The sequence below is a fragment of the Juglans microcarpa x Juglans regia genome, chromosome 7D, assembly GCF_004785595.1.
Source record: "Juglans microcarpa x Juglans regia isolate MS1-56 chromosome 7D, Jm3101_v1.0, whole genome shotgun sequence".
Taxonomy (NCBI): domain Eukaryota; kingdom Viridiplantae; phylum Streptophyta; class Magnoliopsida; order Fagales; family Juglandaceae; genus Juglans; species Juglans microcarpa x Juglans regia.
Genome location: NC_054606.1, coordinates 10012904 through 10157082, shown reverse-complemented (window position 1 = coordinate 10157082; position 144179 = coordinate 10012904). Strand labels below are relative to the sequence as shown.

At 34.0% G+C, this 144179-nt stretch overlaps 6 protein-coding genes, 1 long non-coding RNA gene and 1 pseudogene across 15 annotated transcripts; 5 read left to right on the top strand and 3 right to left on the bottom strand.

The window, feature by feature from the left end:
- The first annotated feature begins 33894 nt into the window (after window positions 1-33894).
- LOC121239812 lies at window positions 33895-34614 on the top strand. The gene is made up of 2 exons (XR_005935370.1): window positions 33895-34310; window positions 34393-34614. It is a non-coding gene; the product is annotated as an uncharacterized LOC121239812 (long non-coding RNA).
- Window positions 34615-37251: 2637 nt separating this feature from the next.
- On the bottom strand, window positions 37252-37982 carry LOC121238113. Its single transcript, XM_041134962.1, has 2 exons — window positions 37788-37982; window positions 37252-37551 (listed from the first exon to the last, which is right to left on the bottom strand). Exons 1-2 carry the CDS (start codon window positions 37980-37982, stop codon window positions 37252-37254), a joined length of 495 nt encoding a protein of 164 aa, XP_040990896.1.
- A 30887-nt stretch (window positions 37983-68869) lies between these two features.
- On the top strand, window positions 68870-73011 carry LOC121239903 (uncharacterized protein YKR070W). Of its 4 annotated transcripts, XM_041137272.1 has the most exons (12): window positions 68870-69113; window positions 69211-69314; window positions 69557-69592; window positions 69845-69918; window positions 70150-70190; window positions 71041-71112; window positions 71219-71420; window positions 71711-71806; window positions 71904-71971; window positions 72067-72268; window positions 72376-72459; window positions 72895-73011. In XM_041137272.1, exons 1-12 carry the CDS (start codon window positions 68986-68988, stop codon window positions 72952-72954), a joined length of 1167 nt encoding a protein of 388 aa, XP_040993206.1. In that variant the 5' UTR covers window positions 68870-68985; the 3' UTR covers window positions 72955-73011. The 4 variants fall into 4 exon arrangements, with proteins under 4 accessions (XP_040993206.1, XP_040993208.1, XP_040993207.1 ...); XM_041137274.1 differs by lacking the exon at window positions 69845-69918 and having other exon boundaries at window positions 69072-69113; window positions 69211-69297; window positions 72895-73003; XM_041137273.1 differs by having other exon boundaries at window positions 69072-69113; window positions 69211-69297; window positions 69845-70190; window positions 72895-73003.
- Window positions 73012-73578: 567 nt separating this feature from the next.
- Window positions 73579-94435, bottom strand: LOC121239191 (enoyl-[acyl-carrier-protein] reductase, mitochondrial). Its single transcript, XM_041136351.1, has 11 exons — window positions 94417-94435; window positions 78026-78217; window positions 77811-77908; window positions 76564-76695; window positions 76216-76359; window positions 76009-76111; window positions 75726-75825; window positions 75370-75446; window positions 75190-75268; window positions 74026-74144; window positions 73579-73911 (listed from the first exon to the last, which is right to left on the bottom strand). The coding sequence occupies exons 2-11, from the start codon at window positions 78193-78195 to the stop codon at window positions 73818-73820; spliced, it is 1116 nt and encodes a 371-aa protein (XP_040992285.1). The 5' UTR covers window positions 78196-78217; window positions 94417-94435; the 3' UTR covers window positions 73579-73817.
- LOC121239190 (probable serine/threonine-protein kinase PBL5) lies at window positions 93228-97601 on the top strand. The gene is made up of 5 exons (XM_041136350.1): window positions 93228-93684; window positions 94488-94756; window positions 95147-95336; window positions 95497-95888; window positions 97009-97601. Exons 1-5 carry the CDS (start codon window positions 93582-93584, stop codon window positions 97315-97317), a joined length of 1263 nt encoding a protein of 420 aa, XP_040992284.1. The 5' UTR covers window positions 93228-93581; the 3' UTR covers window positions 97318-97601.
- A 3213-nt stretch (window positions 97602-100814) lies between these two features.
- LOC121239189 lies at window positions 100815-103810 on the bottom strand (annotated as a pseudogene).
- Window positions 103811-105412: 1602 nt separating this feature from the next.
- LOC121240068 (phototropin-1) lies at window positions 105413-119163 on the top strand. 6 transcript variants are annotated; one of them, XM_041137526.1, is made up of 25 exons: window positions 105413-105631; window positions 105737-106006; window positions 107053-107800; window positions 107940-108122; window positions 109835-109926; window positions 110926-111196; window positions 111331-111553; window positions 111659-111729; window positions 111955-112061; window positions 112179-112228; window positions 112316-112420; window positions 112550-112609; window positions 112690-112779; window positions 113421-113497; window positions 113946-114030; window positions 114659-114739; window positions 114986-115089; window positions 116152-116201; window positions 116574-116680; window positions 116810-116932; window positions 117302-117353; window positions 117786-117898; window positions 118494-118634; window positions 118719-118822; window positions 118918-119163. In XM_041137526.1, coding segments are annotated over exons 3-25 (3036 nt in total). In that variant the 5' UTR covers window positions 105413-105631; window positions 105737-106006; window positions 107053-107054; the 3' UTR covers window positions 118919-119163. The 6 variants fall into 6 exon arrangements, with proteins under 6 accessions (XP_040993460.1, XP_040993459.1, XP_040993455.1 ...); XM_041137525.1 differs by having other exon boundaries at window positions 118719-118826; XM_041137521.1 differs by having other exon boundaries at window positions 118719-118838.
- An 8936-nt stretch (window positions 119164-128099) lies between these two features.
- LOC121240069 (BTB/POZ domain-containing protein At5g60050) lies at window positions 128100-131254 on the top strand. The gene is made up of 2 exons (XM_041137527.1): window positions 128100-129086; window positions 130009-131254. Exons 1-2 carry the CDS (start codon window positions 128466-128468, stop codon window positions 130957-130959), a joined length of 1572 nt encoding a protein of 523 aa, XP_040993461.1. The 5' UTR covers window positions 128100-128465; the 3' UTR covers window positions 130960-131254.
- Window positions 131255-144179: the final 12925 nt, after the last annotated feature.

Below are 144179 nucleotides of genomic sequence, written 5' to 3'. Positions count from 1 at the left end.
TTAGATCACATACTATTTATAAAGATAAATTATAAATTTTATAAATTAAGTTTTATGTAAAAAATTTAAAATAGTTAATTAAATGCAAGGAAAAATGAAGAAGACGGTAACAAGGAAATTTAAGGCACGGTCGCACATTCCATGCTTGGCCAAGTTTGCACACGAGACGGCCAATCCTGATGATGGCTCGTGGAGAAGAGTGCTTTATTTTTTCTTCGTTGACTTGGGCGGCTCAGCCAACAAATCCTAAATACGCTGCCTTTCAAATGATAACTCTATGGAATTTCTGGTGACGAGGGTAGGGTAGGGTAGGGTAGGCAGGGATGGTTTGAGTTTTTAATATTTTATAAAAGGGGAGTTACTATGCCGTTCCATTTTGATCGCTGGGCATACCGCTCATCGTAAATTTTTTTTTTTTATATTTTTTTAACATATTTAAATATATTTAAAAAATAAAAAAAATATACCAATACATTTAAAATTACTTCCTTAACCATTAAGTAAAAAAAAAAAAAAAATTTTGACTAGCGGTCAAATGGAGGTGTCAAGTTAGGGAGGTAAAGTAGACTTTCTCTTTATAAAAAAGTATTTAGGATGGATTAGAACTCATTTACTACCTATTTATTATTTATAATATATTTATTATTTAATATTTTTTAAATATTTTTTTGACATTCTTAATTATTAAAAAATATTAAAAAAATATATAATTTTATCAATAGTCACTCCCTTAACTATTAAATAAAATAAAAAATTTTAAAAAAATTAATACAAAAAAATTAATAAATGAGTAGTAGGAAAGTAGTAACCCTATCGTTTTCTATTTAGGACACATCATTTTTCTTTTGACAACTATATTTTGTAAAATCAAACTTGGCATTTTTTAATTTTTTGGCTTTGAAAAGTATCATTTTAGTTGAACTTCACTTGTATATATATTTTTTTTCATATTTTATTTAATCTATTCGCTTATTTAATGAGTCCTGATAAAATTAATTAAAATAACGATTTATATGGTTGCACAACAAAAATAGACAACCTTTTTTTTAATTATAAATGTAACACGTATATATCTTACTTTTTGTCAACTGTCACGTCTTAATTCTTATATACCTATGACCAATGACCATTAAAATTTAATATTTTTAAGCATATCATTTCGTCTGGCCTTTATGTGTTGCTAATGTCTTGTTTCCTACACATTTAAGTTAGGTTCGGCAATTCAAATCTTGAAAACTTGGACCTGCAAAAGATAGAAAAGAAGACAACTTGGAGAGAGCAATCTTGGAGTCGGGGAATCTCCGATGTTAAAGTCAATAAATTTTCTTGAAAGTTTGTAAATAAGTAAGAGAGTTTAGAGATCAGAGAGTATTTTTTCGTACTTGAGACTTATTATTTATACTATAAGTCTGAGGGGACAAATCGTGTCTATCCCACGAAGTCTGTGTCTCTCATACTGTTCCTTTTGTTAAAGTCTTTTAATGCGATGTGACTTTGCGTCGACGTCATTAATATGGCACGTAGCTTGAGTAGCAGTGCCATTAATACGGTGTGGTTCTTCGATTTCTCCCACCCCGCTAGCGTCCTTGATGGTTCATTGATACTCCTCTTATTAGAGGATCAAGGGTCTCTCATAGATTACGCCCATGATACGGACAAGCACTCAAGAGTTGGTCACTATTCGTAGGGTCTCTAGATCAGCGAGTCTCATCCCCTGCATCACGTTCTCTCATACAGATTAAGTCTAGAAGAGCCTATCTATGGGCCGGGTTGGAGACTCTACTTGTTCTGGGTTGGGCCCTTAGTTCCTATTCCCTTAATTGGCAATTCTCAGGCCTGTTGGGATAAGGGAAAATCCCCTTATATGTGTAATTATTAAAAGCTTAATAAGAAGAAAAAATTGCACGGAAGGATTTTAGGATGGATTAGAGTTTGGGTTATATACAAATAAAATTTTATTGGATGTATTCAATTTGAAAAATGAATGGATAATATTATTTTAAATGAAGAAATAAGTTGACTTTTTTTTTTTTATCAATCTTCCAATATTATTAATTCACTTTTTAATATGATGTATACAGTGAAGTTTTAAGAGGATGTAAGTCAAATTCTAACTATTAAGAGTGAATCTAGATACAACGAAAGTTAATAACGAAATACACATAAAGAGAAAGTACTTCATAGGCTTAAACAGGTGCTATTAATGATCATCTCTCCTACACAAATTGCATTCATACCAAAAAGACTTGTAACCGATAACATCACGGTGGCTTTTGAAGTTCTACATCCCATGAAAACAAGGCAGAAAGGATCTAAAGGTAGTATAGCTCTGAATGTCTACCTCATTCCCTGAATGTCTTAATTCAGAAAACTCATTCCGGACAACTTTTCATCAATTTCTAGAATTGAAAACCAGACCTCAGAGCATATTTGTGTGATAAATTTATGTCTTTCCTAATACACGCTCCAGGCAAACAATTCTAGAAATGTGCTTGAAAATTTCTAATTACCTAAGTTTCTTGCTTGTTACTTGAAAGAGGTGCCACGTCATGATTTTTTTTTTTTTTTTTAATGTAGAACCTCTTTAAGGTAGGACCTTTAAGACATATCTCTACAGAGTAAATTTTGATCTCATGTACCATATTTTCAGAAGTTTCTCATATAACAAACTGAATATATCATTGACTTCGGAGAGTGTGACCCTAAAAAATTATTTGTACCAGTATAATATCGGACCTGGGACCTGGAGGAGCTGACGTCAAGGTTTTATTCGTGGTGTTATTTTGGTTCTTATTTGTTATTTAGAAAGCAAGTTATTTATATAAAATAAAAAATAAATTCCATGCATACGTCAAATAACATGCGAGGAAAAAAAAAAGGTCAAAATTAATTACATCCTCTCACAACTAAGCCCATTAGTCAAATAGTAGACGTAGCCGCCATGAGATTATGAGAATTGATAAAAAGCTGACACCCTACACATAGAATGCTCCACAGAGCCCATCTGAAACAAACAATCGAGTGCAGACAAAACCTCGAATTGAGTCTTTGGCTACGGTTGAACAGTTAGAATATTTAAAAAGTGTTAAAGAATATTTATAAATAGTAATAATAAAATAATAATAAAATATTAAAAATAAGTAAAAAGTAATAAATATTAAAAAAATAAATAAAAAATAATAATAAAATAAAGAATAGTAACAAGAATATCTCAAATATTCTCACTTGTCAAATATATTCTTTATCTTTTATTTTTACATTCCTCTTAAAATCAACCGGATACGTAGAGAACCTAAAAGCTGTCACCAAAACTTTCTCAGTGTGGTTATCTTTTCTTCCTAGATTTGTTTTTTTTTTCCCACGACTCAAACAAAGAGTAGGAAAACTGAAATTTTCAGATCAAGAATTTGGGTTTTAACTTTTCTTTCTTTCGATTGTGAAAAGAGATGAAAGGTGCATAGGAGAAAGAGAGGGAAAAAATGGTGAAATGAGCTTGCAATGTGTGAACACTGAATATAATTTATTTTGATATTTTGTAAAATGTTGAGGTTATAAGAGATTGAGAATTGATCTCGAGCAAATTAAGAAAAAGCTTATTATGCCGTTCAAATCATTCAACTCGATTTGACGGTTTTGTTTTTTTTTTTTATCGAATGATAAATAAAATGATTTTAAATGTATTAATATATTTTTTTTATTTTTTAAAAATATTTAAATATATTAAAAAAATATAAATTAAAAAAATTAATTTTATAATTAACAGTAACGCTGAGCGTTACTACTCGAGCGCGCAAATTAAACATACGAAAAGGTGAATCTTTTTCTCTTTTTTGTTTTCAAAATTTCTTTCTCCCAAACTTTCGAAAAGGTGCAAGTTTCAATCATTCATTTGTGGGCGGCTCGACCAATGTTTTGAATACCGTACCGGATAGCGTACCGGTCAAGGCACTGGAACGAAATATTTCGGTACCGGTACCGTTTCGGAATAGCGTTTCGGGATAACGTTTCGGGATAGTCGATCTATAAATAAATTATATATATAAAAATTATATTCTAAAATAATAGTCTATATATAAATAAATTATATACAAATACATATATATATAAATTATAAATAGTATAGTCTGAATTGAGGGTTAAAAAATAAGTTTGTAGTTTGAAAAAATGAAAAAATAAAAAAAAAAAAAAAAAAACACACAGGCCGAAATATCGGCCGGTACCGGCCGAAATATAGGCCGGTACAGGCCGAAATTGAGGCCGATACCGGCCGGTATTTTAACCGGTACGGAACAGATATAGTACCTGTACCGGCCGGACGGCCGAAACGAAAAATTTCGACCGTACCGGCCGGTACGGTACGAAATTTAAAACTTTGGGCTCGACCCCATGAAGAGATAAGATTAGTATTATTTGGGTTATTCATGACTCAACTCGATCACCGGGCCCCTTCCACCCTCTCCTAGTCCTTGCTCAATGGAAAGTACCCTTCTGGTCGCTTCTATGCTTTCTTTTCTGAAATATAATTATACTTTTTTCTAAAAATTGTTTTTGTGAATCGAAAAAAATAATAATAATAAGCTGTATGCTTAGCTAATTCCAAATTTCGCCTGGATTTTGTTTAGATGTCAATTTCATTCTTTTGCAGCAACTAATAAATCTCATCTCCTCATATTTAATTTCTTCACAATATATATATATATATATATATATAATATAAGAACTTCCAGTACTACTCTAATCTTTTTCTTTATTTTATCTTCAGTGTTATAGCAATAATTAGCTTAATCCACCAAGAATATTCTTTCACATAAACTTTATCAATCGTTTGTTTTCGCAAATAAAATGAGATAGCATATCAACCATATATACAAGTGGCAATATTACAAAAATAATATAGAATACAATTTAGCATGCAAAGTATTACAACTCATTAATTTGTTCCAGCAATGTGCAACGTCATTATTTAATTAATGTATTAATAAAAGAGAATGAATTATTTATTGTGGGTATCACACAACTGTTCTAATTATCATAAAGTTTTATTATTTATAAATCGATAAGAAAATACATAACTTACTGTGAAATTAATTACTATAGCGCGCGCTTTTTTCTCCAACATCTTCCTTCCACTTTACCAAACATGATTTTAAATTATTTGTGTATTTTTAATTAAAGTCAAAATCTTCTAGAGATCATCGGATCAAAATTTTGATAAGACCTTTTTTAAATAAATAAATAAATTTGTCTTGATCCGAGGGGACATTCGAATGCCAGGCTCGGCTGCAGGACTGGTTTGAATAAATCATTAGCTCATCTCCACCACCTAATCTTCTTGTCTTGCTTTATGGAATCTGACAGCTATACACCACTATACGTACACGGTTTGAGCATGCATGCTTTCGTACCACTATCCGATGTAAGATCATGTATGTGCACATATACATAACCATGTAACGTATGCATAATATCATGTGTTGCATATCTATAGACAAAACAGTAATAATAATTACAAGTTCTAAATATATAAATTTTGTACAAAGATTTTATAAAATTGTAAATCCTATTAAGAAAAAATGATTTTTTTTTTTTATACTTTTTCATGATAAAATTCATTCTTTTATGAAAAAATTAGACGAAATTTGTATGTTTGGAACTTATATATATCATTTGGATAGTTAACTATATAGATTAATCTAATTAAATATACCTTTACAATGCAGTTAATTAGGTACTCGAGGATCTCCAAAAACGATATTTTTTATTTGGCCTTTTCATGAAAAATTCGTAGGAAATACGTCTGTACGAATTTCAGACAGCTTAATATAATATATTGTAACGAAAAATGATAGGTTTATCCATCTAAGTACTTTTCCATGGAAACTCAAATCATCACAGAAATTCCATAGAGACAGAGTTATCATTTGAAAGGCACGTATTTGTGATTTGTCGGCATAGCCACCCAAGTCAGTGAAGAAAAAAGTTAAAACAAGGCACTTCTCTCCCCGCGAGTGACGCTAACGTAACGTCCATCATCAGGATTGACCGTCTCGTGTGTCAAAGCATGGAATGTGGGACCGTGCCTTAAATTTCCTTGTTACTGTCTTCTTTAACATTTTTCTTTGCATTTAATTAAAAAGTATTACTATTTAAAATTTTTTACATATAGTTTAATTTATAAAATTTAAATTTTTATAATTTATCTTTATAAATAGTATGTGATCTAAAAATTTTTGAATAGATTTATTCTTAATTAAATAGAATTATTTACTAATCAATTGATTTTCACACTAAAATAATTTTTCTTTTTACGATACCCAAATCTCAATATGGACCAACACGTTAAAGTAAGCATTAAAAAAGCTGCATGAACCAAGATATTGCGAAAGTTTCCAAACTTGGGATTTTCCAATATTTAAGGATGGAAACATACGAAAACGTTGGAAAGACAACCTGCGAATCATGATCTAACAAAATGCATCAAATGCCAACAAAAAATACACACAAACATAAATATATATTGTCACCAAATAGTAACTATTACAATCCAAGACACAAAGGCAAAACGCCTCAAACGCAAACTACCTCTTCCAATTGCATCATCTTTGCTCTAAAACCTGAAAGACCGACGAACGGAAGAGGGGTTCTGTTTTTTTTTTTTTTTGCTTTTCTTTTTCTACAACATATAGAAGAACTGAGATCTTACCCACAGCGAACTGAATTACAAATAAAACTAGATAAACTATGCCCAAACAGAAACTCCCTAAAATAAACCCCCATAGAAGTCGATCTAAAGATGTGCCTTAAAACACCATAGAAGCTTCGTTCTGTGTCTAAAATCACAGAAACACAAAGCCTTACACGATATACTAAGTTAGAAAGGACAGAAAAAGCGTGGACAAGCTCAATTCACCAGAGAATTGAGATAAGATAGTTTTACCACGATTGTGTTTATCCACTAGCTTGGCATGATCAACATCTCTAGGAGATGTCAGAATTAACATCGGAGTTGTAGGCACTTGGAGGTGGAGTTGCAGATGCAGAGTTTCCACCATTGCTGTCATCTCCTCTGTTCATTCCCAATGCTTCTCCCACCTTAGAGACCGTGGAGACAACCTTCTTGGCCAAGCTCTCAAAAATCCGAGCTGTTACCTGGCCTCTCCTGGGGGAAGGCTTGGGCTTTTCTTCTGCTTGGTGTTGGAAGAAACGTTTGCCATGGGCTTAAAGACGCCGATGGTCTGCAAAAACAGAGCAGGGGACGAGCAGAGCAAGGAAAGAAGAAGAAAAAGAAAAGAAGAGGAGTTCTGATTACAGGATTGAAAGAAGAAGCTTGAGATAAGGAAGAAGGTGAGAAGGAGATGTTGGGGAAGAGAGAGAGAGAGAGAGAGAGAGAGAGAGAGAGGAGTTGGGGCTGGGGGCCGGGGGTTGCCCGGCTTGGGGTTTCGCTAAAGGAGCTAAAATGAAGGATGTGAAGAGATGGGAAGGAAAAAGCCGGTATTTATAGAGACCCAAGTTGACAACAGGGGCACCTCTCTCGGCGAAAGTATAAAAAATGCACTCTGCTGTCTTTGGCAAGTACTCTCGTTATTATTTTTTATTTTATTATTATTTTTTATCTATTTTATTATTATTTTTTATTTTTTATCTATTTTTTACTACTATTTAATATTTTATTAATATTTTTTCATTACTTTTATACTACTATTCACAAATATTCTTAACACTTCTCAACACTTCTCACTATCCAAACGTATCCTTCTAGATTTTGGAGGATAATAACAGTGGAAGACTTATGACCACAAGTAAGAGCATTTTATAATTTTTTTTTAAATTTTAGATAGAAATTACATTTTTATAATTTTTTTATAATTTTATTTAATTTTAAAAAACCTCCTACATCTCATTTCCTATATTTTTCTATTCTATTAACATAATCCTTTTATATTTTTTATTTATTATTATTTCTACTATTTTTTTTCTACATCTTTAACTATTTCCTATAAAATATATATAAAAGGTGATTTAAGGGACGAACAATAACTTTTCAAATATAAAAAACTACTGTTTAAATCCTAAACATTTACCTTAAAACGAGAAACTGAATGGAGTGTGTATTTAAAAAAAACCTCAAATACAAATTCTATAATTTAAAGAAAAACATATTTCTACTATAATAGCGGCACTCCTTTGAGTCTTGTGGGCCGAAAGAGTGCCCGAGAAAGAACGGCCCCACCGGCTCTTAGGGATGGATCATGGAAAATTCTGTAAAGAGACTCAAGACGAAGCAAGAAAGAGCAGTGTGAACAATTGGACTTTTGGTACTCATCAAACTTTTAGATTCGAGATTAGTTAAAATGAATTATAAATAATTATGAAATAGATTATAAATAATAGTGAGATAGATTATAAATTATAATAAAATTTATGAGTTAAAATTGATGAATAGTAATAAATAATAATGAGATGAATTGTGAATCCAAACCAAACCGTTTAAGTTTTATCTTTTGGTATATGCAACAGAATATAAAGATACCGATACAAACAATTAACAAAGATTAGTTTATTTAAGTTTGTAGATGTCAATCAAAGTGATATGCTTTAATACAAATACAAGTTTTTTTTTTTTTTTTTTTTTTTTTTTTCCATATAGCTTTCACAAATTCATATGCATAATAACTAATTAAAATGATAGAGAATTTAACAAAATTAATTTACTAATTATTGATATGATTTTATTAAAATATATAAGATTTTAATAATCTATTAAGATTTTAATAGATTATATATGGAAAATACTATTTATATTTACAATTTTACTTACATAACTATACGTGCTGATATATAAGCTATTGAAAAGGATAAAAATTTTAAAATTCAAAACTTAAATTATGAAAACATTGACAAAATGAAACTTTTAACATATAATATTGTGATAGGATCATGCTAGGGCCACCGAGAGTGGATCCCGATAATTCATTTTGAGAAGTGCAAAATATACTTTTTTATTTTATATTTTTTTCAAACATTTCTTTAAATCTCTTAACATTTAAAAAGAGAAAAAAAATTCACAAACTCATTTTAAAACATTTATTTAACAATTAAGTAAAAAATATATAAATAAAATAGAATAAAATATCAATCAGTAACTTTTCTCTTTCCATATGTGTGTATGTATGCGAAATCTAACTAACAACTACGCTTTTACTTATTTGTATTCAAAATTCACCTCAACTCAACTCATCTCATCTCATTATTATAATTTTTTTAAATTTTCACACAAAATATAATAAATAATTCAAGTTTTATTCTACTATTCACAAATCATCTCAATCCATCTCAACTCATCTCTGAATCCAGACCACTCCTAATTAAGTTAGATACTATTTATTGCATATAAGAGCATTAGTATTGGTCTATATATATGCATATGCAAAATCACATTTTTTGCATAACCATTTTGCTATTTAAGCAAAATTTCCACATTGACTTATGCATATTTGAGATAAAATAACAATAAAATATTATTACTTTATTATTATTAATTTTTTGCTAAAATCAGTTTTTTATATATATTTTGAAATTAACATCCATTACATACATTTGATATTAATAATACAAATGCAATAATAAAAAATATAATTTTTTTATATATTATATTAAAAATAGAATAAAATGAAAAAAATATATATAATATATTATAATAATAAAATGAATGTGCATGTGAATGTTTGTTGTGTTGTTGAAAGATAGAGAAAAAGAAAGGATTGAGAGAGAGAGAGTGGGAGGTGAGAGAAATAATGATTAAAATATGTTTTATAGAGTGAATAGTAGTTATCCAAATTTAGATAAGCATTGTTCATAGCTAGATAAATATTTAGATATACATAAATTAATGTAAAAGATTTTAGGGTCATATTATGTAAATATGACTTTGTATATACATATGCATAGACCAATATGAATGTTCTAAACAGAAAGCTAATGTTCGGAAGGGTCCAATTAGTAAAGAAATGCATACTGAAATGGGAAAGTAAACTTATCACTCGTTTATATTCAGAGATGAGTTGAGATAATTTTAAATGAATTAAATAAAATATTATTATAATATTATTATTATTTTAAAATTTGAAAAAATTAAATTATTTATTATATTTTATATAAAAATTTTAAAAAATTATAATAATAAAATAAAAGGAATTAAAATGATTCTGGAATCCAAATAATACATTAAAAGAGTAATGATACTTTGCACTTCCAAACACTGGTCCAATCTTATCCATTTCACCAAACCTATACTTCGCACACATTTTGTCTTTGACCACTCATCACTCATGTACTAGTCGTTGGAATCTTCAAATGTTAATTCCACCTATGAGCTGGAGAACTGCATGCAATGGATGATTAATTGACAAGAACAATGAAATCTTTTGAAAAGATTGGAACAATCATGTATCCAACTTTAATGTACTCGGTATTCCAAGATGAAAAATTTCACACAATCTTTTAGTATTTATACCATCTCTTAAAGCATTCTTATTGACTTGATTAAATAAAAAAATTAGTTAAAATTTATATAATTAATATAAAAAACACCTCACATTAAATTGACCAAATCTAAAATAAAATAAACTTCTACTACTGTAGTTGGTCAAAGATGAAGAACTACAATTGATTTACCAAATATTAAAATATTAATTTCTCACTCCAAGCAAAAATACTATTTAGTTTGTAATTAAGAAATTTAGATAGAATTTTAGAAGAGTTTAATCAAATATTTTTTGTTATTAACATTAAATGACTTTTGAAAATATGATTTTTTTAATATTAATTTAATTAGAATATAATTATTATTAATATTAAATTGGTAGAATTATAAAATGTGATACAAATAAATTAAATAAAAAATTAATAATTTAAGAATATTTTATTATTATATAGAGAGTGAATGACTAATCCAATATGAGGATTGTATTTAAATAGAATAGGCAAATACAAAAATGTGTGATATTAGCTAAATTTTAAAGATGCATTTAACCAAACCAACGAGGATTACTTTGCTCTTCCAAGATTTGGGGGTTTTTTTTTTTTATCCACATGAACTCTTTTATAATTTTTTATAATTATTTTACAATTCATTTTTAAACAATTATATCATTCTATTAAAAATAAGGATTTTATTACTCAATCGAGAATTCCAACTGATAATTTGTACCATCACCATAATTGTAATATTTTTCTTTCAAATATCTTCTTAATATGTTTAAACATTTAAAAAATACATAAATTCAAAAATACATAAATTCAATAATATTCACTTCATTAACTATTAAGAATTTTTTTTTAAAAAAAAATGGGTACAAATCATTGGTCCAATTGATCAGTTCAAAAAGCATTTACCTAAATTTTTTTTTTTAGTTGCAAAATTACCTTCCATTTCATGCACAGTTGTAAAAAAGTTGTAAAATTATTGTAACGTTATCATTTTCCTTTTACAAAGGTGGTTTTATTTTTCTTGGATTTTCTTAGAAGAAAAATGATTTATGCACGACAGTTTTTCATGATAATTAATATAATTATATTTTAAATAAGAGATATTTTTATACAATAACTTATAAAAGTATAATCACTTTATAAAAATACACTCATTTTAAAATATTGTTGTAAAATATATTATAAAATGTGACGTGTTTGTATCATTACTCTAAGAAAAATGATAGTATGACTACTAAATATGTCCATCAAATGTGCTCACTTATATATATTTTATTAATGGCTAAGGAAGTAACTATTAGTAAATTTATATTTTTTATATTTTTTTTAATAATTAAAGGTGTTTAAAAAGTGCTTATAGAAAACGAAAATAAAAATAAAAATAATTTATTTGTAATAATGTACGTGTACATTTGATAGATACATCTTATATATATAGGCACCTGGCATTGTCATTATTCTCATGGACCAGCATTACAGTACTGGGTGAGTGGGAAACGTAGAAATAGAAAGACCGGAGATGGTGATGGCCTCTACAGTTTACGCATTTAGCACCGTCCCAATATGTACCCAACTGATCATCAGTGCTCACCAATGACTCTTGTGCCGAGCAGGCAGGCCAACTTCTTGCACTAATGACTCTTACGCAGGAGAAATGAACGTAAGTCCATGTTTTAATAATCATTCATTTTATTTCGATTTGAACAAAATTTATATGTACTAGCGGTGATGATCAATTGCACAATGAGAGACAAGCATTAATTAATTAATGTCTTATTTCATTATAAGAAAGTTGTTTATTTACTGTTAATTAATTTTAACAAAATGATTATTTACAGTTAAAATTAATCAATTTTGACCACATATAATTTTTTTATCGTAAACAAATGGCTAGAAATATCTATTTTTCTTGTAGCGCGGCGCTTGAGCGAGAACCAATTACATGGCTCTTTGGTTGAAAATAGTGCATGAGTTTTATGGTTTCAAGCCAATTTTATTATGTGAAAAAGAAAAATAAGTCAAGCGATGCACCCGACTACAATCATAATTTTCGCAACTACATATAATTCATGTGAAGCACATATTTTGTGATCTCTCACAACAGGGGTAATGGTAGAGTTATAACTCATTTACTATTTATTTACAATCTATAATATATTTATTTTTTTATTATTATTTTTAAGTATTTTCTTTAACATCCTTAATTATTAAGAAAAAATTTAAAAAATATATAATTTTACCAATAATCATTTCTTTAATCATTAAGTAAATTAAAAAAAATTAAATACAAAAAGAATAGTAAATAAATAATAAGAGGATAATAATCTTATTATTTTTTATTTAAGACGCATCATTTTCCTTATGACAATTATGGCATTTTTAAATTTTTTGGCTTTGAAAAGTATCATTTTAGTTGAACTTCATTTGTATATATTTTTTTTTCATATTTTATTTAATCTATTCGCTTATTTAATGAGTCCTGAAAAAATTAATTAAGATAACGATTGATATGGTTGCACAACAAAAATAGATAACCTTTTATTTAATTATAAATGTAACACGTATATATCTTACTTTTTGCCAACTGTCACGTCTTAATTCATATATACCTGTATGATGTGTGCAGTGATGTGTGCAGTGATGTGTGCAGTGACCATGACTCTGAACAAAGTTTAATATTTCAATGACCAATGGCCATTAAAATTTAATATTTTTAAGTATATCATTTCGTTTCACCTTTATGTGTTTCTAACGTTGTGTTTCATATATTTTTGGGTTAGGTTCTATTTTTGGATTACGTTCTGGTAACTCAGATATTGAAAACTTGTACCTACAAAATATAGGAAAGAATACAACTTGGAGATAGCAGTCTTAGAGTTTGAGAATTTTCGATGTCAAAATCAATAAATTTTCTTGAAAGTTTGTAAATAAGTGAGAAAGTTTAAGGATCAGAGAGCATTTTCTCGTACTTAAGACTTATTATTTATATCATAAGTCTGGGAGGATAAATCATGTCTATCCCATAAAGTCTGTGTCTTTCATACTGTTCTTTTTTTCGAAGTCTTTTAATACGACGTGACTTTGTGTCGACGTCATTAATGTAGTATATAGCTCGAATAGCAGTGCCATTAATGCAGTGTGGTTTTTCGATTTTCCCCACCCTGCTAGCGTCCTTGATGGTTCATTGATGCCCCTCTTATCAGAGGATCAAGGGTCTCCCGTACATTACGCCCACTACACGGATAAGCACTCAAGAGTTGGTCACTATTTGAGGGGTCTCTAGGTCAGTGAGTCTCATCCCCTGCATCACGTTCTCTCATACATATTGCGTTCAGAAGAGCCTACCCATAGGAATAAGTAGGACTGCTTAAAGAAGGACTTAGATGGAGGGTAGGAAACGGAAATAACATAAAGATATGGGGAAGTAGATGGATACCTTCACCGTCAACTTTTTCCATCTAAGCTCCTACCAAAATTCCGGATGCAGATGCAAGAGTGAAGGAATTAATTGATCAACACCAAGGAGAGTGGAAGACAGAACTGGTACAAGATATTTTCAATGAAAAGGAGGCAGAAATGATTTGCAGCATTCCTCTTAGCAAAGTTGCTTTTGAAGACAAATTAATGTGGGGGTTTACTCCTAAGGGAATTTTCTCTGTAAAAAGTGCTTACTATGTTGAAACGGAGAGAAAGAAGAGGCAGGTTGGAGAAACTTCTAGGGAGAATGGAAAAAATGGCAGATGGAAGAAAATTTGGGAGCTGAACATACCTGGAATGGTTAAAACATTTATGTGGAAAGCAAACAGTGAGCTGTTAGCTACAAAATAAAAAAATAAAAAAAATCTGTTTCATAAGTGTTGAGTATTTGGAGTCTGGTTCACGCAGCTCGAGCGAATACAAGTCAGAGAGCTTCGCTCGAAGAGAGCTCGACAGACCGCTTGAGCAAAAGCAAGTCAGAGAGATTTGCTCGATGACCGCTCGACTCACGGCTCGAGCAGAGGGAAGTCAGAGAGCTTCGCTTAAGGAGTTGCTCGACTCACGGCTCGAGCGATTGCAGGAAACAGGTTCGCTCGACGCAGGCTCGACATGCCGCTCGAGCGAACATCATTAATTCTGTTGAATTTAGGGTTTCCGCTGTACAACATATATATTGAGTTGTTTTTGACTTGTACCGTACTAGAGTGAACAGTAGCCATTCTACACTATTGTATTGTGATTCTTCAAGAAATAAAATCCTCTGCAGCTCCCGTGGACGTAGGCAATTTGCCAAACCACGTAAATACTGTGTCGTGTGTGATTGCTTATTTTTCCTGTGTCTATATTCACTTTATTGTCATCGTTTTTCACAACAATTGGTATCAAGAGCCAAGGTTAGGGTCTGAGAAATACGATGGCTGGAGAAGAAGTGAAAGTATCGGGGATCGAGAAGTTTGATGGCATGTATTATGGGTATTGGAGGATGCAGATAGAGGATTACCTCTATGGGAAGAAACTCCAACTTCCATTGTTGGGGAAGAAGTCGGACAGCATGTCAGTTGCTGATTGGACTCTGTTGGATCGACAGGTCCTGGAGGTTATTCGTCTAACCCTGTCGAGATCCGTTGCACACAACGTCATCAAGGAGAAGACGACTGCGGATCTCATAGCGGCTTTATCAGGTATGTACGAAAAGCCGTCAGCAAATAATAAGGTATATCTGATGAAGAAGTTATTTAACTTAAAGATGTCGGATGGTACGTCTGTTGCACAACATCTGAATGATTTCAATACTATCACAAATCAATTGTCGTCTGTTGAAATTGAATTTGATGATGAGATACGTGCACTGATACTATTGGCATCACTGCCAAACAATTGGGAAGCCATGAGGATGGCTGTTAGCAATTCTGCTGGTAAGTCAAAGTTGAAATATGATGACATCCGTGATTTGATTTTGGCTGAGGAGGTGCGCAGGAGAGATTCAGGCGAGACCTCAAGTTCGAGTTAAGCTCTGAATGTCGACTCTCGGGGGAGAGCACAAGATAGGAACTCAAACAGAGGCAGATCAAAATCAAAGAATAGGGGCAAGAGCAAGTCAAGAACTGGTCAGCAGGCAATTTGTTGGAATTGTGGCAAAGCTGGCCACATAAAGAAGAATTGCAGAAATCCCAAGAAGACAGAGAATGATAGTGCTAATGTGGTAACTGAAGAATTACAGGATGCACTATTGCTTGTAGTTCATAGTCCAGTTGATGACTGGATACTTGATTCAGGGGCATCCTTCCATACATCTTCCCATCGGGAGATAATGCAAAACTATGTTGTAGGTGACTTTGGAAATGTGTATTTGGCTGATGGAGAAGCTTTGAACGTAATTGGAATGGGAGACATCGACATTGTACTCCCTAACAAGAACAAATGGACCTTGCAAAAGGTCAGACACATTCCTGAATTAAAGAAGAACCTCATCTCTATTGGGTAGCTTGATGATTGTGGTCACTCAGTGGTGTTCTCAGATAGTACCTGGAAGGTCACCAAAGGGGCATTGGTACTGGCTCGGGGTAAGAAAACTGGTACACTCTATATGACTACTGGTTTAAATAACACTATTGCCACTACCGTTGCAGAGAGCACAGCAGACTTATGGCATTATAGGCTTGGCCATATGAGTCAAAAGGGCATGAAAGAACTTCTATCTAGAGGCAAGCTACCAGAACTGAAGTAAGTTGATCTCAGTATGTGTGAGAGCTGTATTATGGGAAAACAGAAGAATGTCAGTTTTTTGAAGAGTGGTAGAACACTGAAGTCAGAGAAACTAGATCTTGTGCACACTGATGTGTGGGGACCTTCCCCAGTGGCATCCCTTGGAGGTTCTCGCTACTATGTTACATTTATTGATGATCACAGCAGGAAGGTATGGGTCTATTTTTTGAAATATAAATCTGATGTATTTAATGTGTTCAAAAATTGGAAAGCCATGGTTGAGACTGAAACAGATTTGAAGTTGAAATGCTTGAGGTCTGATAATGGTGGTGAGTATATTGATAGTGGGTTCAAGGAGTACTGTGCAACTCAGGGTATCGGAATGGAGAAGACCATTCCTGGGACACCACAGCAAAATGGAGTTGCTGAACGTATGAACAGAACCATAAATGAGCGTGCTAGAAGCATGAGGCTGCACGCTGGGCTACCACCTACTTTCTGGGCAGATGCAGTTAGCACTGCAGTATACTTGATAAACAAAGGGCCATCAGTTCCTTTGGATTGTGGATTACCTGAGGAGACTTGGAGCGGGAAAGAGGTCAAATTTTCTCATCTTAAAATATTTGGCTGTCTTTCTTATGTTCTTATTGATTCTGATGCTCGCAATAAGCTTGAGGCCAAGTCAAGGAAATGTTATTTCATTGGCTATGGAGACGAGGCATTTGGCTATCGTTTCTGGGATGATCAGGGTCGGAAGATTATAAGAAGCAAAAATGTGATCTTCAATAAGAAGATTGTGTACAAAGACAAGTCTAGTACAGTTGCTGAAGCAGCTCCTCAGGAGTTTGAGTTTGTGACGGGGAGAGTGGGTCCAGCACACCCATTCCCATTATTCCGCAGTCAGATCCAGAACCGTCGACTCCAATAGCTGCAGTTCGCAAGTCAGGTAGGACTATTCGTCCTCCACAGCGTTTTTCACCTTCTTTGAATTACATTTTGTTGACAGATGGTGGAGAACTACAGAGTTACCAAGAAACCTTGCAAGATGAAAATTCTAGCAAATGGGAGTTGGCCATGAAGGATGAGATGGATTCCTTGTTAGGGAATCAGACATGGGAGTTGACAAAACTTCCATCAGGGAAGAAGGCATTACATAACAAGTGGGTGTACCGGGTGAAAACTGAGCATGATGGCAGTAAGAGGTACAAGGCCAGACTTGTTGTAAAAGGCTTTCAACAGAAACAGGGCATTGACTATTCTGAGATTTTTTTTCCTGTGGTAAAAATCACAACCATCAGGCTAGTTTTGGCTATGGTTGCTACTGAAGATCTATTTCTTGAGCAGTTAGATGTGAAGACAGCTTTTCTTCATGGAGATCTTGAAGAAGACATCTACATGCACCAACTTGAGGGGTTTGTGGTACAGGGAAAGGAAAGTTCAGTTTGCAGACTAAAGAAGAGCTTGTATGGCCTGAAACAAGCTCCCAGACTGTGGTACAAGAAATTTGATAGTTTCATGTGTAGTGCAGGGTACAATAGATGTCAGGCAGATCATTGTTGCTATGTCAGACAGTTTGACAATTCTTACATTATTTTGCTGCTATATGTGGATGACATGCTCATTGCAAGAGCTAGTATTGATGAGATCAACAGTCTGAAGGAGCAGATGTCAGAGCATTTTGCAATGAAGGATTTGGGAGCTGCAAAGCAAATCCTTGACATGAGAATTGTTAGAGACAGAGTCAGAGGCACTTTGAGACTCTCACAGGCTGAGTATGTGAAAAATGTACTCAACCGGTTCAGTATGGACAAGGCCAAGTCAGTTGGCACACCCTTAGGAATTCATTTCAGACTCAGCAAGGATCAGGCATCAAAGTCAGAAGAGGAACAAGACTATATGAGTAAGGTTCCTTATGCCTCAGCTATTGGGTCACTTATGTATGCTATGGTTTGTACTAGACCAGATATTGCCCATGCAGTGGGAGTTGTGAGTAGATACATGAGTAATCCTAGAAAACAACATTGGGAAGCAGTGAAGTGGATTTTGAGGTACTTAAAAGGCTCCTCAGAAACGTGCTTGTGTTTCTCAGGAGAGGGCTTAGAGGTGCAAGGCTATGTTGATGCTGATTTAGCTGGAGACATTGATAGCAGAAAAAGTACCACAGGGTTTGTTTACACTCTGGGGGGTACTGCAGTTTCATGGGGTTCTAATCTACAGAAGACAGTTTCTTTGTCTACTACAGAAGCTGAATATATTGCAGTTTTAGAAGCTGCAAAAGAGATGGTTTGGATACAGGGCTTCTTGGAGGAATTGGGTAAAAAGAATCAGAATAGTACTCTCTACAGTGACAGTCAGAGTGCCATATTCCTTGCCAAGAACCCAACATTTCATTCCAGGACTAAACATATTCAGATCAGGTATCACTTTATACGATCATTGTTGGATGATGGACAGTTGCTACTTGAGAAAATTTGTGGAAGTAAGAACCCTGCTGATATGTTGACAAAGGGTGTTACACTTGAGAAACTGAAGTTGTGCGCAACTTTAGTTGGTCTTCTAGCATGAAGATAGTAGCTGTGAGTTGTAGAGGTGGAGGATATCATGTTTGAGGCAGGGGGCGACAATGTGAGTGTACCAGTCTCCAAGTGAGAGAATTGTTGAGTATTTGGAGTCTGGTTCACGCCGCTCGAGCGAAGCGTCTAGCCACTCGAGCGAATACAAGTCAGAGAGCTTCGCTCGAAGAGAGCTCGACAGACCGCTCGAGCAAAAGTAAGTCAGAGAGGTTCGCTCGATGACCGCTCGACTCACGGCTCGAGCAGAGGGAAGTCAGAGAGCTTCGCTTAAGGAGCTGCTCGACTCACGGCTCGAGCGATTGCGGGAAACAGGTTCGCTCGACGCAGGCTCGACACGCCGCTCGAGCGAACATCATTAATTCTGCTAAATTTAGGGTTTCTGCCGTACAACATATATATTGAGTTGTTTTTTACTTGTACCGTACTAGAGTGAATAGTAGCCGTTCTACACTATTGTATTGTGATTTCTCAAGAAATAAAATCCTCTGCAACTTCCGTGGACGTAGGCAATTTGTTGAACCACGTAAATACTGTGTCGTGTGTGATTGCTTGTTTTCCTGTGTCTACATTCACTTTATTGTCATCGTTTTTCACAACACATAAGAAGATTGTAGATAACCCATATTGCCCTATATGTCAAAGTGAGGAAGAAACTATGATGCATGTCCTGTAGAACTGTCCTGCTGCTAATGATATATGGGCTGATGCAACTAGTCCAATTTAGAAATGGAGTACTGAAGAAACTAATTTTCTGATTTTATGGAAAAAATTAATGAGGAGATTAGCTATTGTAGAGTTGGAATTGATAGCAACAACCATGAGGAGGATATGGTTTAGAAAAAATGAATTTGTTTTTTTAAAACAAGTTCAGTAGCCCTGCAAGTGTCATTCAGTTAGTAAGAGGTTTGCTGGAAGATTTCAAGCAAGCAAAGGAATGTATGCAGTTGCAGAAAACATATTCTATTTCAGAAGCAAGGGAGATCGTGTGGAAGAAACCACCAGAAAACTATGTGAAGGCAAATTGGGATGCATCTATAGATAAAGCAGGTAGAAAAATGGGAGTAGGGGTTTCTTAAGAAATGGAAAGGGGGAGGTGCTGGCAGCCATTTGTGATCAAAAGGCTAATGTAATTCAGCTAGACCTGGCAGAATGCATAGCTTTATGGACAACTTTGGAATATTATTGTGATTTGGATTTTAATCAAGTCATTTTGGAAGGAGATGAACTGTCAATTGCGCAAGCTGTTAACAACAATGAGGAAAACATGGCTTGGTTTGGACACCTTATAGAACTATCAAGAGAGTATTGGCAGCCAGAGAACAATGGAAGGTTCAGTTTATACGTAGGGAAGGCAACTCTGTGGCACATGCATTGGCTAAAGCTGCTGTGAAAATGGAAGCTGTGCAAGTGTGGATTGAAAGTGGTCCATATTTTATTTCCAGTTTGTTATCAAAGGACAAGTCATGTAATGGAAAAGTTTTGATTAATGAAAGTGAAGCTTATATTAAAAAAAAAAAAGATGTTAAAAAAATACTTAAAAAAATAATAAAAATAATAAAAAAAATAAAAATTTCAAATAAATTAGAGAATAGTAAACGAGTGATATGAGGTAATAACTAGTTAATAAACCTATCATTATCCTTTACACAGAGCACACGAGGTTATATCCACTGAAGGGATGTCATTTGCTGAGCTGTCAACACATGATCAGAGCAATTTTGGGACATGTAATGGTATAGATAATGTTGTTGTGAGAATAATTTATAAACTTTAAGAAAGGGATGGATATCCATCCTTTCCAACAAGTAAACGCGCATGCTACAAAATGGTCCCACATCCTGATTTAGGTTTAGGGCCGATTTGAATACACAGATAAAATATAAACCATTTCATTTAAGTTGTACGGTTTATTTTATTTGTGTATCTAAAAGCCCAAATATAAAGTTATCTCTACATTATATTTTAATTTCAGACAAACTTTTGATCACTGCTCCACGTCTCCCTCCCTTGCCGGCTACAACTTTTTCAAAAAGTCAAAGTAATCCTACAACTTTTTATCAAATCCACAACTTTATCCTACGCCTCCCTTCTTATTCTACTGTTCTACTTATTTTTAATATTTTAAAAATATATTTATAATAGTGGAATCCGCTACTTTATCAAATTTTTAAAAATTTAAAATTATATCATCTTATCTTACTATCTAAACATATATTTTTTTTTACAAACCATCTCATCTCATCTTAATTAAAAAAATCTCACTATTATTCAAAATATTTAATTCCATCTCATCTGAACTGTATAACTAAACAAGATTTTAAAATTTTGTTATATGCAGTCACTTTTATGTATTCTTTCCACATTCTATTAATATGATTGATTAAAATAATTATTTTATATTATAAAAAAATGACGTAATCAATCGTATTAGTGGAATGCGTAAAAAATAAGTAAAAGTTTATGCACACAAATTTTTTGTTAGATTTAATGCCTCTTCAACTATATATATCATCCTTGTTTTGGTTTGCGCACTGGCCAGACGCAGAAGATGACCCCCCCTATATGCAGGGCTAATTTTTTTTCAGAATAGAATAAAAATTGAGTAACATGGATTGAAAAAATTTGAATTAAATAAACTTAAAAAAAATAAGGTCGAATTATTCCATATAAGTAGTTACGACGTTCATTCGCCAAATCCGAGCCTCCAGATAAGTGTGAGCTTTATGAAAAATAAGGTAATTTGTACGAGAAAGTATTGTATAAACTGACATATTTTTACCTAAAATATCAGATTATAAAATTATATTTATTTTAAAATAAATACGATGTATGAAATTAAATTACGTGCAGTTTGAATTGTTAGTTTAGATGTGATAATATGAGATAGTTTTAGATAAGTTGAATAAAATATTGTTATAATATTATTTTTTAATATTATTATTATTTAAGAATTTAAAAAAATTAAATTATTTATTATATTTTGTGTAAAAATTTAAAAAAATTATAATGATGAGATGAGATGAGTTGTGAGCACTTCTCAATCCAAAACAGGGACTTAACTTCAAACTTCATTTTATAAGTCTTTATATAAATTAACTTAATATTAGTATGAGAATAACTCTCAAATAGATTAAAATTATATGTAATTCTAGGTATCTAGTTATAATTACGATTTCACTCCGTCATAATTAGGGTAGTCAATAAAATTGAATTTCCGTTTCGTTCTTATAAAAAATTAAAAAATATATATAACAAGACTTTGTCAAAGCACAAATGCGGAAATTATATACACAAGGCTCTCCCAAAAAGGAAGAAATATGTAAATATTTGGGGTTTGCATGGCCATTTCAAAAGGGGAGTTTTTTTTTTTTTAAAAAAAAAAAGAGTTTTCAATTTTCCTCCAAGGAGACACTCCACTCGCTTGTCTCATCGACGGGGGAAGGGGAATGGATAGCTGGGCGGTGGTTTGACCATTTTAACCTTATCTCCACCAAACACCCAGCTTTATCTCCACTCTTTTAAATTCCGTGGCTTTAGGAGATGTTTGGATTCGCAATTCATCTCAGCTCATCTCAGTTCATCTCAATTCATTTCATTACTATTTATTACTATTCAACAACTTTAACTCACAAATCTCACTATTATTCACGACTCATCTCATTACTATTCATAATTCATCTCAACTCATCTCAAGTCATCTTCAAATCCAAACATCTCCTTAGTACGCAATGGTGGAACTGTGTGTCATATGGGTGTGTTCAATGCATGTAATCCCCCATGTAGATAGAATTTCATGGCTTTGGTTTTGGTTGATGGTTTGTTGTAAGTTTCGGTTTTTTTTGGTTTTTGTTTAGAGGCTTTTAGGTTCTTTTGACACATGGTTTTGGGTATTTTTGCATATCTTGTAATCTCAAGTATTGGTGTGTAATTACAATTTTCTTCCACCATAAATAATGATTATTAATAAAATTGAGACGAGGTCACTATTAGACAGGTGACCTTCGGCTCTTCTCTAAAAATAAAAAATAAAAATTCCATGCATACATTGCATCCACCCTTAATCATGCACGCACATAACTTACATAATTATTTCCTTTCAGTTGATCGAAAGAGTTTTTCTTGTTTGGGATTCATGTAGTGGGATATATAACTTATAACTTTAAGATTTATTGCTTATAACTTAATTAATAAATTCTACTATTAAAAAATTATTTATTGTTTGGTGACTAATTTTGGATTAATTTTAACATCGGATGTATGATATTAAATCATATCAATTTATATGTTTATTTTTATGTAATCATTTTGTGTCTTAAATATTTCTCTTTAAAAAAAATTAAAAAATTATTAATTTTTACATCAATTTTTTTCTTGAATCCAAACCGTTGATCATATCCACTTAGCCAAATACCAAACACGCGCTTAGAAATGTGATAACGGGGGACAAAACAAAGCCTACAAATTGAGCCAGATACATTTTGTAACTTGTATGTAAATCGTACGGCATGAGTAAAGAGTGAAAACTTTGTGGCTATTTTCATCAAGAGCGGTGCCTCCTTAGTCAACTTTGTGGCTATAAATCGAAGTCTTGTGCCTCGGCTTCTACTTCACACCCAAGAAAAGAACTCCAAAAAATCGACAGCCAAGCCCCATCTCCCAACCCCACTCTCCTTGATCTCACTCTGTCGCTCATAACTACAGTGTAGTTTCGCGGACAGACCCTGCTTCTCGCTTATAAGTATTCTGCAAATTAAAGCTCCAACCACTCCTCCTCATCAACCTCCGCACCAGCTTCTTCTTCGGTTTTTCTGTTTGTGCCCTGCATCTTTGAAGAGATCAATCTATTTTTTAAGCCTATATATGGCATCAGCTTCTACCAAACCCGAGAAGAAGAAAAACGCAAGCTTTCCCCCAAAGAGAGGCCAGATCAAAGCTCAGATTTTTGAGAGCTTGGCCGAGACAGTTGCGTCCGCGGTTTCAAGGGTAGGAGAGGCACTGGGAAGGATTAGAGGATCAGAGGGCAGTAGTGGCGGAAGCTCTGTCATGTCCTCAACTCCAAATCCAAGTGCCTCTTCAACTCCACACCTTAGTGCTTCTTCGACTCCAAACCCAAATGCCTACAACTCCGATGGGAATTCCGATATCTCTTAGAGCTGATCATCAAGGAAAGGTTTATAAACACCAGCCAGAGAAGCAGTATCTTTTCTCAATTCGCTGAATCGAGTTTGTAGTACACGTCGTTCTACAGTACGTGTTTAGATATGTTCAGATAGTATTGTGCAAAGTTTGGAGATGTATGTAGGAATAAAAGATTACATTGTGAACTGATTCGCTAGGTATATGACATGCAGGACTCGTATTTTAGGAAGTTTCTGTTGGGCATTGGATCTAGCGCCTTTATTTGTAACTCAGTGGTACTGTAATTTATATTATATTTGGGTTTGCGTGAGTTCTCAGTTTTCGTGTCTTAGAAAATTAAGGAGGACGATGTAATAATGTAATTTGTATGTTTCTTCATTAGTCAAAATATTGGAAAATACAAGGTTTGGAAAATTATTGTCTTTTTATAAACTTTTCATTGTCGTTGAACTTTTGGGCATGCAATAACTATTCTACTTTAACAAGATGCGTTCTTTATTTGTTCCCTTTCCAAGTAATGAACAGAAGAATATGACAGATTTTTTTTTTTTTTTTTTTTTTTTTTTTTTTTTTTTTTTTTTTAGTAGGCCAACCTTAACCTTATCAAGAACTAGAAGTAACCCATTTTCAAAAAACTACTATATATAAGGCCGGTAGATCGATTTCTTTTGCAAAGAAATCCATTTTTTCCAATAAAAATAATTCCATTTTTGTTAATTAAGATGGATTGTTGACTTTGAGAATTCAAAACCAATTATCTCATCTTATCATGAGTTTGTCTTTCATCATGTTAAAACTTGATTGAATGCATTCTGCTGGAAAATATTATATGGATAAGATTGAAAGATTAATGGAAATATTTTATTATTTCATTTTTATTATCTTAATAATTGTAGAAAATTGTATGCGAAAAAACTCTAAAATTCAATATGTATTGACAATGTATATGGTTGGCCTATTTATAACGTAATAAGGTCTCTCAAGATAATAGCTGGGCAGCCGGCTGCCTCTTTGCTTGGCATATAAGTCTTATTAACTGGTCACACAAATATTAGCGTGCACTTTCTTTCTTGCTTTGATTTTTCTGCCTTTCATTGTCTTGTTATTTTTAAAAGATTTACTCCAGCCAATGAATCATCCAATCGTGCCTACAGACCCTAAACCGGTAAAGAACTATATATAATAATTAGAAGATTCAAAGGATTGGTGCATGAGGGTCAAAATGCCATGGAATGTTTCGATCGATCTAGTTGACGATAAGGTTGCACATAAACTATTAAAGTACTGTACACTGGATATTGCCAAGCTCAGTTGTTACCCATTTTCAATAAGGGTTTATCTACTAATTAATTGGAACTTTTTATATATTAAATCTCATGAGGTAAAATGATCGATAGAAAAGTACGTATTAGATCCATCAAATAATTAATCTCCCAAATATAAATTCACAAAGTACTGGCGTAGCATGTTGGTATGGTACGTCAAATCTATTACATTAAAAAGGACTTTAGAAGTACTACATTATAATGTATGTACCACATGATCAGTTAATGTCATGCATATTACTTTATAGATGAAGAATTTATATAAATACTAATAGATCTGTACTATCAAACTTGGAAGCCAAGCCCTAGGTAGATTGGTTAATTTGGTGGTCACTTTAATATAGTCATTTTAAATAATCATTTGATCTCTTGTATTTTAATTCATATACAATTTATATGATATCTTTGTTAATATATAGTTTTCGGATGATCGAATATTCGAGGACGTTATGGTTTGGGATATATAATAGGATGCATCGTACGTACCGATTGGCCAGATCATGGACAAGATCTAGAAGCTGTTTAATTAAGAGCCCCCAGAAGTCCAATTGTTCACACTGTTGTTTTCACATCTAGCTAGCAGCTAATTGATTAGTCTTCCGTGGCTACGTGAGTCGCTAGCTGCCACTGGGGCCATCCCGAAATAGAAAAATAAATAAAGAGTGCTGCTAGCATTGCATTTGGATGATCTTGTTCACTTTCTTGACTCATTTGCAACAGCTTTGATGTTTAAGCTCTGCGCCTTTTCTTCTTCTTCTTCTTCTACTACTACGTACGTACGGTGTACACTTACTTTTAATTATTTTTTTCGTGAATGTCTGCGTATTATATATATATATATACACACGAAGAAAAGCTAGGGGCCATTAATGGGTAACGTCATTTTCATTTGTATTTTCTTTGAAGCTGGGGCGGCTTCATTTCATATCCCATGCACATCTACGTACATATATACATAATTAATATAAATAGAGGGATATTGGACCATCAAGAAAAGCTAGGGGACGCCTACGGCCCAGTACGTACGTACATTCTACTGTATATAGACCAATTAGAGGGGCTAGCTTCATGGGTATAGATGAATCTTCTAAAAACAAGAGGCCCGATTGGAATGGCCCACAGATGTATATTCTTTTTTCTTTAATCAATGCTTGACTTCTTGATGGGAACCTATAGTTGACGTACAAAATTCTTTTTCATATTTATTATTATTATTATTATTATTACATGGATAATACTTTACAGATGATGCTTTTGTATGAAATACTTGAAGATTTCCCTTGTAATTCAACTTTCGAAAATATAACTCTCTCTCTCTCTCTCTCTCTCTATATATATATATATATATATATAAATATATTCGGATATATGTGGGTCCGTTTTGATACAAATCATGAGTTTTTTTAGACATGAATGGCCCAAGGTTGCACTCTGATTGTCACTGTTTTGGAATGGCGTCGCCGAATTTCCCCCATTGGGCGGCTTGACATCACATGGACTGAAGATTCATCGTGGTTGTGGAGATCAGCATGTGACCCTTGAAATGGGCTGCGCATGGCCAACCATATTAACTGACAACAACAGACACCTAGGAGAATGTGAATGCTTTTCTTTCTACGATAGCTACTATTCATTTAAGAGAAATGATAGAACAAATACTTTCAGTTCCTGAAATATTAGAGGAACGAAATAAGGTTTATGCAATAAGTTTCGATCTCACCTCTGTATTTTTTCCCAGAAAGAATATAAATGCTTCTATTTTCATTCTCTCTCTCTCTCTCACCTCTTTCTCATCAATGCTAGAGATCATGTACGCTAACATCTTCGGTGCGTTCTTCATCATTGATCATACTTTTTTCGAAAGATCAAACAAACAAAGATCTTATATGTTATATGAAGCTGTAAATTAATAAATCTAACGATCTGATCATGTTTTAAATGAACTAAGCATCTAAACTTATTTTTTATAAGATATCTGTGTGTTTTTCCTTTTATTAGTCTCAATATGTGTGTGTTGCGATCAATGAGTCAACTAAAGAATGAGCAAACTGAAAAGAGAACGAAAACCGCCTTAATTAATTAGGTCATTTATCATAATCCCATTTGGCTGAAATATTCAGTATCTTTTCATTGATATTTCTCATATATTTATACAAGTAAAATGGAATCAAAGTTTGTTACATAACTGGAGAGAATAACAGAAAAAGGATCCCTACGGTTATAGTGCTGCATTATGGTGCTTTACAGGTATTATTTACATCTATGCTAATACGCCCCCTCGAGTCCAATGGTGTGTCAAGAACATTGAGACTCGACTGAAAATGAAAGAATTTTTCAGAGACCAAAGGCTTGGTGAATATATCCGCAATTTGGTCCTTTGAGCTGAGAAAGGAAACTGTCAATGATTTTGCTGCCACTCGGTCACGAACAAAATGAAAATCAATGTCCATGTGTTTTGTCCGAGAGTGGTAAACTGGGTTGGCTGCAAGGTAGGTTGCTCCAATATTGTCACACCATAAGGTTGGAGCACGTGGGAGAGAAATCCTTAGTTCACGCAGGACTATTTGTAACCAGATTGTCTCAGCTGCAGCAGTGGCAACAGAGTTGTACTCGGCTTCTGTGCTCGATCTGGCTACCGTTTTCTGCTTTTTGGAACTCCATGAAATTAAATGGTTACCAAGAAAAATGCAGTACCCACCAGTTGATCTTCTGTCATCCGGGCATCCCGCTCAATCAGCATCGGAATAGGTTTGAAGAGTCAAGGAGGTTTTGAAAGGAAACAGGATACCATGATTGATAGTTCCCGTAAGGTATCTCAAAATTCTTTTTACAGCACTCCAATGAGATGCTTTGGGATCATGCATGAATTGACATACTTTATTCACTAAAAAATTAATATGTGGCCGAGTATGTGACAAGTATTGAAGTGCTCCAACAGTACTTCTAAAAAGAGTTGGATCATCAAAAGAAGGAGAATCATAAGATGACAGTTTTAAAGATGCTGCCATGGGTGAGGACATGGGTTTGGCATTCAACATGTTACTACAATGTAGCAAGTCCTTGATGTATTTTCGTTGAGTGAGCAGAATACCATCTTTGAGATAATCTATCTCCAAACCCAAAAAATAAGACAACTGGCCTAGGTCCTTAACAGGAAATGCTTGACTCAAGGCATCAATTAAGGAATCAATAGCAGTATCATGTGATGAAGTGATAACAATATCGTCTACGTAAACCAGTAGATAGAGTTTAATATCACCATGAGCAAGAATGAATAACGATGGATCAGCTTTGGAAGCAATGAAACCATACCCAAGTAGCCATGAGCTAAGCTGAGCAAACCACGCTCGTGGGGCCTGTTTGAGCCCGTATAGTGCCTTCTCCAATTTGCACACATATTGTGGATGCAGGGGATCAATGAAACCTTGGGGCTGGTGTATATAGACAGTGTCGTTCAAATCTCCGTGAAGAAACGCATTTTGAACGTCGATTTGGCGCATGGACCATCTCTGAGCTACAACAACAAAAGAATCAACCGGATGGTGGGAGCTTTAATAACGGGACTGAAGGTGTCATGATAATCGACCCCTTCTCTTTGATGGTATCCCTTTACGACTAGACGAGCTTTTCTTCGCTGAATCGAGCCATCTGAGTTGTATTTCGTCCGATAAATCCATCTGGAACCAAGGATATTACAAGATGGGTTAGGAGGATCTAAGGTCCAGGTGCAGTTTTGAATGAGAGCATTGTACTCTTCATCCATAGCCGAACACCATTCGGGAAGCTTGGAGGCCGCGGAGTAGCTGAGAGGGGTTTCGGTGGAAATGGCTGCAGTGGTGAGACAATGTCGAGCCGGATAAGGGACAGTACCATCGGTGATAATACGGGGACGAGATGAGTGGGTGTGAGCTCTGGTGATTATGGGAGACCTTGGAAGGATGAGATTAGGGTGGGACGTGCGATTTGAAGAAGTGAGGTTAGGGTTAGCTGTGAGATTTGGGAATGAGCTCGAGGGAGAAGACGATGAAGTTGGTAAAATGGGTGATGGGTTGGATGGGGAAGGGGTTGGACTGACTAAGATTGAGGACTTTGGGCCTGGGCCCAGAATAGAAGGAGTAATGAGAGGGAGGAAGGCATCAGTTGAGTGAAGAAGAGGTAAGGTAGGCTGGGCTGAAAAATGATCATGCGGAAAGGAGGCCTCATTGAATAGAACATCCCTAGAGATATAGAGTCTATTTGAAGAAAGGTCCAAACACTTGTAACCTTTGTGAGATGGGCAATAGCCCAGAAAAAGACAGGATTTGGATCGAAAATGCATTTTGTGATTATTATAAGCCCGAAGATTAGGCCAACATTCACACCCAAAAACTTTGAGAAATTTGTGGTCCGGATCTTTATTAAAGACTAGAGAATAGGGAGATTTATTTTGTAAAGTAGGAGAGGGAAGACGATTTATAAGGTAAACTGCGGTTTCAAACGCATCGGCCCAAAATTTGTATGGTAATTTTGCATGGGCCATCAAGGCAAGTCCGGTTTCAACAATATGTCTATGCTTACGTTCCATAAGTCCATTTTGTTGATGAGTGTGTGGACATGTAAATTGATGTGTGATGCCAAGTTTCTGGCAAAAGGGGGTGAGTGGCTTGAATTCACCACCACCATCCGTTTGAAGAAAAATTAATTTTGAATTGAATAGACGTTCAACATATGGCAAGAAACTAGTGAAAACATGATAAACATCAGACTTGAGTTTTATAGGGAAAAACCAACATAACCGAGTATATTGATCAACAAAAGATAAGTAAAAACGAAAATCACTTCTAGACAAATACGGTGTTGGACCCCAAACATCAGCACAAATGAGTTCAAGTGGCTTTGAGGCTTGGGCCTGATTTGAGAAGAAGGATTGTTGATGACTCTTGGCCAATGGACAATCGGAGCAGACATAGGAGTGGTCTGTGCGACCAGAAATCAAACGATGTTGATGCAAGACGCGAGACACAAGCTGAAGAGAGGAGTGGCCTAAACGACGATGCCATTGAGCGGTGGAGGTCTTTTTCGCCAACATGCGTGGAAGAGAAAGAAGATAGCACCGACGCAGGTGGGAAAACGTAAAGACCATTAATGTTGGGACCGGTGGGGAGGAGTTTCCTGGTCGTAGTGTCCTTCACAGAGAAAAAAGACGAGTGAAATTCAAAGAAGCAGTTATTATCGGAGCAGAATTTACAAATGGAAACAAGATTTTTGGTGATTGAAGGAACATGAAGCAATTTTTTTAGAGTAAAAGAAGAAGAAGAATAGAGGAATTTCGAGTCACCGATATTCTGGATAGATAGTGCAGCCCCGTCGCCGACTCAAACCTGATCACCATCAGTATAGGGTTGAGAGGAGATATTGAGATTCTCAAGATTGTTTGTGATGTGGTGGGTTGCGGCTAAATCAGGGTACTAGGTGGTGTCTGGATAGGTAGGGGATGGCTGATAAGTGTTTGTGAAATTGGCTGAAAAAGATGGAGGTGCGTCATATTGGTAGGAATGGTTGAAACAGTGCCGACATTGGAGTGCTACATGTCCAGACTTACCACATACTTGACAGATTTGGTGAGTGTTTGGGAATGGAGGGTAAGTATTTGAGGGTGGATTGGGGTAAGTACCACTGCGACCACCTCTGGTGTATGAGTTGGAGCATCCTCTACTATTCCCATTTCTGCTAGATGTGCCTCCTCTTGAGTAGCCTCGACCACGTTGAGTACGACCTCCAGTTGTTGTGACATTCACCGAAGGTTCATTGGGGGACATGGTCCTATTTGAGTAAGCTAACCTGCTCTCATGGATAAGAAGAAGTTGAAATAATTCTTGGGAGGAGACAGGGTCGGACCTTGTGGTAATGGAGGTCACGAAGGATTCATATGAGAGACCAAGCCTGGTGAGCAAGTATGTGACGAAATCCTGGTCAGGAAGAGAACTTCCAGTTGAGGCTAAGATATCAGCTAGGGTTCATACTTTGGAAAAAAAATCAGTGATGGAGAGCTCACCCCGAGCAAGGTTAGCTAATTGAAAACGGACTTGAAATTGTTTGGCTTGAGATTTTGAGGTAAAAAGGGAGTCAAGAGAGCGCCAGAGTTCATGTGACGTTGTAGATGAGAGAACATGGTGTAGAACAGACTCTGTTATGGAAGAAAACAAAATGCTCAGCACAAGCTGGTCTGTCTTCTTCCAGGCAGAGTACTTGGGGTTAACAATGGGTTGGTTAGGAATATATTGAGGAGGAGAAGAGAGAGTGCCATCGACGTATTGGTATAAGTCTTAGCCACGGAGATAGGCACTGACCTGAACTTTCCAGAGTGTAAAGTTATCAGTAGTGAGCTTGCTAGTTACGACATGAGAGAAGGAGGGTGCAGAGGTGGAGATATATGCAACAGAGGCGTCGGCCATTTTGAGACTGAGGTCTGGAATGCTCTGATACCATATCAGAATCCCATTTGGCTGAAATGTTCAGTACCTTTTCATTGATATTTCTCATATATTTATACAAGTAAAATGGAATCAAAGTTTATTACATAACTGGAGAGAATAACAGAAAAAGGATCCCTACGATTACAGTGCTGCATTATGGTGCTTTACACGTATTATTTACATCTATGCTAATATCATTTATATAAACATCAAACATAATGTTTTGGAGATTGCACTTGTTTTTTAAAAAAAAAAAAATATTTTAGTCACCAAATAATTTTACAAAAAAAAATTCATAAACTAGCATAACTTGATGAAGTATATTAGATTGTAAAATTATTTTTATTGTAAAATATGTTTAAATTTAAAATAATGTATCACATGAAAATATTATGTTTTAAAAATTCTATTTAAGAAAAAAAAAAAAAAAACTCTGACTCGACGTACCGTGACCTCAACTTAATAGGCGACACGGCGACACGGTTTCCAAGTTCCAACAACCAATCTTTTCGACGTTGTCCACTAACTCTTATGCAAAACTAGTTGTTATTTTAGTAATGATTATCACAACACATTATACAATATATTATATAATGATGTTATAAAATATTTTATAAAAATACTCATTTATTTAAAGTGTAGTATATAGTAAAAAATGTTATGTACAAATTATTTTCCTTGTTATTTAGCTTTGCATCAATGCATGTAAGGTACGTGTTATTTATTGATTTATTTTATGCCGCAAAACACAATATTTAACAATTATTTAAAAATACTTTTTATAATATTTTTTTGAAAAGTTATGTAGAGATTATAAAACAGGTGTTATATATTTCTCTAAGAAAATAATTCGTATAACGAGTTTTATGTATTCTCTTTTAAAAAATTGAGTAAACATGTGTATCTATATGAAAAATCTTCATTACAATGGTGGATTCTATTAATTTTTAAAATGCCTATGTAAGACTTACACGTCGTAACATTATATCTAGTATTTTTTTTTAATAAAAAATATATAGTTAAGTATTTTTTAAAGTGAAATGTGAATTCAAGATCTTATCTTCTAACTTAATTCGTGCCATTAGAACTAAAGCTACTTTGGGCATTTTATTGTACTTTAGGATTTGACTTTTTTATTAATCACTGCCTTTAAGAATAATTATACCATTTGAAGTTTAAAGAATATACGGAGTGAATTAATAATTTAATAATGTCGTTTGTCCCAGACAGCATTAATGTCAGCTTTCGGGGACCGCTAGTGTTCATTACGCGTTTCGTTTCAGATGGAGTATTGGCACTGTAATTTTCCTTTGAAACTAGGGTTTTTTTTTTAATTGCTTACAAAGTAATATTAATCAATTTAGTGTTGTTTATTTACAATTAGAGAAAGGAAAATGATAGTATGACTTTAAATTTATCCATCAAATGTGTCTATTAATATATTTTTATTTTTTTATTTTTTTAATGGTTAAGAAAGTGACTATTAATGAATTTCTATTTCTTTAAAAAATTTTTAATGGTTATAGGTGTTTAAAAATGCTTAAATAAAAAGAAAAGAGAAATAAAATAAAAAACTCATTTTACTAGTATGTACATTTGGTGGGTACATTTAATGGGGCACCCTAGTATTGTCCTTTAACTTTAGTCATAAAAATTTTTTACAAAAATAAATTCATAAATTGACATGGTTTGATGTGGTAGTTAAGATTATAAACCTATTTTTATTGTAAAATAGATCTAATCGTATGATATGAAACTATATCAATTTATGAGTTTATTTTTATGAAATTTTCTTATGACTATAGTACTTATCATAGATTACTTCAAGAGAGTTTATGACCCGACCCCTTTTTTTTGGGGGTAAAATTCACATGAACAGCTAAAACCTTTTAAAAATATAAACATTTATTATATGCTTAGACACTATAACACTATAATTGTTTAAAACTTTTTTCAGTTTTTTATTTTTTATTTTTAAATTGTACCAGAACTTTGCATTACTTTAAAAACAAATAATATGAAAATATTGTAAAACCATAATCTCACTCCTAAACAATAATATTTGAAAACTTGTATAATTTAGAATTTAGAAGCGTGCTAAAAAACTGCACATAACAGTGTCGCCGTTAGTTCAGATGCAATAAAAAACTCAGCTCTCCACAGTGTCGCCGTTATAAGTCTTCTCGTGGGAATCTGGCCGGCACTCGTTACAAGTCTTCTCGTGGGAATCTTGCCCTCCAAGTTTCCGAATACAGATAAATAAGTGCTCGCGAGAAAGCCAGAGAGTATCGCTCTCCCACTCTTCAGTACTGCAGATAAACGGCAGTCTTCACCTCTCTCTCTCTCTCTCTCTCTCTCTCTCTCGCTAGCTTCGACGCTATTGATACAGACTTGAAGAAAATGATGATCGCAGAGCCGAAAGCGAAGAACGCAGAGAATCAGAGACTACCTCCGAGGCGAGGCGGGGTCATGCGCCGAATATTCAAAGGAATCGCGGTAGCAATTGGTGTCGTGGTGGTGGGTGGGGTCCGAGAAAAGCACGCCGAGGAGACTGGAGGCGGCTTTCTCAACTCGGATTCCGCAACCCCAGCTCCAACTCCAACTGGGTATAATTCAGATGCTCTTTCTGAAACATGATCACTCAGGTGGTTGATGCAGACAAGAACAATACCTTCAGAAGCTGTGATTGATTTAGGGGCTATTGCTGGCTAATCACTGTTGTATTTATAGTTGTTACAGAATTTCTTCATTTTTTATATTCTTTTTTTATCCCCCCTTTTGGAAGTGATTAAAAATAAGAGTGGAGGAAGGGATTTGGGTTGAAAGGGCTCAGGATATGTATGGGAATATTGTGAAGATCTTGTCCAGACATGGCTCATATTTGTAATTAGTTTGTAGTAGTTTATGTTCAGCTGTTTCCCTATCGAATATAATTCGTTGATTGTAAGATTATTGAAGAAGATGGATTCTGCAGATTGACTTACTGTTCATAGTTCTAAACAATCCAACCGTTTCTGCAAATGTGAGGATGGTTCTTGTTGGGTTTTCTTCTTCATTAAGGCAAACCACGAAATATTACGATTTTTTTTTTTTTTTTGGTTTGTTTCTAATTTTAGATTCCTCAAGCACCGGAATATAATCCGTGCGAGGGACGGACAAAAAAAGGAGAAATAATTCGTTGAATTTAAAGGAAAATGGCCACGAATAAAGGGAAGAAATTATTATTTAAAGTATCGCCACGAATAGAAATGTAACACCTCAATCCCATTCCAATTCGTCGGGATATTTTAGCTAAAAGTCATATTTTTCTTATTATTATTTTTTTTAATTTTACTCATCTTTCTACTCCCAATTTTTTTCTATTATACTAAAATAATTTCTCCCTATAAAAAAAAAAAACAAAAAAATTCTCTTTATTTTTTTTATTATTTTTTTCTCACTTTCTTTTACAATATTAACTACTCATTTTTTTATTATTTATTATTTATCTTTTTCCTTCTTTTTAAACTATTAATCTCTAGCGAATACTTTAAATAAAAATTTAAATTATTCTTTTGCAGGTACGTTCAAAATTATTATGTTTTTAAGAATAATATAATTTTTTGTCAAAATTCGTTTTTTCTAACAATAATATTTTATAGCGTTAAATTTAAAAATTAGTAACGAATTGAAATCGTACATTATCACTGTCGAATTGTGTGTTTGTTAATAAAAAGTAGTTAAATATTAGTAAAAATGATTTTATTTAATATTATTAAAAGATATAAAAATATATTCAGTCTCAAATTAACAAATCCTAAAATCAAAAGTTATTATATATATGGAATCGGATGTAGCCCACTTTTCTACCCTTTTCATATGTTTTCCCTATAATTGAGCTGAGGACGACTTATAAGGAAGTGGATGCTAGTGTTGTCCCTCTCTCCCTACGGAGTACGGATCAAAAGTCATATTTTAAATGTATTATCTTACATTGAAATCTCAACGAATGGCTTACTAGATTACATACTACAAATTGAAAAGTTTCAACGCGGATGAGATTCTTGGGTTGGAATTCTAGGCCAAAATCTCTGAGAGAGAGATACACTACGTGGCATCAATAATTATTTTTCAGAAACGAGTTCACTATTCATGCGACTGTTCATGTAAGACAATCCGTGTGAACCCATCTGGTCTAAAGGTCCCACGATTGTATAGTGAATTTTCAAAAATCCAATCTAAGTGACTTTTGCATATTATTTGTGTATTTTACTAATATGATTAGTTTGTATAATTTTTTTAATAGAAAATAACTATTTTAACTAATCACATCAGTGGAGTGTACAAATAATATGTAAAAATGATTGTATGTAACAAAACTCAATGATATTTGTATGGTTAGAGCTGTGTTTGAGAGTTTAGACCATCTCGAACTACTTCACTATTGTTCACAAATAGTTTACTTATATTTATAAATTATTCATTATTATTCATAAAGTATTTAACATCTAAATGTACAATTAGGGTGTGTAACTTTTGAACACTCATTTTAAAAAAATAAGTAAATCTCGGATACACATAAAAAAAATATTTTTTTAATGACGGACCCCTCTTCTTTTTAAAAGGAATTTGCACGCCTTGCACATCCTAAGATTGTATTAGCATTAGATCTTTCGAACATCATTATAAAATATTTAGAAAATTAATATATTTATATCTATCCTTTTCTTAAAATTGGAAAAGGAATCTCACGCTCCACATTAGCACAGACCATAGATTCTCTTTCATAATGTATATTTGCTTTCCATTGTGTCACTGAACAAATCACACCCCAGAATTTCTTGTAATAGTTGAATACGCGTTCATTGATGTTAACACTACTTGGTGCAATTCTTTTTTCTATTTTTTTTTTTTTTCTAAAACGCGTTCTGTTATTTAGTAGCTCTCATCCTATTGCGTTGCGTCATATTATGCTTAAAAATACATTTATAAGAATATATATATATATATATATATATATATAATATACTCTTATATTATCATATTCTACCGTGTTAAAAAAAATAGCAAAATAAACACTTGTCTAGTTATGGTGTTAATGATTAATGAAATAAAGGTGGGTTTGGATCCTCTAAAGTTCTTAATTGATTTTTTTCTTTTTTTCTTTTAAAAAAACCATTATTATTGTAGACCTCACTTGAAGAGGAGGAACCCTTACTACAAACAAACATAACAAAGCCCGTGGTACTATACCAAAACCACCAACAATACTCTTCTAACCAAACCACCCATCCTCATAATCTAATATTAGGCAATCCCAGCTTGTCAACTCTAATATTACCTCTCAGCAACGTTGGAAGATTATCTCGAGTAGTACCTGATGTTTGATCCCTCCTCCCCCATGCACGCTAGGAAGTCAGCGGCTTGGTTACAATCCCTAAACTGGCGAGCTATTTTGAAACTAACACCCTCTAGCACCCTTAGAAGATCTTCCCAAAAGTCCCACAAGTACCAAACAGAACATTTTCGAGTATTAATCCAATCCACAACAATTTTTGAATCACATTCTATAATAATTTGTTGGTATCCCAGCTCCTTGCATAAAACCACTCACTCTAGCATAGCCTTGAGTTCTGCCTCATTGTTAGAGCCATGACCAAACAACAAAGAGAAAGCCCCCTGCACAACACCCTTGTGATCCCGTATAATGCCACCCCCACCACAGTTACCCGGATTCCCCTTGCAACTACCATCCACATTCAATTTAACCCACCCTGAATGAGGTTTTTCCCACACTACAATTCTAGGACTTCTAACTGGTCGCTTGATTATCGATACATTCATGGCACGAAGGACCTGGCAATCCAGCGGAGTGAGCATTTCTTTCTCCATACTATCCTCAACAATTTCCTGCAACCAGAAACACATTGATCTCCACACACCTTCCATCATTTCATGACATCCCTCCACCCTGGCTTTACATCGTCGCCACCACATACACCATGTTATAACACTCGACAACAATCCCAGAGGCATGCCATGCTTAGTAGTCTTCTTTGCACAACTTAGCCAGTGCGAGACTCTTCCCCATCATGTGCCCCTTGCAATTCAACTATCCTGAGATTCACTGTTGCCAACCGCCATACCTTCTGTGCAAACTCCCTTGACCCAAGCACATGATCAATCGTTTCTATTCCTAGAGAGACACAACAATCACAACGAGAAGCCAAAGCTATGCCCCTCGATTTCACCCTTTCATCCACAGCAAGACACTTGAAACGTGCCTTCCACATACAAACAGATACCTTCTTAGGTAGCCAATTGTGCCATATCCAGTCCATTCCATGCATACTATTTCCTCTGATGCGCACCAACTCCCAAGCACTTGCCGACGAAAAAGAGCTAGTTTTGTTTGGCATCCAAATCAAAATGTCAGGCCCGTCCCTGTTCGGTACAACACTTCACAACACTTCCTCTGCCTTTTCAACCCCAACCAATTGTGTCAGAAGATTTCCATCCCACTCACTGCCTACCCAAACCTCCTTAACTTGCTGCAGAGGATTTACAATGTCCTCCCTACCCACATGAAGCGGACCACCCGACAACCACTTGTCAAACCAAAAGGATACCCTTCCTTTCTTTACTCTGACTTTCACATTATCACACACTTCTGGCAATAACGACACCATAGACCTCCATAGCCTATAGCTGGTTGTTGGAGACGCTTCTGGCAACGTCTTGATTGAATTGGAGAGATAGTACATGAAGTGAATCTTATGTCATTTGTATGAATGAGTCTTTCAAAGAACATTAAATACTCAATCAATGTTGTGCAATTCTCTTCTTGTGTATATGTATCTCCCACTCTAAACTCTAGAATTTGGTCAAGAGATTTAAGTCAAATAAAGATGGGCATGTCTTACAATCTTTATGATGAGATCTTAATAGATAGTGCATATAACTAATAGTAATTTAAGAATGGTAATATGTTGATTTTGTCATTTTGATCATTTGGAAAACAAAACGCAAAAATCTTAACAACTTGAAGATGAAAAATGTATTTTTCCTTTCATTTTTTTTTTTTGAGGAATTCATACATTAGCCACTATTCATTTTCACAACCTACGCCTTATTAAGAAAGTTGACACACAACATGATTAATGGCTACTATATCTGTGAATATTCTGTGTAAATTGAAGTCCAACCGAAAATCATGCCAAGTAGAAATCATGCCATATACTTCTGTAAATTGATACTCTGTAACTGATAAATATCCTAGGCATAATGGTTGTATATTTCCTTAGATAGAACCATTGACTTATCATTGTCTTGTACATAATACCTTAGACGAATCAATAAAATGTGTGTCAAAGTTTCCATTAAATCTCTTGCAATAATCCTTTCTCTATATGGTATCAGGAGACCATTCCTCTAACGAGTTTTCGGTTCCAAAAATGTCTTCCGCAAACCCAAACACCCAGCCACCTTCTTCCACTGAAAATCCACATGTTGTTTTCAACATTGCAGCTCAAATCAATGAGAAGCTCTCAACCTTTCCACAATGGCATGCCCAATTTGAAGCACTTCTAATTGGCTATGATCTCATGGATTATATCAATGGTGTTTCTCAACGTCCCTCTTTCGATGGAACTCCATCATCTATCACCAAAAAAAAAATACTGGGTTCGGCAAGATAAGCTAATCCTCAGTGCTATCCTTGCCTTCACATCCACATCCATCACTCCACTCAATACCACAGCCAAAACCTCTCATCAGGCATGGCAAAAATTAACAAATATGTATGCTAGTCGATCGCGTACAAGGGCAATGCAACTCAAGGAATAACTGACCTTGATCCAATGTGGGAATCGAACGGTTCCAGACTACCTCCATGCGGTTAAAGCCTTGGCTAATGAGATAGCTCTCATTGACCACCCGATCTCTGAAGATGACCTAACCATATATGTCCTCAATGGCTTGGGTCCTAACTTTCGAGAAATTGCCGCACCTATTCAAGTAGGAGAAAAATCTCTTGCCTTTGAAGAGCTCCATGACTTGCTTGTTGGGCACGATAACTACTTGAGGAGGTGGAAGCTGCTACCCAGCAGCTTGTTACTGCTGCGAATTGCACAACTAGAAAGTTTGGTTTCTTAGGCACTCAACAGTTGAAAGGCTCTCATAAGGCCAATGGGCCTTCACGGCCTCAGGGCCAATCTCGCTCGCCAAATGGGCCACCTCGTGATCAGCAATGCTTCAACACTAATTTGGGCCGTTCCAACTCTAATCAACGGCACTACCAGCCCAAGTGCCAATTTTGTGATCAAATGGGCCACACGACTAAAAACTTTCCACAATTGCAGCCCAATGAAATGATTGTGAACTGGGCTACAACATCTCATGCTCAGGAAAATAAATGGCTTATTGATTCTGCAGCTTCTCATAATATTACTAGTGATCTTACAAATTTATCCGTTCACTCTGACTATGATGGCACTAACAAAGTTGTTCTTGGTGATGGTACATATTTGGCTGTCTCACATATTGGTTCCTTGGCCTTATCTACACCAAATAAAAGTTTTCATTTACATGAATCAACTTTGTGTTCCCAATATTCACAAGAATTTAATTTCAGTTCATCATTTAACAAAACAAAATAATGTTTTTGTTAAGTTTCATCCATTTCATTTTCTTGTAAAGGAACAAACAATGTGGGTGATCCTATTAAGAGATGCGTGTGAAAATGACGTCTACATGTTTCCGCACTCAATGGTGGCTTCTTCTACTTCTTTTTTAAAAATGGTTTCTAACGTGCATGAACGAATCTCAATTGATGGGTGGCACAATGGTCTTGGACATCTATCCATTAAATTTGTTCAAAATCTTGTCAATCTTTTTTCTGTAGTTTTTTTTTTCATAGGGTGTAGGGATGTTTTTCTTAAAGTGTGGAGTGTGGGGTAGTAAATAGTAGTTGATGAAAAGATTTTTTTTTTTTTTGGGACTTTCGTAAGTGTTCTTCACTTTTGAAAGTAGAAGCATGCAAGAGCATAATTTTTCAATGTCAACTTTTTTTTATTTTTCACAAAACATTTTCTAAAAAAAATGGAAAAAGATTGTGTCAACCTTCAATATAAAAAGTGGGCATTTATGCTTTCTACGCATATTCTGTGTTTTCTTTGTCGGTATAACCTCATGTTCATATATTTTTATGATGCTAAAAATTAAGTAAGAAGTCTCATTTAAGCATGAGTTTATTGTTCATTTATTAATAAAACATGAACATACCGAAAATGAAAAGGTATTCGCTCGAATTTTGATCTTTATTTAAAGATATGCTATCAAGTTATTGTCTAAAAACTCTATACAGATAACAATGAATATAGTATCTTTCATTTTATATATCTATTCATATTTGATAAGATGTTCATCCCTTAACGATGGAAAATATGTTTGAAAATCGTTATCATAAAATACCGTGTTGATGTCATCCGCGACGTTTAGATTCGGATTCAGTCCCCTACGGTCAACCCGCGTGCTTAGGAACGCAACACAAATAGGATATAAATGGGCATTAAAACCAAAAAAGCTTCACATTTTCTAGTTAGTAAGACAACACTTTATGTGAGAATTTTGTGATCCTTATCTTCAAAAGGATTGTTATTTACGATTTGGATTCTAGAGTTTTAATTTTCTCAGACAATTATATATTTTCTCCTAAACTCTAAGCTTTAGTTTGGTTAAAAAACTCTAAAAAAATCAAAATCTTTTTATTTAAGCGCGACAACTAACAAATACCTTTCTTTTGTTCGCCAGACAACCGTTGTAAATTTAGTTGAAATGCCTTTGTAAAAGAGAATACAAGACACTCAAATTGAAAGTGCTCGTTTGGACACTTGGAGTGTCTCAGGATTCTATAAATAGTAGTACTAATATTGTCTGTAAAATTATAAATAGTAATGAAATTATTTGAGTTAAGATATTTTATTAGATTTTGAGAAGTAAAAGAGAAAAAAATTAATTATAGATATTATAAAGTTATAAAGTTGTTTGAATATTATTTTTTAATGTCATTTATATTTTGAAGTTTGAAAAAAGTTGTATTTTTTTTTTGTTTTGAAATTAGTAAAAAAGATAATGATTAGAAAATAATTAGATAAAAAAAAATTGAATATTTGAAATTGAAAAAATATAATATTTGAGTAATGTTTTGAAAGAAAATTATGAAAATAAAATTATAAAAAATTAAGAACTTTTCATCTCATCTCATCTCATTTACCATATATATCATAAATCTCTCTTATCTTTATTTTGAGGAGAGCAAGTATCACGCCGGGTGATAAATAAAAAATTTCTCTATCTAATCCCATTACAACTGTTAAGGCTTCGTTTGTTTCTTAAAACTATCTCAACTCATCTCAATTCATCATTACAAATTTTTCAAATTCTAATATAAAATATAATAAATAATTTAATTTTTTAAAATTTTAAAATAATAATAATATTAAAAAATTATATTTTAATAATATTTTATCATCTCAACTCAATTTAATTCAGTTCAATATTCAAACGCAACTTTATAAAATCATAAAGACGATCTTAAAATGATAAGAAATAGCGTTTATGAAAAGATATATCAACTGAAAAAAAAAAAAAAAGAAAAAACCGACGATCTTTTAAAACATCGGATGACAGCTCAGATGTATTGACCTTGTTGACATGCCCCACACAGCTAACTATAACATTGGAACCTTCCTTTTTTTTTTCTTTTTTTTCCTTGAGCATTGAATCTTTTAATCTGGAAACTTTAAAATTAAAGCTGTTTTTTTTTTTTTTAAATAACAAAATTAAAGCTGTTGAACTACATAATATGGCCCAAAAAAGTCCCTTGCTAACCAAGCAACTTGCAGAAACACGTCTAGGTTGATACAATGCTTTCAGGGAAAAAAAAAAAAATTGTCTTATTCGGAGAAAAACTCCTCTCCCGTGGGGAGTGAATTTTGAAAATTTATTTTCTAAATATGATGTAATAAATTAAACTATAAGGTCTTATTTGTTTTTAAAATTACTCTCAACTTATCTCATCTCATCTAATCATTATTACTTTTATAAATTCTCATAAAAAATAAAATAAAAAATTCAACTTTTTCAAATCTTAAAACAAAATAATATTAAAAAATATATATTCTAATAATATTTTATTCAACTTTTATCTTTAATCTCAACTCATCTGAGAAAACAAACGATACCTAAATCTCTTTATTTTGGAATAAATGTAACTTATTATATCATTTCTATTTATAGGATTTATTTTTGTAGTTCTTTTTGAAGACTTGGGTATTTTTCTTTGTTCGAATTTTATAATTTATTCCGAATTTTGTTATTCCAATTATTATATATATATATATATATATATATATATCGATCAATTGGAAATTTGGATCTTTATCGACATATGTAACAAAATCTAGCACCACCAAGAGTTGGATTTCCCTATAAAGTATAACTTTGCCGTGCCTCTTTTGGTTCCATCTCTCTCTCTCTCTCTCTCTCTCTCTCTCTCTCTGTTTCGTCTCTGTTCTTTGCTCTTTACATCTCTGTTTCTCAGCACCCTTTCTCTCTGCCTTCCAAATAATGGATGCAAAAATCACGAAAATGACAGTCACAGAATCGAAAGCCAAGAACACCCACAAAAAAATTGAACCTCCGAGGAGAGGTGGGATCATGGGTAACATTCTCAAAAGCCTGGAGGCCACACTCTGCTCCCTGGTGGCTAGGTTCGGACAGAATCGCACCGAAACTGAACCCTCTCTCACCTCAAATTCCACAACCTCGGCCGCAAATCCAACTGGAAACAACTCGGATTCCCCACCCGATTCGTGAAAACACAGTTTGTTGTCTACAACACTCTGAATTCTGGGTCTATTGCTGCTCTTCTACCGTAACCATATTGTTTGTATGTTTTTAGAAATTTAACTTTCTAAAAATTTCCTAAAATAAAGAGTGGAGGAGTAGGAGGAGGGGGGCTGGGTTGAAAGTGTTCAAGATATAACCATAGTGTTAGATCATGCGAGAGCTATTTTAGTTGATCTTAATATTTGATATTAGCAGCTAGCATTTCTCTTGTTATTTGGGTCCCACCTACTTCATGTTCATTTGTTTCTATATCAATATAATTTCTGCAGATTGTGATTATTGGATAATAGTTTAAATAATCCTTAGTTATCTTCAAAATATAACGATGGCAGTGGTTGTGTTTTCTGCTTTCTCTAATGTTTTTTTTTTTTTAATTATAATGTTTTGTTCTGTGTTTGTTTCTATTTGTTCTTTTCTCCCTCTATCGTCGAGAGTATACCCTTTGCAAAGAAGCTTAAACGTTCACTCAAAAGTCATTATTTTAAGATAAATAACGTTATTATAAATATAAATGACTAAACTTACCTGTTTTTTTTTTTTTTTTTGTCAGGATAAGTGGTGATTTCACATACTATCAAAACATAATCGTGAATTTCAATTCTATTCTATACTTCACTTAATTAATTAAATATTTTATATATTGGATCCACTTATTATTTTATACGTCAACAAATAAGTATTCTTGGCAACTGTTTTATTTATTTTTTTAAAGGAAATATCATCATTCATTCATTCATTAAGAGAAACTTGAATCCATAACAGGATACATGCTGGGATATATACATATCAACCGTTTGGAGCTCTACCAGTACATTTAAATATCCCCATAACCGAATACATCTAGCATATCTTGTAATCTTGATTAAGTAAGATTTGAAAAGATGCTAGTTTGTCTTATTCTTATTTTTATCTCTATAAAAGCAATCTTCAGCTTGATCTAATTTGCATCAAATCTTCTTCACATCTCTATAATTCATCTGCATTCTCATTCTACAAATTTTCAATGGCTCGTCAATCTTCTTTCAATAATCATCATGATCAATATATGAGGTATTCTTCACCTCAGTCATAAGTTATTTCTGCATTTGCCATACGTGCCATGATACAACATGAGAGTAATCTGACTGTCAAGTCAGATGATGACGACATTTATGAACTTGTGAGTCTTGGTACTCGATACTCATTGTCCGTTGTCGCATTTTCCCGACAGTTGTAGTCCAGAATTTGTGAGGTTGAAAAACTTAACGAGAATATTTATGTACTTTAACAACTTGTTCACGAATCTAATAAAAAATATGAGACTTAAAGCAGGAGAATAAAGATTTAAAATCATTGCTTGTCTCTTCATTTCGGTTGCCTAATCCAGATAAAGATATCATGTTGATATATAAAGAGCAAGAGTGCTTGAGAAATGAGACTAAAAGTCTCAAGTTTTTATAAGTCATTTGAGATAATAAAAATATTTAACAGATATTCATGACATGCATCATTGATATTTCTCTTCTAATTATGCATAGTCTATCTTCTGGCAGAGGTTTTGTGAAAATGTCTGCCAACTGATCGTGTGTACTTGTGAACTCTAGTACAATATTGCCCTTCTGCACAAGATCTAAAAAAAAATGATATCTAATCTCAATATACTTAGTTCTAGAATGTTATATCGAGTTCTTCGAAAGATTTACAGCACTTATATTATTTCATTTGCTATAATGCAATTGTACATAAGTTTAAAATCCTCAAGTTGTTATTTCATGTAAAGAACTTGAGCACAACATGTCAACAACTACCGATAGCAACACATTATGCCTTATAAATAGATAATGCAACAAAATTTTACTTTTTACTAAATCATGAAATAAGTGCATGACATCAGAATTGACATGTTCCACTAGTGTTTTTTTCTATCAACTTTACAACCAACATAATCTACATCTGAGCAGCTGATTAAATCGAAAGAAGTGTGCTTAGGATACCAAAACCCTAGGTCAATTGTACCAACAAGATATCTAAGAATGCACTTAACTACTGCCAAGTGAGATTCTTTTGGAAATGATTGAAAACGTGCACATATGCATACGCTGAACATAATATCCAGTCTACTTACTGTCAAATATAATAGATTACCAATCATACCTTGATATACCTTTGAGTCAATTGGCTTACCAGTTTCATCATTATCAAGTTTGGTAGATGGGTTAATTGGTGTTCCAATTTTTTTCGTACCTTCCATCCCAAACTTTTTGAATATTTTTTTGATATATTTTGATTGATTAATGAATGTTCCGCTTTTTGCTTGCTTGATTTTCAATCTGAGAAAAAAGTTAAGTTCTTCCATCATGTTTATTTCAAATTCTTCCTGCATACTCTTAACAAAAACTTGACACATATTTTCATTAGTAGCACCAAATATTATATCATTCACATAAATATGAATAAAAAAATATCATCATTTTCGTGTTTAATGAAAATGGTTGTGTTGCTTTTTCCTCTTAAAAAACATTTTCGATCAAGAAACCACTGAGTCTCTTATACCAAGCTCTAGGAGCTTGTTTGAGTCCATATATTGCTTTTGTGAGCTTCAAAACATGCTTTGGAGAAATATGATTTTCAAAATATAGAGGTTGCTTAACATATACCTCTTCATTTATAAAACCATTTAAGAAATCATTTTTAACATCCATTTGAAAAAGTTTGAAATTTTTAAAACATATATATGCAAATAGCATTCAAATAACTTCTAATCTTGCGATTAGTGCATATGTCTCATCATAATCAATTCGTTCTTCTTGATTGAAACCTTGGGTTACAAGTCAAGTCTTGTTTCTAGTGATGACTCCAAACTCATATTTCTTGTTTCTAAAAATCTATTTTGTTCCAATAATAGTATATTTATTGGTGTAGGAACAAGTGTTTAAACATCATTTCTTTAAAATTGATTAAACTCTTCTTGCATAGCTAGAATCTAATATTCATAAAGAAGTGCTTTCTTAATATTTTTGGGTTCAATCTGAGATAGAAAAGTAGTATGATTACAAAGATTTCTAAGAGATGATCGAGTACTTACACCTTGTGAATGTTCTCTTAGAATTTGTTCCGCTGGATGGTCTTTCATAAGTCTCCACTGTTTAGTTGCATCTTGCATTAAGTTTTGATGATCTTTCATGATATCTCCATATTGGACTTCCTTTATTATGTTTTCTTTTTTAAGATTAAGACTCTTCATATTATTTATACCTTCTGTTTATTCATTAACAGATTTCTTAGAGAGTAGAGGATTAGATTCATCAAATAATACATACATAGATTCTTGTACGGTCAAAGTCTTTTTAGTGAATACATTGTAAGCTTTACTATTAGTAGAATACCTAAAAAAGATACATTTATCGGATTTTGCATCAAACTTACCTAAATTATCCCTGTCATTCAAAATGAAATATTTGCATCCAAATACATGAAAGTAACCAATATTGGATTTTTTTCTCATTCCAAAGCTCATATGGGGTTTTATCTAAGTTAAACCTTAACAAAACTCTATTTATAACTTAACATGCAGTACCTATCTCTTCGTCTTAAAAATAAGTAGGCAAGTTATCATTGTTCTTGTCATCTCTTGAAGAGATCTGTTCTTCCTCTCTACTACTGTATTTTATTGAGAAGTTCAAGGAGCAGAGAAATTATGCACAAAACCATTTTCATCACAAAAACTTTCAATATCTTTATTAACAAACTTTTTCCCTCTATCACTTTGGATGCTTGAAATAGTATATCCCTTTTTATTTTGAATTCTCTTGCATAGCTTGGTAAAGACATTATATGCCTAATCTTTATGAGCAAGAAGTATGACCCAAAGAGAAATCATCAATGATAACAAATGCATAATATTTTCATCCTAGACTTACAACTCTGTTTGATCCAAAAATATCCATATGTATCAGTTGCAGTGGTCTAGTAGTGGAAATATGTTTCTTGATTTTAAAAGATGCTTTTGTTTGTTTACCAAACTAGCATGCATCACAGATTTTGTCTTTAAGAAAATTTACCTTTGATGAACCTTTCACAAAGATCATTTTTTAAAATTTTGGAAATAAGTTCCATGTTGGCATGACCTAATCTTCTATCTATGCCATAACCAACTAGTTTCATTTTGAGTTGAAAAACAAATAGCATCCCGTGCGGTAATTTCTTCAAATTCAATAGTATAAACATTGTTGCTTCTAAAAGTAATAAAACAAACGTTGCAACCATGATCATTCAAAATAATGCACATATCCCTTTTGAAAGTAATTGTAAATCCTTTATCACATAATTGACTTATGCTCAAAAGGTTTTACTTTAGAGCATTGGTATTGGTTTCACTTATTCCTTTTGATGAAAAGTACATATTTTCCATAAATTCAAAACTCTACTAGCCATAACTCTACATAAGATTAACCATTAGATTAGTCAAAATAATAATATAATATTATTTTTTTAATAATAATATTTTTAAATTTTTTTTCATATTTTACAATTAAATTAAGTAAATATTAATTAATAATTTAATTTGATGCTTATATTATTGTTTTCCAACTTAAATATATTGTGGTTTAAAATTGGGAAACAATAATTTTAGAAAATAAAATAATGGTTATAGAGTGTGAATGGTAAGTCTTCAAATTTGAAGATGAATTGAAATACACTGTAACTCAAAGTTTCAGATTTTACTGTTTGGTTAATCCAATGCAGTGACTTTAAACATAAATTTTTCAAATTTTGAAGATCCAATGCTTCTAGACTTTCAACAAGTAGAACATCTTCAATTATGAAAGAAGACTCATCACCAATTTTACCTATTCCTACGATCTTCCCTTTTGAGTTGTCTTCAAATGTCACGTGTCCTTCTTCTTTAGATGTAAGATCAATGAACTTAGTCTTATATCCAGTCATGTGTCTTGAACATCTACTATCTAAAAACCATTTGATTTTGCTTATGGAGGACTTCATGCACATCTACAAAAATAATTAAAATAATTTTTCTTGGTACCCAAGATTTTTGGCTCCTACATTTATTAGTATTAGAAGAAAAACGATTTTTACGTACTTATGTGGCCCTAATAGTCATTGTATGTTTTCTTCTAATATGACAAGCATGATAATTATGACAATTTCTATTATAAAAATTGCAAATAACTTGTGACATACATGAAGAACTTAAGTGATTGTTATAGTATCTTCTTTGAAAAAGTTATTTTTATGAAAAGCATTTTGAATATTGGACTTTGATTTAGAAGGATTATCAAAGAAGTTTTTATAAGGTTTGTATTTTTGTTGACATGTATCCCGAGCCTACTTTGTCAAAAACACATATTTGACTATCAAGAAGTTTTTCAAAATTTTTTTTTCGGTCTGTAAAGTTTTCAACAATCTTTTCTAAATCAATCACTTTCTTCTTCAACTCATGATTTTCATCTTTCGAAACAATGTTTTCTTTTCTTAAAACATCAATTTTGTTTATCAAAGAAGAATTTTTCTTTTCCCAAGTAGTATATTTGATATCTAATTTTTCAAGTTCCTCATATACCTTTTCCAAAAAATTTTGCAATTCCTCATATGAAGGATTTTCAATATTGTCAAGATTTGTTTCCTTAAGGTCATCTTTAGCGAAAAGATAAAGATTTTCTCCATTACTTGCTTTGATATCTGAGCTACTTGAATCATCATCCCATGTATCTTTCAGTACTTTCTTGCCCTTGTTTCGATCTTTCTTTAGTAGAGGACAATTTGCCTTGAGATATCCAGGCTTATTGTATTTGTAACGAGTTAAAGAGTCATTTTTACCTGTATCTTTCTTGAAAGACTTTTTGATAGATTTCCTTGAATGAACCTTATTTCTCTTTAAGAATCTCTTAATTCTCATTGTTACCATCGCAACTTCTTTATCTTTATCGTCAATTTCCTCATTTTCATTACTTTTGCTTTCATGAGGAACAACATTAAGTGCCAAGCTCTTCTTTAGCTTTCTTTTTTATTCTCCTCTTTTCAATATGTACTCATAGATGGTAAGTGACCCAATGAGTTCATTTATCTCGAGTTTCTTTAGTCTTTAGCTTCAAGAATAGTCATCACTTTCGCTAGCATTTTAGCAGAGAATTGAGAATTTTTCTTACTATCTCCAAGCTAGAATTAACATTGCCAAGAGTTGTCAAGCTGGTTATAATGTTAGTAAAATGAATGTACATAATAGAAATAGATTCATCATCATTCATTTTAAACATTTCATATTCATGAGTAAGAATATAAATTTTTTATTTCTTAATTTTCGAAATTCCTTCATAAGACACTTCCAAGTTATCCCAAATTGCCTTTATCGTCTTGCAAGTTATTATTCTATTAAATTTATTCCCATCGAAAGCATTATATAGAAAATTTATAGCCATTGAATTCAATGTTAGAATTCTCTCGTCTTCAAGCTCCAACTCTTCTTTTTCCATTTTTACTCCATCAACAACTTTTGTTGGGATATAAAATCATTTGACAACACATTTATAACTTTCTCGACCTTGAGTCTGAAAAAATATTTTCATTCTAATTTTTCTGAATGTATAATTGTCTCTACAAAATAATGGAGCCCTACTGCTAGATTGACCTTACCAAAGGTAACTGCAATTTTAACCATAAGATCTTAACTAAAAAGTTATTTAATATTACAAAAGAGCCATTACTCTGATGCCAATTGTTGCCCAGATAACTAATATAAGAGGAGGTGTATTAGGCTGTATTTAAAAATTGACAATTATAAATCAAATACACAATATAAAATTTAAACAAAATATGAAATATCAGTAAATATAAAGAGTAACAGTAAGAGAGAAACAAACTTAATATTTTAACGAAGTTCTACCCCACTACTTACGTCCTCACCTCAAGATAAGTTTTAAGGATTCTCAAATTCACTATTAAACCTCCTTCAGGTGGAGATAAAAACAATACATGAAGTATGTGCAGAACACCCTCTACACTTACAATTACCTTACACGTGGTGATTCAACTATTCTCTGTGTAGAATACCTTCTTCACTTACAAGGGTTATACACACCCTTTTACTGATGCAAGAGCTGATAATGGGTAGATTATCAGTGAACACTCCTCAATGAGTGAAATAAAAACAATACAATACAAAATTCTATCTTGTTCAAAATGAACAGGGGTTAAGGTTGAGTGCTTAGAGGAGAGAGATTGGAAGTTTTGAATGAATGTTGTAAAACTTGCAATTGATGTGTGTATGCTGTTATATAAAATTTGAATATCTCAATTGAGCTATTTGTAGGCATATGAGACTTCATTTTCAAATTTAAAAAGATTCACATGTCAAAAAGGAGCACCACTCACTTTTCAAAATTTTCAAGTAAAAGTTTCTCCTTTTTGCAATTGTCAAAGACAACATCATTCACTTTTCAAAATTTTCAAATCAAATATTTTACTTTTTGCATAAGACAAAAGGAGCATTATTTACTTTTCAAAATTTTCAAACAAAATCATTTACCTTTTGCATATGTCAAAAAGAGCATCAATCACTTTTCAACATTTTCAAACATGCACATGCACATGTAAAAGATGACAATAAATCATCTTTTAAATTTTTAAAATTCAAACTTTTAATCATGCCATTCACATATGAAAGATGATAATCAATCATCTTTCAAAAATTTAAATTTCAAACTTTTGATTTTCAAATATATCATGCAAATGAGGAAAATGCAATTTAATACTTTATGAGAAAAGATTCTTTTTGAGCCTTAATCTAATGTCGAATTTTTTTAAGAGATGTACAAAATTATTCTAAGAGATTTATTTATGAGCTTGTTCCCTTTCTTGCTCATGCTTGGTTCGTTGAAGTACTTGGTTTCATTGTGCAGACAACTTAAACTTGAGACTCCTTTATGTTTGAATTCATTTGTTATCATTAAAATCTATATGTGTATATATATATATATATATATATATATATAATTATATGAAGTTTGAAACCTTGGATTCAACAATATATATAAGTTTATTTTCATGATTTTTAAAAACAAATTATGTTGATCGGTCGGCTACCAAAAGTGATGGTCGTTTGACCACCAAAACCCAAAAGGGTGGCCTTCAGGAGCCACGTTATAGTTAAAAAAATTGAAAAATGCTGGACACAACCACGGCGTAATCGCGTTCCACGTGGAAAAAAAATAAATGAAAAACACTGTTTTCATTTCCCCTACCCAAAACCAAAAACAATCCAAATTCGTCTTCCCCCAAATCACAAAGGCCCCTTTGTCTTCCCCAACTCACAGAGCAATCTTCCCCAAGTCCGTGGAACCGAGATCAAACCCGAAGCAGAGTCTGAGCAACTCTTAGGCGGATCAGTGACACAAATGAAGGAGGAATGGTGTCGTGGTAGAGGAACAAGCCTTCGAGTTTGTGAAAGCGGCCAGAAATTAAAGGGGCCAAAAGTTAAAGGGGCCGTGCATTGGAGCATAGAGAGAGAGGAACAAAATGGCGTGGGGTTTAAATGGCCAAAAATTAAAGGGATCGTGCATTGCAAAGTGGTGGTACAGAGAAAGGTTTTTGGATTTGGTTGAGCAGATGGAAGTGGTGTTTGGATTTCAGCAATAGAATCAGATTTTTAGGAGTAGTTGGAGAGAGTGGAGAGGATGAAAAATGAGAAATGGGAAGAGAAGCTTAAAGAGCACGAGAGAATGCAACCAGATTTGGGAAAAGAGAGGGACATCAAGAATTAGAATGGAATTGATAGTGATTGGTTTCCAATTCCATGGCCTCACACTCGTCTGGAGTTTTTCATCGGATTGTAGTTGGGGAGTTGGTGGTGCCATCCTTTGCTTCTCCGTGCTGTGTTTTGTCTTATCCTTTTTTTTAAATAATAAATCAACTAATTGGGCAGAATCGATTCCCCAACGGTTATTCATGCCGATTGCATATAGAAGAACTCAAAAAGATTTTATAATTGAAAATTGATATCGGATAGAATAAGTGATTATTCTGCCTGCTAGTGTTGTATATTCTTTTTGAAAAAATATAAGGTTTATTATTAAAAAATTAATTTTTTCATGTGAGTTATTTATTTACCAATTTTTTTCAAAAGTACATGGTGCTTATGGCATTCTATAACTGCAAATATCATTTCTCTTTTAAATTTTCAATCTCGTGCTAGATGAGTCATGTAGATAAAAAAAAAAAAACTTAGCATTTGTACAAATGATAAAGATATGATATGATTTTGGAGTGGAAAATGATACCCTTAAACTTTCTTTACTACCGCTTTACTATTCATGAGTTTTTTTTCATTTTGCTCTTTGAATCTAGATTAAAAATCTCTAACATTACATTATTGCATAATTTAGAAGAAAATAAATTCAATTAATTAATGTAATCATGTAATTTAATTAATAATAAATTTAATTTTATAAAAACTGACATTCTTTTACTTTGAGTCAATTTTTATAAAATTGATTTTTTTGGATTAATTTATAGGATTATATTGGTTGATTAAATTTATTTTCTTCTAGATTATGCAAGAAGATCATATTCAAGAATTTTTAATCCAAATTCAAATAGAAAAAGGAAAAAAAAAAAAATTGATTAGTAAAACAGTCGAAAATAATGTGTAAGGGTATCGTCACGTTTTGGAGTTCATTCAGATAAGATGCGTGCAATTCAGATAAGATGCAGATGCTATTCGGGAACGATGTGTGCGTTCAATGAAAAGTAAGGGCTTGACTCTCGAGTGCAGCACGGAGAAGTCATAGTACAAACAAAAGTTCTTCCTTGCAGGCGATAACTGGGGGAGGTGCAAAGGATAAGGAATGGTCTATAGTCGTTCTTTCACACACAACATATTTTCTATTTTCTTGGCTAAAAGAATGGTAAACATTCCAGACTGTTATCCAATCATGCCAGAGAGTTTTACACATGCTCATGGCTGGCTTTTGAAAGTGCTTATTCTTCTCGATTCATACGTATTGCTTGCCCAACAAGCTAGCAAGATACTTACAAATTAATGATCACTTCAAAACAAAAAGGAAAAGAAAATACCATTGATATGTGATGAATATTTAAATCTAAATTTTAATATGATCTAAATTAAGTATTTTACTTTTAAAAACCCAAATTTTAATCCTTCTCTCCAAATCTTCCCATTGAAACACGCCATAAATGAAAATCTTTTGATAAATAAAAATTCATTACGCATAAAACTGGAAGCCCGATAATTTTTCCTTTTCTATGAGAATTTTTCCTTTTCTATGAAAATATAAATATATATATATATATATTTTTTTTCTTTTGTTCTCTTCCGTTAAACCCCTCTTTCTTGTTATAGATGGGAGTAAGTAATGGGATGTTTAGAGGTGATATTTTCTTTTTTGAAAATCTATAAAACCTTTGAAATACTTATAAAGATGGGTCTTATGGAGTCTTGTGAAATAGTAGAAGGTATTAAAAATATATTACGATTAAGATGTTTTTTAAATATATTTTTATTGGAGTTTGAAAATGACAATGCTAGGGTGTACACCAAATATGCAGACCACGCAAATAGCTTTTTTTTTTTTCTTTTTTTTAAGTATTTTTTAAACATCTTTTAACGATTAAGAAAAAATAGAGTAGACACATTTGAGAGTCATATGAACATCTTCTTCTTGAAAAAGTGACAAAACTTATTAAAACTATATTTGGAAGTTGGAAGAATATATTTGTACAAGTTTATATTTAGTATTGTAAAAGTTGTTTTAATTTTTATAGTTAAAAAATAGAGATAAAATATTTTAATTATTTTGATACAAAAGATTCGAATAATAAGAAAGAAAAAACTCTTGTTGCCAAACAAATTCGGAATGATATTTGGATGGGATAAGTGATTTAAGTTGTTAAACTCTTTTCAGCCCAAACCCAGCGGGAAATATCTTTAGCATATACACATGTAGCCCAATTCGTCAAAAGGACCATGCTCGATCCCAGTCCAAAATTATACCCATCTTAAAAGAATTGTTTAAGGGAGCTTCGTTTGGTAAGTAAACTTATTTCAACTCATCTTAATTTATTATTACAAATTTTTTAAATTTCAACATAAAATATAATAAACAATTTAACTTTTTCAAATCTCAAAATAATAATAATATTAAAAAATAATATTCTAACAATATTTTATCGTCACAATTCAACTTAGTTCAACATTCAAACACAGAATAAGATTAGATGAGAATTTTATAAATAGTGGGGTATAAAAAAAAGGGGAAAAACTGGACGAGACCGGCTTGAACCTGTCCGAAACCGGTTTCCGTAATGGCAAAACTGGTCTAGTTCCGATTCTAGACTTTTTAGACGCGGACCGAATCGGTTCTATATAATATATATTTTAAATTATTTTTTTAATATTATATATTATATTATATAATAATATAAATTAATTTAAAAATAAACGGAAATTGTAAAACTTTAAACTAAAATTGATACATCACATCAATTGAAAAAAAAAATCCTAAATATCAAAAGATTTGAATTTATATACCAAAGTAATAAATAAGATCACTAAAATATTATTTATCAAAAAAGAAAGAAAATCACTCAAATATTTTTACTAAATTTTTATGGCCTAGTAAATTCTCAATATATTCTTTTTTATAAGTACATAATACATTAGTAAATTAGTAATACTAATATACATAAGTATATAATGTATATTAATTATAATTTACATTTTATTAAAATCGGACCAAAACTGGTAAAATCGAATGTATCGATTTAGGGGAGTAACCGGTGTGTAATTAGTTTTTGAAAATGTAAAACTGGTACATACTGGTTCGGTCCTAAATTTTATCCAAAATCGGACCGGACCGATTACACACCTAATAGTCGTAAGAAGAGTTGTGAATAGTAGTGAGATAGTTTTAATTAAATATTATAAAATTAAAATATTGTTAGAATATAATTTTTATTTTGGGTTTGAAAAAGTTAAATTATTTTTTGTGTTTTGTTTGAAAGATTGAAAAAGTCGTATTAATTAATTTCAAAAGGTTGTAATTATTAGTTTGAAAATGTTTGTGTTTGAGTGATGTTTTGGAATGAGATAAGATGAAATGAAATGAAAATTATTTCCTGATAAAGTAGGAAAATAACATAGCACAACAAGCGTGTGAAGAAAGTCCTCAAAGGAGTACTGCTTCATTCATGGTAAAAGACAACATCCCTTTTTGTTATACCTCTATACCGGATGTTTACAATGTATTTATAGAGCCTTTTTACATCACAGATATAGATTTCATAGTTGAAATATTTTATATCTCAAATATACAATAACAAAATCTGTTATGAGGAATATTTTCTAAAGTATTCCTTCTGACACCTAGCGTAGAATTTCTCCCTCTAATGGTGTAGCATTTTTCCTAGAGTCTTCTAGAGTCACCTCCATATTTCTGTTGGTGCTTCTCAGACTATCATGTTCTGCTCCAAAGAAATTCTATTTCTTAACAGCCCCCCATGAATCAAGCGACACTAAGCAGATAGTGAGGCTTGAGCGTAAGAGAATGAATCGAGCTGTGGAGAGTAGCTTCGCAAAAATGTCAGTAAGCAAATCTTTGCTAGTCACAAAAGAAACCTTGAGAGCTTTGGCTACATTGATCATGAATAAAATGATAATCAAGGTCAACATGTTTAATGCGAGAAGGCATGACAAGATTTACAGATAAATAAGTCGCACCCAAATTGTTACACCGCAGAGTAGGTGGCTCAGGAAGAAAAATATCAAGTTCTTTCATCAGTGATTGTAACCACATAATTTCACATGTTGTATTAGCTACAATCTTATACTCAGAATCAGTAGATGATCGAGTAATAGTGGGTTGCTTCTTAGAACCCCAAGAGATTAGGTGTGATCCAAAGTAGATACAAAAACCACTAGTAGACTTGTAGTCATCAGGGCAACTAGCTCAATCAACATCGGAGTACGCAGAAAGAGTGGAGGAAGAGGATGAAGAAAAATGAAGACCAAACTGTTGAGTAAGACGTAAGTAACGAATAATTCGTTTGACTGCTTATCAATGTGGCAAACGAGGACAGTGCATAAATTGACACACTTTGTTAACTGAAAATGAGATATCGGGCCGAGTAAATGCCAGATATTGCAGGCTACCCACCACACTTCGGTAAAATTAAGGATCTTCAAACAAAGGACCATCTAGGGCAGTGAGTTTGATGAAGGAGGACATGGGAGTAGAAATAGGTTTGGAATTATTCATATCAGTCCAATGTAATAGGTCACGAATATACTTGGATTGAGACATGAATAAGCTAGATGAATTATGAAAAACCTCAATGCTTAATAAAAAATACAACGGACCTAGATCTTTAACAGGAAAATAAGACCGAAAAGCATCAATGAAATCTGAAATAAGAGAAACATTAGATCCAGTAACAATAATGTCGTCAACATAAATTAAAATATAAATTGAATGAGAATGAAGAATAAATAATGAAGAATCAAGTCTAGAACCTTGAAACCTAAGAGAGAGTAATCTATCACTCAGTTTAGAGAATCAGGTCCTAGAGGTTTGTTTGAGTCCATAAATGAACTTTTTCAACTTATAGACATGAGTGGGGAAATCCGGATTAACAAACCTAGAGGGTTGCTGCATGTATACAGCTTCCTCCAAATCACAGTGGAGAAAAGCGTTTTGTATGTCCAACTAATGTAGTGGCCAATCGGAAGTCACGGCCAGAGAAGTGAGAAGACGAATTGTGACTGGCTTCACAATAGGACGAAACATTTCAGTATAGTGTATGCCGACTTGCTGATGAAATCCCTTGGCCACCAAACGTGCTTTACGGTGTGCAAGGGTGTCATCAGCAAGTCATTTGGTTTTGATAACCCATTTAGAACTCAAAATATTAAGAATAGAAGAGAAAGGTACTAGATCCTAGGTTCGGTTGTGCAGGAGGGCTTGAAACTCGATATCCATGGCAGTGCACCACTCGAGGTACTTGGAAGCCTCTGTATGGGAAGTGGGTTCTTCAAGAATGGAAGGAGACTGGGAGATCAAGAGAGAGAGAGAGAGAGAGAGAGAAGGTTTAGGAGGAGGCCATGGGACTGAGCCATCAGAACAATGAAGGGGAAATAATTTGTTTACTTTAGAGTGGGTGACCATAGGATGAGAGGTGGGGGGCCGAGGTTCTAAGTCAGGACACAGGAGTGGGGAAGAAGAGGATGCAGAGGGAGAAACGGCTGAATTGTGTAATGAAGAGGTAGAATGAGTTGAAGAGGTATTGGGTAAGGTTGATAAGTGAGGAAGAGAGGTAGATGTAGGCTCAAGATTGAGTGGGCTTGATAAGGGAAGGCCTGTAGGGGAGGATAGAGGTCTGGGAGAAATTAGAGGCCTAGGGCTAGCAGATATCGAGGACGAGGGGGATGTATTGGGCTAGTTGGTGGGCTGAGAGGCAAATGGAAAATTTAATTCATCAAATTTTACATCCTAAGAGACATATGTTCGGCCCGTGGGAATATGCAAACAATTATAGCCTTTGTGATTAGGACTATAACCCATAAAAATACAAAGTTGAGACTGGAGGTCCATTTTATGTCGATTGAAGAGCCGCAAATTAGGCCAGTAGGCGGATCCAAAGGTACATAAAAAATTGTAATCAAGAGGATGATGAAAGAGTTTTTGAAAATGGGGAGTGTTATTAAGGATGGGAGTGGGCATTCAATTAATGAGAAACAACAGTTTGAAAAGCCGCATACCAATATTTGGAAGGTACAAAAGCATGGGCTAAAACCTCTTATAATCCCATTTGTTTAATAGGTTTGGATGAGTTTGGCAAAGGAACCTTATGATCTGTCCAATACTTTTACAATAATTATTTTCCAAATTTAGTATAAAGTATGAAATATCATCATCATTTCCCTTATCAATCGTTTTTTCATTTAAAATAGAGAGAAATTCTTATCCTAAATTTAGATATGTTTGTCTTTGCGGCTTTATTTAAGAGTTATAAAAACACACAATCTCAATCAAATAAAATGGTGCTTATCGTGTAAAAAAGAAATTCATCTTCACTTATACGACTCTAAATATTCAAATAACTGAATAAGCTAAGTCATTAAATTATTGTAAGCCCAAACCAAGCTTAATTCGTTGGAGAAAATATTTAGACTAGTTCGTCAAAGGGGGACTTGCTGAGATCTGTGAATAGTAGTTGTTAACGTCGTGTTTTGTACGCCTGAACAAGGTTCTGACAACTTGGGCCGAGATCTCCACCTGCAAACACAAGGGAGAAGGTGGGCTCGGGGCGGTCTGGAGAATCTCCGATGCCTCAGTTAGTCTCAAGTGTTTAGAGTCTTGTCCTTTTAATCATAGAGTTCAAAGAGAGTTCTTTGTACCTGGGATGTAGCTTTTATACGAAGTTATGAGAGAACATTTTGTTCCTTGTGTTAGGATAAGTCGTCTCGCCTGAGTCTATCTTAGTCTGGATATTTAATGCGACGTGGTGTTCTGAGGCAAAGCTTTCAATATAGTGTGGCTCCTAGGATGACGTTTTTAATGTGGCGTGGCTTCAAGGGCGTGTCCCGACAGTGGGTGAACTATGCGGTCACTTCTGGTCCCCTCCTTCAAAGAATGGAGGGTTGTCCACATCCTCCGTTTATCTGTTGACGTAAATTCTTTAATGCTAGGTGTAACAGGGATGTTTGAGTCAGTATATCCCATATGTTTTCTCCCTTATCTGGCTTCCTGCACTATGTATCCTCCTTCTTCTGATACAACCTTAAGGGTTGCACCCCTTTGGCGACTCTGAGACCTGAGAAGTGTAAGCCCTAGCTGGAACGGGCTCAATGTTGAGGCCAAACCCAATTAGGATGGGCCGGGGGGAAATACCTCTCCCAATAATGAAATGGTTTGTGAATAATAGTGAAATGATTTTTTATTTAAAATATTTTATTGGGTTTTGAGAAGAGAGAGAAAATTGAATAAAAATATTACAAAATTAAAATATTGTTATAATATAATTTTTTGATATAATTCTTATTTTAGAATTTAAAAAAGTTGAATTATTTTTTATATATTATTTGAAAGTTTGGAAAAGTTATAATGATTAGATGAAGAAATTGAAGATGTAAAATTGAAAAGTATTTATATTTTAGTGATGTTTGGGAAGGAGATAATATAAAATATGAAGTTATGGGTTCCCAAACGAGGCCTTAAGATGTTGGGTTGGTCTCCAAGCTTTGAATTTGGCTACGGATCCATTTGGATATTGAGTATTTTAGAATATATGTAAATAATAGTGAGTTAAGATATTGAGTGAATTTTGTGTAATAATGTAGGTCTCATTGAGATATATTTAGATGTATAAAATAAGTTGAGATAGTTTTAATTTTTAATAGAAATTTAAAAAAATGATGAGTCTCATTAATGATTGGTTTGTTTTTATAATGATAGAGTAATTATTTTATTTATATGTTTTATTAATAATGATTAGTTTTGTGTAAAAGTGTTGTGTGAGTTAATTTTTAGGGAAAAAAAGCTCTGTTTGCATGTTGAATTGAGTTCTTTATGAATAGTAGTGAGCTGAGATGGTAGAGTAAGTTTTGTGGGGCTCACCTAAGATTAGTTTAAATGTGTTTGAGTGTTAAGATGAGTTTAGATGTGTTTATGGAAGTTGTGGGTCCCGGGTGTAAAAAGATGTTAAATTGAAAAATGTTATAAGTCTCACGTGTAAATGAGTTTTGAGTTGAGATAAGTTTAGTGATTTAAGAGTTGAGTGTTTAGATGTTAGATTCAAATTAAAATTATATTAAACCAATTCAATCCATATTCCAAATGGGCACTAAAAGGGTTTGGGGAGGGCTGTGTGATGGAAAAGGGAGAAAGGTGGGGCGCGGAATCAAAAAAACATTTCTCTCCCATCTGCCATGCAGTTGTGAAAAGTCTTTTAATTGAACATTAATGAAAAGAGAGAAAAGAAATGAAAAAAATGGAGATCACTTCATATGAAATGTATTGTGTACGCTTGGAATGACATTATGACCATATACTCTTTTATACAAAATTATTTATGATAATCTCATAATATATGTACATCCAAACAAGCCCTAAATGATTATCATTTCCTCCAGAATGGGAATTTTTGGCTCATTTAAGTGAGAGCTCATGTTCAAATTTAAAACCTACGACCAATTGCCAACATGCCGGCCCACTGTTTCCCTGCCTAGAAAACCACCCTCTTAGTTATTTTCTCACTCCTTTATGAATACAATTATCTTTCATTTTTGGCTACCAAGTATAACATAAATGTGTGTGTATATATATAAATGGTATATCTTTCTAGTTTTTGTTATTTTTTCATATTATATTTATCATCCTAACTTTTTCATTTCAATCATATTTACTGATGCTAAGTATTTCAATCATATTTAGAAAAAAGGGTAGGAATGGATAATTGAAAGTGCTTTCCTATTTGGATATGATCATAGTGGCACCATAGTCATTGAAAATTGGATAGGAGAGACCTAGATGGCGAGAAGCTGCATACGCTCCCTCAAATTAGGTTTGAATCATGAGATGGCTAATAATAATAGTTTAGATGAATCCATATTTGGGTTATAGCCCATAACCTTGTACATTAAAGTTTTGAATTCCGTTCTGAAGATCGTTTCAATTTGGACACCATAATGAAATATTTCGTTACCAATATGAACCAGCATACTGTTTTGAGATTGCAGAATTTTACTTTATATATACAATATATCATACTTATAAAAAATTAATCATCAAATAAACATAATTTTATATGTCAAATATATAATACATTGAATCACTGTTTTTGAATAGTTTGATTAAATCTCATGTTTGAAATTTTACAAAATTTATGTTTTTACTTAATATAAAAAGCCAAAATTCAATCCATCGTTAGCATCGTTAGATGCCAAAGAAATAAAAAGGGGTATGATTCTAAACCTTTTAGAATCACTACTAAGATTATACACCATTACAACTCTGAGCTAGTAGTAGAATTAACATAAAAAAAGATTTCAAATCATAATGTAAGGCTTAGAGAGATGCGGAGACATATACCTAAGAGCATTCACATCTCATTCCCAATAACTTTTTATAAATTTTGGCTAAAAAACACATTTTCTAAAATTTTATCTTAAATTTTACTCATCTTTCAAAAACCTTCTACATCACATTCCTTATCATTTATCTATTATATTAAAATAATATTTCTCTAATCTTTCTTTACTATTATTTTCTCTCATTTTCATTTACAATCTTAACTATTTATGGTTTTCACTTAGATCTAATGGTAATATTTTTTTGTCATTTGTCTAATGGTAACATTTTTTGTCATTCATCTAACGGTAATACTTTTGTCTCTTGTCTAGCAGTAACACATCTTTTCCGACTTGTAACGATAATGTTTTTTGTCATTTTTCTAATTGATATATTTTCAAACGGTAACATTTTTGTGTATAAATAAGAGCACTTATGAGTCCATTCACATCTAAAGCAGTCTAAGTTTCATTTCATCTTAAGAGAAAATTCTCATTCCGGCCTCATTTTCTACTCTCTTCTTAAATGGCTCGTTTTTTCTTTTGTAAATTGTTATTTTACTAATACTCTGAAGATGAGTTGGAGCTTGTTCTTAATGACGATGGAGAATCAACATCTACTCGTTGTGGTCCTTGCCAACATCGTAAGTACATTAGGCTTGATCATATTGAAGGGAACGAACGGCTATTTCACACTATCTTGTAGAAGCACCAATATATACCTCGAATCTATTTCAAATAAGATTTCGCATGGATCGTTCTCTGTTTCTTCGTATTCAGTATGAGGTAGAGGCTTATGAGCTCTACTTCATCTAAAGAAAAGATAATGCTGAAAAGCATTTGTAGCCACAGTCGTAAATATTTTTTTAATTAATATTTGAGATTTCCAAATGTTAATGATATTACTCGATTGCTTGCTATTAGTGAACATCTTTTGTGACATTATTACCAATTGTTTTGTATTGGATTGTGTATTCTTACTAGTACAAGTTTGTTGATTTCTTCTGCACCTAATATGGATTTTTCTAGAGCTCTCTTTGGTAGTGGGTTCCTGATTATAGTGAGTTAGAAAACTATGTAAGAATGGTTCATAATATAAATTTGAGGCCAAGTGTATAAGTTTTGGTTTAGTTAGACTGCATCTTCTTTCAAGGATATTACATAGATTTTGTTGCAAACTTCATTTATCAAACAAAATATGAATTTGTCTATTTGAAAGTAAGTGAACCACACCTTGCTTGCATATCAACTATAATTTGTGTTACTATTTTGATTATTTCTAGCTTGTTTTTGTATGTGCTTATTGGAAGCTTATTTTGTAGTCTTTTCTTGTGATTTTTCCTTAGTTACCTACTCCACTAGTTGAACTATGATTGAATCATTAATTCTTTGTCCAAATTTTTTTTTACCTATTTTACTTTTTGAGAAAAACTCACCCATTGAAAGAAATGTGTTGCACCCCTTTCATGATATTCTTGTTTGACCATTCTATTGTTGTTTGTTCCACTTAGCATGCTGTTTAGTTACATTTAGCATGATGTTCTGTTCCATCATTGTTGGTTGGATTTGTTTGTTGGCAGCTAAATTGTATAGCTTTCAACTGTGATGATGAAAAATTTGAGTAGAGACAAAGGAAAATTTGGGGAAGTACTCAATGGCAGGGTAACCTGGATGACTAATGAATACTGTCAACCGATTGTTGCAGCCATTGAGGAAATTAACACTTCCTATATGTCACCATTAAGTTTCTGAGCCGGTTTGGAATATCTTGTCCCCATTGCTTTTGAGTTTCTAACATGTTGCAATCCACTGTTCATTGTCTACAATCAATATAACGCGATGGATTAACAAGACCATGAACATAAATTCTTCAAGAACCTCCTCAACGAGGACCCTAAAGTTGACCCATTTACTTGAGTCAAACTCAACACTCTCCAGTGATGGTGGAATACTGTCCACCCCCACCCCAATTAGAGATTCTTCTTGGAAAAAAATCATTAAGGGGTGCGAATTTCACCCAATGAGAAGACAAACTACTTGTCTCGGTATGGTTGAATACCAGTGTAGATGCCATTCAAGGAATCAATCCAAAACAAGTTCAACTTTGGGAGAAAATTAGTTTATATCTCAATCAGTATAAACAAAGCACAACGGATCAAACCGTTGGCTCCTTAATACATTGGTGGTCGGTGATTCAAAAATCGACCAACAAATCTTGAGTGAAGCTAGCAAGACAAAATTTATTCAAGTGGAATGGTTAAATCGAAATGGCATGACTGAGCAAGACAAGGTATATCCATCAAGGTTTCAATCTTTTGTACTTGTCGTTTTATTTAATTTTTTGCCCAACATTGCTAATTATTTTCTGTTTGGTTCTATTTTACAAGTTTGACAAAGCAAAGATTATGTACCAATCACTGGAGAAAAGCTCATTTTCATTCAAGAATTGTTGGTACCTGTTGAATGATCAACCAAAATAGATTCAGCGTTGCTCAAAGAAAGGTCCAAAGCAAAAAATCAACAATGTCGCTTGACCTCAATTCGTACCTCTTGTAACATGTTTGTAGATTCAGTAAATGATATCGAGGAGGAGCATGTTCTTAACAATAATGTTATTGAGTTGGAAAGGCCAATGAGAATGAAAGCAAAGAAAGCAAAACGGAAGGCCACAACTAGGCCAGCTGAGAACATTGTCGAAATCTTTAGGATGAAACATATTCTTCTTGAGGAACCACGTGCTCAAGAAAAAGAGTTTTTTTGTCTTAAGAAGGAGAAGATGCAATATAATCGAGAAAATAAGGGTCATAAAATACAGCAAGAGGACGAGTAGCGTAGGTTGGAGGCCAAGAGACTTGAATTTGCCCTGTTTAAAGCGGAGGAGAAAGCGGCTACGAACCGGTTAGAGAGAGAGGAGTGAATCATATTGATAGATGTTATTGGCTTACCTGAAATACAACGCACACATTTCTAGCAACGTCAAAGGGAGATTATGGTGAAGCGTAATGCAGAGAAATAGTGACAATTGTTTTAAAATATTTATTGGCTTCTTTTATATTTTTTACTGCATTCACCAATGTTAAATCATTGGTTAATTTGTAACACATTATTCTTTTCCATGCGTATGTTGTTTTGGAGGAAATTTAGGAATGGACATATGAAAAACTTGTGCATGGATAGAAAGATGGTAAATAGATCTTACAAATATTTCAAATATTACAGATAGAGAAACTAGATATTTTGGCCAATGTTGCTATGCCAACATTTTTTAGGGAAAATAAATAGTACAATCAGGAATATTTATATTGACAACATAAATTATAGTGGATTGTAGCTTTTCTAATTTTAGGAATATAATTTCCATTGATGGTCAACTATGTCTGATTGGAGGTAATAACGATGAGCCAAAGTATCTCTAATCTCATGGTAACGTTGAATGAACTCCATGAGTTTAGTTGCAAGATTGCGTGACAGTTCAGGCAGATCCTCATCAAGTTGTTCATACGAACTCGGGAACCTCATTATCATCACACTCATCTTCAATGATCATGTTATGAAGAATTACGCATGCTTTCATTATATTTGTTAGATCAACGATTTTGAACATTTGAGCATGTCCACGAACAATTGCAAAGCGTTGTTGAAGGACCACAAATGCACGCTTTATATCCTTTCTTGCTGATTCATGTGTTGTAGCAAAATATTTCTTTTTGTTCCCTTGTGAAGATGAGATTATCTTCATAAATTTTGACCACTTTGGATAGAGATCATCGACAAGATGGTACCCCATAGTATAGACATTGCCATTAATTGAGTAATTCACTGGAAGAGAACACCTTTGGGCAAGTTCAGTGAAAATAAGAAAATGCCCTGAGACAAATTCAGTAAAAATAAAATATCTTTCTGTCACATTAATATCGTTATGAGAACCGGGTAATCCAAAAAAGGCATATCATATCTAAAGATCATATGAAGTAACCACTTTTAATAGAAAAGTTGGTTCACGACTGTGGCCAGAGTACATACATTTCCATGCAGATGGATAATTTTTTCACTTCCAAAGCATGCAATCAATACTTCCTAGCATACTTGGGAATCCACGAAGGCACAACATTGAGCATCATTTTTCTTCTCCACTTCATCAACTAGAGCATCCACATTCAGCTCTCCAACCAAGTTTTATGTAGAAAACACACAGAATCTAAAAACAATGCACAAAGTTGTTGCTGAAACCAGTAACATCCGACTAACACATAAACCAACAAAGGCCAAGCCCATTTGCTATACAACGAACCAAGCATTGCTAAGAAATCACAAAATAAAACTACAAAACAGGAAAGCAAAAAACATGTGCCACATGAACCAACAAGGGCTAAACCTTTATGCACATCCAACCAATTAAGCCAAGAAAGCACAAAATCAAATAACAAAACAACTTATATTTTTATATCACAGAGGCTCAAAATGGTACAATTTCAAGCATAGCAAATGGCACAAGATATGATGGTTGTAAATCCCGATTACCTTTGTGAAGATTTTCACAATAAGGATAGCCATCCGGGTTACCTTGTCAAACCGATCGATGAGCATTCACTATAACTGTTGATATTACACTTGGGTACACCTAACAATCCTACCATCATCACAACCCCTGCACTTACATATACAGCCCCAACAACAACCACAATCGAATGTCAACCACAGAATTTGAAAATCACACACAGCCCCAATCACAACCATGGTAATGCTAAGTCATAGCCCCAATGCTATAGAAAAGACTTTGGCAAAATTCACAGTTATAGTAACACGTAAATCAAATACCTAAATGTAAATAGCAGGGAATAGTCGAATCATCTACCTAAATAGAAACATGCAAATCCCCAACACTGTAGAAACAAGAAGTTCCAAATTCACAACTATAGTAACATGTAAATCAAATACCCAATGTAAATCACAAGGAATAATCAAATCACAGACCCAAATGAAAACATGTACATCTCCAATGCTGTAGAAATGACAAGTTCCAAATTCGTAACATGTAAATTAGAGACCCAAATGTAAGAAAATGAAAATCATAGCTTGGAAATCATGTCTATAGAAGTCAAAGACCCAAATGTAAAACCCTAAAAAAATCGAATCAGAGACTCATCCAAGTCACATGTAAATCACAACTCCAATGCTGCAGAAATGACAAGTTCTAAATTCACATATACATCTCCAAAATCAAAGACCCAAATGTAAATCACAAGGAATAATCAAAGACCTATTGGAGTAAATCACAAAGTAATGTAAATCTCAAGGAATACCAAAACAATAAACCAATATGGGTGAATAAATATATAATCGGTACAGAGCATTTGGATGAGAGAGAGTGTGTGTGTGCGCGCGCGCGTGCGCATTTGCGCGCATGTCGGAAGTGTAGACTTACTAGAGACGACGATCTAGGGGCTACCGGATAGGGACGCAAACAAGGGTTGGTAGCAAGTAGGACACGAAGAGAGAAGCTACGCAGGAATGATGAACCGAAATGAGGATTGGGGATGTACAATGGCTCTTGATATATGGGGAGCCACTGTAGCATCCCAAACTCAAGGCCTATTTTGGGGAAGATGGATGGAGCATGCCTTTGGAGGTTTTTTCCAAATGTAAACCCTAGAATTTAGAGAAAATTGAGGTTTAGGGAGACAAATGCGGTGGGTGCTCTAAGGGAACAAAGTTGTAGCATGCAAGTAGAGTGGTTCTTAAAATTACAATGATTTGATCAAAATGCTCAGCAGTGAGAAAGTAACAAAACTCTTGTAGAGTGAATGAAGAGAAAGTGAGGAAGGGTTTTTAAACCATATGCTAGAAATTACAATGACTGTCATTTTAAGAATACTGGAAACTGACCAAAACACTTGAAACAAGCCGAAATATACTAAAATTTAAAACAAAACAAAATATTAAGATGTCTTGTATTTGTGACTGTTTTGGTAAGACAAACTTCAGCCATACCAGTCGGTGTGGAACACTTTTAAAAACATTTTAGTACATGCTAGATCACTTGGAAATAACCCTAAAACCGTTGAAGCACAACCCTTAATGGTACAATTGCTTAAAATGTTTTAAGTGACTAAAAATGACAGCTCTAAGATTTTAAATGACTATATAATTAAATGAGTAATAATACATATACAATTATTTTATCACTCAGTTCACATTAAACTAAGGGTAGTGTTAGCAGGTTGCCCAGAGTTTACCACCTGGTGTACTGCTAGAACAAAAAAATTTCATTTTCTTTTGAACATTTTTTTGACATATTTAATCATTAAGAAAAAAATTAAAAATATATATATACAACTTTACTACTAATCACTTCCTAACTATTAAAAAAAATAATAATAAAGAAATATAAAATATTCGAGCAATAACTTTGAATGATAAATTTAAGTGGGGTAAATAGCATTAGGGGTGAAAACTGACAACTTATATACATGGATAAAACCAGCCAAAACCAGCCGGTAAAGGGAGAGAAAACCGGTGACGTCGATTTTGGCCTGATCCCAATTGGTTGTCGGCATCCCTTCGACGTCGCGATGAGATGGAAAGTCTATTGTTTCGGTGTCGCAAATAGTTTGAAACTCAAAGATGGTTCAGATAGAGAGAGAGGGGGATGCGCTGCTACGGCTCTATGTGAGAGAGTAGAGAGTGTGAGAATCGGGAGAAGAATAAGAAAATGGGATATCAAACCCTAAATTGAAATGATGTCGTTTGGTGTATTAAACCAAACGGCATCGTTTCATTCTAATTTTTTTTTGTTTCTAAACGATGCCAACTTAAGATATATCTAAAAGAATATATATAAAACAATATATATATATATATATATATATATAATTGGTCGATTCGGTGGTTTGAACCACGTTCAAACTAGAACCGAACCGGCCAACATCAGTTTCAACTTAGTTTACCGCCGGCTGACTGGTTCTCTGCTAGTTTCAACCTGTTCTGTACTCTAACAGGCAATCCACGTCAATCATGGCCGGTTTGATCGATGTTTGTACACCCCTAAGTAGCATTTTTCTTAAACTAATAGGATGATCCCATTTCATTGCCCCAATATTAAAGAATACTATATTGTTTCAGCTCAATAACTTATTCTTTATTCTTCATGCGTTAAATATCTAAAATTATATAGAAGTTGGAAATGTTAAAAAAAAAAAAAAATGTACGCCAAAGTGCTAAAAAGAGTCTGATCAGCTACAAAAATTTATACAGTGAAAGTTGTGTGGCGAAAGGAAAGAGATTTCTGTGTTCCCTTGTTTTCCAGAGCTTTCTTTCCTCATTTTTATGTTGTTAATCTGTGTCCATCGAAGAAAAATATGGGAAGCTTCGCAATAATCAGAAGGGCTTCGCAATCTCAGCGCTCAAACACAAAGCAATTGCCCTCGCTTTTCTTCTCCCAATTTTTCTCTCGCTCAGTCTCTCAGCTTTCCTCACAGTCTCAATGGTCATTCTCTCAGCGTTCGTTTTTTGTAATTGTCTGTTTTATCTTGTCAGACATTCGTGTATGACTAATGCTTTGGTTCTACGTCTTTGAACTGCAGGCCTTCTTTTGGTATCGCGTTCGATATCGATGGCGTCGTTCTGCGCGAAGACACGCCGATCGGAGGTTCCCCCCCGGCTCTGAGAAGGTTATATGATGACTCTGGTACTACGCTTTAATTTATATGTTTGTGTTTGTGGGTGTACGTATATATACACGACATTTCGTTTACTTGGTTTTGGGTTCCTGCTTGATTTCGCATTTTGATGATTGATTATTAGTTTGTGCCCAGGCATAAAATTCATATCTTGTAAATCGGTAGTCTTAACTTTTGCTTTCTCGTATAATTAGAGGCATTTTCTAACGCTATATATTTATGTAATCGATTGTTTTTATGTTGCAAGCAGGTTATTTGAAGATTCCTTACGTTTTCTTGACAAATGGTAAGTCATCCATTGATTCTGTGCTCCTTACAATAATGTTAATTGAACGGATTCATAGCTCTCTGAGTCCAAATCCTAAATATGGTCTAAGATTGAAAGTTGAATGTGTTAGGCTCAGAGTCTGGGCATACACCCGAGTGATTGTATGGCATTGTACCAAAGACCTGGGAATCTGGAATTGAATATAGGCCACCTTAGCGCTACCTCTCAGTGTATAATCTAACGGTTAGGGTTGGTTCTTTAATCAAACAGGAGGTGGTTTTCGTGAATCGAAAAGAGCCTTCCAGTTAAGTGAACTGTTGGGTGTAAACATTTTATCCTCACAGGTAATATGCTAAGGAAGATTTTCAGAAATAATTTTTAAGTGCTATTTATCCTTCCTTTTCTATTGTCATCTACTGATCATTCTTGCTCAGCAATCAGACCTGTTGAGAGATCACATAAATATATAATGATATCAAAACTTTTATCATTTGACCATCAAACTCCTGAACCTTTATTTGGTTTCTCTTTTATGATTGCTTTTTTTTCATCTTCGAACTACAATTATCATGCAGGTATTACAAGGTCATTCTCCTTTTAAACAACTAGTGGATAGGTATGCCTTCAAACCAACTGTGATCTATCATCAATATCCAGTTTGGTATGCAAATCACTGGTGTGCAATAATGTCAAATACAATTGATTTCGTGCATCTGTTCATACATTCGTGGAGTGTGTAAAATAACATAGAGATGACAAGGACATAGTTTTGTGCTGAAGTAATAGATGGGTTGAAGTTCCAGCCGGTGAATTAATGCCCATGATATATGGCTCTAATGGAAACCCATGCATACACTTGCTTAAAACATTTTGAAAAACACATGCATTCAGTTACTTTCAATTATTATATTTTATTTTGTGATTTATATGACAGAATTATATTTTTTTTATTGGCACCGGGGAGCGTAGTCTAGACTAATTCCAGGGGTGCACAAGCTCTAGGCAAGGAGTTTGCTGCAAGTGCATCTTAGGTAATTCAAGAAAAAATTCTCCCAGTTTGATGGCCCCTAGAATTTGTTTGCACCCTAGAGGATTCTAACCTTAGACTTGGAGGTGTTTGACAAAATTAGATCCCAATGCAAGAATAGGCATGCCAAACAAAGATGTAGATCTTATGATATGTTACCCCAATAATAAAAGTTTTGATTCTCTAGCTAGGCATTTCTTTTGTATACTTCCTTTGTACTTGAGTTGTGTCTTTCACGCTTTTTAATAAAGGATGGACAAATAATAATAAAAAAAGATAAAGACCTGAACGCTGAAAACTGTAGCTTTGATTGGCATATACATATCAAAAGTTAAAAAATAAAACATCTGAGTAAAATTGAGAATTAATTTGTTACATTGATAAAATAAAATCATATCTTACAGTACTCTCTTTAGTATTTACATTTTGTGTTGTGCAGATATGAGAATGAATTCATTGTTGCTGTGGGAAAAGGTGAACCTGCTGCAGTGATGTTTGAATATGGGTTTAAGTAAGGCTTTTGCCTTGTTGAATGCCATTAATACCCATGTATAAACTCTCAAATATGGCCTGAGGAGTCCCTGAAGGACTTCTGTGCTGACATATTTTATTTTCAGAAATGTGCTCTCTATAGATGAATATGCATCCTTCTTTGAAGACATTGATCCGTTGGCAAAATATAAGAAATGGACAACTAAGTTGGCTGCCAATCAGAGTAGCACTTTTAACAAGATAACTCAAACAAACAGTCTTTACTCACAGAGGGTTCAGGCAGCATTTATTGTTAGTGATTCTGTAGACTGGAGCAGAGACATTCAGGTTATTCTGAATCCATGGCTTATCTTATCATATAAACTTTTATATGCATTCAGTGTGTTGATTTATTTATTTATTGATTTATGTGGGAAGTTACTGGGGCAGAGGCAATCAGGTTATCCTGAATTCATAGATTATCTGATCATATAAACTTTAATGCGCATTTAGTGTGTTGATTTATTTATTTATGCAAGAATTGTTATAGGTGGTCCCCTGCCCTGCATCTCAAGTGTAATATTCTTGGTATTGGAAACTTTCAAGTTCTCAACTGACCACAGTCGCCTTGGTTCCAGGTTCTATGTGACATTTTAAGAACCGGAGGTCTTCCTGGAAGGGAAATTGGACACCAACCACCTCTATATTTTGCGCATGATGACCTTAAGTATCAGGTTTGTTGTGATCAGTCACAAAATTAATTTCTCGAGTTTCTATGTAACTACTTCTGTAAAACCTAATGAGGTACTAACAAGGTGTCACCAAAGGTAGGCTGCTTTTCCTTCTGAGCGATTTGGCATGGGAGCTTTCAGAATTGCATTAGAATCCATTTTTAATAGGTAAAAAGCATGGTTGTTTATTTTTTTTGTATCTATTGTCTGAATTACGCTGTAATTCTTTTTTCTAAGCTAAATGCACTAGTCTTAATCTGCAGAATCCACCCTAACGCTCTAGAGTATACGTCTTTTGGGAAGCCAAATCCATTTGTATTTAGGAATGCTGAAACTGTACTAAAGCAGCTTCGGTCATCTCTTGACCATAAGCTGCATGTTGATCATGCAATTGATGAAAGTCATTTCAAGACAGTATATATGGTTGGAGATAATCCTTCAGTTGACATCAAAGGTGCAAAGCAGGTTTGTCACTTTATTTCATTCTTTCATGCTTTAGGAATACCATGGTTCATTATCTACATTAGGTGTCTGAAGATACCATAATAGGTTATAACATTTTGCATTTTCAGGCAGGGCATCCCTGGTTTTCCATTCTGACGAGGACAGGGGTTTTTAAGGGAAAGGAAAATGATGCTGACTTTCCAGCAGATCTGGTAAGTGTTTGATTGACTCCAATAGAAGTGTGTTGTGCAAATATAGTATCAAGGAAAACCAATAAAATAAATTACAATTCCATGGATGCAAATTCTTATAGGGTACAGGGCCCGTGTTATATCTGGTAATATTTTGAGGAAATTACTTAAAAAAAAATATATATTTTGGGGAAATCAAGTTTTAAGAGTAGCAAGGACCCGTTTAAACCCTGCCTCAGCAATGGGCTGAAGAAGGGTTAATGGAGAAGGTGGTTGCTGAAATATCTAATTGATCTTGGATTGCTTCTTAATTTTTACTCGGAACAAACGAAAAGTTTTGGGGGCAGACTAAGCACAGCTTCCTAAATATATGTAGATGAAAATTTTGATAAATTTGCAACCAATTTCTGTGTTCAATTGGGATAAATTATCTGAACCCTTGTGTTGCTAGTGCAGGTTGTTGACACCGTGGAAGAAGCGGTGGACTATATATTGAGAAAGGAACGCATCTCGTAAAATTTATGTACTAGTTGTTTTTCCTCAGTTTTTGGTTTTCTTTTGTGACACTGAAAATTTATTTAATCATATACTTTAAACATAAAATATATATTAATAAAATTTTATGCCTAATAAATTCTCAATATATTTTTTTTGATAAAAATACTAATATATATTAGTATATTAATTACATTTCGCTTTAATTAATTAGTATATTAATTATATTTTATTCCCTAATACTAATAATATTAAAACCGAAAAATTGGACCGAACCAGACCGGAACCGATAAAACCAGAGGTATCGGTTTAGGAGGATAATCGGTGCATCATAATTTTGTTCAAAACCGGATCCGTTACACCCCTAGTGAGGACGGGCAATTAGAAGAGAGCTAGTTAGCCAATACAAGAGGGACCTAGCGAAGGAGTGGCCTACTATCATTCCAATTTTTCCACAAGTGGCTACTGTCTGCCTTTGCCATTTAATCATGAAAAATGAGTGACAATATGGATCATCCATATCCTCAGCATTCTGCTCAACCATGTACCTAATTGGACAAAAGAACTATTGAAGTCCTTTCACGTGCAAAATGGACCCTCTCTTAGTAGACACATTCCCTCTGCATTTGCAGTTTTGGCATTTTCTGTTATCATTATCTCTCCCCCATATCTGCTGTTAAAATAACTGATTACAAAGTTCAGCAATTTGACTGCTGATCACCCAACAATAACGAAATCAAGTTTTCTGGAAGTTTAGACTATCCTGCGTCACAGGAGTGTATAATGACATGGTGAAATACAAAATCCAAGTCCCGAACCCTAAACACAATATACAGAAACAAGGATGACACAACAATGGCCTTTGGTCGACTTGTGATTAAGAACTAGAATGTGAGGACCTGTTTCGGTTGGCTCCCTAGTTTTCCAAGTGCCTTATCCAATGCACTGTGAAAATTTTCGAACGGAACCAGTTCCATCCTGCAAAGACAGGCACCTCAATATATTAACATGTGCAATCAATGCCATGGTATATGATCACATGGATGTAAACCAAAAGATGGTTGGAATTTTTGTTTATGAAGAAGAACATACTCGTATTTTAACTTCCCTTCTCGTGCTAGGTTCAGCAGGTAATCTACCATACTTCTGCACTCTTTTGCTTTATCGGCACTCATCCATCTCTGTAGCCAGAATCCCCTCAAAGAAAGGTCCTGCAAAACGGATGGATTTTAATGCATAGATGCAAGTTTATATCACACTCAGACATAGATCTCATGATAGTCATAGCGATGACTATTTTTCTAGTTGGATAAAAGCATTATATTGAGATCGAAAAGTATAAAGACTGTTCACTTTGACATATGAAACCATCCCAAGGCTCGTTGCCAACAAGGCAACCAAAAATGATCTAGTAGTGTCAGTCCTATCTTCCCTTTCATTTCTGCTACCAAATGCATGGTCGAACGGATCAGTGTTAAGCTTCTGAATTCCAAAACTTCTGTTCAGTTCTATCTTCAAGATCTTAATTAATTATGACCATGAAAATAATTTCCAAACAGTAATGGAGATTCAAGTAATTCCATTAGTACAAATTTGTCCACATGAGAGCGAACTATATTTCTTGACCACTCATCTCAGCTTAGTAATAAAAGGAGAAGTCCAGCAGGCATCATTCTCTACTGCTACTAATATTAGAAGATAGCATTGGACTAAGTTTGTTGCATCACTAGCTCGCATGGAGCCTGGCTCAGCTTATATTCATCCAGCCCAGACCCAGTGTGTACCATCCTACCTGCTCAAGAAAGCAAAATGCAAACAGTGCAAACACACTGAGCAACAATATGACCTGTTCATGGTGAATTCAGCTTTTATTGTATTGTCTACTCATTACATTTCATAATGAGTATCATAACTTACTTGTCTCCAATAACTTCAACTGGTTCTGCTCATATTGATACAATGAGAATGCTTAGCCTTCTTTTCATGTGACCAGACTTTCTCGATCAGGGCCCATTACATCAGAAAGGCTTTGGCCACTTCAAGTGTCATCCTAGCCTACTTGTTTCTAATTAATCATTCTCTAATGTTTGCTTTAAGTCACATTTACTCCTCATCCCAGCTTACCAGGAGGTACAAACATACAGGTTCAAAATTCCTGACCCTTCCTCTATTAATTAACAAGTAGAGGATTTTTTTATGAGTAAATTAACAAGTAGAAGACTAGAACTGCTAAAGAAAAAGGAAAGCACGGCTTACTTTAAAGATGAAAGATGAGGTGGATACAGTAATAGGTTTCTTAGACATTCCACCATAAGTTACCATAGTTCCCCCATGCCTGAAAACAAAAACTCATTACCCACATTGAAGAATATAAATCTTTTAGAGCCAAATGAAACATGCTTGACTTTATAAAAAATAACGCATTGCATACCATACCTCAAAAATTTAAGAACCAAAGAAGCAGCATTTCCGCCAACACAATTAAATCCCAAAACGGGTTCAGGTAGATTAGCCTAGAACATTTATGACATGTAAATTCAATAACATCAGATTTAAACAACTACTGATTAGGGCAACATATTAATGACATGTTAAAATGAAGAAACATCAGTTTGACATCTTGCATTCCAGAAACAAAATAACTGCCACAGAACAAAGCCTTTGACATCCAATCCGCATGGGATAAGAGTAAACACCTCTAATTCCCACTGCATCAGAAAGTATCAACTCTTTTTTATAAGTAAAAAATTAACATCAGAAAGTATCAACTATGAGTCAATATATGACAATACCAGAAGCTCTTTGACATTCTTCACTTCCAGTTGACTCTCAGTAAAAACTTCATCGGCACCAAAATTTTTTAGCTTTTCTTTTACTTCATCTGATCCAGCCCTGTAGGAAGTAGACAATGGCAAGTGAAAATCAGATTCCCCACAGAAAGTTTTCTCTAGAAGTAGAAGATAATGATAGAAAATCTAACATGCACAGCTTAAATGTTTATGATTTTATCTAGATGCTGGCAAACATGGAAGTAAACAAGCTCAGGAGATTTGACCCAAAATTTTGAATAAGCACCTGTCCCGTATTATATTTATACTATGGATACCACGATATCGTGCAAGCTGAATTATGCACTGCCCCACAATGCTTGTAGCCCCATTTTGCACAATAGAATCTCCTATTCAAACCAAACTAGTAACAGTTAAGAAGGTACAGGGACTTATTAAAAGAAAAGGTTAAGCAGGTAAAGAGAAAAATACTAAAATTAGGTGATGTCAATACCTGACTTTAAAGTAATGAAGTCTTCGAGCATCCTAAGAGCAGTCAAAGGATTAACAGTAATTGTAGCAGCATATTCTATAGGTGAATCCTTAATAACTTTGTGCCAAATACTCTGATCTTTCACAATGTAGGTCTGCCATGTCCCTGGGGAAAAATAAAAAGAGGAAAAATATTTGTCCAATCCCTCTGAATGAAAAGTCTTCCATCCATTAAATATTCTATATATATATATATATATATATATATATATATATATATTCCTTGTTATTTGCCTTAACAGAATAAATGGTATAACAATTCTCAAATTGTCGAACAAAAAGAAAAATAAATCAGCAAAAGCAAGTGTACCGGAAGAGGGTGGAGATGGGATGACCCAATCACCGGGTGAGAGACCCTTAACGGCAGATCCCACCGAGTGCACTTCTCCAACACCTTCATATCCTCCAATTGCAGGCACTTGTGGTCGCACAGGGTACACACCTATGGCAGCATCCGCATTTGACTTTAAAACCAAAATCATTTCGAATATCTAGTCAGGATGTATGCCCAAAACAAAAATAATAATATGCATTCTTTTACAAGCCAGTTTTTTTTTTTTTTTTTTTTTTATCGATAAACAATTTCATTGAGCATGAAATAGACAGAGGCCCGAGTATACGGGATATATACAAGAGCATCACTTATGCGTGCTAGTTTAACAATTTTATGTGCTAGTTTAACGATTTTATATGCCAGTTTTAAGTAACCAGAAATTTGATTTTTCTTTTTTAACATTTTATGGAAAAGAATTTATTATGACTGCCCTGCATTTGGATTTGATTCGCGGATCATAACTCAAGAGCCAATTTCCTAGACTTTTAGAAGTACTAGAGACATGCTTATCAAAAGAAGTATTTGGGAAAAGACAAAGCTAAAGATTTCTCTTAATGCATCGTTACCTCAGTTAGACAGAGTGTACTCTCTTCTGGGAAAGATAGATGAAAAAAAAGAATTTATTTTACAGGGGGATATTGCCTTTTGGACTTCCAAATTACTACCTTTTTTCAATCTACAGGAAAAAAAACTATTAAAACTGCTAATTGACACCCTAAACTACCAAATTTTGGTAATTTGCACCCTCGATTAAGCTCTGATCCTTAAAATTGATAAAAGATAAGACATGTGACATGATCTTAGGTTCAAATCCCCTTGGGTGCAAACAATCTCTAGAGGCAATCAAACTGGAAAATTTTTCCCTTGAATGACCCGAGGTGCACTTGCGAGAAACTCATTTCCGAGGGCATGTGCACTCCCGGGATTAGTCTGGACGCTGTTCCCGGACACCCAGTGCCAATAAAATAAAATAAATAAATAAAAAAGGTAAGGTCTTAACGAAGACTACAAGTTCCTAAAGTCTGAGAGTTTTGGGTGCTAAATGCCAGTTTTGATAGATGATAATGGGTAATTTCTCTTTTTTTTAAAAATCTTTGTCTATCTCCTTATATTTTCCACCGGTAAACGAGCAACCAAGCAGAGGGCAATCTCTTAGTTTTCAATCCTAATCAAGGCATTAGTGTTATAGGAGCAACGAGTAATGGAATAGGAAGAAGGGTAACCTTCAATGCGATTGATATCGGAGGGATTGATAGGAGCAGCGAGCATTTTCACGCACACATCGTTCTCTTTCACTTGTACAGGCGGCAGCTCTATCACTCTGCAACCGAAATACAAACCCAAACAAAATAAAAACAAAAACTTAGAAACCAAAATAAAAATTAAAGAATTAAAGAACAAAGCTAGGTACCATGCAGTTAGGGTTGGGAGTAAGGACCTGGTGACAGAATCTGGTGGACCGTGGTGATCGTAGACAACGGCCTTGGATGGAGGTGACACGTTGGCCGAGAAAGCTCGCACTCTTATTAGGGCTCGGGCCCGCGGACCAATGTGGGACCATGATTCTCCACTCACAGCTTTCAGAGCCACTGACCGCAACGACGCCATCACTCCTCTCTCTCTCTCTCTGAGCTCCCAGAATCACAGTACTTTCCGTTCAATAGTGTAGTGTACCATCCACTGCAGTTTTTCTTATGCTAAATTGCTAATCATTCAAACGATGTGTCGTTTTGGTCTTGGGTTTTGAATTCCTTCTGGCTGGATGAATTCATTATTGCTTGGATGAAGAAGACAGCTCCACTAATATTTGGTTGAATATAAAAATTAACCAACCGAATAATTTTGATCCAAAGACTGTTATGATATAAATTTTTATAAAATAAATTAATTTATATTTATAAATTAAAAAAGTAACACATAAAATAAAATGCAATAAATTAAACCATTTAAATATATAGAGATAGCATAATAAGTCAAAATTATAGATGTATAATATATTATTATTAAATATAAATTATGAATATATTTTTTTCATACGTTACTAGATATTATACTTATATGTGTAAGTTATTTTACATATATTAAACAATAAAAAGATAATAATATGCAACTATAAGCAACAAGTAGTAGTAATAAATTATAATGTGTTATCATTCACCTAGTATAATAAAGAGTGAAAACTATATTGTGCATATTATACAAAACTAGTTGATGGCTCCCTTCATTAATTATGACTCTCAAGATATAATGAAAGATGCTAAAATCTACAAGTTAGAAATTAATAAGATTCATATTTGAAGAATCTTTTCTTATAGTCATTTCAATTAATTATATGTTTAACATAATTTTTTTTTTTTTTTTTATGTAGAGATAACTTTGAAGAATATTTTGAATGAGGTCGATTAAAGATTACTTGCAGCTATAGCACTGAAGGGCATGAGAGGAATCCTCTTTATATTTAGCAACTCTTTTGGGGCCTATCTTCTGGTTGTTTAAATTAATTTGTTTCATCTTTTTTTGATATTTGCTGAATGGATAGCTACTTTGTAGTAGTCCACAATGATAGGATTGAGGAATCTTTTTACTTATTCAAAGTTAAAAATATTGTTTTCGTCGTTTATACTTTTCTTTTGAATAAGAGATCATATTTTGTTGGACTATTAATTTTTGCTTTTTATTTCACGAGATATATTATTTATAATAAACTATGAACCTTTGTTCTTGTGCCGGGGAGCAACTTTTTATGCATAAGATAACCATTGTAAGGAAAGTTTTGTGTATAAACCTCTTGCATTTGAGATGAAAAGGAGAACCATATTGCTCCATTCTAGCCAATTATTAGAGATCTATGCAAAAAGAAGAATACTATTCCATCTTACATTTGATCATCCTCACTCACATATGTTGACGTGATACATTTCAAGTAGCTGCTTTTATAAATCACTTAAACGAAAATTACTAAAAATGTGCTACATAGTAGGCATGATAGAGGACGACAAAATCTAGAATGAAGAAAAGTATTACTCATGCAAAAGCAAAAGACTTTTTTGTCTGGAACTATTCGAAGTGCATAGAACAGGTGTTGTCTTCCAAGTGCTGTTTTGCTATCAAGCAGTGAGCCTCTGAGGTACCAATACCACCTTATCTGAGGGAGGATAAAGAACAAACTGGAGAATTTTGATGACCTTTGTTATCTGGTGCTTCCAAAAAAAAAAAAAAAAAGCTCCTTTTGGTCCTACCAATCAGTAAGCAAATTAGTGCACAATCACAATCTCATGTACAAAATCACAAAAGAGCATTGGAATAGACCATTTTTTTTCAAATTTTTTGTATAGAATGATAAAATTTTTCTAGTATATCTATAGATAGATTATTTTCACACCCAAAAAAATAAAATAAAATAAATAAATAAATAAATAAAATGGGGTCGGAATACCCCTTTTTCGAACTATTTAAGAACTGCTCTATTCATATGTTAAATATACCGAATTTGAACCAAATATATGAACCGAGCTCAAACTGTTTAACAACTGCTATATTCATTTGCTGAAGTGAGTGTGACTGCACCTGTAAATCATTAACATTCAATTGGTAGCATATGAGTAATCCATTTTTTATTTTAGCCGAAAGCCCTACAAAAATGTTAGGGTCTTGGCCCAAGAAGAAGGAAAACCCACAAATAAAAGATCCATTAATGGAGGCCTTGATCTGAAATCTGCCCACAAAGATAATACAGGCCTTGAAATTAAAGACGGGGGATTTTTAGCTGATGAAGGCTAGAAATATAATGCTTTTTTAAAGGTTATAGCAGTGGACTCAGCTCCTGCACAGCCATTTTGTAACCTTTTTTCACAACTATGTCAACAGTGTTGAGATCACCTTCAAACCTTGCAGCGTTTAGGGCCAACCATAAAATGAGGAAAGGGACTCGGTTGGCAGTGCTAGCCTTGCTTAAATTGGTCTCGGCCAGAGAAAAACTTCCACCAGAAGGGAAGAATTTGGTCCCGTTTGAATTTTGAAATAATTTTAAATGAATTAAATAAAATATTATTTTTAATATTATTATTATTTTAAAATTTGAAAATATTCAATTATTTATTATATTTTATATTTTATATAAAAATTTATAATAATAAGATAGATAAATGGAGATGAATTTCGAATCGTCCATTGTCCAGCTTCCAATTCTGGATAAACGAAAGACAACGTCGGAAAAGGATCGACGTGAGGCCCAACCACGCGCATGTTCTTGATCAGTATTATATCGTACGTACGTAGCACGTATGTTCTTCTTCAGGTTTTATGTAGCCGCCTCTAAATTCAGTCTCTGCGACTGCCAGATTAAGGAATGATCGATGCTGGATCTCCCAGCTAGCTAGCATTAGGATATTAACCATTAATATTGTAGGCTTTAGCTAACAAAGTCAAAACTCTTCCCATGGGAGTCAGTCGGCTCATCCCTGGTCTGTGTCCTGTTACGTATTAGGTTACGTAATAATAGGTTACACGACCTATTAATTCAATATAAATAAAATATGATAATATTAAATTTAAATTTAATTTTAATGAGTTTGAGTTAAAACGAATTGATCCGTTAAGATATAATTATTTAATATGTTGATAATAAATCAACTTGTTTTGATTCATTATGACTTATTAATAAATTTAAAATTACAATTATATTTTTATACCTAAAAGTAAAATTATTGAAGTTTTAATTTTGATATTTTTATGTTTAAATTGTATTTTAGACTTATAATTAGTTTTATATTTTTTATAAATATTGTAATTTTAATATTTATATAAATTTATATTAAATTTAATCAGGTCAAACAAATTAATTTCAAATTTATTTAACTTATTTATATAAATAGATTAAAACGGATCGAATCGTATTAATCTATTTCATAATATTTATTAACAGATTAAAACGGATTGATATAACACTATCCATTATATTAATAAGTCGTATTAATATTTTAAATTTTAACATAATATACTTAGAGTGCGTTTAAATGTTAAACTGAGTTGAGTTGAATTGAGTTGAGATGATAAAATATTGTTAGAATATTATTTATTATTATTATTATTATTATTTTGAGATTTGAAAAACTTGAATTGTTTATTATATTTTATATTAAAATTTAAAAAAATTGTAATGATAAATTGATATGAATTAAAATGAATTTACTTTTCAAATAAAGCCTTAAAGAATCGCGTTTAAATTGAAATATATAATAGAATATACATATTTTTACACTATACGATCGGTTAACACTAGTGTTTTAAATTTCATACCGTACTGGTCGGTACGGTCAAAATTTTTCGTTTCGGCCGTCTGGCCGGTATAGGTACTATACCTATTCTGTACCAGCCAAAATACCAGCCGTACCGGCCGGTACCGGTCGTACCAGCCAGAATTTCGGTCTGTATCGGCCTATATTTCGATCAGCACCAGCCGATATTTCGGCCTGTATTTTTTTTTTTTTTTTTTTTTTCAAACTATAAGCTTATTTTTTAACTTTCAATTCAGACTAAACTATTTATAATTTATATATATATATGTATTTATATATAAATTATTTATATATAAATTATTATTTTAAAATATAATTTTTATATATTTATATATATAATTTATTCATATATTAACTATTTTATATTTTAAAATAAAATCGATATTAAAATATTTCATTTGAATGACTTAACTGATACAGGATTCTGTACCATATTCAAAATATTGATTTTACGTCCCTAAATTTTATCGTGGATAGGACGTAGCTAGCACTGACTTTCCATCATCTCTCTAATCTCTCGGAACCTTGCACGCTTAGCAAGCAAGCTGCAAGTAACGAATGCAATGCTTTTAAATGTAGGGCCGTCACCCGTACGAGCTACTGATAAATGAACGTCAATTCTCGATAGGACCGTTCGGGTTGGGATATGAGTGGTGATAAGCTGTTTTTTTATTTTTTTATTTTTTAATATATTTAAATATATTTAAAATATAAAAAAATATATCAACAAACTAAAAATTAGTCACTTAAGTAAAAATAAATAAATACATGAGAATATAAATTTAAGCAACTTACTAACATTTTTCTTAAGATATTTTGGATAATAATGGCTCAAAATATTTAGAACTTTATTACTCATTATTTTCACACACCGTATATTATATTTTTTTAATTTTAATTTTATTTAATTTATTGAATTTTTCTACTCATAATTTATATACCACATATTTGATAAGAAAAATAAAAAAAATAATGTGTGATGTGTGAAATAATAAATAAAATTTTTCTAATATTTATTATTTATGATGATAGTAGATATATAACTTATCAAAAAATGATAATATGATTATTAAATATGTTTATTTATATATTTTTATTTTTTAATAATTAAAGAAATGATTAGTAATGAGTTTAGAAATGATAGCTAATTCTCTCGGTCACAGCCTCCAATTCCATGCAGCTTCGATCCTAGATAGATGATAGATCCAACGCCAACTACTCATGTTTCCTTCTCTATATGAATTATGAATTATATATATATATATATATATATATATATATATATATATATATATATATATAAAAAGCAAGCGTTTTCAATCGTTTTCTTCCGAGGAATATTTATGGATCGGGATCATGCAACAGGCATGTAATAGAGATCGATTAGTGTTCGAGCTCGCTTGTGGGGAACACCATGCATGGATTTTCCTAGCAGCTTGTACATGCATGTATATTATAAGAGTAATATTAGGTATAAATCATAAATAGCTAGACAAGTATCATGTAAATATTTTATTAAAAAAAAAGTCACACTAATAAAAAATAATTCTTTTTTTATACTTTTTAATATAGAATATATTTTTTTTATAAAAATTTACACAAAATTTATCCATTTAAAACTTATACAAATAAATTCTCATATTATAAATGCTTGTACATAAATTGCTACCTACATGCACATGCATTCGATGGTTTGACTTGATTTTGAGTATGTCTCTAATTTATAATTAATGCAATTGTCAGTCATGGGACTAACTAGCTAGATAGCTACTTAATTAGACTGATGGAACCGTGTATTCTTTATTCTTCCCCTCATCACTGATCTGATCATCAGCTATCATATTTAATTTCATTTATGTACGTGCGATATATATATATATATATATATATATATATATGTGTGTGTGTGTGTGTGATTCCAATTTAATTATGAAGTAGTAGTCAATTAGTCTGCATATATATTAATTAATTCATGGCTGGAACCTTCCTAGCTGCAGGTGGCAAGATCGATCGAGCACTATGTATACATATATAGATTCAAGAGTACTCGGCCTGTACTTGGTCTTTTGTTATCACTTTTCTTAAAGTTCTTGTTTAAATTAAAATGGAAGATGATCATAATGATCACTCTTAAAAATATAATAACCATCAAATTACGTACGTACTTACTCTATATATATATTTGTTATATTATATTAATTCTTCATTCTATATAGAGAAAATGTTAACTAATTTATGCATAAAAATGGACAAAAAAACTTACATATTCACGTGGCTTTTCATTAATTTTTTTTTAATTTTATTTAAGAGTGAATTTTAAAGATAATTAACATGATCATAAAAAAATTTATAATTAATATTTCAAAACCAACATACTGTATGATCTAATGGTCCTGCTATAACTGGCATGACATGGAAATCTTAATTAAAACACTACAAAAAAATTATTTATTTATGATAAATTATTTCTTATAAAAATAATTATTTTTTATTAAAATAAATCTATTTTCGTTATAAGTAATCATTCTCATCGTAAATAATTTATTACATATCATTGATTTTGAAAGTTAAAAAGGGGTTGAGGGCTTCATGATGACATCTTTCACAAAGATGCATGTACAAATTATAATATATATATATATATATATATATATATATATATATATATTCATTGAGATTCAAATATCCAGCCGATTAACCCGCGTGCAGGCATGTCTGTTGTCTTATTAGATAACAAATTAAAAATCTTTGAAGATAATCATGCATGATAAATTAGATTAATGTTTTGTGCTCTTGAAAAACTGAAAAAACGGCTAGGTGCAATTTCGCTATAACTACCAATCTTTGCTACAACTCCTTCAAAACCAACCCCCTATTTAATTGAGTTTAACTTGCAATATTTTACACAAATTAAATATATATGATCATCTAGTTTTTAGTGGCATAGCCATCCAAGTGTAGGAAGCTCTTTTGGTTTGTTGGCCAACGTGTTTACAGCTGAACATTAATCTCTCTCACTCATTCTCTCTCTCTCTCTCTGATGCATGCTCATATTATTTTATTATTTTAGCGGAATAAAATCTAAGGTGCCTTATACTTTAATGAACAAAATAAACTTTTCTGTTGATCAGGAATATCAAAATTGATTATTTCTGTTCATTTACATAAGAATTATTCTATTATGCGTAAATGATAAAATTTAATTTTCAAATCAAATAATACCACCTAAGCAATGTGTAATGTAGACGCGGCTTTAGAATAATTGATTGGATCATTGTAATTGCAACAATAACCCCTTTTTGACAACAATAAAAAATAATTTTCTTTCAAACATCAATAAAATTCTTCTTCATTTTAAGAAAATACAAAAGTTCCTAAAAAATTAGAAAAAACAAATATTACTGATCATGGTTATGATAAAATAAGATATCACATTATTGATCCTATATCAATATATAAAAAAAATATTAATAATTTAAATTTTTATAATCGAAATGAGTCATGCATGATGTATCGATCGTGTTTATATACCCATCATCTAAAAATTATAACAACTCATGATTAAACCATCATCTACTGTTCTATTACATTAGTACTGGCCCTCGATATTATAATTAAACCATCATCATGGTTTGGTGCACCGCCCCTCGATATTTGTACGTGTTTTTGTTTAAGCAAAAATACTAGCTAGGTGGATCATAGTTTTGGTTCTTGTTTGAATGTCATATTATATATAGTATCAACGGGATCAGTGCCAAGGAATATCAACGGGACACGTACACGGGTCCTTTCCTTTTTCTGAGGGTAAGGTGTTTTGTCCTTTCCTTAAGGGTAAGGCAGTGGTTAGGTCTTGTCTGTAATTCTCAAAGTTTCAATAACCAAACAACCTAATCGAACATGGCAGATGGGTTGGAGAGATTATGGAAATGTTTTATACTTATAGAGGAAGAACAGGAAATCGTAGTATTCACAGAGGAAGAAACAATGAGATCATATGTAAGAAGTCAAAATTGTTTGATTATGCTGATTCTAATAGAAAAAGCTATAAACAAGGAGGCTTTCAAAGACATGATGACAAAATTATGGAATCCGGAAGGATAGCTACTCTTTAAAGAGGTAGGGTGCAACAAATTTTTAATTGAATTTAAGAAACTAGTGGATTTAGAAAGAGTCCTACATGGCATACCATGGTCTTTTGATAAAAAAAATTGATTTGTATTCAACTATTTGATAGTGATAATCCTCCACAAGAGATGAAGTTTCATCATGAAATCTTCTGGATTCAATTTCATGGTTTGTCTCTGGCAACTATGACTTATGAAGGGGGGAGAGAATTGGCTCAATAGTGGGGGAGGTACTAACTGTTGATATGGATGAAAATGGTATTGGCTAGGAAAAATATCTTAGAATTAGAGTAATTCTGGATATTACCAAACCTCTTGTCAGAGGTAAGAAAATTAGAGTCGAAAGAAAGCAAAGGAGGATAGAATTCAAATATGAAAGGTTATCTTTGTTTTGTTTTCATTGTGGGGGCTATTAAGCATGCTGACAGAAGTTGTGATGTAGAGAAGGCAAGAAAAAAACACAACTGGATTTGGTAGCATCTCTCAATATGGTCAATGGCTGAAGGCATCTCATATAAGTACAAATGGCCAGGGGGATAGAAGATATGGGGTCCGTGGGAGAGGCCAAGACCAATCAATTCAAAAACCAAGTATGGTAGAACAAAATAAAGCAGATGACATCTTGCTTGTAGAAGAACCTGTGATTAATTTTATTTCATTAGAGCCAGCTGTTCAAACAAGGGAAAAGGTTTTTTACATTTGGAACATCACAATAACTATGCTGAAATTGAGGTGAATAAGTCAGTTGATATAGAACAGGAAAAAATATTTCATCAAGCAAAAGGGGTTATGACAAGAGCACAAAGTAGTTCAATCACAACTTCTTCTGATACCCCTATTAATCTATCAAATTCAGTTACAAAACCTGTGAAAATGGCGAAAGGTGAGGAAGATAGGAAAAAACAGATTGACTGGAAAAAGAGAGCAAGACATACATAGAGAAATAGAACAATTGAAATGCAGATGGAAACTTCTTATAGTAGTGAAACAAACAATAGAAAAAGAGATAACATAGAAATTGACAACAATAATCAACAAAATCATTTCAAGAAACCATGGGACATGCTCAAACCTGTAAGGAGCTTAACTTAGGAGGCAAAAGGTGGTGGTTGCTGAGCAGCCCCACCATCACCAATGAAATGTATAAGTTGGAACTGTTGAGGGCTTGGAAACCCTCGTATAGTTCAAGAGCTTTACTGCTTAGTAAAGGAAAAGTGCCCAAACATCCTTTTCCTTATTGAGACAAAAAGCAAGAGAGAAAGGATGAAAACAATTAGAAACAAACTTGGTTTTTATAAGAGTTTCATTATTGACAGTAAAGGACTCAGTGGAGGAATTGCTCTATGTGGAATTCTCTTATTTCTGTAGAGTTGGAATCCTATACAAACTCACATATATCTATCTAATTATAGAGCCTCAAAATGAGAATGAATGGTATCTATCTGGATTTTATGGAAATCCTTGTATAACAATTAAGGAAGGGAGCTGACAATTGCTAAGAAAGTTGAAACCAGGTGTCAATAAACCATGGATCTGCATGGGTGATTTTAATGAAATTCTTCAACAACATGAGAAAGTGGGGGAAGCAGCAAGATCCAATACCTAAATGACTTCTTTCAATAAAGCCTTACAAGACAATGATCTAAGTGATTTAGGATACAATGGTCTTAAATACACTTGGGCAAACAATGGAGAAGGTTTTGAATTCACAAAAGAAAGACCAGATCGATTTGTAGCAAATCCCCAATTTATCAATTTGTATCAAGATATTCAGATATACGCAACAGTGACATGTACTTCTGATCACAATCCTATTACAATAACTCTGAATACAAATTCTCAGTACAATAGGAAAAATAGAAAGGTATTCAGATATGAATTTAATTGGGGGCAACAGAGGGAATGTCAGGACCTTATCGATAATACTTGGCTTGATAATAACAGAAATGTTAGCTCTATTACAACAATATCCAATAAGCTAAGCAGATGTAAGAATAAGCTACTGAACTGGTGTAGAATCAAAAGAAAACAGTTATTGGGAGAAATTGAGAATTGAAAAACAAGACTTCAACTTCTACAACAAAGAAATACAGGATATGATTTGCAAGAAATTCAAAAACTGAACAAGGAAGTAACAATGATACTAAAGGAAGAGAACTTAAAGTGGAAACAAAGAACAAAACAAAGTTGGCTTCAAAAGAAGGACATAAACACTAGGTTTTTTTTTTTTCCATAAATGTGCTTCTCAAAGGAAAAAAGCTAATAAGATTAACAGTATAAAGGATGAAGAGGGTCAATGCTACAATACCCCTCATGGTATAAACTAGGTGTTTCAGTGTTTTTTTACTAAATCTGTTTTCAACCTCGAACCCCACTAGACAAAAAGAGTGTCTAGAACTAATGCACTCAATGATAACAGAAGATATGAATTATTGGTTAATTCAATATTTCACTTTCACAGAGGTGCAAGAGGTAGTATTTAGCATGAATCCAATGAGCTCTCCAGACCCAGATGGTTTCTCTGCAAGGTTCTATCAGCAACATTGGCATACAGTTAGCAATGAAATATGTGACCGTGACAAAGGTTTTAAACACTAACTGTTGGGATAGAACTATAAATGAAACTTATATAGTTCTTATTCCAAAGATCAGAAATCCAACTCAGGTCATTGAATATCGACCAATCAGTTTATGTAATGTCGTATACAAACCTATCTCCAACGTACTGGCCAATAGGTTAAAAAACATTATGTCTCACTTGATATCCACTACTCAAAGTGCTTTTGTGCTAGGTGGAGTGATTACTGACAACCTCATTATTGCTTTTGAAGTCCTACATTCTATGAAGAGTAAAGTGAAAGGAAAAGATGGGTATATGGCACTCAAGTTGGACATGAACAAAACATATGATAGATTGGAATGGTGTTTTATTGCAGTTGTTATGGAAAGAACGAGATTTGACAAAAGAGGGATAGATTTGATCCTAAATTGTATTAGAACAGTTTCTTCTTCTATCTTACTAAATGGGAATCCACAACCATCATTTCTACCTTTGATGGGAATAAGACAGGGGGATCCACTATCACCCTATATTTTTATTTTGTATTCAGAAGCCTTCACTCAACTCTTCAACAAGGCAGAAAGACAAAAAGTAATAACTGGTTTTCTGTCAAGCTTCTTCAATACATTGGAGTAGGATGATGCACTTGATTTCTATTTATGAAACTGCCTATGGCCAGAGACTGAACAAAAGAAAATCTTCGATATATTTTAGCAACAATACACAAGCCTATACTAGAGATAGTATACTCATTGTTGTAGGAATCAAATCAACCTCTACCTATAAGAACTACCTCAGATTACCAGCCTTAGTTGGGAGAAAAATAATCAAAGATTTCAATAATATTTTGGACAAAGTCAGAGGCAAAATGCAAAAATAGAAGATGAAATTTTTATCCAAGGCAAGTAAAGAAATTTTGCTAAAATCATTGGTTCAAGCAATTCCATCTTACTCTATGGGGGTATTTAGACTTCTCAAAGGTCTATTGAAGGGTCTGAATAAACTGATGAAAGGCTATTGGTGGGAACAGATTAATCAGGAGAAAAAAGTGAGTTGGATTAACTGGATTCAAATGGGGAAATCAAAGAATGAAGGGGGTTTGAGATTTAGAGACTTTGAAAATTTTAATAAAACTTTATTAGTAAAGCAATGTTGAAGGATGATTCAATTTCCAAATTTATTATCTTCACAAGTACTGCATCATAAGTATTTTCCCTAAACTGATTTTCTCAATGTAAAACTGGGAACTAATCCATCTTATATTTGGAGAAGCTTCTTTTATGCAAGATCATTCCTTTAAAAAGGGTTGATATGGAGGGCTGCAAATGGGAAAGCTATAAAGATATGGTTAGACAAATGGCTGCCAACACCTACTACCTTCACTCCTCAAAATTGACACAATTCACTCAGAGCAAATATGAGAGTCGAGGAACTAATTGACCAGGATACTAGGCAACAGAGGACCATTCTAGTCAGAGAAATTTTCTCTCAAGAAGAGGCAGATGTAATTTGTTAAATACCCCTTAGCAGAAACAACATACAAGATAAGTTGATGTGGAGAGGAACTGCCAATGATATTTTCACAGTTAGAAGTGCTTATTTCATGCAAGGTGATATTCAAGACAGAAACAAAGGTCAATGCTCACACAGATCAGAGAAATGCGAAGACTAGACAAGGATTTGGAAACTCAACATTCCACCAACATTAAAAAATTTCTTATGGAGAGCATGTCTTGACATTCTACCAACTAAAGTCAATTTATACAAGAGGAAGATTCTAACTTATCAAATGTGTCCATTATGTCTAGTAGAACCAGAAACTACTGAACATATATTATGGGGTTGCATATCAGCTTCTGATATTCTCGGGCAAGGATCAAAGAGAATACAAAAAAGTAAAACGTCAGTCACGAACATCAAAGCGTTTATAGAATATATGCTCAATATACTGGACAAGGAAGACATGGAAGAGCTGGCTTTAATCCTATGGAATCTATGGTAGAGAATGAATGAATATGTTTTTAAAAACATATTAATTGATCCCAAGTCAGTGATGAGCAGAGTTAATAGTATGAGACAAGAAGCAGCAGCCTTACAAGTTAGAACTATGGCCCAAACTGAGTTTAATCTTCAAAGGAATATCACATGGAATTGCCCACCACCAAGTTTCTGTAAAATTAATTGGGATGTAGCTATGGATAACAGGCAATGTATGTTAGGGATTGGCATAGCAGTAAGAGATGAGGAAGGTCAATTCTTGACTACAATGAGAAAAAAGGGAAGTTATAGTAATGATCCATCTATAGCAGAGGCGATAGGAGCACTAATTGCAGCAGGATTCGATATTCAACTGGGTATGAAACGAGTGGTACTTGAAGGGGGTTCAAAAAGAGTTCTCATGGCAATTATAGAAGATGAGAGCTATTTTGGGATGATCATAGAAGATATAAAATAGAAGTTACAACTTTTTGATGTTTGTTTCACTAATCATGTCTATAGGGAAGGAAATGTTGTTGCACATACACTAAGTAAAATGCTTTGCATGTTTCAGACTGTTTAGTGGACTTGGAGGAAACTACCAACTATCTTTAATGTGTATTCTGAATCTTTTTATGAATGAGATGAGACTTTATTAAAAAAAAAAAAAAAGGGAGGGAGGGGGCGTACACGACATCAATATATATAATTATCTGATGAGAAATGATATTTACAGTTATAGTACAAGTGTCGCATATTCATTTTAAAAAAATGAATAGATATGGCTGAACTACATAAAAAAAAAAAAATTACTTTTTTAATAATAAATTTTACTATTTTTAAAAAGAGTACACCTATAACTATATCTAAACTACTCGACTAAATGCACGATAAGTTTGCTTTGCATGCTTGAAACTGATCAATCGCTTCAACTAAGTGGTTTATTTTATTGATTTATTTATCTATTTTCTTTTTTTGGTGAACAAGTACCTTAATTTATATATTCACAAACTACGCACATCGATTCAAGTCATGATCAAGGTATATATATATTTTATTGGTTTATTTATTTATGTAATTTTTTTTTTTAATTTGGTGAACAGCTTAATTTATTCACGCGAAATTAAGGGCATATGGAAATTCTAACCACCTTCGTCTTGTTGCATGCTTGATATGATCTGCATTTAATTAAGCATATATACCCCATAATTAAAACATTAATTAAAGGAGGTCTATCGGCATGATCTTCAACGTAATTATCTTCAGTATCAGGGAAGATCCAGTAGTCCCATGCATGCATAGAAATTAAGTTAATCTCTTAGCCATATATAATACAAGGATTTCTTGCCAAAATATGTCGTTTTCAAAGTAGTTTCCTTTAATACTAGTACTGATCACCACTATCTTGAAGAAATTGGAATTTGGGCTACTTCGAAATAAATAGAAAAAAATCTGATAAATCGTACAGATCGAAAAGAGATCAAAGCAATTGGCAGAAAAATTAATTATGCATATATATCGAATGCATATCGATAAAGAAAAATGTTGTTTGTATTTAAAAAAAATTTATAAAAAATTTATTTTTTCACTTGTCAGTTATTGATATATAAAAAATTATAAAATTTAAAATTTAAAATTTAAATTTAAAAACAAAATTGATAAAATGAGTTTTATAAATAAAAATATAAGAAAAAATTATAAATATATATAGCACTACTTATCAATAAATAGCATTAAATAATTATGTATGTCTTTATTTATAATAAATTTACGTGCAATTTTTACAACTCTTTTTTTAAACAAATGAATGCAAAATGTTCTTAGATTTTAGTGCCTACATATACGTATAAGTCAAGCATGATATATGTCCTCTTATATCAATTTTTTTAATTTAAATTTAAATTTTTTAAATTTTCATCATTTCAGATATACATATGATTATTTATATAAAATTATAAATATAAATATTATTTTATAATATTTATTTAATAAATAGTGGGGTTCTAGAAATTTCGAATCTATAATAACAACATGTAACGAAAAAATTATTTTGTCTCTCTATTTTATCCACTTTATTTAACCGTTAGTCAAAATATATATATTTATTTTTTATTTAATAATTAAAAAAGTGATTTTAAATGTATTGATATTTTTTTTTATTTTTTAAAAATATTTAAATATATTAAAAAAATATAAAAAAAAAATTTTACACTGAGCATACCGCCCAGCTGTCAACATGGGCCCGCACCCAAATAGTAAAATCACCTTCAATTCTGGACTTCCCGACTCCGAGTTCCCTCACAAAGCGCGTCAGTTTAAATTCACGGTCGTTGACCAACTTAATATCTTTTATTTTATATAATTTTTTTAAACAGTTGAGAGACAATCACCTCTTTCACGTACTTCTACAGTCTCCACGTGTCGGTTTACGATTGGGTGAGTTTGTCGCATTTAAGACGAAACGCGTGGATCGCCGTTCGAATATAGATCTTGCTGTGCTGTAAAACCTTAACTAGGAAACGCGTGTAGCCACTAGCCAGTGGCCCCACGTGCACGAACAGTGTGGGACCCATCCCGGGCTGCTCGAGACATTGACGTTCGTTTTTACTTTTGTTTTTTTTTTAATAATTTTGTTTTTCAATCAACGGCCATATAATAAAACTTAAAAGAGGCTACCGTGATATTCGAAACGTCACCGACGAGTAAAACAAGACAAAAGAAAAGGAGTGATGCGGTATTTGCTGAATATTTCCGTTGAATTACCACCGCAGAGAAACCCCAAAGTATACAAATTTCTCAAGAGAGGCCCCCATAATATACAAAACCATTCCATTTTAGAAAGAAGAACTAGTTCTCTCTCTCTACCCTTACTGGTCTCCAAATTGTCTCTGGGCATTTTATGGTTGGGTTTTTGGGTTTATGTTTACGACTCAGTTATTCTGTGAATAGCTGAGAGAGAGAGCTGAGAGAGAGAGAGAGAGAGAGAGAGAGAGAGAGAGAGAAGGAGAGCGGTGGAGTGGAAGAGAAGCTATAAGCATGGGTTGCTTTCGCTGCACAGGGGAATCAAGCAAAAACTCGGAGCATAAGAACAAAACTCGTAGTAACAAGAAGAGTAAGCCCGGCGATAGAACCGCTTCAGGTAGTTCCGTGTTCCATCTTGATTAAATTTTGGACAATACATTTGGTTTATTTGATTTTTCTGGTTCTTTTTTTTTTTTTTTTTTTTTTTTTTTTTTTTTTTTTTTTTTAAGAAAGAATATATTTTTGGGTTTTTTCTTAATTTTCTGGTGCATCGGTATGTTGTAAGGCAATCAAATTGATATTTTTGTCGATGATAATCGGTGCCCAACCGTGTTTCATATCCAATTCCAAGCGAAGTCGATGTAAAAAAAAAAAAAAATCCAAGCGAAGTCTCGCCATTGTTTTGCGTTTAATTTAATGAACGCATGCTCTACTCTCTATCTAATTTTTGTTTTATAAACGTTCCAAACTCTTTTATATTATTTCTGACGTTGTCGGTGAACTGAATGGTTAGAGAATGCAAGTTGGCCTTGGCGATATGGTTTGAGATACATTTGTTTTTAATTCCAATTAGGGCTTAAAGTTCGGTGCTTTCTCAGAATTGTACAATTTGAATTGCTAATTCCTAATTGTATGATTTAAACAAATTCTTTTTTTTTTTTTTTTTTTTGCTTGCTTGCATGCTTGGAAAGGTCCAAACCCTAAATCCAAAAATTTTCTCGAGGGTTGGGTTTTGTCATTTAGTGTTCTTTGTTTGCTTTCCGATGACGGTGGTTCTTCCCAATCCCCTACTTTTTGAAAGAATTATCTCAAAATTGTTTCTTGGCCTTTCTCACCATGTGCCTTATTTGCTCTCTCTCTCTCTCTCTCTCTCTCTCTCCTATGTGTATCATGCTTATGTCTCTTGCTAATTTGTTTTAGGTGCATTGAAAGTCAACCCAAATGTGGATGTAAAGGATTCTGATGTGAAAAAGGAATTAGAGTATAAGGATAACCAACTAGCTTTGGATGTAAAGGGTTTAAATTTGAAGGAGATTTCAAAGGATGGAAAAACTATTGGCGATCTAGCACAACAGACATTAACCTTTGACGAACTAGCAGCTGCAACTGGCAATTTCCGGTCAGACTGCTTTCTAGGCGAAGGAGGTTTTGGAAAAGTTTACAAGGGGCACTTGGACAAAATCAATCAGGTTGGTTCGAGTTAATCTAAATCTAGAAGTCCTTTAATAAAAAATTGCAATAGTCAACTAGCCGGAAACCTAACCGAACAATTTTTAATACTAACTTACATAGAGAACAGATAAAATTTGTAAATTTTCTTTTAACCCTTTAAAATATTTTCCATAAGTTGGATTTGATGCTATCCATATTTTGCTGCTCTGGGTACTTATAAAAAAATTATATATATATATATATATATTTTGCTGCTCTGGTAAGCTGTGAGTGCTATGATATGCTATGGCCTAAACTTGCTGCTTTATATGTGCTGCTCCTAAGTACCTCTTCTTGCGGTATTGTGCTTTATTCTATGCCATAGGCTGGTTGGTAGGTCCTGAGTTATGTGGTTGTTTTTGGTGTAGGATGTAGCTATCAAGCAACTTGACCGCAATGGATGCCAAGGGATCAGGGAATTCGTTGTTGAAGTTTTAACATTAAGTCCAGTTGACCACCCCAATCTTGTCAAATTAATTGGTTTTTGTGCTGAGGGAGATCAGAGGCTATTGGTTTACGAGTACATGCCGTTAGGATCTTTGGAAAACCATTTGCATGGTACTCATTTTTCCCAACACATGATTCTTTTCTCTTCCCATCTCCATTGCATCTTCATTCCTATGACTGTTATGTCAATTTCCCATCTTCGTTTCATTTTTTTGTCCATCTCTAAAATTATGTCACGTATATTTTTTCACCTCTTGACTTTTGATGGCAGATCTACCACCTGGTAGGAAAGTAATTGATTGGAACACAAGAATGAAAATAGCAGCTGGTGCAGCAAGGGGCTTGGAGTATTTGCACGATAAAATGAAACCTGCTGTTATATACCGTGATCTGAAGTGCTCGAACATTTTGCTTGGTGAAGGTTATCACCCAAAGCTATCTGATTTTGGATTGGCCAAAGTTGGGCCGAGTGGCGATAAGACCCATGTTTCCACAAGGGTTATGGGCACATATGGATACTGTGCACCGGATTATGCAATGACAGGCCAGTTGACAGTTAAATCAGATATTTACAGTTTTGGGGTTGTTCTTTTGGAACTCATCACAGGCAGGAAAGCAATTGATCCTGCCAAAACTGCTAGGGAGCAAAATCTGGTTGCATGGGTAAGAATAAGATAACTTTGCTATGCCACTATATTCTATTGATATTACTGTCGGTTGAATTGCATTAGTTGTAATTGTGTCCATATTGATACATAATGTGCTAAGGAATATTAGTTCATGTGTAAAGATCAGCCTATAAGTCTGAATAGTTTACATTTCTTTATCTTTATCACCCTCTTGAATGTTTGTAGCTGTGTGTTGGGTGCTTAAGAGCCAGTATTTGAGATGTAAAACTATTAGAATAGTTTTTGTTTTGTTTTATTTTTTAATGATAACTGTTTATTTTACTAAGAGCGTCACCTTTAGTTGAGCAGCCCAGTTGCATAGTGACACCAATGCTTTTGGTCCCTAGTAGCTTGTTAAGCAGTTTTATTTGTTGATGACCTCTACATTAAGCAGAAAATAGCTGATCAAATTGCTGACCATTTCTTGTATTGAACTCACTGTTAGTTGATTCATATAAGTATAAAAGTAAACGATATCTACTCAGGTTGTTTTTCCACATTTCGGGGAAGTCTAAAATACTGTGAACGTACTGACTCAGGTTCCCTTTGGGACTTCATGTGCATTATAGGCTCGTTATATAAATCAAACATTTTATATATTGTATCACATATTACTAGATGAAAGTGTTTTTTCATTCATTCTCAATTTTCTCAGTGCCAATATAGTGGCTTACTTACTCTTACAACCTAGTTGAAATTAGGTAATATGAACCATGGACTTGACTGTATTTCAGCTTGATCTCGTTAAATGGCTTTGTGATCCCAGAATGTGTATCAGCTAGTCTTGTCTTAAACATGAGTCGATTATGTTATCATATAACTTGAGAATGTAGTTTAGCTAGACTAGGGAAGCAGAAGCTAGACTATGTTGACTTTGTGAAGAGAAAAATCATTGAATTTAAAGAAAGTCATGGGTTCAAATTGTGACTTAGCCAAGTTTATCACCTTATTCATTTTTTGTCAAAAACCCTGCCCCCGATTATCTTTTGAAACTTGACATTTGTGATGAATCTCCATATTAAAACTTTTATATGCTAATTTTTCTTGGAGCTCAAACATAACCATTGTCCAAAAAACTAATCTTGATCTGATGTTGTGTATGGATTTGTTTGCAGGCACGGCCTTTGTTCAAGGATCGGAAGAGATTCTCACAAATGGTTGATCCGCTGCTTCAAGGTCAATATCCTATGAGAGGTTTGTACCAAGCTCTTGCAATTTCTGCAATGTGCGTGCAGGAGCAGCCTAACATGCGACCCGTCATAGGTGATGTGGTTACGGCTCTTAATTACCTTGCTTCCCAAAAATATGATCCCCAAATCCATCATGTCCAAAACTCTCGGACGAGTCCATCATCTCCTAATGTTAGAAGGGACACCGATAAAAGACAAGTTGCAGGAACTGGACCGGAGGGAGAGAATGAGTAGGAGGTCTAAATTAAGAATAAAGTGGCTCAATACCTTTTTGCACTGTTCATATATAGTGTGCCTAGTTATCAATTTTTGCATCATAGGAGATAACAGGTGCTGCTTTGAACCTTTAATATATACAGACATGGAACTTCTGCCCTTTTTCTCATTCCTTTCTTCAATGTACATGTGAGCTCGGGTTCTTGTAAGAAGATGCCTCTGTCTAGGAATGCTTTTCCCATTTTCATAGTTTAGCCTAACTTTTTGTAATAATGACGTGCCATCTCAAGTTCTTCCTGTGATATCTTTTACAGCCATTTATTTCACTCTGTTCAGCATGTTATGCTTGGAGATGTTAAAAATAGAAATAGGTTGTATGGGAAAATCCTTCTGAAGGCAAATGAGACAAATGTGACATAAGAGGTCTGAATGCCTCTCCTGGTAAGTCTCAATGTGGTCATGGATGAGACTTACCATTGGACCGTTTATGAACTTTCAGGCCAAAATTTAATTTTACAAACTAAGGTGGATAGATGTGATACGGTAGATTTATTTTATTAATTAAAATGTTTTAACAATCTAATTTTTCACAAATATTAATTTTTGAAATTTCTTTGGGAGAGAATTTTCTACACTCAACACATAGTATACATCTTAAACTATCAAAACTAATATATTTTAAATTGAGTAATGCTAGGTATAAGCTTTTTGTGAAAAAGTAGCTCCACTAATTAAGAATAGGATTTTTTTTTTTGTTTTTTTTTTATCCTTATCTTAGTTGGGGTCTATTTTGGGGTTTGTACCCATCATTTCTCTTTTAAATTTAAACTATCAAAATTTAAGTATTTTAATTTTTTTATAATTGGAGTGTGTAATGTACATTTTTTCTTAAAATTGGATCATCGAGGTTTTGTTTTGTTATGTACTGTCATCTATTTTTTCATTTATTTTAAATATAAAAATTAGACAAAAATGTTATTCAAGGATAAATATTCCAAGGACACAATGTCCAAGAAAAACTCTTAGGTTTCGTTTGGAAACACATCTTGTCATCTAAAAATTTCATTCTCAAATATCATTAAAATCTTCAACTTTTTTTTATTTCATTACGATTTTCTCAAACTTTTAAATAAAATATAAAAAATAATTAAAAATTTTCAAACTCCAAAACAAAAAATAGTATTAAAAAATTATATTATAATAATATTTTAAATTTATAATATTTTTATTCAACTTTTTTTTTTCATTTCTCAAAATCTAATAAAAATTTTAATTCAAAAAATTTACTACTATTTACAAATTATTTGATTTACTATTCACAAACATTTCCATCGGATCTCATTTCCCGAACAAGACCTTAATCATCTTTTCATCATTAAGTGATGTGGTATTAAAAGAATTGAAAAGTGAAGAAATGACAAATAATCTTTTAATCATTTGATATTTTTTCGTGAGATCATGAAAAGGTGATGTGTAAAATGATGATGAATGCATTACTTATATTAAAAAAGAGTATAATGCTAGATATAGTCATAAATTATGCTAGCGCTACATACTCATTTGAGAAAATAGTAGAGTTTACTATTAAAAAATTAATTTTTTTATGCGAGTCATATATTTACTCAATTTTTTTTTTTTAAAAATGATATGACTGTAAATATCATTTCTCATTGCAAAACATTCATCAATTACACAATGTAAAGTGTATTTTCTACAATTTTAAGATATTGAAGGGTAGAATTCTAAAATTGAAAACCTATTAAAAAAGAATAAAAAAAACATGAGAGAGAGCCCCAACAAATTTTTATTTTTAACAAAACCTCTCTAGAACTAGAGCTAGAAGACTTGGAACTTTTAATTATGGAAATGTTTGGATAATGAGTTGAGATGAGATAAAAGTTAAAAATTAAATAAAATATTATTATAATATATATTTTTTGTGATTTGAAAAATTTAAAATTTTTTATTATATTTTGTATCAAAATTTTAAAAAATTATAATAATTAAATGAGGTTAGTTGATACGCTTGCTAATATCCAAACAACCCCTTACTGGGAAACGGCAAGTGCAAGAACTTTCCCGCCCAAAGTCAACCTATGGATTCTTTGCAAAGCAAGCACGTAGAAACCCAGATCACCGAATTAACCTCAACGAACACCCAGGATACGAAGTCACAACCCCACTCCCTCTCTTTCTATCATGCAACAAACAAACCCTCGTCTCTCTCTCTCTCTCTCTCCCCCAACTATGCTGCAGAGGTCATCTTCAAGCTCGTCACGAGGGCTTGATGAGGGCTACCTCATCAACGTCGTCCAGCAGCCACATGTAAAGCGCTCTCCTATAAGAAGGAAGGATGATACGGGCGGGTGTCTTCCGCTTTACAATCCAGGGTCCCCAAAGAGGGAGACTCCACGGTCGCGGTCGCCGGTGGCCCAGAAGTGGATCCACGTCATTCCTGTGATTGTGCTGCTCTGCTTCTTTATTCTCTGGTGGTTCTCTTATCCAGGTATATAACTGTTTGGTTAAAAGAAAAGAAAAAAATATCAAGAACCCACCAATCGTTTGGTTTTGTTTCTTTTGTTTTCTTTTTTAATTTGGTGATTCTCTGTCATGGTATAGTTCTTGCTAGTTCCGGCTTTTTTCTCTTTACATTTTTGCAGCTTCTTGTTCGGGACCTTGGGGTAACATGGGTTAATGTTTCTTTATTGCGTTTCTTGTTTTACGTGGAAATGATGTCGTTGCATGTGGATCTTTTTTTTTTTTATGTATTTCCTGTTTGGGTTGATGGATTTGCTCTCTCTCTCTCTCTCTCTCTCTCTCTAAGTTTTTCTTGAATTGAAAATTGAGTAACTTACTTTGATTCAATATTTATGGACTCGTCTATATTTTTCCTGTAGTGCGTCAAAAATCTCTACTTCTTTTCTCATTATATAGCATTTCAGTTACCCGGCAGTTCAGGCAGAGTTTGCAAGAGAACTGGACGACTAGGGCTCTTAATTTTCCCAAGAAAAGAAATAAACGAGAGTAATACTTTGGAATCTTTTCTGTACCTCGGGTACAAAGGGATGGTGAAATACTATGGTATTATTGTTTTTTTCTTTCCTTCATTCACAAAACAGAGTTGTTTATGGAGACAGGGTTTAGTAAGTGTCAATTTCAGAAGAGAAGTATCAGCATTTATGGAGACAGGGTTTAATAATAAGATTGATCCTTTGCATTTTCATTTCTTGTTCATATTTTCTATCATCTGTCTTCTCTGTTGCTTTCTGGTTCTCAATGCATTGAAGAAAAAAACACCTTTAGTAATTACTGAACGTGGCCAATTTAAGGAGAGGCAAGTATCTCTAAGCTGGTCTACAGTCTGAAATTGCAACTCTTTCCTCTTTTTGCAACCCTTAGTAGCAGTGCAGCATTTTTTTTTTCTTTTGCAAGTTAGTAGCAATGCTGATGCAGCATTAGGATAACTACTTCAATTAACAGATATTGTAAGTTGATTAATATTGTCATTATTTCAAGGTACCTAATAAATTTGTAATCTTTGCGTGCTTGAAAACAGTGAATATAACTTTCCAGGATGGTAAAATTACATCTATACATCGAATTGAGAGGTCGGCCCCCATCAATGATACTCAGATTGACCTTCTTGTCCTGGCAGTGGCTACGTCACCAGTCGCCTCAGTTCCACTCAATCTCATAAGCAAATGATGAGGCTGAAGCGCATCCGGTGAGTAAAACTGATTGAAGCACCTGTCAGAAAATGAGGATTCTTTCAGCATTGTGCTTCAATAATTTTTCTGTACATAAGGACTCCAAGAACATTTTGATACTGATTTACAAGGGGAGTATCACAATATGGTTTTCCCCTATCACTATGAGGGTGGGTATAGCAAAGAGTTTTTTTCCAAGTAGATAATATAGACATAAAGTTGATATATACTTTCTTGTATCAAGATACAAAAACCAGAAAGAAAAGGACAACAAAAAAAAGCAAGAAACAACTGGTTTGACTGATTACAAGATCAGTGATTTTGGTTCAAAGTTGCTGCTGTTCTGTGGATTTAATGTTGCAACATTAAGTTTGCAAATCTCTCTTCTGTGCTCTGATCGGATTTATAATACCCTTACCGTAGAATATAATATACTTTAGCTATAAAATGATTACACAAATATAAACCCACAAACTGATGTTGTATATCAGATTGTTACTTTTATTGTAATGTAGATAGAACAAATCACATGAATCTACATCAATTTGTGGGTTTATTTTTATATATTCCTTTGTGTTTATATGCCAGTGACAATATGGAAATAAGAAGATAAGAACAGCACTAGAAGACAAAAGCTCACATCTCTTGATGCTGCTACAACTGACTAATTTCACCATCTCGACAATTGCCCACCCACAAGTACATTGTTGATCTCCTCTGTGATGGCAGAACTCTACAGCAATCCCTTCTTGGTGACTGCATCAGAAATTTTTTATCACTTAGTACAAACATCCATCTTAATGATATAGAGGATATTTTAGAGACTACGAAGAGGCTATTCAATGCATATAATGCATCTAATGTTAACAAATGCTTCCTAAGATAATGAAAACAAAAGAAATCACACAGTTGCAAACGCCAAACCTTCTGCCAGCGAAGAGGATCTGGTCTTTTTATGACAACTATGGACTCAATTGTTTCTGGTGAGTCCATGTTCCATCTACAGCTAGGAGGGCGAGATTTAGCACGAGAGTAAACCCCAACAATTTGCTTCTTGGGTCGATCGTATCGAGAGGTGCTCATGTAGAAAATGAAGGCTTTCTGACAAGGATGCTTGGTCACAGGTCTGGTGTTGAATGCATATGCTGTATAATCAGCTTTTCTATACCAATTAAGAAAGGTTCTTGTGGGCATCTCCAGTTCTCTGGGAGAAATCACTCCCCTCAATATTTGAACCACATAGCCCCATGAAACGGAGATGGACCAATGCCGTTTTTTGTCATAGCATATTGATTGCTGCATTATATTTGCCGAATCAAGCTTGATGGATTGCATTAGGTGTCGTAAGGCTTTGACTCTGGTCATGTGTGGGAATATTGGTTTCACTACATCAAGGTGGTGAAGTGACGCCAATGGAGTGACAGGATGGGCTCCCAGAAGGCCTAACAAATCTCCATAGACATCATACTGCATGCACAAGAAAATTTAATATCACCATTAGATATTGTCTCTGTTAAGCTAGACACCTTTTCTTTTCAACACGATAACGAACAATATCCAATTAAAACAGAAACGAAGCTAATGTTAATGAGAAATAATGTTCTTCGTATTGGATTTTGTCATCTCCATGCTGTTACATCATCTGCTTAATTGTCATCCCAGTCACACCAATTGATGTAAGTAACTTTCTATATATTTAAGTGGTTGACATGAGAAACCACTCAAACTGCATCATGTTAACTAGAATGCAGGTTGGAGATGACAAAGTCAGATGAAGAATAGTGTTGCTCATTTTCCTCTGTTGTTATGAAATTATATTATATATATAAGAGCATTGTCATAAGTCTAACCTGATGAAACCCAGGTTCCTTGGTCAGTGGCACCCCTAGCTCAGCCATGCAAGCCTGAATCCTGTCGTCGCTTCCATATAACCCCGGATACCGCAGAATGCACTGATCCTGCATCTTTGCCAACTCCTTCGCTAGAGGATAGCTTATGGCAAATCCACCCCCACCAAACGCCATGGAGTATGAGAAATAAATGTTCTGAACATGACTCTCCGATGAACTCCCGACATAATAGAACTGCCTATGATCATACTTGGAAAGTATCCTCACCACATTCTCCACCACGAAAACCGTGTCATCATCACCCATAACAAACCACCTCACGTCCTTCATGCCAAGTTTCAACGTCTCAGAAACCACTCTCGAAATCCTTAACGCCGACCTCCGTCCCCGACGGTTTGTGTACTTGAATTTCGATGTGTCCCCGGAAATCCGAATCTCCGGCAGCCCTTCGTTTCTTGATCTGGTTCTCACTCTTTTATCTAACCAAACCACCCCTCTGGTTTCCTTGGGCTTCCACCATACCTTTATATATTCCTTCCTCTTCTCCCACAGTTTGGACGTAGCGGCTATCCCAAAAACAATGTGTTTGAGCTCTGTGTCGTAGCGTTGGGATCTTTGTGGAAGTACAGGCTCCATTGTTTTATCTTCTACCTCTTCATCGGTGTAGGAGATGTTGGTGACAGCTTCAAGGTTCTTAAGAATGGAGGAATCAAAAGAGGTGGAACATTCTTGGTGGTCACTGGTGAGAAGGAGGCTGGAAGAGTAGATCCGTAAAGAATGAAGATAACGAGGAAGAACCAGGTGAGGGAGCTTCTGAAGCCTATTTGCTGTCTTATTCTGTCCCAACGAGTTAAGTTTTTGTCAGAGTTGTCAGCTTTGACGTTCTTGCCTCCCATGGCTTGTTCAGTTCCAAGGTGTGGGAATGGAGATAGTAGGCAGAGGAGAGAAAGCTCGGTTTTGAGAATTGTTGGGATCTGATCATCTGAGAATTCTCCATTTTTATCGGTTGTGTTGTTTCGAGTTCGTTGCGAAATGGGCCGAATTTGAATGCGGGTAACATGAAATCATGGGTGATGATCATAGATATGAATTAGGGTACGTATAGATTTTAAATTCTTAAATTCTGTTTTATTTATAAAAAAAGAAAAACAAATAATCAGTTTTATCACTAATTAAGCTAGGGCTAGATGGCAAGTCCCCCGATTGGGCCTACAGCCCAGTCTAGTGGTCATACATACATATTGGGGCCCAAGACGGGCCAATTGTTGAAGATATGGGTTGCTTAGGTCATGGCAGAATATGGGCGGGCCCATAGCTAGTGTCAAGTTGTCATTTCCCACAAAATCCAAAGTCTCGAAAGGACCACGAGAGTCAAACAACGCTCGGGACAAGGGGAAGTAAGGTGGGGACCACATTAGCTTTAGGTTGTATGGTGGGGTCTACCAACGAAAAAGACAATACTTAGCCAACAGGGAGTGTCCGATGCGACAAGCCCCCACATAAACGTGACCTGATAAGAGACTTCAAAAAAGTTGTTCACGTGGCTCTGGGACCACATCTCCAGCCCCACTTACATCCCTGTCACTTTATCAATTTAATGTGTTTCCATATCCTTCGTGCTGCTACTATTTACATTTGGATTAAGAGAAAATATATTTATAGTTGTGAATTCTATAATTATTATATAATTATTTTAAAAATAAAATAAAATATAGAATTTATATAAAAAAATTAATTTTTTAATAATAAGTGTCACTCATTTTAAAAATGATTACGTGATAGTTGTATAATTCGTGATTATATGTAGAATTATTCTTATATTAATTATTAAGTAAATAATTTTCTTAATTTTTATTTTATTTTTATCACATCTACTGTCATATTCTTTAATAAAAAAATTCTTTTTTTATTGCATATTTTAGGAAAAAATAACATATAATTTAATATATAAATCGATACTTAATTCGTAATTTTATATATAAATAAGTATCCTAATATTTTAGAAAAATAATGTTAGTGCGATGGAATTGTGGTGATTATTTGTAATCCAGCATCAGAAAGAAACATGCCACGTGTCCATTTGCGGCGCCTTTCAAAGTGACCAGGCTTTTCTTCAAGCTAAGCTAGAAGATAAGCAGAATAGCATATTATTGTCCTTTCCCTTACGATTCCAATGCAAAGTAAATTCCAATTATAGTAAATGAAAAATGATAAGTTTGAGGTAACGTTAGTATACTTTTCTAATAAAAGTAAATAAATATGAGATATATAAAAAAAATTAATTTTTTAATAATAAATATATATATATTTTTTATAAAAAATGAGTGAAATGAGTAATGCTATTTATCATCTTAATTTTCATTATCATTTTATCATCCTATGATGTGGTATTAGGTGATTGGAAATTATTTATTATATTTTAATTGTAAACCTATCATCTAATATCACATTATGGAATGATAAGAAGATGATAAAAATTAAAATGATGAATAAATTTTTTCTACTAATTAAATATGTTAATGTTTTCATCGGCCTCCCGTGTGCCCACCCGGTTTAATTTTTGTCCTAAAAAATAGCCTTCGATGCCACTTTTGAGACACAGAAACACAAAAGCATTGCAAAGCACAACAACCGGTCGGTAGCTTCTGCAACTCTCAACGTGCTAATTCAGAAGATCACCCCTATCCGTCTGCCTCGCTTCTGATTCTACTATTATTGCTTTTTTTTAATATTGCCAACCCATTTCCAGTCTGTAATAGAAGAAATTAGCAGATTGTAAGTGATTGCTGCATGCTTTCTGTAATTTATACTCTCTCTCATATACAGTTATCGTATGTGTGTATGTATTTATGTATGTTTGAGGCATGGGAGTCCGTGCAGGAGCCATGTGAATTTTAGGTGTCCGGGATGGGAAGCCAAACCTTTTCGACAATCATTCTCCACTTCCTTTTTCCAGTCTTTTCCTGATCATTAAAAGGTTCTTTCTGCTCTTCTCTTCTCTGTCTCTGATCTCTGTGCGAAAGGCCGTTCGTTCCTGAACAAGGGAGCTAGCTGAGAATATAACCCATCCAATCAAGCTTGTTCTGGAATTTATTTCCTTTTACAGGTCAAAAAACAAAGTCTGATTCAGCAGACTCATCTTTGTTTAAGGTACTGGTACAGCTTCTACGTCCTTTTTACTCATGATAAACTTCAGACTGCAACTGATTGCGTAGTATTCAATTTCCCTAGCTTTATTCTTGACAAGTTATTGTCATCAGCTGGTCTTGTTTAGGAGCTGGGTTGGAGATACCATTTTTTCCAAGGTTCATTACACTTTTTCCTTTTCATTTTTTTGTTCTTCGAGATGAATAGTCGTTCAAACTTAATTTCAGGTGCCCAAATGCCTTTTAATCAGCTTGTTTTTCTCTGTTGTGTGTTTTATATATGCATGCTTCTTATAATTAATATGGCTCCAATGAGTTGCAGATGCAGCTTCTGATGATCTGTTTTCTCTGACTCTAACTGGCAGCAAACAAGCATGGCTTTAATTAGCAACCTTCCCAGACACTGTCTTAGCTAATTTGGATAAAACATGAAATCCATGTTACAACTTGAAATATTTGCTCTTTTCTAATGTTTGTCCATTTTGCGGGTCCCCCGACCTGATCCCAGTACTGGACAAAACTACCCTGAAAAAATATGAGGTGCATAGAGTTTCTTTCACCAGTAACTTTACTTATAATAACCAACACAATTTAGTCCAGGAAAGTAGCTTGAACAGACATAAACTCTGAAATTACTGCTCATGCATGAACAAAATTCCGGATTCACTTCTACAATTACTGCTCATTAGTTTTGACATTGGCCACTGGCAAAAACATCACTCTCCCAAGTCCCCAGTCCAGTTCACAGCCGTATATATCCTGCCACTTGCAAGCTAGCTAGCAACAACATAAACAGGTTTTCAGAGGCTCCAAAAGTCTTGGTTATTAGGATTCTTTTTGGGGTCCAGACAGACCCATCATACAAAAGACTAGCTGGGTAGCCTACAATCCCTCTGGACCTAGATTTCAAATTCTCATCAAATAAAGGTTCAGATTTATATTGCCAATTAGTTTTTATGCTTTCATATATCGTGCATGTTCTGTATTAAATATGAATGATATTATTATTAAGATAATGTTATTTGTTCTGTGTGGATCATTTTCAAGCAGAAATGGAGCAGTCGGATAAGCAATCGTCTCTCATACCACCATTACCCAGAGACTCTCGCGGCTCGCTTGAGGTATTCAATCCCTCCACCTACTCCAACAGGCCAACCAACCCGGCCTTCCGGTCGCAGCCGTCGTGGAAGGGCTGGTTAGAGCAACCTGAGAGTAGTCCCGAACCGGACCCCTCCTCCAAGCTCTCCCCCAATTCGGATCTCGCCGAGGTAACCACCACCTCATGGATGGCCCTCAAGGACCCCACCCCACCAGTGCCACCACAACCGGCGAAACAATCACCGATAGCCCAGAAGACCCTCTCGGCCATCTTCAACGATCAAGACGATGGCGAGAAACCGACGGGGAAGAGGCGATCAGCATCGGGAGAAGTCGGCGACGCAGCCCAACGAGCGGCCGAGTGGGGTTTGGTCTTGAAAACTGACACCGAGACCGGCAAGCCGCAGGGGGTCTCTGTTAGGAATTCAGGTGGCGGGGGAGATGACTCGAACAATAGGCCGGGAAACTCCAGAAGAGACTCGAATAACTCGGTGCGAAGCTCGGGCGAACTTTCAGAAGATGGAGGGAAAGAGAGAGGGATTCCGAGGGTATCAGAGGACTTAAAGGACGCGTTATCGACATTCCAGCAAACATTCGTGGTCTCGGACGCGACAAAACCGGATTATCCGATAATGTACGCGAGTGCTGGGTTCTTCAAGATGACCGGTTATACATCCAAAGAGGTTGTCGGTCGGAACTGGTACGTACGTCGATACTGCAGCTCAGCATTAATATTTGAGGTCTTAGTTTTTGTTTTGTAACTGTCATTCCAACTGTAATAACGGCCAAATGGGGGGTGTTTGAGACATTTAAACGTGGTGGATGGGTTGTATTTTCAGCCGGTTTTTACAGGGGAAGGATACGGATCCAGAAGACGTGGCAAAGATAAGGGAAGCATTGGAGAGTGGGAAGAGTTATTGTGGAAGGCTGTTGAATTACAAGAAGGATGGGACCCCCTTTTGGAATTTACTCACTATTTCCCCCATCAAAGATGACGCTGGACAACTCCTTAAATTTATCGGGTCAGTCTCTCTGTCATTCCTCCTACTACTACGTCAATTATTTTTTTAATTTTTTCAGAAAAATAATATTTGCTGTTTATTATTATTATTATTTTTAAAAAAAATACATATAAAATTTATATAAAAAATTAATTTTTTAATAATAGAGAATGAACTTCTTTTTTTTAAAAAAATAAGTATATAACGCTTGTATAATTTATGATTATATCTAATATTATTCTTTTCATCTTGAATAATATTAGATATAGTTATAAAATATATAAATTTTATATATTATTTTTTAAAAAGAGAGCAAAGTTCATAGTTAAATAATCAATTTTGAGTAGTGGTATATGTATTTATAGTTTTATTTATAAGATTTATTTTATTAATTTTTTTTAAATTTAAATTTAAATTTATTAATAATGGAGAAATAAATTTTTTGTTTATAAATTACATTTAAGATTTTTCTTCCGATAAACTATTATTATTATTATTATTATTTTTTTATCGCTCTTTATAAAACTTTCTGTAAGACAAATAGAGGGGCTAGAGGGACCTACAAACGCATGAATTTGTAAATGCTAAAATAAGGTTAGATCGGCAATAAATTGCAGTCCCGTCAAGAATTTAGTAATAAAAGGCCTTAAAAACAGAGATTTCTTTTTATTTATTTTTCCATCCCTTCTCGATTTTTCAACTTAATTGGATATGCTCCTTAAATAACTAGAATTATCAAATTTTCACGACCATTTTCATGTGACTCGTTTAAAAGAAGTTTAATGCCATCTATAGAGTTTAACTAACATTTCTTTTAATTTTATTTTGTCCCCTTTACAAGGAGTGAGATATCTTTGGGTTATAATAATATCTCAATTATTGAGATATTATAGCCTAGTTTAAGTATTGAGAATACTTCAAGTATTATCAGAAGAGTAAATATAGATAGAAGTCACTGTTAGGAGCAACCATTTTGCACACATGATGTGGCATCATCTAGACCACACATCTCTCAAGTCTAAAATAAAAAAGTAGAGAATTAAAAGCAGCCATGTAGTGAGTGTAAAGTGTGCACTACTACAATGACTTCTCTCTAGCATTACTCTTATCAGAATATCTTACAACTATTTATTATTATTTTTTTATTATTAATTACTACTATTTAATATTTTATTATTATTTTTTTATTATCATTCATAGAATATTTAAAAATATCTCACTTTGATAAAAAGAAAAAAGAAACTTGATCGGGGGAAAGCGCCAAAATAAGAATAATCAAGAAACAAGAATCTCATGATTGATAGATGTGGTCGTGATAATGTTCTCAGGGATCTTAGAGACTTTACTTCAGTTGTCTCGGAACATACCACATGATTTTTCGGACCACACCTAAAAACTAAAAAATTAATAATAATAATAATAAAAAGACATTGGGAAATGCCTGTTGTAAATGTAGTTACTAGCAAACATGTCAGAAATGTCATTACAACAATGAACCAAACTTTTGGGCGAACTGGGTCGTCCCCAGGGCCCACACAACAATGTCACTTGCCGGATCCAATTCTTCTTTGATTGTGATTGAATAGGGCCGGCCTGTTTGAGTTACCAATGTCTTGGCTTTGTATAGTTTTTTTTTTTTAAATAGAAATGCACATATCTGTTTTTACAATATATATATATATATATATATATATATATATATATATTTGTTGTTGGATTTGGTGATATGGCAGAATGCAAGTGGAGGTCAGCAAGCATACAGAGGGATTTAAGGATAAGATGGTGCGTCCTAATGGATTGCCAGAATCATTGATTCGATATGATGGTATATAGTACACCATATCCTCTTTTCTAGTTGACGGAACGATAACTTTCATATTGGAATATGGTCTACTTCAACTAAAGTTACTTACATATGTTTAAAAAGTTATTCTATTCATGCGTAGAGTACATAATTTTCATCATTTAAATTATAAGATTTAATTTATAAGATTTAAATTTTAAAATTTATCTTTCAAATCAAATTATACCATATAAATATTTTAGATAGTGTGCTCTACATATCGATTTGAAAATAGAATAATTCTTAAAAAAAATAAAAGAAATTGATATTCTTTTTATTTTATATTGTATGCCTCAAATTATCAAAATTAACATATCACACCCTCTATAAAAAAAATTAAAAAATATCGTCTGGTTTTAATAATTAAAATATATGAAAATAAGTGACTCACTTTTAATGCACAAGGCTCCATTGGTTCCAACTATGACATATAATCTTTGGAAATGGAGGATCCATTGAAGTACATTTGTCATGAATATGATAAAAATAACACAAGCAGTCTTCCAACATGAAAGCTGAAGCTAACTTTTCAACCATTCTGGAAAACTTCATAATCACTCTCTTCAACTGATTTCCTTTCACAACATATATGGCAGTACTATGAGTTATAGAACCATTTTCTGACATGTTTCCCTAATATATGAACCACATTAGCCCAAGAATTGAGCATCATTTGGATTTTAGAGATCAACCGAATGGTTAACAAACCATAGCCAGAGATTCTTTGTAGCAGTCACTCTTTGTGCACTGGTTAATTTCCATCAAACCAAACACTAGCATTGTCAGTTTGGCAATGAGAGGAGTAAGGAGGGGGGAAAAAGGCAACTAGATAATGGGTGTTTTTCCATGAAAATTTTGATGGTGGTCTGACAATGCATTATGCAAATTCAAGGTTTTGTTGGGTATTCAAGATGTACTTCTAAACAAGAAGTCAAGTAGTTTTAGGCTTAATTCAATACACTAATATGCTGTCTTTTGCAGCTCGTCAGAAAGAGATGGCCTCAAGTTCAGTATCTGAGCTTGTGCAGGCAGTGAAGAGACCTCGTGCACTCAGTGAATCGATAAATCGACCCTTGAGGAAATCAGGAGGTGGGAAGGAAGAGGAGAGAATTGAATCACTAACAAGGAGAAACTCTGAGAGCGTTGCTCCACCTAGAAGGAACTCACATGCTGGTACTAGAAGTTCAATGCAGCGCATCAGTGAGCTACCCGAAAAGAAACCGAAAAAATCTGGTCGTCGTTCTTTTATGGGGTATAATTTCTTGTTATGAATGATAACTATGCTTGCAAAGGTTGTTCTTGTACTGTCTGTATTTCACATTTTTGTCAATGAGTTTTTATGGCATGCTAGTTTCCTTTACATATGGCTCTTCTATATGTGATCAGGATGATTAGGAAAGGTCAACCCAACATTAAGGACAGCCTTGATTTTGAACCTCCTATGGATGGTGATGAGACTGATGATGATGATGATGATGAGAGGCCTGAGAATGTTGATGACAAAGTAAGAAAGAAGGAAATGAGAAAGGGTATTGATCTTGCTACTACACTCGAGCGTATAGAGAAGAACTTTGTCATTACGGATCCAAGACTTCCTGATAATCCCATTGTAAGATTTCAACTTAAAACAATCTGTTTCATTCCAACATGTTCTTTGGATTTCAGTTCCCACATTGGAGATGAATATTCGCTTAATGTTTGTTCAAAACTTCAGATTTTTGCATCCGATAGCTTCTTAGAACTTACAGAGTATAGTCGTGAAGAAATCCTGGGAAGAAATTGCAGGTGCGCCTCAAGATAGTTTGATGTTTTGAAATGTTACAATACTTCTTTCCTTTAACTTTTGAGACATTAATCATGATATCAGAGTAGAGACCGTTCAAACCCTGATTTAATTAAATATTTCACGTGTTAAACTTAATCATGATTTAACATGCCACAGAGAAAGTAACTTATCCAGTATTAGACAGTAGAACGGTTCTTAATATCTATTTTGTTTGGATTCTATAGGTTTCTGCAAGGACCTGAAACTGATCCGGAAACTGTGAGGAAAATAAGAGAGGCAATTGACAACCAGACAGATGTCACTGTCCAACTCATTAACTACACAAAGAGCGGTGTGGCTTGCTTTCTGAAATTTCCATGCTTTGCATAAAATCTCCAAACGAAATTGTTTACGGAACAAAAGATATTTTATCCTCTCCTTCGTAAAAGACCTTTTGCATTCATTTCAGGTAAAAAGTTCTGGAACCTGTTTCATTTGCAGCCAATGCGCGATCAAAAAGTATGTACAATCTCAAATAATCTTCACAAGTACATGATATGATGTTTACAAGAGAAACTTTAATCACACTCTGTACACGTTCAACAGGGAGAAGTACAGTATTTTATTGGGGTACAGTTGGATGGAAGTCAGCATGTTGAGCCACTTCGCAACTGCATTCCTGAAGGCACTGCAAAAGAGAGTGAACAACTGGTCTCCACCTTCTGCTTCTTCATTTCTTTCTTTCTGTGTTTTGCTTTTAGATCTCTTTCTGATTTGGTCCCAGCTTAAACCTATGAAACATTGGTGGGTTAGCTTAAACATATTTACATCTTCTCTCAGATTAAAGAAACTGCAGAAAATGTTGATGATGCAGTGAGAGAGCTTCCGGATGCCAATTTGGTAATATCCTATACATTGCAACACATTTCTGAAAAGCTTTTGGGTATAAACTTATGAATAGGGTATTTGATCATCTGTAGAAACCGGAAGATTTGTGGAGTAACCATTCTAAGGTGGTTCATCCAAAACCTCATAGGAAGTACAGCCCCTCATGGAGCGCTATCCAAAAGGTACTATACAATAAATAAAAACTTTTAAAAGGGCGTTGATTTCTAAAATTTTAAACATCTTGATCTTCTTTTTCCTTACTCTTACTCCTTTCTATGTTAGTGACGAAAAACTTCACAAACTTTATTTCGAGTCGAGAGAGATCAAAAGCTCTTTATATAATAATATTAGAAAAATTACCATGGCCATCAAAACTCATTACTTTTAAGATTTTTTAGGCTAAAATTCAACAGGCTTTATAAATACATTGGTCACAAAACTAAAACGGCATGAGTTGAATTAATAACTTAATTATAATATAAATGAATATTAATAATTTAATTATATATGTTATTTTCCATTTAATAATTTTTACTTAATAACATAGTGCCCTCAGTCTCATTAAAATGAAAAAGCTTTAATTTTTTTTTTTTTTGTTCCTTTCTCTTTTTTCTTTTCTGATTATCTATTTTTCTAGTAATATTTGAAGTATAGACATGCATGACATTCAAGACTTTCTGCAGTTAGTTGATAAACATGATTAGAATTTCTGCTATATTTTTCTACACTCCTTGTTATCCCTTCCAAGTATTTGGATTTTCTTTCCTGGCCATTGAATTTCATTCATATTTCTCTAGTTTTCTTATGGAGCCCCTGTTGGCAGATTCTCGATGATGGAGAACAGATAGGCTTGAAACATTTCAGGCCAATAAAGCCCTTGGGATCCGGAGATACTGGGAGGTTTGAATCTCTTTTCCACTTTTCCGTCGGTAATGATAATCATGATATATATACGTAAAGGAGTCATGGACTATTAATGCCCTGGAAACTTAAATTTGTACGACTATATTTTTACGAGTTACAACAGGTCAAATGACTCCACAATATTAAATTCTCTTGTTGGGTTTTCGTAGTTCAACTTCAGAGTGATATCATTACTCGGCATTCAGGTTTAGAACTTTAATCATGAATTCAGAATTGTTCATTTAATTGATGTTCGTAACGGGTGTTGCTATATGCTATATGCTATATGCTGAAAGTATAAATCTAAGTAGTTCTAAATTAGTATCTGCTACCTGAAAACGAAATCTGAACTCATAGTTGCTTGGTAATTTATTGTCTATAGCCAATATCTCCTTTCTATTTTTAAATCTTGGAAAATTTTTATGACTTGTGACTGGCATGGCAGTGTGCATTTGGTGGAATTGTGTGGAACTGGTCTGTGTTTTGCCATGAAGGCTATGGATAAAAATGTTATGCTCAATCGTAACAAGGTATTGAAATTGATCTTATACATCTTATTTACCTATGTTTTTTCTTTCTTAGCCAGAACTCTGGCGTACTTGCCACTACTGCTTGCAACAAACAGGCTCCAGCTGGTCCTGTTTTACATTTATGTACTCTTCTAGTTAGCCTTTATTTTCCTTTTCGCAATCCGTGTTTGTTCTTGCCCATTGATTGAGTAAAATTATGATTTTTCGGCTCCATGTGCACTACATTCTGTTATATATACTACCGCTTGAACTTGGGCAAATGCAAAATTGATCCTGTAGATAGATCATGGAATGCCCTCCATTCTTTTTTGAAACCATTAAATCTAGTCTAATAGCAGACTTTAAGTGGAAGATACCACCATCCAGTCATGCCAACCAAACTAATTGCAGAATTTAAGTGCAAGATATTACATCACACCAGGCCAATCAAGGGAATTTTCTTTTAGTTTTACAGCTTCAGTTCAAAGGAAAAAATCAACATGTAAAGCTTGGATATTTTATAGTTTTTCGTTTTTCTCCTTGTTTTTCTCTAGACGTTGAGTTAAGTTTTTTTAGTAGTTCAGATATCATTTTCTCATGGCACTCTTCGACATCTTTTTTAATATCTCATTTCCTCCATGTTCCACAGGTGCATAGAGCTTGTGCAGAGAGGGAAATCCTTGACATGTTAGATCATCCTTTTCTTCCTGCACTGTATGCTTCATTCCAGGTTAGAAAATTCTCTATAAATCTCAGTAATGAATGAGATGGTTTCAATGGAGGAATTCTATGAGCTACGGGAGTTAAATTGATTCTTTGATTACTTAATTCTAGTGCTGTGAGGTGTACATCTTTGTGGTTTGAATAGAATGTTTAGATACTAGGAAGGCATATAAAGCTTAGATATATGAGTGTGATAGAAAAAAAAGGATATGGAATTCGTAAACTTCCTGATCTGGGGTCGTTTACTTTGCAGACCAAAACACATGTTTGTCTGATAACTGATTACTGCCCTGGTGGAGAACTCTTCCTGCTTTTAGACAGACAGCCCACGAAGGTCCTGAAGGAAGATGCAGTGAGGTAAATTATTTAATAGATAAAAGCAAACCGTTCCCAGCTCAAACAAAAGCTGAAAAAAAACCAGAAAATCATAGTGCACAAGGATTTGAGAGTTAGTGAAGATACCATGATCTCAGCATCGGGATTTAAAGATACTGCTCTTGTAGCTGTACTTTTTTAGGCCACTCTAATTTGACCAGAATAAAAAGTTGCTTTTTTGCATGTTTTTTCCTCATTGGAGGGCCCAAAGTTGCAAACAGATAAGGACCTTGCTGCATGAAGAGATAGATGGTTCTGTGCTTGCATAGAAAATAAATGGGAAAATAAACTTTTCTCCTTTAAACTGTTTTTACAGTTTACAGTTTGCAGCTCATCTACAAACATTGACATGTTACACCCACAAACTACTAAAAGGTTGCAATGTGTACTAGTTGTTAAGATCTAATGATCAAGATTGTGCTACATCACCTATTCTCACCTATTTTTCATCTATCTTAATGGCCAACATTGAACTTGAGTGCTATTTGCAATTTTTGGGTAGTTTGAGGATGCAATGCATCATTGCTAATAATTTAAGGGTGCAAAATGTTAAAAACACCTATTAATAGGGTGGAACATGTATTTTCCCCCAAGTAAATGTACTGCTTGCATGTATTCATCTTGGCATGCAAATCTCAAACAGCGCATGATTGCATGTTGTATTCTTGATGGTAAGAATTACTTGGTTATGTTCCGAGCTGGCCAAGATATTCAAATCTGAAAACAATACCTAAAAAACTATTAAAAAAACGTTTTATTTGGTACTCAGTTGCATCAAATTGTTCTGATAAATGACCTTGCACTAAATACACGGAAATAATTCTTTGTATATGAAAAATCGCACTCGTGATAATTTTTTCTTTACAATATTGGATTATTTACAAACATTTCAAATAATTTTGCAAAAAAGTAATCTGAATCCTTTAAGCGGACAATATATTTCTGACCAATTTGTTGGTCGATCTATCGGTGTCTTATTATTTGCGTGACTTGTAATGTTGCTAGGTTTTATTCGAACTGACTTCAGACAATTGATGGTTGTAGATTTTATGCTGCAGAGGTAGTTGTTGCATTGGAGTACCTTCACTGTCAGGGTAACTATGCATATTATTTATTTCTTTTAAGTAATACATCATATAATAAGGGATGATTTTGATAAATGGTATTTCAAAACTTATCCTTAGTCATTGAGTGATTCATTGAAGGAACTATTTTGTCCAATAATTCCAATAGCTGATGCTATCACAGGAATTTTGCTTTTGTCAAGATGGCCCTAATTTTCTATCATGCCCCCAGAACTGTGTTCCTCTTACCTGTATAATGATGATACTTAAGATAACTAAAGTAGTCTAAAAAACTGCAATTTCCAGTACCTAAAGCATGCCATCATATTTTGATGCAGTTTACCATCAAAGTATACTTGCATCTTCATACTTTTACTGAATCTCCGGTGAATTTCCTCACAGGGATAATTTACAGGGATTTAAAGCCTGAAAATGTTTTACTCCAGAGCAATGGTCACGTATCCTTGACAGATTTTGATTTGTCATGTTTGACATGTTGTAAACCACAGGTATTCTAGTTATTGAATCTTCTTTAGCATAAATCTTTTCTGGGAAAAAATATAGGCAAAATATTTGCATAAATCCAAGATATTTTGAGAATTAGAATAAATTTGATGGGTTGCCTGTGCTCTTTGCAGCTTTTGATTCCAAGGACAAATGAAAAGAAAAAACAACAGAATGGTCAACAGAATCCAATTTTCATGGCAGAGCCTATGCGAGCATCAAACTCTTTTGTTGGCACCGAGGAATACATAGCTCCGGTTTGTCAACACATCAATACAGATTCTGGATCATAGCATATGCATGTTACATGAGTCTATTTAGAGGAATTGCACCAATAGATTCCAGACAAAAATGAAATATACATGTTACATAAAGTGTAGCATTTTGAAGGATTTTAAGGGTAAATGACATTTTAAGTGGAGAGATTCTACATCGAGAGAAGAGATATGAAATACCCTCACCATGGAGAATACACGGCTTTTTCTTTTTCAAGTCCAGTCATACTCTGTCACCTTGTGTAATTTCTAATATGAAATTGTTTCTTTACCTGTTGAGAGAAGATTGTGTGCATCTAATTTTTCATTCTTCCTCAACTCATGTGTCCTTTTCCTTTTAATTCTTTGCAGGAAATCATCACTGGGGCAGGCCATACTAGTGAGGTGGACTGGTGGGCTCTTGGTAAATTTAAATACTATTGATGAAACGATGCACCATAAGTGCATATAGTAACTTCAAGAACTTATTCCCCTTATAAATTCAGTTAAAAATATGAAAAATATCAAACAACATGCTAACACTAACATAAGCCAAGCTTATTGTTTCTTAATTCAAATCCGGATATCTTTGTGATAGGCAAGTTTCCACCCTCGATGTCAGAGTGATAAAAAAATTTACATGCATAATCTAAAAGGCTGAGAGTTCAAATTATCTACCATCTGATCTTGATCATCCACATTGACGAGTAAACTCCACCATTCAACGATTTTCGTAAAATATAAAGCCTAAGTTGTGCCTAAGAATGATAAGAAATATGTTGCATTCGTTATTATTTGACTACATCGTTTATGTATAACTGACACTCTTTGCTCATTGACTACATCGTTTTCTCAGGTATTCTTCTGTACGAGATGTTCTATGGATATACACCATTTAGGGGAAAGACTAGGCAAAAGACTTTTGCCAATATTCTTCAAAAAGATCTTAAATTTCCAGGAAGTATACCGGTAAGATATATCTTGCTACTAAACTAGTTTCTCACGTTTAATGCTTAATAATTTTCAACTGACATGATTTTTGTTTTTGTTTTGTTTTTATAAAAAGTGCATAATTCTAAGAGAACATTCTGGAATTAATTTAACTATTCTTTTTTTTTTTAGAAAATTAATTTAACTATTCAATTGTGGACAGTGTTCTTTTTCCTTGAATAAAAAAGAGTGCAGTTTGCTTGAAATTCCCGTAGTCAGTGCTTGGAAAAGGAATAGTGAAAGCTCAAAGACAATTAAGCATGAAGGCCCCCAAATTTCATTATAAACGATTTTGGAACCTGTATAGAAAACCAAAACTAGCAAAGTTCAGAAACATTTATGTATTTTTTGTGGCGTGGCATTTGCAGAAGTTTTTACAAATCTTAGAGAGCATATTATGCAGTAGAAGTAGACTCATAGAGTTAGGCATTCTCAAATGGACTTATTTTTACAAAACTTCATTTCTGCCTCCATACCTTATGTGAACATGGAAACCACCTTAAGTCGCATACAAGTCCAATTGGTAGAATCTGAAAACAAGGCTTGGTGCTGAAAGAAAGTGAGTGTCTTGCAGGTAAGTCTCCAAGCAAAGCAGTTAATGTATAGGCTCTTGCACAGGGATCCCAAAAACAGATTGGGTTCTCGGGAAGGGGCAAATGAGATTAAGTGTCACCCTTTCTTCCGGGGTGTCAATTGGGCTCTAGTTCGCTGCATGGTAAGATGCTAAACCTTGAAAGGCATGAAGTGGAACTAATGCATGAAGTGGAATTCAATTGCTGACATAGATATATGTTTCCAGAAAGCTCCTGAGCTTGATGCTCCTCTCTTTGACACAACTGAGGCTGAGAAGGAAGCAAAAGTTGTGGATCCTGAATTAGAGGATCTCCAGACAAATGTTTTCTAGTAGGTCTGGTCCATGGTATGAATTATGATCATGTTATGATAAATGTGTCTCCATTTTTGGTTGGTCTTATTAATTACAAACTTCTCTGTTGCAGATTTTGAGCATGTGAATCATATCTCCTTCAGAAAGGAAACGCAATGGAGTCTCTGAGAGCTCCTTGATCCTTCAAGGAATTGGGTTTTTCTTTGACTTGACTTGTGTTTCTTGGCCCCAAGCATTTTGATCAACAGCTAAGTCTGGTAGCTGCTGGTAGGCGGAAATTAAGGTTCAGTTGTGTCCCATGTAATGTTTGTACGATGTGTCTCATGTAATTTTAATCCCAGTTGGTTCGAACTTAAAAGTTGTGTAAATTGATCTCTCTCTCTCTCTCTCTCACACACACACACAAACACATTTTTTTTTTTCTATGCAAATTTTTGAGTGACTTTTGCTCCAGTAGTTGTGGGGATTGTACCCCCAACAATGGACCCCATGGTCCCTAAGGACTTGGAGGTGTCGCCTCTCTCTCTCACACACACACACTTTTCTTTGCCACAAACACACACACACACACACACACACATATATATATATATATATATATAAAATATTCGTTGTGTTTTGCTTGTTCTTCGTCCATTATACATCATGTCCCAATGTCTATCAAATGCATAAGAGAAATGATGTTCTTCATCATAGATTTGTAATCTTCAGTCATATTTTTAAGTGATTGTCCATTTAAATAAAAGACATATTAGGTTACTTATAATATGTCATATAGAAAATGAAAAAAATTTAAAAGGACTATCAAACATGCCATCTAAGATAATTTTTAATTAAGTTGGTCTTTCACCAATGTAAGAGCACTAGTAGTGGAATCAACTTAGCTAAAATTTGGCCAACGTTTAGTTAAGTTGTAACAAAATTGACTACAATGGAATCAATATAACTACATTGATTTTAGCCAAAGGTATTTTCATTGGCCAAATCTGGCCAGCCCAAATTGCTGGCCAAATCTTATTTTGGGAATAAAAAATAACTCTTCCCACTTGCTATTCGTCCCGCACAAAAAGAAAAACACGAAGAAAATATCATTTCAGCCAAATCTAAAAGGACAAACTCCTTCATTTCAGTCAATCCAGCAGCTGCAGCCGAACGACTCCTGGTAAGCCACGTCGTCGACGTCTCCCATTGTCGCCATCGAACGCCTCCTAGTATGCCACGCAGTCGTTACCTTTTTTTTTTCCATAAAATTGATTTCTCTTGTTGTTTTTTATTTGAATTTTTTTTATTTGTTCATTCCATTTTATTGCCGTAAATCTGTGAAAGATTTAGGAAATTTTTTGTTCAATCTATTTGATTTTCATTTGATTGTTATAAATCCATATAAATTTGTGATTGTCGTAGACTCGTAAGGTTTACGAGAGTTTTTGAGATTTTCTTGGTCGAAACCATGAGATTCGGTGTTGATGGGAAATCAGGTAGGTGGGCGTTTCTCTGTTATGGGATTCATGGGAAAGGCTTGCCATGGCCGAAGGTGACCCATGGTTTGAGTTGTTTATTTCTTTAAAGCTGGCATGAAATTTGATATCGGTCTCAGTTATTTTAATAGTATATGATTCAGATAAATTGATATTTAATTCAATTCAATATCAGCTTAGACTGCACTTGCTCTAACTTTAACATTTCTGCACAGCATTATCAAATGACTCCACAAGTGGTAGTGGCGGTGGTTGTTTGATTTCCTGAAGGTTTGTCGGTACTTTGATTGGGCACCAAATTATTGAATTCAAGCTAGCAGCCTAGCTCTTCTTTACATGTCAGACGACATCTCTGCAATGCAGTCTACATGCAGCATGTCCTGTGTTCCTTTCCTACCATTCATCCTCCATTTTTTTATTCTTTTTCTTTTTTAATTTGGCCTGCTAATTTAGCTCAACCACAACCAATAACCACCACCATAAGGTTTGGAAGTACCATTTGTAATTTTGTGCTATCGTCCAATGGAATCACTTATGTTTGTTTTATGAGTTTTATTGTACGGTTCGTTTTAGGTTTCTTGTTTGGTAGTTTAACACCTTTTACCTTTCTTTTTTGTCTTATTCTTTTATTTTGTCATAAATGAAAGGTTTTTAATAATAATAATAATTAGATGCCATTTTCTCCTTAAAAAAATTGAACTCAACGACTCCTGAGCTTATCTGCCAACCTATCGTGACCATTATTATTTCAATATTCAACGTTACCTTCTTTTAAGAGTGTAGTCATGAGCCATCACATATTTTTTAGTTAATTGTAAAATCAATATTTAGATTTTCACGTATTTACAAATAATCAAGGTTCACGTTCAATTTCAAAAAATTGATATTTAAATTTGAAAAATCTCGTAACTTAGGTCTGATTTGGATACACAAAATCATCTCATCTCATTTCATTATTACAACTTTCTAAACTTGAAACTCTCATACAAAATATAACAAACAATTTAATTTTTCAAATTTTAAAATAAAAATAATATTAAAAAAATAATATTTTAATAATATTTTATTTAACTTTCAACAAAACATCTCATCTGAATTGTGTAACCAAACGAGACATAAGTATTTCTATCAATATCTTATGTTATATCAGTCAATTAAAGTCTAACACGTGACATAATGACATAGGGTAATCTTTCTTACTTATCTAGTGATAAATTGTAGAGAGTTGAACAGTGGGTATTTTTTTCAAAGATGAATTACTGTTTGACAATCAAAAGATTTTGCTTATGATCTACTCAAATTTTCTTTCAAATGTCATTTTGATACTAGAAATTTCCTTTTTCCAAAAGAACTTCGCTAAAGATTGAAATGCAATCATAGTCGAATATTTTTTGGTACAGATGCAAGGGCAGACCTTAATAATGGAGGGACCGATTACTGTTAGACAAGACCACTCTTGTCGCTGGCGTTATTAACTTTGGACCTCCCCCGTCCCTTCCATGTCTAAAATCATCTTTGAAAATTAACGAAGCCAATCATAAGACATAAGACATTCTTTGTAAACTAGTGTGTTAGGCTTTGTTTGGATTTGCATGTACTCTCAACTCATCTTAACTCATCTTAACTCATCATTATAATTTTTTTAAAATTTTAACATAAAATATAATAAAAAATTTAAAATTTTTAAATCTCAAAGTAATAATAATATTAAAAAATAATATTTTAATAATATTTTATTATCTCAACTCAACTCATTTTAACATTCAAACGCACTCTTAATCTCGCCAAGTTGAAAGTAAATGCCCCCTATGCTCCAATAACAAAAAAATAAAAACTAATTAAAAGAATGCTTTTTATAAACTAATGATATGTATAAATTTTAAATAGATAAATTTTGTTTATGTCTTTTGTAATAAAGTTAGTCCCGCTAATAAAAAATATATTTTTATAAAGAGTGTAATCTATTTTTTTTTAAAAAAAAGTATCTGACTAAAATTTATCTATTTAGAATTTATACAAATCATTACTCATTCTCTTTAAAAAAATTCATTGCGTGATATTGTAAAAATAATTATATGTATAATATTATTATTTTACTTACACTAATTTAGTCGTAAATCCGTGTGATGCAAAAATAGTTAAACTTTTTAACGTTTATTTAATTAAGTTAGTATATTTTGATAAAGTGGTACTACATATTTTTACAGTTTTACGTACACTTTTATTTACAAGATTTATTTTATTAGTTTTCTTTTAAAACTTAAATTTCATTATTTTCAGTATATCTATAACTGATATGTAGAGAAGTAAACTTTTTGTAAGCTTTTCTTAAGTATATTTAACATTTTCTATTTTGATATATCATATAATAAATAAAAGTTTTAAAAGAGTGACAACGGCTATTTACATAGTGTGGTAAAATAAAGAGTATAAGGTCTAGTTTATTTTCGCAGATGAGATAAGATGAAAGTTGAATAAAATATTGTTAGAATATAATTTTTTTAATATTATTTTTGTTTTAAAATTTAAAAAAGTTGAATTGTTTATTTTATTTTGTGTAAAAATTTGAGAAATTTGTAATAATTATTAACATACGTTTAGATAGTAAGGTGATCTCATATGATCTGTAAATAATAGTAAAAAAGTGGTGAAAAAGTAATGATAAAATATTGAATAGTAGTGAAGTGATCTGACCAAACATAGCCTAAATGAGATGTATAACAACCCGACCCAATAATTCTAATGTCTAGATATTAATAATGTTTATTGGGCTTAAATTATATTTAATAGGTCATATTGGATAAACTTATGAGTGATAAATTATTGAGATTGATTAGGAGTTTTAATTAGGCTCAATAAGTAAGCTAAATTCCATTTATTACTTATTGGACGAGTTAGACTTGTTTTAGAATTTAAAGATCAACTATTAGAAAATTTATTTCAATTTAAAACTATCACTGATTGAAGTCCCCTACATAGTCTCAATCACTGTCAATCTTATATTGAATGAACTACTAGATCATATTTTTAAATTTAAACTCTCTTCTTGAATAATCGTGATCGAATCCAACTTGAACTCGAACTTGTTGGCATCCTATTTGAATAAGGATACAACTCTATAAGTTATCTTTACGTTAAATCTATTTAATCGAGTCCAACTCAAACTGGTCACCACCTCTACCAAATCTCTCTAATAATATCTTCATTCCATGTGTTATTTGAAAAAAAAACCGTAAACTTCCCAGTCCAGCACCGTGATCGATTTTGTGTTAAAATTTTTAAGAAGTAACACTATAAGGTAAGTAGCTTGATAATAAATTAGTAGTATACGTTAGTTAGTTATATATATTATTATTAAAGTCAGTTATTTCGAAGTCAGTGTTTACGTACCATGCATGTTATGATATTTGCAAGCACGTCATTCATCTAAGGGTGTCAAATCGTGTTATCAGGCAGTGTTCGTGTCGTGTCAAGGTATATACATTACACTTAATGGGTTAACATGAACACGACCCGTTAAGGATTCCGTGTCAATATTTCAAACACGAAACATGACACGACCCGTTAATGAATAAAAACTAAATTGACACGACACGACATGATCCGTTTGACCTGATTGATTTAATAAAATATTTAAATATAAATAATATCTATAAAATATAAAAAATTAACTACAAGTCTAAAATTACAATCCAAACAAATATGATCCACACACATTGTAATAATATATTAAAATTACATCCCAAATATATTAAACAAAACACACAGTAAATATATTAATGCTACAATCTCAAATATACTAAAAACACAGATCCAAACAAATTTAGAGTTTGAAGAATGAGGTGGAGTGTCCTCCTTGCCCTTGTTGTTCTCCAACTCCATTACATATCTAAACTCCACACGTTTGACCGTTTCCTACTCCATTACAGATCTAAACTCCACATGTTCTGAGTCAAACGGGTCCAAATCAATCAAATCGTCATTTTTACCTGCTACCAAACTCATCTGACAACAAATAATAAGAACAAATATAAAACTGCTGGATGATCAAAGATTATATATATATGCATGTTGGTTGATATTCTCATTAATCTTAACATGACTTAATTACATGATGAGCACTACTACTTGTATTGCAGATGAGAGTAACATGGGTAAGTGGGGATAAGAAACCTCAACAAGTATAATATGGAGATGGAAAAACGCAGACATCTGTAGTTACTATATTCTCACAATCTAATATGTGTAGTGAGTCCCTACTTTTGTTTCCACTTCTGGCCACAAACATTAGGATCAATGTGTGTGTAATTATGTGCCTAGCCCTTTTCTTTCCTCTATCTTGTACTTAGATTTTGCCGGTTAATTTGTCGTGAAACTGACATTAGGCTCAGCTTTAGAGAGTCCAGCCAAGGACTTCGGGTGGCATGATCTTGGGTTCATTCATTCCGTAGTCATGACAGGACTTAAGCCCTTAAGCACCTTCTCTTACAGATATGGGAGGTCTGGACATCCAGCTTCTTTTTTCCAACTACTAATAGTATTATGGGAAAGGCTCCCCGTGATACTTCTGCCGAGCATTACATTTAGGTAGTAGGAGGACTTAACCTTCAAGTTTTGCTAGTTGTTTAGAACCAAACTATATATTGAATATTATACAAATTATAATAGCTGATGATCATGTACTAATTAACCAGGTTAATTTCTAATTTTGTGATTTGTAGCCGGGATCCCTCTGACTCTCAGTGATTAAAGTCATGGCTGATGAAGTAGATTCTAACCAGATAGACTTAGATATACGTCCATTTAATCAATATAGAGTCACAAAGTCACATACCAACGTTTTCCCATCTTTTTTTAATCCAAGGAAATTCCCATCTTTTTTTTTTCTCGACAGCCAAACAATACAGACCAACGACATCTAAATGCTAAGGAAAAAAAAAAAAAATACACAAACAATGCACAAAAATCTTGGTTGGATTGACTTACAGTGGGCGGCGGGCGACGTGAGTTACTGCCTACTGGGTTGAAGTTGAGGCCAAAAGGGGCGGCGAGGCCGCGAGTCACAGTGAAAAGAACTGCTGGAGGGGGGACTGACGTGGGTTAGCACTTGGAGACTCAGGACTAAGGGCAGCGTGACTTGCTACCTACTGGGTCGAAGTCGAGGCTAAGAGGGGCGGCGAGGCCGCGATTCACCGTGAAGAGAACTGCTGGAGGGGGAGGGGGTTCGGCGTGGGTTAGCACTTGGAGACTCAGGACTCGGGGCGGCGTGAGTTACTGCCTACTGGGTCGAAGTTGAGGCCAAGAGGGGGTGGCGAGGCCATGAGTCACCGTGAAGAGAACTGCTGGAAGGGGGGGGGGGTTGGCGTGGGTTAGCAACTTAGCACTTCGAGACTCAGAGTTAGGACTCGAGACTTAGGAAAGAAGAGAATTGGAAGGGGGGGGCGTGCAGCGTGGACTTAGAAGTGTAGTTAGGGTTTTTTTAGTTTAGGTCTAAGGGTAAAAAGGTAACTTTCATTTTCTTAATGGGTCATAATGGGTTGACTATAATCCGTTAGTGACCCATTAAATAATCGTATCTTAACTTATCAACCCATTTTGACCCGGACTTGTCTAGGCTAAACTCTAACCCGTTTTTGTCGTGTCGTGTTCGTGTTAGGTTAACGGGTCGTGTCACGTATTGCCACTCCTGCATTCATCATGTTTCATTCTACATATTATAGTTATGTATGTATTATGTATCTCATACATCTCACGTTATATAAGACACGCAAATTTTTATAAGATCAAGTGTAAGATAAGGTCATAATAGTTAATCAGATGATTATTCAGATGTATGGTACCAATGTGATTTATAGGTAAATGTGCAAGTCACGAAACTAAGCTTGGTCCACCATAGTATGCTAAAATACTATTAGCTATTAGCGACTCTTCTTGCAGCCGCAAGATGTAGAGCTGGTACACAATCTTGTACACATGTTTAAGTTGTAGTATGGATATTTCAATCCATCGGCATACGAGTAATTTAGACCAAATAATCACATGAATTCTTATCTGGGAAATGATGATAATATATTAATGGGAGGTGTGAGGTAGATTGCATGCAGTTATCCCATCCGCCCCACCGTTTGGAGACGCTTTCTGAAGTAGCCATGACCTAGACAACGTGGAGGGTTCACAGGCAGATGGCCCCCTGTTTGCTGGTCCAGCAACCAACATTTACTCGTAGCTCAACTCAAAATAAAAGGAAAAAAGAAGAAGAAGAAGAAGAAGATCATGACCCCAAAATAAAATACAAAAGAGACATCATGAACACAAAATCAAACATAATTACTTGAACAAATCCTATTTCTCTCTCCAATTTAATGAACAAGTTGTTAGTTGCACAAATAGATGGATTGACATCTTTTAAATTTTTATTAAATTGTAGAGTTTAAATTAGAAGAGAGATAATCACATAAAATATTAAATATGAGCGCATTCATTATAATTTAAAACTTGAAATAGTTACTCTATTATATTGAAAACTTGGGACATTTTGATCATGGATGGCTCTACCGTCACTGCTAGAGCTTCCGTTAGGGCTCCTGCTTGTTGATTTTACTTTTTTTTTTTGTTTTTTTTTTACATATATTTTTTGACACTTCTAATTTTTTTTTAAATTCACACTATTATTAAAAAATACTTACTTAATTATTAAGTAAAAAAAATAAAAAAATAAAAAATATCAGTGATATCCCCCAACGGGAGCTACCAGAGGTAAGAGGAGGGTTTTCCTTTGATCATATTATGATAAAAAAACATCTCGTATTTTAAAATAAAATGAGATGGAGATAATTATTTTCCCGTTAATAATACTTTTTTGTAGTTGAGTAAATTTCTTAGTTAACACTAAATGTGTAAAAATATTGTAATATCTATTTCATATACATATCTCTCTTCTATTTTTCATATTTTTAATATATGTAAACATAAAAAGTCAATTTTATTTACAAGTCATTAAAATTTTCTTAAAAATCAAATTCAACTATTTCAAAAATATATCCTCCGTATCAATTTATAAAGATAAATTATTTTTAAAATATTATTATTTATCCTAAATTTCATAGCCCATATAATCAGTCTTAGCTAATTGTTTCTTCTCATTTTAAACGGTGAGTAAGAGTTATTTTCAAGTCAATATATATGGTATATAATTCTTATCACGTAAATGATAAGATTTGATCAAATTTTATTATTTAAATAATATAAATAATGTGCTCTATTAATCAAGTTGAGAATATAAATGATAAAAATGATATATTTTACAATACATATTATAAAATAAATATATTTTTATAAAATAATATTAATTTTAGAGCGGTGCTACTCTGCCGCCTGAGTAGTACCGCGCGTTTATATCGGTTATTATTTTTTATTTTATTTTTTTTCACATTTTTTTAATATATTTAAATATTTTTAAAAAATAAGAAAAATATACCAATACACTTAAGTTGTGTTTGGATGTTGAATTGAGTTGAGTTGAAATAATAAAATATTGTTAGAATATTATTTTTTAATATTATTATTATTTTGAGATTTGAAAAAGTTAAACTGTTTATTATATTTTATATTAAAATTTTAAAAAATTATAATAATAATTTAAAATAAATTGATGATCTAAACGTATTTTACAATCATTTCTCTCACTAAGTAAAAGAAATATTTCTCACAGCGGTACGTATATTTTGCACCGCATACGGGCTTTTCTCTTAATTTTATAAAATATTTTAAAACATTACTGGGGTAAAGGATTGGAAAGCATCATTTTTCATAAACAGTTATGGTGTCTAAAATCAAAAGGAGCGCTTCCCGTACGCTGTAATAATGAAAGGAAGCAGCAAGCTAGCAAGAAAATGCAAATGCACGTGGAACCCAATGATCCCTTCCGTCTCCCACCCTCCCTTAGGTCTAATTTAATCATTCATACCAGCGCACAGATCCAACTCCTCCTCACCACTTTCTTCTTGGATTACCCTTTCTTTATCTCTCTCTTTCTCTTTCTCTCTCTCTCTCCTTAAATTTTTTCATGAAAACTTCTGTTTTGGCTTTCTTGATCTCTTACTGCGCTTGATATCGAGTTCTTGCTTTCTTAAACTTCTGTGTGGCTGTCTGCGGGTGTGGGTTTGTCGCATTGAGAGCTTCAATGGCGGCCGAAAACGCATTGAAATCCAGGGAGGTCTCGACGATGATAAAGCAGGGCTTCATCTCTGTCCCAACGCTGTCCTTTTCACCCTCAAGAACGGCTACAACGACGGCTACGGCAAACCTTTCTAGGGTTTACTCTCCCGCTTCCTCCCCCAACTCCAAAACCCTCTCTTCCCCTCCACCATCCCCATTCTCATCGTCCACTTCCGCTCAGACCCTGACTCGGCCGCCTCACTCTCAGACCCTCTACGACATGATGTCCGAGGAGCAGCACCGGGAGTCCAAGCTCTCCGAGGAGAAGCGCCGCAAGCTCCAAGACCGCGTTTCTAAACTCCTCGACGAGGCCCCGTTTCGAGACGCCGCCGGCGACGTGAGGCTCTCCGTTGTTGGTAGGGACGGGTTTCGCGTCTCTATGGACGTTCACAAGAGCGTGCTCGCTGAGAAGAGCCGGTTCTTTGCTGAGAAGCTGAGGCGGGACCGTGGGGTGGCCCACTCGGTGGAGATCAGCGATTGTGATGACGTGGAGGTCTACGTCGAGGCTGTGGTGTTGATGTACTGTGAGGACTTGAAGAGGAGGTTGATGGGAGAGGAGGTGTCCAAGGTTTTGGGTTTGCTCAAGGTACAATGCTTTTTTACCCTTTCCTTGGCTTCGTTTCTTACTAAAAATGTTATTCTTGTTCCTAGTTTTATGTTTACTGTTACTATCAACCTTTTGTTACGTGGGTGGCGTTTTGGTATGACTATTGGGTTATAAATACTTTATTCTGGGTGCTGAGTTACTGTAGCAAATTTGAGGAAATGAGATATTGACTTTATAATTTACTTGCCTTTGATTAGATTTGGCGTTGGAAGATGTTAACTGGCTGTACGTTTTAGCTCTGGTTATATGATATTCTTTTTCCCAAATTGATGAGATTTGAGACCCATTCAGGTACTTGAAAAATGTAGTGGAGAGGATAACTCTGAAAGTTTGGCTACCGGATCTTAAGTTTTAGTGATCCATCAGGGACTGAAATCTTGAATGCAATGAATCAGAAGGATAGTTTCATGGCTTAGGCTATGTTCGGTTAGTGAGGTGATGATCACCTCATACTAACTCACTACTATTCACAAACTGTTCACTATATTTTTACTACTATGCATTACTTTTTCACTACTATTAACAGATTATTTGAGATCACCTTAACATCCAAACGTAGCCTTAGTTTCCTCGAGCTTTTCTTGTTGAAAACTAGGACACCTAGAAGATAAGATTCAAATTTAGGTTACTGTTGAATTGCCTGGATTTTCTTGGAAAGAAGAAGAGTGTCAAATATGGGCACTATGATACTATCTATATTCTCTCTTTCTCACTGGTCCACATACCAAAGAGTGATAAGCTCCAAACCTTTTATTGATCATTACCTAAACAAGATTATAAGAATCCAATATTTTGTTTCTGAACAGTTAAATTGCTTGTAGTGCTGTTGCCTGCATATGGGACTGTAACAATGCTCTTTTGTTTCCCCCCATCTGAGTTTACCGTAGTGAAATATTTGTAGGTATCTGCAGCTATCATGTTTGATGCTGGGATTGTATCATGCTTGGAGTATTTGGAGACTGTACCATGGTCTGAGGATGAAGAGGAAAAAATCATATCTCATCTCAATGAACTTCAGCTTCGTGACTGTGGTGCTGAAGTTCTGCTGAGAGTATCATCCGAACCATCTACTTCTACAAGATCTGATGACGTCTTCTTGAGATTGCTGACTGGTGTTCTACAAGCAAAAGATGTAAAAGCTCGTCGAGAAATGAAATCTCTGATTTCTCGTTTACTTAGAGAAGATGCCACAAATTTTAATGACAGGCTTGATGTCTCTAAGGATGTACTTTATCATCTTTGCCATAGATGTCTCAGTTCTCTTATCCTATGCTTATCTGAAGCTACTTGTGTGGATGAGAAGCGAGATCGAGGGGCTTTAATGGGTGAAATAGCTCGAGAGGCTGACAATATGCAGTGGATTGTGGATATTCTAATTGAAAAAAAAGTGGGAGATGAATTTGTGAAATTATGGGCAGATCAGAAGGAGCTTGCAGTTCTCCATTCAAAAATCCCCACCATTTATAGGCATGAAATTAGCAGAATCACTGCACAGCTTTGTATTGCTATTGGGAGAGGACATATCTTGGTGCCAAAAGAAACCCGTTTTTCTTTGCTGTCCACATGGCTGGAACCGCTTTACGAAGACTTTGGATGGATGAGAAGGGCTTCTAGATCAGTTGATAAGAAGCTGGTTGAGGATGGATTGAGTCAAACAATTCTTACTCTGCCATTGCCGCAGCAACAGGCTATCTTGCTTAATTGGTTTGATAGGTTTCTTAGCAAAGGAGATGACTGCCCCAATATTCAGAGGGCATTTGAGGTTTGGTGGAGAAGAGCCTTCATCAGACAATATGTGGCTGATCAGGATTCTTCCCAGTTGCAAATAACTGTTTGTGACTATCAAAATTGAAAGGTATGTCGCCCAGGTCAAAAAGTCTAGGCCTTGTATGTACATAAGCAATGACAACTTTTTTTTTTTTCTTTTTGCTGTCTGTCAAATTTTGTTTTCCTGGTTTAATCCATTTTCTGGATCTGTCTGTAAAAAAAGAAAAAGAAGAGTGGTTAAGCTCCAACAACTGCTGGGGAATTCAGTAGAGAAACTACACAACTTTTCTCTGGCTATTGGTAGAAATTTACTGTCTTGCTCTTGAGAGAGAACATATATTGTTGCTTAAAGATGAGGAAGGACTGTATATCTATTCAAAGAAATTGGTTCGTACCATGACAAGAAACTGCCCTATATAAATTTGTTTGATCGATTTTTCTTATGAGAGAGTACCAATTCAGTGAACAGAGTACATTTGTGGTATGGGGCAAAAGAACTTTGATAAGATTGGCTAGAGTTGGGTAATTCCTGCTACCAAATTGGAGAATATCATAACCAAGTCTAGAAGGTCCAAGAACACCTGTACATTACAGTGCTTATATATACGTACTGAAAGTTTTTGAGAAGGAAAAAACTGATACTTTCTTAATAATTAATAGGAATTACAGGAAGTATTTATATCCAAAGTAGTTTAATCAGAAATTTATCCTAATCTACTAGATTACACAAAAATAGGAAATGCAAAAAAAGAGGAACAACTATCAGACTCTCCTAACAAACTTATTCAAATCTTAATTTGAATTTATTAGAAATAGAAACTAATTATCCTAATCTTCGACACTCCCCTCAAGTTGGTGCATAGATATCTATCATGCCCAACTTGTTGGTGAGAAACCAAAGTTTGATTTAAACAATCCTTTTGTAAGAATGTCAACTATTTGTTGTGTTGTTGGAACAGACGGCATACAAATAGTGCTTGCCTCCAATTTCTCTTTTATGAAGTGTCTGTCAATCTCAACAAGTTTGGTTCTATCGTGCTGCACCGGGTTATGAGCAATGCTAATCGTAGCCTTGTTGTCACAATATAGCTTCATAGGCATCTATATTGGTCTTTTTAATTATTGAAGAATCTTTTTTAACCACAATATCTCGCATACTCCATGAGCCATAGCCTAGTACTCAGCATCTACACTACTTTGTGCTACTACACTATTTCTTGCTCCTCCAAGTGACTAAATTTCCCTAAACATAAGTACAGTAACCTGATGTGGATCTTCTGTCTGCAATTGAACCTGCCCAATCCGCATCTGTGTATGCTTTAATAGTCTTCTGCTCACTCTTCACGAAGAAAAGTCCCTTTCCTGGAGTACTTTTCAAATATTTTAGGATACGGTACACTGCCTCAAGATGTTCTTCATACGGTGAGTGCATAAACTGACTTACTACGCTGACTGCAAATGCAATCTGGTCGGGTGTGAGATAAATAAATAAGTTTCCTACCAACTTCTGGTACCGAGTTGTATTCACAGGATTTCCATCCTTGGTATCTTCTAGCCTCTGATTAGGATCGATTGGAGTATCGGTAGGTCTACATCCACTCATTCCCTGTTTCTTTAAGGAGATAAAAAATATATTTTCTTTGTGAGACAATAATACCCTTTTTTGAATGAGCAACTTCCATTCTAAGAAAGCATCTTAGAGACCCCAAATTTTTAATTTAAAATTCTGAAGCTAGACTTTTCTTCAATCGATCCATTTCAGTAACATTATCCCTAGTAAGAATAATATCATCCACATATACTATCAAAATTGCAATCTTACCGTCATCAGAGTGCTTCATGAACATAGTATGATCACTTTGAGCTTGGACATATCCTTGATTTTTTACGGATTGAGTGAATCGTTCAAACCAGGCTCTTGGAGATTGCTTTAGAAACACATTCTTCACATCTAACTGTTGAAGAGGCCAGTCAAGATTTGCTACAATTGAAAGAAGTAGCCTCACAGTATTCAAATTTGCCACTGGAGCAAAGGTCTCGAGATAATCAGTACCATAGGTGTAACACCATGGCCCAATGCCAAACCCAGCCTAGCTTGGAGCAAAGCGAACCGTTTAAACCACTCGACATTTTTTTTTCCAGCAGTTTCTCTTCATCCCGAAAATACCTCATTTTTGATCTCCAACTCCCTACCACGCATGACACTACCCATGCACGTCCATCCCTTTCCATTCTCTAGGGTTTTCATATCACCCATATAAATTTACACACATATCTTGTCCCTTTGGAAACTGCCTAAGTATTGTCGCTGCAACCAGCCATAAGAATCACCCAGCCTCTCCTCGTTCGACCCCAACCTCCATCTCCACGTAAAATTGACGCCACAACCAGCCCACATGAAGTCGTAACCAACCCATACGTTTTAGCCCCCACAAGCCGTCTCTGCACCACCCTCGGAGTAGATCAACCACGACGCAGACTCCCTCCACTGGAAACCACGTTCCACAACCATAGGAAACAACAACTCATGGCTTTTGCCAAGCCAAAAGCCTCTGTTTTCTATACCAAAAACAGAGCAAGGAAGATCTTTCCCAAGCCTCGGTACCAACCACCTCTCCATCCTGGTAAAGCCACCGCCCCCCGATGTTGCCACCTACATAGACACTGCCGCTAAGCACCACACAGCACCCTGAGTCTATCATTTGGTCTATTTGTTCTCTTGGTAAGCTTCCCCTTTGCCTCATGTCATGCTCTCTCTCTCTCTCTCTCTCTCTCTCTCTTTCTCTCCGCCGTAACATTATTTTTTCACTCCCACAGTACACTGCTGCCGCGCCCAGTCACTGGCCGCCGCTTGTTGCTGATCTCAATAAGCCCACCGCTGCCTAGTTTTGTAACTAAACTGATTTTGCCGTAGGTTCTTGAGTAGATACTAGATAGTAGAGAAGTTTAGTTTGTAGTTACAATCTTACCCTTCCAATCATGAGTCTGAACACGTGTGTTGTGAACTTGTGTTATTGTGTTGGGCTTGATTGTACAATGGACGATGCATATCGAAATGGGCCGGTGAGTATTTACGGTTTTGGGCTGTGTATATTTTTAAGTCGAGATCACGTATTTGCATGGACAATTTTATAAGATCAATGTTAGGGAATAAAATGATCATACGATTAAATCGTGTATCGATTTAGAGAAATCATGTGAAAATCAAAATATTTTGGAGAGAATTGATATTTTAGAATTTCGAGGATTTTTAGACATTAAGGAAAAATATAGAATTTTATATCTCCGATTTTAATTACCAAGTACGTGTTCGAATGTAAATTTACGAAAATTACGTGATTATTTTATAGGTGATGAGTAATTTTGTTCGGCATTATTGAAGAAAATTTCTGAAAAGCTAAGAGTCCAGGTAAGCGGGGTTCCTATGCTAGATTTTGCATAAAAATAAAATAGATCGAGGTTAATTTTGAAAAATATGCATATTTTGTTATGAAAAAAAAATTGAAACAACCTCAGTTATTTGTTCTGCATTACTCATAGAATTTTATATAAGAATAAATTATTTTTTGGTGTGACTAGTGTAGACATGAGCTTATTTTTGACATTCTGTTATTGAATTGAGAAAAATGAGCAAATATGAAAATTTGATAATTTCTGCATGTGACGTGAAAATGTTCTGAATCTGTTTTGGAAAATGTGAAATGATCTAAATTTCATTACTCTATTTTGATATGATGTGGCATTAGAAAAACTTTTGGAATGATTTTCTGATTCTGTCTTGACTTTGATTCTGATATGGTGATTCTGATTTTGTTTTGCTCTGATATCTGGCCCTGTCACGGGATATAATAGTGGCTCTGCCACGAGATATAATAGTGACCTCTGCTTTGAGTGCAATCGCTTTGGTAACATGGTGATTATGTTTTGCTTGGCTTTCTGCAGAATGCACAACCCTACCATGAGAGTTAAACATGGTCTATCCTGATATGATGCTCTGATATGATATGATAAAATGAAGATGTTCAGTCATGTTGTGCCAAATGGGTCTTTGAATATGAAAAGTTAGTTTTTGAATATGATCAGTTTGAAGTGTCGCTCTGATTTTCTAATAATATGTATTTTTGAGATTTGCATATTGAAATTGAAATGCTTTATTTTTGCATTCTGAACTCTATGAAAGTACTCATATTTACATACTAGTATATGTTCTCTGCTTACTGAATTGTTCATAACTCACCCTTTATCTCCATAACATTTTTGCAGATAATTTTGATGGTTCTACTGGAGAGCAAGAGTAGGCAGTGTTAGAGAGGTTTGATGTTCGTAAAGGAATAACTGCTCAAGGGTACAAGTACTTATTTGAGGGCCATAGTTAGTAAATTGATTATTTTCGATTATTTTGATATGATGAGTTAATGATATTTTATAGTCTTTTGGGAGTTTTTAATTAATTGTTTTTGAGAATTTCTTTGTTGTCCTTATGAAGGAACATGTATATTTGGGTTGAGCAAATGAATTAATATTTTATAGAGTTTTCTGAATTTTATTGTTGTGATGTTGAAACTGTAATGCCCCAGTTCCGGAGGTCCGGAGAGTTAGCTCTTATTACTAAATATCAACTCTAATATCACAACTATGAAAGTCAGGAAATTCTATAAAATATTAATTCATTTGCTCAACCCAAATATCCATATTCCTTCACAGGGGCTACAAAGAAATTCTCAATAAAATAAATTAAAAACTATCCAAAGATTCAAAAATATCCTTAACTCATTATATCAAAATAACCGAAAATAATCAATTTACTAACTATGACTCTCAAACAAGTACTTATACTCTCGGACACTTATTCCTCTACGAACATCAAACCTCTCTAACACTGCCTACTTTTACTCTCCAGTAGAATCATCAAAATTATCTAAAAAATGTTTGGAAATAAGGGGTGAGTATCAACAACTCAGTAAGCAGAGAACATATACTAGTATGCAAACATGAGCATTTACAGAGTTAAAAATGTAGAACAAAACACTTTTTATTTTCAGAATGTAGAGTCAGAACATGTTATAAAAAATATCAGAGCGGAAGTTAAAAAATATTTTTATTCAAAATTTCTTTAGCATAGCATAATTGAACATCTTCATCTTATCTTATTATATCAGAACAGAGACTATGTTTAACCCTCATGGTAGGGTTGTGCAAACACCGACGACCAACCAAGCAGAAACAAAATGTGAATCTTCCCCTTATTATTCTCGGAGTCCCGAGTGTGCACACAGGTAAGACTACGCAGAAAATCACTTTGGATTCTAAAGTGGGTGCACCGAAAACAGAAAAGTTGGTACCAACCCAAACAGGGGCCACAGTTTTATATCCGTGGTAAGGTCAGAACGGAACAGAAAAAGAAACAAAATATCATGCCAGAGGTTTTCAGAAATCATATCATATCATATCAGAGTACAGAACATCTTTAAAATAGAACAGAATCAGATCACAAAAATATAATTTATACAAAATTTTTAAATTCGCTCTTTTTTGCACAGTTCATAAATAAAATGTCAAAAATAAGCTCGTCTCCACCAGTCATGCTAGAATACTTTATTCTTATACAGATTTTCATGAGTAATGCAGAACAAATAACTGAGGTTGTTTCAAAATTCTTTTCATAACAAAGCATGAATGTTTTTCATAAAGTTAACCTAGATCATTTTATTTTATGCAAAGTCTAGTATATCAACCCTGCTTAATGGGACTTTTTAGCTTTTTAGAATTTCTTCACAATAGTGCTAAAAAAAAAAAAATCACATATAACAAATAGTCACGTAACTTTCGTAAATTTTCAATCCACGTATTTCGATATTTAAATATGAAATGCTAAAAAAATCTTCCTATTTTAATTCCTCAAAACCTAAAATTCTCATAAACCTAAAATCTTATTACTTCTCAAATTCATCGATACTCACTTAATTTGTCTGACTAAGGCAATGAACGTTAAATCACTTACTTCTGAAATCTAACTAAAAATTTTAATACTAAGAAAAATAATTTAAACTTTTAAATATTTTCTGCTGGATAACTTTTTGGACTAATTTAAAGGAAGCCGGAGCCCACTTAAAATAATCCAATAGTTTCTGCAACAAGGCAAAACAAGCCTATTAAAAACTGGTCCAAAATTATGAGCAGGATAAACTTTGTAAATTCCAAAATATGATCTCTGCCATGGCTTAACACTAAGGGTATAAACGTACTAAGGACATTTGTTTTTATTATAACTTAATGGCATGCACATGCAACTTACGTAAAAAAACCAACTTTTCGGTTTCATAACTGGAAAACAGAGGTTGTGTGATGGAGGACTCACTGAGGAACACGGGCGGGGGGTGGTGAAAGGGTGGTTGGGCCAAGGTCGAAAGTTGTGAGCCTACGGTAGAGTACTGAGAGAGAGAGAGATGAGAGAGAGACTATGGTAGAGGGAGAACTTACACACTGAGCATGACGGGGAGCTACGGACTGGGGTCACCCAGGGCAACGTCTGAAGGTGGAGGCTTGTCCTCCAGCGTCTTCTGCTATTAGTGGCGTCGTTTGCGGTTGCAGTAACCGGCTTGGGCAATAGCTCAAGGGCAATGGGTATTTGAGACAAAATGCACTGTTTCGGGAGTGGAAAAACAGGGGACAACGGGCTGAGTTCGTGAAGAGGGTGGTGGCGCACGGTGGGGCTTGGGCTTTGGTGTTGTAGTTCTACGTTGGACGGCTAAGTGTGGGGTATGTTGGTGCAGGTTGGCTTTTGGCTATGCGTGGGTGCTGCACGTCGTTGCTGATGGCTGAGGTTTCACGTGGAGATGGAGACTGATATGGGTCTCAGTGATGTCGGTTGAAAAAGGTAGCAGTGGCTGCATGGTGGTTCTGTGAAGGTGTTGGGTGCTGCAGGCAAGCCCAAGGTGGTGAAAAGCTGGCAGGTAATGAAGCACGCTTGATACTTCGATACATGATGGGCAAGAAACACCTTTCTATGCTTCATGGTAGGGATCAATCGAGATGAGCTTGGCAGTGAAAGTACCTAGAGGTGGTGCGGCGGCAACCAAGTCTAGGGTTGAGGATATTCGATATATCCATGAGATCGAGGGCAGTGCGAAACTCTGAGGTTAACGTGTGAATATATAGGTGGTGAAAAACCAAAAACAAATCCTAAGAGATAAGGGATGAAGAGATGTGCAAGCATGGGCTAAGGGAGTGGTGCAAAGTGGGGGCTGGGGATTTTAAAAAATACAAAACTATCTGAACGTGGTGAGAGGCAACTAAAACTAACTAGAATTTGAAAAAAAATAGATCTTCCCACAAACACGGGGCTGCATAATACATACATATATATATATATATATATATATATATAAACGTGGGTTCTAGAATTTTAATGGAAAAGGACTCTAGAGTCCGTTTGAATAGATAACAAACATGTGAGTTATTGTGAATTTTAAATCTGAAAACAAATCATAGGTTGGTTCCTCAAAAATAATTTGGGCCCATGATCAATAAAAAAATAGTACTCGAAAGTTCAACTGGACTTTTCATACGTCTCACCCAAAATATTTAGAAAGCAGGCTTGGTGCTGGACCCGGTTGTTACATTCTCCCCATTTAAAAAACAATTTCGTCCTCGAAATTTGTTGTACCTAAAGTCAATTCTCAAAAACTTAATCGTTCATAACTATTAGTGCACAGTGTATTGCACTTTGAAAGATCCAAATCAAGTCTAACTACAAACCTCAACAATACAATTGAAAACCTATTAATAAATTATGAATTCACATAATATAATAACTTCATACTAAACGAAAATAAACTCTCAAACTATCATATTACCAAAAACCACGCTTCCACTGCCCACTCTGATAACTTATAGTCCTAAACACATTGTATATCACTCATATACATATAAAATTAACTAAACCCCACATTTTACTAGTCCATACATTTTTAACTCACTGGACTTAAATTCACAAATTATAACAACATATTTGTAGCCTCTAAAACATCAAATACCACAAGTCTAAGCCTCAAGTTCCTAACCAAAAACTCTTTCCAAGAAATCAATCTGAAATCTAAACCTTGAATCCTGTTAGAATTATTTTGTACAGTCCACAGAATAAGCCTACCAAAACTAAAATCTCAAATATCATAAAAACTGTTTCCCTAAAATATGTAAAATAAAAAACCTTAGATTTTGTGGGACACATTCCATCAATCTGGAAGTGCTAAAACCTAACATATCATCAAAAATCATATACTGGAGCCCGCCAAAATTCTACGACCTTAAACCACTCGAAACCACGTTCCACAACCATGGGTTGCAGCCATGGGAAACAACAGCGGGTTGCAGCCGTGGGAAACAGCAACCCATGGCTTTTGCAAAGCCAAAAGCCTATGTTTTCTATACCAAAAATAGAGCAAGGAAGATCTTTCCCAAGCCTCGGTACCAGCAACCTCTTCCCCCCCCCCCTCGAGATGTTGCCACCTACATAGATAGTGCCGCCAAGCACCACACGCCACCTCGAGTCTATCGTTTGGTCTTTTTTTTCTCTCGATAAGCTTCCCTTTTGCTTCATGTCGTGCCCTCTCTCTCTCTCTCTCTCTCTCTCTCTGTGTGCACCGTAACATTGTTTTCTCACTCCCACAATATGCTGCTGCCATGCCCAGTCAATGGTCGCCGCTCGTTGCTGATCTTGGTAAGCCCACCGCTGCCTGGTTTTGTAACTAAACTGATTTTGCTGTAGGTTCTTGAGTATATGCTAGATAGTAGAGAACTTTAGTTTGTAGTTACAATCTTGCCCTTTTAGTCATGAGTCTGAACACGTGTATTATGAACTTTTGTTATTGTGTTGAGCTTGATTGTACAATGGGCCGTGCATATCGAAATGGGCTGGTCAGTATTTTCGATTTTGGGCCGTGTATATTTTGGGGCTGAGATCACCTATTTGCATGGACAATTTTATAAGATCAATGTACGGAGTAGTCGTGTATTGGTTTAGAAAAATCATGTGGAAATCAAAATATTTTGTAGATAGTTGATATTTCAGAATTTTGAGGATTTTTAGACATGAAGTAAAAATATAGAATTTTATATCTCCGATTTTAATTACCAAGTACGTGTTCGAATGGAAATTTACGAAAATTACGTGATTATTTTATAGGTGATGAGTAATTTTGTTCGACATTATTGAGGAAAATTTCTTAAAAGCTAAGAGTCCAGGTAAGCGGGGTTCCTATGTTAGACTTTGCATAAAAATAAAATAGACTGAGGTTAATTTTGGAAAATATGCATGTTTTGTTATGAAGTAAAATTTGAAACGACCTCAGTTATTTGTTCTGCATTATTCATAAAATTTTGTATAAGAATAAAGTATTTTTTGGCATGACTAGTGCAAACATGAGCTTATTTTTGACATTCTGTTATTGAACTGAGAAAAATGAGCAAATATGAAAATTTGATAATTTCTGCATGTGACGTGAAGATTTCTAAATCTGTTTTGGAAAATGTGAAATGATCTGAATTTCAATACTCTGTTTTGATATGATATGTCATTTGAAAAACCTTTGGCATGACTTTCTTATTCTGTTCTGACTCAAATTCTGGTTCTGATATGGTGATTCTAATTCTGTTTTACTCTGATATCTGGCCTTGTCACAGGATATTATAGTGACATCTGGCCCTGTTATGAGATATATAATAGTGACCTTTGGCCCTACCATAGTATATAATAGTGGTCTCTGCTCTGAGTGCAATCATTTCGGTAGCATGGTGATTTATGTTTTGCTTGACTTTCCACATAATGTATAACCCTACCACGAGGGTTAAACATGGTCTCTGTTATGATATGATGCTTTGATATGATATGATAAGATGAAAATGTCAATCATGTTGTGCCAAAGGGGTTTTTGAATATGAAAAATTAGTTTTGAATATGAACGGTTTGAAGTGTCGCTCTGATTTTCTAATAATATTTATTTTTGAGATTTGCATATTGAAACTGAAATGTTTTGTTTCTGCATTCTGAACTATGTGAAAATGCTTATGTTTACATATTAGTATACATTCTCTACTTACTGAGTTGTTGATAACTCACCCTTTATCTCCATAACATTTTTTAGATAATCTTGATGGTATAGCTGAGGATCAAGACTAGAAATCATATATAAGGCACGTGGGTATATTGGATTAAATACAAAGATGATATTTTGGTTATTGGAGATTTTATTTTATAGTTCTGTTTTGCTCTATTGACTTGGTATCTTGGAAGGTTGATGTTAAATTTGAGATTTTTGTAGTGTTTAGATTAATTTTATTGGAGTAGTTGATCTAAAACAGTGAGTTGTATGTGTCATTGAAAACTTTGGAGTCTATAACTAAATGGTTGAAAAATGATTTCGATTGACAAGGAGTAACTCTCCGATTCATCTAGGACTGGGGCGTTACAATAGATTTGAGTAAAACCTTTGGCCACCAACCGTGATTTATATCTCTCGAGAGATCCATTTGAATTATACTTGACTGTGAACACCCATTTGCAACCCACTATTGTCTTTCCTCTTGGTAGACCCATTACTTCCCATGTATGATTTTTCTCAAGTGCCCTCATCTTTTTAGAAATAGCCTTCTTCCACTGAGGAACCTATAAAGCTTCCTATACATTCTTTGGAATTTCTACTGAAGAGAGATGTGAAGTGAATGAAAAAAAGGAGAAAGATTTTTATAGGACACATAGTTGGACATGGAGTGTTTGGTGCAAGACCGTACACTTACGGGTAGCAATGAGAATATTAAGATCATCAAAAAACTCAAAATTAGAATTAGAAGTAGACTGGACAGGTTGACAGGGATCAATTTGATTATTACCTTAACACTCGGATGAGTTCGGTTCTTCCCTCAATTCGGACTCATGGCCTTGTAAAGGATCAGGATTGCTTTCCTTCGAGTTATGTTTCCTCCTAGAGTAGATCAAGAGTTTTGAATTCTTAGTACTTGTTTTATTCCCATTGTCTGTACTACTATGATTCTGATTGTGAGATGGTAGAGAAGATGAACCATCCAAATTTTCAATATTCAAAACACCATTTTTTTCGCCCCAAATTTCAGCATTTTTTTCAAAAGACATATAGAAGTTGTTATCCAATCGAGAAGTTTCAATATTCGGGTGAATAAATTGATTTAAATTTGCTGGTTCAAGCAAATTGTTTGGTGTTTGTGTTCTTTCTATTTCAAAAACATTTGAATCTCTCAAATCTTCACTTGTGCTCTCCCCCTGGAGATGAGTTGCAAAAAAATGTTTGGATTCTAAAAAAGTTAACATCCATGGTGACAAATAATTTTTTTGAAATCGGATAAAAGCATTTATATCCTTTTTAAGTAGGTGCATATCCTACAAAAACACATTTTCTAGCCCTACGATCAAGTTTTTCCCGATTTTGATCATGAATATGAACAAAGGCAGTGCACCCAAAAATCTTGAGAGGAAGTGTAGATGATAGCCTAGATGTAGGATTACAACTTGTGAACACCTATAAAGGCGTTTTGAAATTTAAGATCCTAGTAGTCATCTTGTTTATGAGATAGGTAGCTGTGAGAATAGCTTCACCCCAAAGGTATTTGAGAACTTTATTTGTGAAACATAAAGTTCTAGCCACTTTCAAAAGGTGCTTATTTTTTCGTTCAGCAATTCCATTTTGTTGAGGAGTGTCATTTCTAAAACTTTGTTGAAATATTCTTTTCCATTGTCACTACGGAAAACTTGAATTTTTGTTTGAAATTGTGTCAGTACCATGGTGTAAAACTTTTTAAAAACTTTTTCCACTTCTAATTTTTCTCGTAGTAAATAAACCCAGCTTATCCTTGTGTGGTCATCTATAAAGGTGACAAACTATTTTTTGGCCAAAAGTGTTGAGATTCTTGAAGGTCCCCATACATCACTATGTATTAATGAAAAATGTTTCAAAATTCTGTATGGTTGTAACGGAAATGAGGTGCGATGATGTTTAGCTAAATTACAAAATTCATACTGAAATGAAGGCAGTACAAGAGAACCCCGTGGACGTAGGCATATTGCCGAACCACGTAAATCTTGGTGTCCATCTCTCTTTACTTTCCCTGCACTTATTTTTCATTTACCGCCACGGATGTATGAACTGTCACCGTACAACCGCATCGGAACACTGCTGGGGGCTCCAAATAATTCACATTATGGCACTGCTTGCATGGAGTTGCCCAGGCCAGCAAAACACGATGTCAACACCTTACATAACACTTGTGATGGGTATAAAACGCTACAGAACCCTTCGTACTCATTAAGGCCATGGACTGTAACTCAAAGGCTAAATAAGCAACCCTAAACAGAACATAAAATGCAACTACATGCCTTACTCGGTCTGGCCCAACTAAGACAACAAAACTAAATGAACCCAAACTACGTAAGGACCCGTTGGCCTGTTACAATGGAAAATCCAACCCTTCTAAACTTATACACTTCAGTTACACTCAAGTGTTTGACTTTGTGCGATAACTCCCCCACTTCCATTTGAAGCTTCAACCATCTTGCAGCCCTTGCGCCTCCCATTTCCAAACCCTAGACCAGAGGTTGTGACAGTACTCCCCCTTAAAACACCTTGCCCGCAAGGTGGGGGAAATCCTCCTTGAGCCTCGAGTAAACTTCCCAGGTCTCATCCTCTAGTTGTTGTCCCTGTCAATGAACCAATAGCTCGGCCCGAGCTTGATTACTAGTCTTGCTCATTCTCCATGCGAGAATCTCCTCAAGTTCGAGCTTGATGATGTCGTGCTCATCCACTGGGGGTAAGGTCAGCAATGCCATGGTGGAATGGCCCAGTTTTCTCTTCAACTGGGAGACGTGCAACGTAGGGTGGATCTTGGAGGTTTCGGGCAGATCCAGCCTATAAGCCACCTTCCCTATCCTTTGCAACACCTTGAAGGGCCTATAGAACCATGAGGCCAGCTTCAGGTTCTGGTGTTGCGGCGTCATGCTCTGCCGATACGGTTGGAGCCGTAGGTATACCTAGTCTCTTTCACAAAATTTTTGGTCTTGTCTTTTGATATCTGAGTAACGTTTCATGCGTTCTTGTGCCTTGATGAGATTTTGTAATAGTAACTTGGAAATCTGATCTTGAGATCTGAGAGTATTTTCTACTATGTCTTGCTTAGTTGTGCCAGGTACATAGTCTAGAAGTTTAGGGAGTGAACAACCATAGAAAGCCTCAAAGGGGGTGGTTTTGGTCGACATGTGTAGTGTAGAGTTATACCACCATT

Excerpts from the sequence above, each read along its gene's own strand:
- LOC121239191 (XM_041136351.1), bottom strand. The coding sequence starts at position 78,195 with ATGGCGTCGTTGCGGTCAGTGGCTCTGAAAGCTGTGAGTGGAGAATCA. Across the intron at positions 76,696-77,810 it reads CGATATCAATCGCATTGAAG|GTGTGTACCCTGTGCGACCA; the intron begins GTTACCCTTCTT and ends ATGCTGCCATAG. Across the intron at positions 76,112-76,215 it reads CTTCATTACTTTAAAGTCAG|GAGATTCTATTGTGCAAAAT; the intron begins GTATTGACATCA and ends TGGTTTGAATAG.
- LOC121240068 (XM_041137524.1), top strand. The coding sequence starts at position 107,055 with ATGGAGCAGTCGGATAAGCAATCGTCTCTCATACCACCATTACCCAGA. Across the intron at positions 114,031-114,658 it reads TTATGCTCAATCGTAACAAG|GTGCATAGAGCTTGTGCAGA; the intron begins GTATTGAAATTG and ends CATGTTCCACAG. Across the intron at positions 116,681-116,809 it reads TGACATGTTGTAAACCACAG|CTTTTGATTCCAAGGACAAA; the intron begins GTATTCTAGTTA and ends TGCTCTTTGCAG.
- LOC121238113 (XM_041134962.1), bottom strand. The coding sequence starts at position 37,982 with ATGGACTGGATATGGCACAATTGGCTACCTAAGAAGGTATCTGTTTGT. Across the intron at positions 37,552-37,787 it reads CAAGGGAGTTTGCACAGAAG|GAAATTGTTGAGGATAGTAT; the intron begins GTATGGCGGTTG and ends TTCTGGTTGCAG.
- LOC121239190 (XM_041136350.1), top strand. The coding sequence starts at position 93,582 with ATGGGTTGCTTTCGCTGCACAGGGGAATCAAGCAAAAACTCGGAGCAT. Across the intron at positions 94,757-95,146 it reads ACTTGGACAAAATCAATCAG|GATGTAGCTATCAAGCAACT; the intron begins GTTGGTTCGAGT and ends TTTTTGGTGTAG. Across the intron at positions 95,337-95,496 it reads TTTGGAAAACCATTTGCATG|ATCTACCACCTGGTAGGAAA; the intron begins GTACTCATTTTT and ends TTTTGATGGCAG.
- LOC121239903 (XM_041137272.1), top strand. The coding sequence starts at position 68,986 with ATGGGAAGCTTCGCAATAATCAGAAGGGCTTCGCAATCTCAGCGCTCA. Across the intron at positions 71,807-71,903 it reads ATGATGACCTTAAGTATCAG|GCTGCTTTTCCTTCTGAGCG; the intron begins GTTTGTTGTGAT and ends CACCAAAGGTAG. Across the intron at positions 72,269-72,375 it reads ACATCAAAGGTGCAAAGCAG|GCAGGGCATCCCTGGTTTTC; the intron begins GTTTGTCACTTT and ends TTGCATTTTCAG.
- LOC121240069 (XM_041137527.1), top strand. The coding sequence starts at position 128,466 with ATGGCGGCCGAAAACGCATTGAAATCCAGGGAGGTCTCGACGATGATA. Across the intron at positions 129,087-130,008 it reads AGGTTTTGGGTTTGCTCAAG|GTATCTGCAGCTATCATGTT; the intron begins GTACAATGCTTT and ends AAATATTTGTAG.